Consider the following 111384-nt stretch of genomic DNA (forward strand, 5'->3'; position numbering starts at 1 on the left):
AGTCACCCACAGACTCTAGCTGACAGGCAGGAGCTAGCTCCAAAAGGAGTCTTCTATGCTTTGAATGCCCATCAGTGTTTCAGCCTTGACCTGGACTGGATCTAAGCCGCTTGACTTTGACTGTATGTCATGTCAGCTGCGTTCTCTTAACGTGCACCTTGCTTCAACTCAACCATCCTGTGCTCCTGAGATGTGTCTGCTTTTCTGTAAACCAGTCAAGAAATGTGATGCTCTGGCCAAGTTCCTGAAATTCCCTTTTATCACTTCCCTGTACAGTGCACAGATGGCTCCTCTAGGGAGGGTTGTTTCAAGTAACTTTCTTCCTTCTTATCCCATCCCATTTTCCTTTTGAGGTCTGGACTATGTAGTACTTTCCAGCACACTGGGATCCTGAAGAAGTAAGATCCTTTCCTCTTTGCCTTAACTGAAAAGGCATATTTGACTAAGAACTCTCAAATTTATATCGTCATCCCTGAGCTTGCTGCCAAACTGAAGATTTGTATATATCGTCTTTTGGATTTCTCACAACCTTGACTGAACTCCTCCTTTTCCCTCTAAAGTGTTTTACCTGCAACCTTTTCCCCATATAAATTGACGTCAACCTCATCCTTCTCGTTGTTCAATCCAAACACCCTGGAGTAATCCTTGCCTCTCTCTATCTTTCACAGCCTACATCTAATTCAGCAGAAAATCCTCCTGGTTTCATTTTCAAATTGTATTCGAAATCTAGCCACCTGTTCTTGATACAGCAGCCAGAGTGATGCTTTTCAAATGTAAATGAGATCATGTCACTCCTCCTTTAAGACTCTACCATGGATTCTCATTTCACTTAGAATAAAGGCTCAAGTTTTGCTTCTAAGGCCCGAGATATAAATTTATACTAGCGACTCTAGTGTTACCTGCTATTTTGTACTGTCTGGACATGGGAATAAATTCGGCTTACATGGCAAGCACTGTACTATTATAAATTCAGAGCAATAATAATCCGTACAACCTCCCTGGAATCCACAGTTTGGCCTCACAAACTTGAACTCTGTCTGTTGAAAATATTTGTCAACTTGGTTAATGAAGATTATCTTTGCTCTATCTGTAGGAAAAAGGGGCAGCTATGCAACTCGAAATGTAAACAGGAAAGAACTTTAGCTTTTCCTTCGGGCTAAAGAGTCAACTTATTTATTTTCTGTAAAGTACTTATAAATTCACTTTGTGTGATAAATATGTGGTCAAAACCAATTGGACTAAAGACAAATCATTCTTGGTCATGTGGAGTTTTAAATTCTCTCTACTTTATATTCTTGATATCCTTTCTTCTTCTTCTTCTTTTTTTTTTTTTTTTTTTTTTTTTTGCTGCGGTACGCGGGCCTCTCACTGTTGTGGCCTCACCCGTTGCGGAGCACAGGCTCCGGACGCGCAGGCTCAGCGGCCATGGCTCACGGGCCCAGCCGCTCCGCGGCATGTGGGATCTTCCCGGACCGGGGCACGAACCCGTGTCCCCTGCATCGGCAGGCAGTCTCTCAACCACTGCGCCACCAGGGAAGCCCCTCCTTTCTTATTTCTGTCAGAAACATTACTCTGTCAATTTTAAGATAAGAAGTTACACAAAACATTCTTTTGCTCCGACCGAAGTTGTCTTCTTAACTTGGGGAGCTAGAGGAAATTTTTGCTATAGCTATTTAGCAACCTCACCATTTATGATTCGGTTGGAAGTGGATAGAAAGTTGAGCAGTAAGTGAAAAATGGATCTCAAAGTCTATGTACTTTGCTCGAGGAGAATGAAGACCCACCCTCAGATCTGAGCCTATGAAGAGGGAGTGTTCTGATTGAACTCCATGGTTATCTGGTTTCCATTTAGCTCTTAGCAGACAGCAAATCAGAAACAGGGAGGGGATTCGTGGTGGGCAGGGCCACTCAAAGTGCATTCTTCAAGAAGTGGCACAGAATTCAGAACCTGCAGAGACAGCAGTTAATAGCAATAAAGCTGTTTGGAGCCATTTAACGTGAAGCCCCGAAGATGTTATCACGCTATAGCCTAGTCAGTAAACGCTGTCCAAGATGATGACACTGAGTCATCTGGAAAGAAAAAAGAACACATAAAATAATGTTCAGGCAACATCCGGATTAGATGGAATGTATTTTAGAAAAATGTCTTCCTTAAATGATTAAAAAAAGCAAAACTAGTAGAGTCAAAGCAGTGCATTTTCATCTTGCTTATGTGGGGCCTGCTTATTCTCAGAATATGACAGTTTTCCTGCAAAACGCTTATGGACGAGTCTCCAATCTCCCTCATATCTCAAAGTCCACTAATTATCATACAGCTCCTCGCACTTTGAGTGGCTTGTATTACTAGGCTCCCAGCATTTTTCTCTGTGTTCTCATGTATTAATTCATAGAATACTTACAACGTCCCTGTGAGATGGGTAAATATGATTATCAGCTTTGAAATTAGATGTGAGGGAAATATCACCTGCTGAAAGCCACACAGCTAATCAGCGGCAGAGTCAATCCATTAAGCTACCTAAGTCTTCATCTAAATGACAGTCCCATGATGGAGGAGAGCTGTCTATGCTGGGTGTCCTTCCTCACGTCTGCACTGTGCTTCAAATGACATTATTTGAGACCTATTTACTCTCTTCTTTATTTTCCTCTGGATACTCTCCTGTGTCTCTCTAAACTTGTGGGTCTTAGAAATTAGCGTGATGCTCTAAATTCTTTTGTATCTAATACTTCTAGTAACAAAGTCTAAGATAGTCTAAGATGGCTTTGCTTTCTGGTGGCAGCCATGTTGGATTGATTTCTCATATTAAGCTTTTATTCAACCCTGCTTGACTGGGCAGCTGTAGTAGCTCGCTGACTGACATCCTTGCTTCTACCCTTACCCCTCAGTGTCTGTTCTCTAACCAGCAGTGAGAGCGATCCTGTTAAAACGTTTGCCGGATCACTTCTCTGCTTGAAGTCCTCCAATGTCTTGCCACATTACTCAGAGTAGAAGCCAAAGTCCTACAGTTGTCTATAAGGCCCTCCTTAGAGTTTCCTCTCCATCTTCACCTCCTGCCACTTTCCCCATGCACTGGGCTCCAGCCACAAAGGCCTCTGATGTTTTTGAGACCTTTGCACTTGCTGTTCCCTCTGCCTGGAACAGACTCCCCTCAGATATTCATGTGGCTTTCATCCCTTCCTTCAGGTCTTTGCTCAGATGTCATCCTCTCATCCCCACCCCATCATTCACCCTCCTCCTTTCCTGCTTATTGTAAAGCCATAGTGTTTACCATTAGCTATTTGTTTCTTCCTGCTACCTCACCTCGTATAATATGATATCCACGGGAACTTTTCCTGTCTTATTCATTAGTGTATATCCAGTATCTAGAATAGTGCCTAGCATAGAGTAGGTGGCCAATAAATAATTGTTGAATCAAGATTCTTTTTTTTAATTGAAATATAGTTGATTTACAATGTTGTGTTAGTTTCTGGTATACAGCAAAGTGATTCAGTTATACATATATATGTATATATTCTTTTTCAGATTCTTTTTCATTATAGCTTATTACAAGATGAATATACTTCCCTGTGCTATACAGTAGGACCTTGTTGTTTATCTATTTTATATACATGAATCAAGATTTTTGTTGTTTTGGGCATGAACTGTTGTTGATCAGAGGACTGCTTATTTCTGTGCTGTGTGGTTCTTTCAGGGACATTTAGAGCTAGTTGTAGAACTTTACATTTTGTTAAATCCCTTATTGAAATGGAAGATACAAAGGAAATGAGGCAGACAACATCTTATTTGTTCCTAGTGAATCCCTAGATATATATTTGGGACCAGAGATATATATTGTCCAAGTGCAAACCGCATTCTAAAAATGATATTTCATAGTTTTTGTCTGGCGTCAATACCAAAGTCTTCCATCTACCCTTCGGAAAAATAGAACAGGTTTCCTCAATTTCCACTCTCCTGTTTTTCTGGTTCTTCATTCTTTCACAGAGGATCTGTTCCTTTAGGCCAATTGTTTTTCTGGGTCCCATCCCCTGGGTCTTTAGTGGACTCTTTCCATTCTCAGAATGGTCTCAGGACACTTCTGGGCAGCTGTCAGAACATCAGCATCTTCTCAGTGGAAAGTCAACAAAACTTCCAATAATTCAGTCATCGCTTGCAGTTGGCCATTGTGAGCTAGTTTTCCTACAGGATTATTGTGACCAAATTCTCCTATTTCTCTCGCTCCTCAAAATTTCTTGGCTTCTAGATTTCTCCTGCCTCACTGTTATCTCAGGCTCCTTGTTCATCTGTTTTAACGTTCAGATTTCATATCCTGCTTTCCCTATTTCAATTTGATCACGTTAATCTGATTTTCTGCCTCAGTGTATTGAAGTTGGACTACTCCCATTTTTTTCCTGAACCCAAGAGCTTCATTCAGGAAGCAACCTGAGTAGAGTTGTGTTTCAGCTTTTATTAAAGTAACATTCCACCTCTTGGTTCAGAGCCCCACACACTGCCCCCTTTTCTCTTGACCAGTTTTTCTCTTAATGCCTGTGAAAGCGAGTGGATCTCAGCTTCCTTGAATGTGGAAGGAGCCTGACTGAAACTGCACTGATCCCCTCAGCTCACTTTCTTTTAACCTTCTTGATCATAATTGCTTAAATGTGTCAATTACTTTATTTCTTAGAAGGATCATGTCTTTTGATTCATACCAAGGGTAGTAAGAATCCACCTCTTTTTTTAATATTTATTTATTTGGCTGCATCAGATCTTAGTTGTGGCACATGAGATCTTTCATTGTGGCATGCAGGCTCTCTAGTTGTGGCACGAGGGCCCTGTAGTTGTGGCGCGTGGGCTCTAGAACCTGCGGGCTTCGCTGCCTCGTGGCATGTGGGATCTTAGTTCCCCAACCAGCGATCGGACCAGGGATCGAACCTGCGTCCCCTGCATTGGAAGGCAGATTCTTAACCACTGGACCACCAGGGAAGTCCCAGAATCCACCTCTTTTTGATGTAGCGGAACCAAATCCATCATGGTCACCAAAGGCCCATGTCCCTGTGCTGCTCTTTATCTACACCTCCATCATTGCTCTTAGACTATTGACAGCAACTTAAAGGCCTGTACTCTAGATTCAAACTGCATGCATTCGTATCCTGGCTCTACCACTTCCTGGCTGAGTAAGGTTTGGTCATTTATTTAAGTTCTCTGCGCCTCAGTTTCATAATCTGTACAATGATGATAAAAATATTTGCCTCTAGGTTTGTTGTAATGCTTCAATGAGATATTCTAATGCAAAGCACTTTAAACAGTTACTTATTATTTTTTTCCTCTTCTACAATAACATGTACAACTTTGGAATAAGGAAAAGTAGTGGAAACTTTTTTTAAAGGCTTGGTTACTGCCATTTCACCTGGACCTGGAAGACTTGTTTTTTGGGTAAAGAAATGTCTTCCCTGTGTGAAGGTTTCATAACCACAGTCAAGCAGGCCCATGAGCCCTGCCATTTAAAGTGGCTCCTCTCTTGTACCTATGACACTCATACCTACACCCTGGGAATGAGGACAGTGGTCCAGCTCCTGAGATTCTACAGGATAACCACTAAAGTCTCTTTGAATTCTATGCAATGATACATGGCTATGGGTGACCAGAACTTGAGATGGACACTCGCTGAATTTCATACCATGTGGTGGCATTCTGACTTCCTTGTGACCTTGACCAAGCTTTGAACAGGTAAGTGAAAGGGATGGAGGCCCACCGTGAAGTTAGTCATAGAACCAGTGTTTAGCACGATCATCTGAGAAAGAGAAAAGGAGCCTTTGAAAGTTTTTCCAAGTTAAATCAGGAGAGTTAACTTGTGGAGTGGAGGGTGGTCTCATAATTTTAAAAATTGGCCCTGGAAATTAAAATTTATCAGAAAAAAATGAATTCTATAGAGACAAGGGCAAAATTGTTTATTTAGGAAGGGAAAATGTTACCCAAATAGAGTTTCTATGAATATGAGTGTAAAATAAAAAGGAAGGAGAGAGAAGTGACTTAATGGAATTGTCTCTAAAACGTGTAAGTCCCAACATTACCCCCGTGACCCCTAATTCTAGAGTTCGTTGGTCACTGTAAAATCATAACACCTTCAGTGTATCTTTAACAGATTTTAAGGAACATACTAAGCAAATGGACACGTTTTGATTTGGCCATAAAATTTGAGAGCTATGATTCTCTAGGATTAATGAATAACATTTGTTTATTTGATTTCCTTTAAGAAATCATTCTAAAATCTGTTTACATATCTGTCCTCTCCAGGATGAATTTTGTGTTGGTTCAGCAGATTGTTTACTGTTTTTTCTTCTTCTTCCTTTTTTTTTTTTTTTTTTATCTTCCTGCTCAGTGCCCAACCCAAGTTCAAAGGCTGATGAGAGAGAAAATCTCATGAGGAGGTTTTACTCTAGGGAAGTTGTTCAGTGGATGGGATCTTGGCGCACAGAGCAAGATGTCAGGCTCTTTCTGGCTCCTTCTCAGCCTTGTTGCTGTAACGGCTGCTCAATCCGCCACTGAGGAACGGGCCAAGACATTTTTGCAGAAGTTTGACCGTGAAGCTGAAGACCTGTCTTATCAAAGTTCACTTGCTTCTTGGAATTATAACACCAATATTACCGATGAGAATGTCCAAAAGATGGTGAGTTCTCTCCTATAGCTGCATAAGGATATCAGTTGCTTCTTAAAAATCAGCTTACTGCCCAGGAAACCGAAAAGGGAAATCAAAGAAATGCTCCGAGCTGTGAGGTTGGATGTTTGCCTCAGTATTTCTGATTCTGGAGTCCCAGATGCCAAACAATTGACCTTTGGTTCATTTGGAAAATTGTTAACAAAATAATTCACTGGTCTCAGTCCAGATTCTTGGAAACCAGTGAACATGCTTTAGAAAGTTGCCACCATAATTCTCATCATAGTCAGGCTTTCAAAGCAGTTCATAGAAATGCCATAAGTTATTGAGTTAATAATTTTCCCAAGCCTACAATGTCAACAGGAATGTCTAAAGACTCTCTACAAATGATCTATTAACTGAGAAAAATGCAACTGGAGGCTTAGTGAAAGAGCTAGCCAGTAATTAAGATTACCAGGGGTCGGGTGAGGCTGGACTTGGGAATTCCTTCCTTAATGGTCTCGGAGCTCCGAGGGACTTCCAGAGCATACGGGATCCACAGAGCCCTCTGAGAAAAACCATAATCAAACCAATTCTGACAGATCTCAGAATGCTCTGGGAAAGCAAGATGTTTTGTTTGACAAGTGCAAGGATTTAGGGGATTTCTTCCCTCACAGATCCCAAAGCAGTGCTGAAAATGGAGTGACATTATTTAAGAAAAGTTTTTATGACACTTGTACAGCAATACATGCTTTCAAAAATGCAGTTCAGAAGCTTCTTTTTTCAAACAGTCGGTTGCATGTAAATTAAATTACTGCTGCTCTCTGGACAGATCCAATCTGAGACCTGCTGCCTCATCTGAATTCCTCAGGAGATTTTTTTCCCCCTAGTTTTCTAAAGCTTAAAGAGATCCAGGAGATTTTGACAGCCCAGTGTTGTCATAGGAGAGCATTTTTCTTGTCTCATAGTTTGGTCTTACCTCTCTTCACCTCTTCACTGTTGCTTTTTTCTCACTTTTTATTTGATCTTTGTTGGAGGTACCTGAAGTGCATTGTGCATTTGTTTTCATTCTCTTTTTTTTTAAACATCTTTATTGGAGTATAATTGCTTTACAATGGTGTGTTAGTTTCTGCTTTATAACAAAGTGAATCAGCTATACCTATACATATATCCCCATATCTCCTCCCTCTGGCGTCTCCCTTCCACCCTCCAGAAAGAGAAAAACAAATACGGTATGCTAACACCGTATATATGGAATCTAAAAAAAAAAAAAAAAAAAAGGTTCTGTTTTCATTCTTAGCCGAATTGTCCGCAGGTGGTGGTGAAGTTCGACCGGCATCATGCCTAAGAGGTCTGGAGTCAGACTGCTGAGGTCCAAACCCTGGCTCCACCACTTTCTACCTGGGTGAACGTGAGCTAGTTAATGAACCTTTCTCCGCCTTAGTTTTTCTGCCTGTGAAAAACAGCGTAACACTCATATTTGCCTCATAGGGTTGCTGGGACGACAGTTAATACACAAAACCACCAAAATAGTGCTCAATGCTTGTGAGCCTGGGAGAACAATACGATATCATTGCTGTGAATGTGAAAGGGAGTTATAATTGCTCAAGAGACATGTAACAGTTCTGTTGAGGGCCCGCTTGCTGAGAAGGGCATGTTGTACGCCCAGATGTAGTGATGTTTGTTGAATTCACGTTTGGATCTTAAGTGCTGTCATTTTTGAATTGCACTTGTTGATTAGAGGAAAGGCCAGAAATGAAAGGGCACAAATCCACAAAGTGTGGTCGAACTGCAGACAGTATGGGCCCTTTAAAGAAAAGTGAAAATATCTGAATGCAAGAAGCAAGCAGGGGGCCCAATATGTCCTTCCTCCAGCAATGGTGAAGGGCACGTTAGTGCATTAGTGCACCTGTGTGGATTTACCTGGGGAGGGGGCAATGCACAGGGAGAGCAATAGCTCTTCTGTTCTCTTATCACATATATTGAGATCCCCTGATGAAACGGGCACTGCAGCTGGTGGTACAAGAGGCACGAAATGAGCAGGAGACTGAGATATGATCTGCTGCCGGTGGCTATCAATAGAAAGAACTGGAGAAACGGAGCATGTTCCCCCAAGAGCCACTGGAGTGATTTAGGGCGATCAGAGAGAGTTAGAAGAGAAAGCAGAGTTAGCTCTCCAAAGCCTGACTCAAAAAGAAAAAAAAAACTGAGTCTGAGCGGGAACAAGAAAGGATAGAGTGTTCCCAGTTGTATCGGCCAACTCTCTTCAGACTAGAAAGATGGTGCCTTTGAAAGCTCAAAAGGGAGAAATTTACAATAAATAGGAGGAGGTGCTGTTTACGTTACAGGTGGTAAAACTGGTAAGACTTGTAAAACTAGGCCATTCTTTAATCTAAAACAGTGAGACATTGAAAACTATAAGTCGGTTTTCGTAGTATTTAAGTGAATGTAAGGATTGCAGATCCACTGTGGGTAAGGAAGTACGGTTAAGTGCATTTATGGACCCAGTTCTTTACCTTTCCCTATATCAACACCCAAGGTTATGTCACTTTGCAGTGCCATCCCACTGAAGGTGATGTGATCGTGTCCTTCGCCATGTGACTTACTTTGACCAATGGACTGTTAGCAGATGTGATGCAAGTAGAGGCTTGGAAGGGACTTGAACAGTGGGGCTTGTTCTTTGCACCTTTGGCTTTGCTATGAGAACATGCCTGGGTTGGCCAGCTAAAGAGTGAGGGAATGTGTGGAATAGTTGTCCCGTCTGAAACCAATCCCCCAGAGTTGTAAGCAAATCCAGCCAAGATCAGCAGAGCTGCCTGGTAACCCTCAGTGATTCTAGGCACGTAAACAATGAACACATGCCATTGAGATTTTTGGTTGTTTGTTATGTAGTATTATTGTAACAATAGGTAAGTAATACAGGAAGAGAAATTTGGGCTGTATGACATGTGTCTGTTCATATCCTATCAGGGTGACATTATTGAGGGCAATCTGCCATTTCCTAATTATCCCTTGGCATAACTTTCAGAGTCAGAATATTGGGCTTGTCAGCCAATCAGTCTGACGCAGTATGGCGATTCTCAGATCAAGTCATGAGACTATAGCTTAAAATAATAGAAGGCAGCAAAACTTGATCAGTATAGTGTCCCCAAATCTCCCTGCTTAGGAGAGGCCCATCAGACAGAGATAAGGAAAAAAGCTTGGTTCAAAACAGGTTTCCATAGAATTCAGAAACTCACTGAAAATTAATTACCAAATACTTGCTTTAGAGCAAATACTGTTCTCATGTTTGAGATCGAACATTCACCAATTAAACTGTAATTCTCTTCTCAGTAAAATGACATTACTTTTTTGCATTGCCCCTTTGTAAGTTTATTGTTGGTTTTATTTTTGAAAGAGTCCTTTGTCAGTCAAAAGGATTTCTTTTTTCTTTTTCTTTCTTTTCTTTTTTTTTGCAAAGTCGGAAGCTCTCTAGCAACATAGGAGGTCCCTGGACAATTTTTTTATCCCTGGAAGAGAGCGAAAGGATCCCGTCACTGGCAGGGGCATCCTGGTTCACTGTTCCAGTATTTGACAGTAACTACTACAGCTGCCCCAAATTCCTGTGCATGCAGCTGAAGGGCGTGTTGAAGACTGCCCTGTTGGAGCCCTGGAGGTCTCCAAAAACACTTCATAAATATTTCTTGTTGAGTTATCAGAAGTTGTAAAGAGAGAGCAGGAGGCCCACACTTACCCTTTGGGTGGTCAGGGCCCTTAGAGTCCTTGGGCACACCTGCTTCCTAAACCTTTTCCGCTGTCTTTAGGGCTGGGGGCACAGTGAACCCAGAGAAGGGTCATTTTAAACTGCTATTCTGTACCCAAGGAAAGAATGTAGACGCCAACCCTGTCTCCAATGAATCTGTCCCACACTCCCCAACACATACAAGTACCTACACCCAGGTACAGGGGTTGGGAAAAGTCAGTGTGATGCAAATACAGTGGAATTCAGGGAATCTGATGCTATCTTGACTCTCCTGAGCTGGCTGTGATACCTTGGGCAAGTCACTTATTTTTTGTCTCTTGAAACATAAGAGGGTGGATGGGCCCAGCCAAGATTTTTCAGTGGATAACTGGTGAATGAATAAGTTCCACATGTGGAGGATTAACATGAGTCAAGTGCATTGGAGGCCTGTTCATACTAGTTTTTCTTTGTCATGAAAACTTGATGATGTCCCAGTTGAGTGATGTAATTTGGTGAAACTGAACTTGAGCAACTCAAAATGACATGTTTAATTCCATCCAAATTTGACACAGTTACTCACTGATCTAAGCACTCTGACAGGACACCAGGCAGCCACGAGCTACACCCAGGGAAAGCGGCCTGGTGGTCAGGAACTGCCGCTGCTTCTTAGTGTGTGCCAGGTAACTGGGCAAAAGAGAATTCATTTAATTTTGGCTAAATCCTTTGGTTTGGAGCGGTTCCATGGGTGTTTCAGAGCCAGTTATAGGAGCTAGGGAATAAGGTGGGGTTTTTTTTCTTTGCTTTTACTATTGAGCGCTTTTAACAACAGCTTTGTTGAGATACAATTATGCACCATAAAATTCACCAATTTAAAGTCTACAATTCAATGCTTTTTAGTATATTTGCAGAATTGTACAACTGTCATCACCATCTCATTTTAGAACATTTCCATCATCCCAAAAGAAACTACACGCCCATTAGTAATCATTCTTCCTCCCCCGTCCCCAGCTCTAAGCAACCACTGATCTACTTTCTGTCTCTATAGATCTGCCTATTCTGGACATGTCATATAAATGGAATTATACACTAGGTGGTCTTTCGTGACTGGCTTCTTTCACTTTGCATGCCGTAGCATGTATCATTACTTGGTTCCATTTTATTGCCAAATAGTATTCCATTATATGGATTTTTTTTTAAACTTTTCATTGTAAAAATTGTCAAACACATAAAAGAAAGACTAGTATGTTGAATCTCCTTATACCCATCACCCAGCTTCAGCAATTGTCAACACTTTGGCCAATCTTGTTTTATTTTTCTACCCAACCCCATGTTTACTGGATTATTTTGAAGGAAATCCCCAACATCATATAACTATATGTTACGTGTAAATATTTTACCTTCTAGCTCTCAAAGTAAGAATTTTTAAAACAACCTTAATAACAGTACCATGTCAAAAACATGATAATAATTCCTCAATACCATCAAATATCTAGTCAGTATTCAAATGTACCCTAATGTCTCATTTAAAAAAATTTCAGCTGGTTTGTTTGAATCAGGATCTAACAAGGTCCTCTCTTGATCATTTTAGCAGATGTACTTTAGGTCTTTTTTAGCCTATAGAGTCCCTCCATCATTTTTCTGTTTGTTTTGTTTTGTTTTGCAGTTTATTCGCAGAAGTACTGAACTGTTAGTCCTATAGAAACTCCCACTTTCTGGATTTGCTGATTATGTCCCTATAATATTGCTTAACATGCTCTTTTGACCCCTGTGTTTTCTGTAAATGTATAGATCCGGGGCAGAGGTCAGCACACTTTTTCCATAAAAGGCCAGGTAGTAAATATTTCAGGCTTTGTGAGCCTCTATTCAACTCTGCCATTGTAGACCAGTCAACTCTGCCATTGTAGCACAAAAGCAGCCATAGACAGCCCACAAATGGGTGTGAATATGTTGCAATAAAACTTTATTTACAAAAACAAATGGTGGGCAGAGTCCTGATCTAGAGACCTGATCAAAATCAGGTTTCACTTGTGAATTTTTTTAATAGGTGTGGAAAATGAATTTACACTACTAGCAGGGTGCAGGAATATTGAGCCAAGAAATTAACAAAAAACTTGTTCAGGTTCCTAGAGCTCTGGAAAAAAGAAGCAAATTTGAAAATCTGTAGGGACCCTTTTATGAGCCAAAGCTCAAGGCATTCCTACTTTATGTAACAGATACAAATAAATTTAAGATAGACTAAAAATTAAATAGGAAAAGTAAGACAAACTTTTATAAGGATATATAGGTGACTCTTGGTTGGACATGGTTTATTATTATTTTTTTATAGATAAGATTTCTTTTTTATATTTCTTTTTATTTATTATCATTTATTGTTGGCCGCACTGGGTCTTCGTTGCTGCGCATGGGCTTTCTCTAGATGTGGCGAGCGGGGGCTACTCTTCATTGGGGAGCGCAGGCTTCTCATTGCGATGGCTTCTCTTGTTGCAGAGCACGGGCTCTAGGTGCACGGGCTTCAGTAGTTGTGGTGCGCAGCCTCAGCAGTTGTGGCTCATGGGCTCTAGAGTGCAGGCTGAGTAGTTGTGGTGCACAGACTTAGTTGCTCTATGGCGTGTGGGATCTTCCCGGACCAGGGCTTGAACCCGTGTCCCCTGCATTGGCAGGCGGATTCTTTTTTTTTTTTTTTTTTTTAGTTTTTTTAACATCTTTATTGGAGTATAACAATGGTGTGTTAGTTTCTGCTTTATAACAAAGTGAATCAGTTATACATATGCATATATCCCCATATCTCTTCCCTCTTGTGTCTCCGTCCCTCCCACCCTCCCTATCCCACCCCTCCAAGCGGGCACAAAGCACCGAGCTGATCTCCCTGTGCTATGTGGCTGCTTCCCACTAGCTATCTATTTTACGTTTGGTAGTGTATATATGTCCATGCCATTCTCTCACTTTGTCCCATCTTACCCTTCCCCCTCCCCATATCCTCAAGTCCATTCTCCAGTAGGTCTGCGTCTTTATTCCCATCTTGCCCCTAGGTTCTTCATGACCATTTTTGTTTGTTTGTTTTTGAGATTCCATATGTATGTGTTAGCATATGGTATTTGTTTTTCCTCTTTCTGACTTACTTCACTCTGTATGACAGACTCTAGGTCCATCCACCTCACTACAAATAACTCAATTTTGTTTCTTTTTATGGCTGAGTAATAGTCCATTGTATATATATTATGCCACATCTTCTTTATCCATTCATCTGTTGATGGACACTTAGGTTGCTTCCATGTCCTGGCTATTGTAAGTAGAGCTGCAATGAACATTGTGGTACATGACTCTTTTTGAATTACGGTTTTCTCAGGGTATATGCCCAGTAGTGGGATAGCTGAGTCGTATGGTAGTTCTATTTTTAGCTTTTTAAGGAACCTCCATACTGTTCTCCATAGTGGCTGTATCAATTTACATTCCCACCAACAGTGCAAGAGTGTTCCCTTTTCTCCACACCCTCTCCAGCATTTATTGTTTCTAGATTTTTTGATGATGGCCATTCTGACCGGTGTGAGATGATATCTCATTGTAGTTTTGATTTGCATTTCTCTAATGATTAATGATGTTGAGCATTCTTTCATGTGTTTGTTGGCAATCTGTATATCTTCTGTGGAGAAATGTCTGTTTAGGTCTTCTGCCCATGTTTGGATTGGGTTGTTTGTTTTTTTGATATTGAGCTGCATGAGCTACTTGTAAATTTTGGATATTAATCCTTTGTCAGTTGCTTCATTTGCAAATATTTTCTCCCATTCTCAGGGTTGTCTTTCCGTCTTGTTTATGGTTTCCTTTGCTGTGCAAAAGCTTTTAAGTTTCATTAGGTCCCATTTGTTGATTTTTGTTTTTATTTCCATTTCTCTAGGAGATGGGTCAAAAAGGATCTTGCTGTGATTTATGTCATAGAGTGTTCTGCCTATGTTTTCCTCTAAGAGTTTTATAATGTCTGGCCTTAACATTTAGGTCTTTAATCCATTTTGAGTTTATTTTTGTGTATGGTGTTAGGGAGTGTTCTAATTTCATTCTCTTACATGTACCTGTCCAGTTTTCCCAGCACCACTTACTGAAGAGGCTGTCTTTTCTCCATTGTATATTCTTGCCTCCTTTATCAAAGATAAGGTGACCATATGTGCGTGAGTTTATCTCTGGGCTTTCTATCCTGTTCCATTGGTCTATATTTCTGTTTTTGTGCCAGTACCATACTGTCTTGATTACTGTAGCTTTGTGGTATAGTCTGAAGTCCGAGAGGGCAGGCGGATTCTTAACCACTGTGCCACTAGGGAAGCCCAGGAATGGTTTATTAAATGACTTTTGTTTTAGAATGATTTATTAAATAAGAGACAAAAGGATCAATCTATAAAGGAAAAGACTGAGCAAATCAGTTGCATTAGGATTAGAAAGAAACTTCTGTGCACTAAAAGACATCATAAACCTACACACACAGACACACACAGGACAAGAAGCAGAGCTTGAGAAAACATTTGTGATACATATAATTAACAAAAGATTAACAGTCAGAATCTATAAAGAAATTTTACTAAGTGTTAAAAAAGACAGAAATTCACTAGAAAAATAGGGAAAAGATATGAGCAGCAAATGCATAGAGGAGGAAATTTGAATATATATATATATTTATATACCTCATATATATGTTTAACCTCACTAATAATCAGAGGGATAACATTATATTAATAATGAAACACCGAGTTGACATAAAGTCAGATTTACCAAGATTTAGCAATATCTACAGGAGTTGAAAATTGCTTTAACCCATCAATTCCACTTCTAAGAATATGTGGGGGGTTTTAAATTAATTAATTAATTTTTGGCTGTGTTGTGTCTTCATTGCCGTGAGGGCTTTCTCTAGTTGTGGCGAGCGGGGGCTACTCATCGTTGCAGTGTGCGGACTCATTGTGGTGGCTTGTCTTGTTGCGGAGCATGGGCTCTAGACATGCAGGCTTCAGTAGTTGTGGCACGTGGGCTCAGTAGTTGTGGCTCACGGGCTCTAGAGCGCAGGCTCAGTAGTTGTGGCACGTGGGCTTAGTTGCTCTGCGGCATGTGGGATCTTCCTGGACCAGGGATTGAACCCGTGTCCCCTGCATTGGCGGGTGGATTCTTAACCACCGTGCCACCAGGGAAGTCCTACCATTTCTTTTTTGTAGTGAGAACATTTAAGATCTACTCTCTTAGGAACTTTTGAGTATATAATACGGTATTATTGATTCTAACCACTAAATAAATATGTCTCAAGCAACTATTGCAAAGTGTCAACGTTTAAAAAATCTGAGTAGAGGTTTTCGTGATAGTTGCTATGTTACTTATACTACATTATATTTGTTATTATGAAATATCTCAAATATATATCTAGTGGGCCACTTTCTGGCAGGACCCAGTTTCAGGTGTGAGTGGATTTTTCTTTTTCCCTATGAGATAAAATTCAGCCATACCCCTTCCTCCCATCTGAAAAAAGAAAAAATAAATTTTTGATTCTCATGGCAAAACAATATTGTTGTAATTTAGATTACCTACTTCCTTGAATAGAATAAGCTGTTTTAAAAAATATGCAAGTATCTGGGCATATTTGAAAAGTAACCAAGGCAGTTTTCATCTTTGAATCTGATGTGGTTTTGAGAGCTATATATGGAAACTGGACCAGCATATGGGACCTGAGCGTGGAGGGTTCCCTGGGAGCCTGTTGGGCTCCAAGTCACTGTTTGGATGCTAAGGTTCCGTTCAGTTTTTCATCTTCTGTCTTCAGGGAACTCTCATACCTACAGGGGAAGAAGTGGTTTAGGGGTTGATAGTGAGCTATAGAAAAAAAGAAAATGAGATTTTAATTGTTTTCATTTCAAACAACTTATCACAAAAGCATTTTAATTGTTTAGATAAAACTATCATAATTTGGTTAGAGACCACAGACCTATGGCTTAAGACGAAGCTCATATGAAAACATTTAAAAGCATAATGAAATCATATTTAACTTGCATATCATTAGGGCCAAAAAGAGCAGGATATCTTTTGGAGTGTTTTAAAATATAATTTAGGATTTCACATCTTCAGTCCTTGAAATTACAAAGGATCTCTTGTAGGATGAGAATATGGTATCCACTGTAGTTATATGTAGGAAGTCAGAGAGGGTTCTAACTTCCTGTGATTGTACTGAGTAATGTGTGTCTTGACCCCAAACCCCCATCAATGGCTGTGGAAACTTTTGCTGTGTTAGCTGCTGCTCTCCTGCCTTTGCACAGAGGCAGTATGGGATGCCACTTATTTGATTTGTAATGGTTCCTTTTGAACCCTGTAACTATGTAGGTTACTGTATATGCTTCAATTCGTTCATCATTCAAATCCAAAAATGACATATAGCTCTCAAGCACTGTCTGTGTTACTTGGTTGGCATGTATGAACTGACTTTGATTCTCTGTATAACTTCTAAGCTGTCAGTTTTATGTAGGCTTGGGAGCCTTATAGCATGAATATGGAATAGATTGTAAGCAGTATTAAAAAGAACAGCTTGGGATGGAACAGTGTGTCCTCAGGGGCCAAAATTCAAGGCAACATAAAGTAATTTTTTTGTGATATAAAGTATAACACTTGTATATGGTAGCGATAAATAAAATAAAACAGATATCTTCAAAGTTCCCACATGCAGTATAATTTTTAAAAAATATTTTAAGATTGGGGCCTTTTGGGAATAATGAGCTGTTTCCAAAGTAGATTGAAAAGAAAAGAATTGCCTTAATTTGGGATCAAAGTTTTACTAGAAATTTTGCTGTCAGTCATTCTGGATTGGATGAAAAAGGGTAGGGACTGAGAGGTGAGTGGTGGGTTGCATGAATGAATTTGTGCTGTAGACCGAACTCCTCTTTCCATAGCTCACTCCCTCTCATTCGGGCATGTTAGAGACAAGAACAGAATATGTCGAATCTATAGCCAGTGGTTAAGAGCATTAGCTTTGGAGGTAAACATTTCTGGGTTGACACCCTGTTTCTTCCAGTTGCTAGCTGTGTGACCTAGGCAAAGTTACTTACCTGCTCTGTGCCTCATTTCCCTCATTTGTGAAGTGGAGACAATCACAACTACCTCACAAGATTGTTTGTGAAGATTAACTGAGAAGTAGTTCCTGAGGGGTTGTGTGTGCTCAATAAAGAGAGAAATCTTTTTCCATTTCACTGCAACTATTCCCTTCATCTCTTGTCTGATCCGTTGTTGTCCCTTTCCTGCACCACTTTCATCATGTCACACACCTGCTTGCAACCCCTAAGTGACTCCCTAGTATTTACAGGATAAAAGTAAAATTCCTTGGTCTAGAGAGTGCAGTCATGTCTGGAGTCCTGCTTTGGAATCTGTGCTAGTTTTCTATTGAGTAAGAGATTACTACAAGCGTAGTAGCTTAAAACAACACACACTTGTTATCTCACAGTTCCTGTGGGGCGGGACTCCAGGCACACCTTAGCTGGATCTGCTTCTGAGTCTCATAAGCTTACAATCAAGGTCCCGGCTAGAGCTGTGGTCTCATCTGCAGCTCAACTGGGGATGAATCCACTTCCAAGCTAATGTGGTTAGTGGTAGCATTTAGATCCTCATATGTTGCTGAACTGAGGTCCTTAGGATGTCAGTCAGAGGCCATCTTCAATTCCTCACCATGTGGCCCTATCCATAGGATAGTTCACAACATGGCATCTTGCTGCATCAAAATCAGCAAGGGAGAGTCTTCTGGCAAGATAAAAATGGCAACCTTATGTAACATAAACATGTATATCCTGTCACTTTTGCTATATTCTCCCAGTTAGAAGTGAGGCACAGGTCCTGCTCACCCTCAGGGGGAGGGGGACACACAAGGGTGCCCAGCAGGAAGGAGGGATCACAGGAGCCATCTTAGTGTCTGCCCACCACAGGATCCAGGATTCAGATGCCAGCATTTAGTTACCAGCTCCACTTTTTATTTCTCTTAGCCCCTTTCTACACATAGGAAAAATGGAAAAAGAATAATTTTCTATCTCGTGGGGTTGTTAAGAAGACCAAATGAGGTAAATTATTTTGCAAAGTACTCTATACCCATCTATCTCCTACCTACTTTAAGGTCTGTCTTAAGTTCCACCTCCTCCAGGAGGGCTTGCCAAATCTGGTCCCTGTAACAGGAACTGCTTAGCCCCACTCATAGTTTATACATTATCATATGCTCTTGTTTCAGTAGTGAAACATTCACGATGCGTATCTTATCTGTTTGATAAAACTGTCAGCCACTTAAGGACAAGGACTTTTTTCCCTGTAAGTGATAAAGTAGCTATGATTTTTAAATGCTTGGGATATATCAGGCACTTTGATAGGCATTATATTGCTTGTTAAATTTTCTCGCCTTTACAGCAACCCTTTGAGGTAAGTTCTACTATTATTACTCTCATTTTCCGAGTAAGGTAACATGACTCAGAGAGGCTAAGTAATTTGTTCAGGGTCACAATAGCTAGTCAGAAGTGTCTGACTCAAGGAATGGAGTTCTTACTTGCCTCATATGCTACCTCTTTTATAGGGTCTGGAGAAGTACAATGTACAAAATAGTTGCTCATTTCAGTCTTTGATAAATGGAAATGAGCTTGTGCGCTGAGAGAAGACTGCATTGGATAAGTCTGGAGAAGTCCACTTGCTTACTGATGGTCAAGATGGGGGGGCAAGTGAATCCTGGCATCATCACCTGCTTATTGGTTTCTTTTGCTGGTAGAAAATCACCACAGCTACCAAATGGCCATGTTCTGGGCAACCTTGACTGGGGATCATACTTTAAGATCAGAATCTCTGGTAAATCATGGCACCATGGAGCTTCCTGTAAACTGGTTCTCATTTCTTACGGTTCTCATCGCCATGAGGAGCTGTATGCCCAGGAAGTCCGCTCTGAGCTCTGCTGGACTCTCCCTTTAGAGCACTCGTCCTTGAATCCTTGAACAACTCGCCCACGTCACAAGTGCTAAGACCATACCTCCCAGGGCCTCACAACATGAATCATCTGTGAGAATTCACTTCCGGTTCTGGGGACAGGACCCTTGGGAAAACTAAGCACTAGGTCAGAAAGAGAGTGTGACCAAGTGTGGCTTGGTCACTCTTAACCTAAACTTTGACCTTCAGCAAAGTAGAGAATTAAATCACTCAGGAAATATTAAATGTTCCACCAGATGCTCTTTGGACTATATCTTCTGTTCTATCTATTCGAGCAGTGCCATTCTAACTTCAACTTTATTATTATTATTATTTTTTTTTTTTTTGTCGTTTCAGAATGCAGCCGGGGCCAAATGGTCTGCCTTTTATGAAGAACAATCCAGGATTGCCAAAACTTATCCACTAGAAGAAATTCGGAATCTCACACTCAAGCGTCAATTGCAGGTCCTTCAGCAGAGTGGGACCTCAGTGCTCTCAGCAGACAAGAGCAAACGAGTACGTGACATGCTAGCATTGACCCCAAGAGTTGAAATATTGGGGAAATCTTAAACATTAATATCACCCCTGGCTGCTGCCTTTATCTGCCAAGATAGCAATGCTCACAATAGAAAGAGCTCTGTGCCTCGGTAGGGTGGCCACGTAACTTATCATCCAAACCGATATCCTTTGAGAGTGAAGTAGGACACTGGTATGTTGGGACACATTGTTAAAGCACGATTCTAAGGGCGCTGTGGTCTATATGGACACAGTGACAGAGGTCACCTTCCTGAGGACCAGGCACTTAGTCCATGTCCGTGCTTCTCAACCGGGAGTGATTTTGCCCGCCAGGGACATTTGACAATATCTGGAGACATTTTTGGTTTTTACAACTGTTGAGGGGTGCTGTTGGCATCTGGCGGGTAGGGATGCTGCTAAACGCTACAAGGCGCAAGGAAGCCCCCAAAGACAAGAGTCGTCTGGTCCAAAGCGTCAGTGGTGCTAAGCTTGAGAAGCCCTGCATGTCGTCTGATCCTCCCCCACCCCTTTGACTCTTGACTCTCCTCTGCAACTTCTTTAACAAATGGCTAAACCACCCCAGCTCAAACTGCTTCAGGGATGGGCGACTCACTTCTTTTCAACAGGCCAGTTCCGTATGTGGGTCCCTCTAACTGATGGCAAGATACTCCTTCCATTGAGCATAAAGTGCTTTTCCTCCACTCTGTACCGCCTTCTCGAGCCAAATTGCTCTCTCCCATAATGGTCTTTAAATAAAGGAAGGCAGGTAATTTTTTTTTTAACTAGTTGAGTCTTGTCTTCTCTAGGCTAAACATCCTTCACTCTGTCCATTTTTCCTTATACGATGGTTTCAAGTTCCCTAACCAGTCCTAGTTGCTGGCTTCATTTTGTCAGTATCCTTGGACTGAACACAGCCCTCCGAGTGGGTTTGGGTCTGCCTGGAGGTGAGCAGGGGTACGACATCCTGCCTCCTGTGCTTTACATCTACTAGGACAGCCCAGGATTACATTAGGCTCCTGTTTGCTTGCTTTGGTTTTTTGACAGTCAAATTCCATGGTTGATTCATCTCAACATCACTGTCAAGAAAGTCTCCAAATCTCTTCCACCAATGTTGCTCCAAAAATAATACCTTTGAAAATTCTATTCTTATGTAGGTAGTTTGTCTAAATTCAAGAAAGCCTACATTCACCCCTGTTAAAATAAAAATCTCTCATCCTATCTCTCTAGCCCAGGAGTCAGCAAACTTTCTTTCTGTAAAGGGAACGATAGTAGATATTTTAGGTTAGTGGGCCATACTGTCTCTGTCCCACTGAGTCAGTCTGCTCTTGTTGCAGGAAATCAGCCGCAGCTAACACAGAAACAAATGGGCATGGCTGTGTTCCAATAAAACTTACAAAAACAGGCAGCAGACAGGATTCGGTCTGCAAATCATAATTTACAGACCCTTGATTTGATCTATTGAAATATTTTTATCTAAAAGATTTGCCTATTTAACATCAAAGTCTTTCTCAGCTGCTTGCCCTCTGGTACTGTGTTCTTATCTGCATCTATAAAAAGAAAAATGCACGATAAGGACAAAGGTCAAACCATATGGCCTGTGTCTTCCTACAAGCTGTTGTTTATTATTCTGCATTCTTTGGGGCCCATTATTCAAATAGTTATTAATCCACTTTATTTTATCCATTTCGCCCTGCCCCATCTTTTCCACAAGGACACCGTCTTGCCCGTTGCTCTGTTACAATCTAGAGCTTGGTCTAGTCTAGGTGGAAACTGGACATTGTATTTTAAAAAGATCCCCAGATAATTCTGATGTGCAGCCAGGATTAAAAATCACTGAAATGCGTGTAAGAAGAGCTTGAAGTGTTTGGGAGGAGGGGAGACTCAAGGATGCATGAATTCAATGGAGAGGAAGGAGGGGAGATGGAAAAAGCAGGTAGAGAAAGAGAGCAGGAGGGGTTTTGTGCCATGGTAAGGGACTTGGGTTTATTCCTTTGGACTGTGGGATCTTGTTGAAGTTTTAAGCATGAGATCTGTTTCATGTTTTAGGATAATGGCTCTTGTAGTAGAGTGAAGGAATAACGGAAGAGAGAAATAGGAGAAGGGGAAACAGGGCCGTTCATCCAGTGATTCTTAAATCATCTATGGGAGAGAACCAGTCCCTCCCTCCCTCCCTCCCTCCCTCCCTTCCTTCCTTCCTTCCTTCCTTTCTTCCTTCCTTCCTTCCTTCTTTCCTTTCTTCCTTCCTCCCTCCCTTCTTCCCTATCTTTCTTTATTTCCAATCCATTGCAGATCAGTGCTTGGTTAATTTCATTGATCACATGCTTAGCTGTCATGGAAATATCAAATCGTTTTTAAAAGTTTATAAACATTTATTCTCTCAATTCCTGTGCTTCTCATAGACGAGAAACAAACTATTTGCTGACTTGCACTGGTCCATGGACCATACTTTGAGTAGCACTGCTTTACTCTATTACCTTTATGCTCCTTTACCTACAGGGTAAAAGTTAAACTCTTCAGTAAGGCATAGAAGGCTGCTCATGATCTGCCCCTACTTCCCTCTCTATTCTCCCATCCTCCATGCCCCTCAATCAACACCACTACCCCAGTTTTCTCTCTCATGTCACCACTCCCTGAAAATGCCTTGTCTTTCTCAACCTTCTTCTGTCTTGTAAGCTCTGTCCTCTACTTCCCTTCTCTACTTGACCAATTCCTACCTCTCTTCCAAGCCCCCTCTTTGAAGCCATTCCTGAATCTCCAGGTTATTAATTTATCCACACACCCCCCCATGCTGCCACATCACTTTTTGGCCACAGTTATAGTACCTGTCACTCTATTATGTAATCATTGGTTTCATGATTGTCTCACTGTCGCATGATTGTGGGGTCCTTGAGGACCAGTGACTTGTTCATGTCATAATTGTCAGAGTGTAGGACATAGCAGATGTTCAATAAATGTGCACTCAGTGAAGGCTGAATGGAATAAGAAACGCACTGCTCTGTGCGTGTGTGGGTGAGAAACATTCTTGGGATTTTGGTAGATCTGTTCTGTTTTGTTTTTTTAGTCACTCCACATATATTTATCATGTGCTTATAAGAAGGCCCGTCTGTGCTAGTCGACGGTGGGAAAATTTAACTGAGGTGTTCCAACCCTACATGAAAGAAGATACTTAGCCAAGAAGATGTGAACTGCTGTATTTTGAGGCATAAAAAAATCACATGGTTGAAAGGACATCTCTGCATTAGCATTCTCTTTTGTACATCTTCCACTTTTAACATTGTTTATTATCTTTAATTTGCAGTTGAACGCAATTCTAAGTACAATGAGCACCATCTACAGTAGTGGGAAAGTTTTGGACCCAAATACACAGGAGTCCTTAGTACTTGAACCAGGTGGGCTATTAATTTTGAGCAGTGATTATAAAATTTCCTTTTTTTATTCCAAGCTTTAAAAATGAGATTAACATTAGATGACGACATTGTGCCTTTCAGATGGATCATCTAAAGAGGGGAAGATTCCAAATGTGTGTGTTTCAGCACACAGATGCTCTTTTAAGTTTTAACAAAACTGCACTGGGAATTTTGTCACACTCAAGTAATCTAATGAAATTAATAGTTCAATGATCTCAGTGGTTTATTTTCTCTGCAGAAATCTTTTGAAACTATAATAAGGGTGAGGAAATGAACGAATCATGAGATTTCATTGAACAACTTAATGACCTTGATGTCTGCCAGCCTTTTAATTCTTTAAATTTCATATAAGTCTTTACAAATAAAAACTTTACAAATGCATGTTTATTTCCCTTTGGGTACTTTGCGATAATAGGTTTGGATGACATAATGGAAAACAGCAAAGACTACAATCGGAGACTCTGGGCTTGGGAAGGCTGGAGGGCTGAGGTCGGCAAGCAGCTGAGGCCATTATATGAAGAGTATGTGGTCCTGGAAAATGAGATGGCCAGAGCCAACAGTGAGTTTGCTGGGCTGTGGCGGTTCTGAAGCTCTCTGCAGGGCTTCGGGGCTATTTCTCATGAATCACCAAGCCTGCCCTTTGATCTAAGGGGTATTCCTAATTTAACAGTCACCTGCTGAACAATTAGGTTACGTGTCTCAAAGAGGAGACCACCAGGGAGTAAGGAAAGGTGAATTGACATTGTACGGTTGAAAGGGCTCAAGAGTGAGACTAAGTTACCAGGCCTCAAACAAATCAGTTGTCTGGGAAGGGCTCAGGCCCCCGAGGGTTCCTGAGGTAGTCTGGGGGATTGATCGATTCTATTTACCAGAAAGGATGAGAGTCAGAGACACCATCTCTCCCCTAAACTCCCATCTGGCCACAGTTCATTCTCAAAGGTCATTTGTGTGTTTATGTCAGAGTGGTATCCCAGAACGAAACAAATCAGAGTAGTTTAGGCTGCAAACCTACTATTCTCTGTAGTTGTAATTATAACTCAAATCACGTGGTCATCAAAATCTTAACATGGTGAGGAATTTCCATATCTCTTAACTTACCCTCCAGCCTGAATAATGAGCCGAAGCCATGGCATTATGAATTCATTTATGCTCTGGGGTTGAGGAAGGAAAAACATTTTTCATCTGTTCTTTCTAAATGTCTTTCACTACCACTTAAACTCATGTTCTCAAGCCACAGGCAAGCTGGAGACAGGAGCCCATCGCCACATCCTTCCATCCAATTATTTACTTGTCTCCTCATCTTCCTGATCATCCATTGCCAACGTGCATGTAAAAATAAAAGTTGCTAAAATACATTTACAAACTTTACTAACTCATTACCCTGACACAAGCTTGCATTTCCCGATAACAAGACACTACATGAAGCATACGTACAATTTGCCAGCAAACACAGGCCCACTGTGGCCATGTCCAAGATGAGTTGGGTTAGATTTGAAAATATAAGGCCCTGAGCAAAATGAGAATTTAAAGATCCAGTCACACGTTTTAAAGCTAAGGATGCAAATTGACCTATGGAGAGAGTAGAGACCTGGGGTTAGGAGACTCGGAGTGCGCCTCTGCCCCTCACCAGTTGTGTGACCTTGGACGAATCGTTTAACCGGCCAAGAGCAGGCTGTTACCCTGCACCACGGGGATTATAATACTGTCTGTCTTGTAGAGTTTTTGTGCTTAGTAGATGAGATAATGAATTAAAATTTGGACACATTAGCTAGTGTTATTATTTATTTGCATCCCTTTGAGTTGATATTTAGAAGGGCAATAAAAATGTGACAGGTTTTTGGAGTTTTTAACCTCCCAGGAAAGCTATTCTATGTATATTGTGCTTTATCTCTTTCTTTCCAGATGTTCTCATTTTTCTTCTTTTTAAAAACAGATTATGAGGACTATGGGGACTATTGGAGAGGGGATTATGAAGTGACGGGGGCAGGTGACTATGACTACAGCCGCGACCAGTTGATCAGAGATGTGGAACGTACCTTTGCAGAGGTAACAAGGAACTGTCTGCAGAGACAGACGTAGGGCAGCATGCAGGAAGAAGGGACAGGGACCAAAAGCATTCTGGCTTGTTCTTAACACACTGGCTGGTCGTTCCCAGGCCTCAGAGTTATGGAATATTAGAGCCTGGCAAGATTGTAAAGAATCACAGGGCAACTGCTGCAGGTGATCGGAATTGCTCTGCTTTTCTCTCCCTTTTAGCCATTGAGCAGCAGTTACCAACAGGAAGATTATGAGAAGGAAAGACTATAGGAAGGAGCGGTCTTTTACATTATAAGAAGGCATGGGTTTCAGGAGCTAGGTGGGGCCTGTGCTGTCTTCCTTTGTTAGCAGAGCCACAGGCTTTGCTTCCTTCCTCAGGACACTTGATACTGTTGTTTCCTTATCTTTGGCTAAGGAAGATGTTCTAGGGAAGGGAGAGTCCTATTAGAAGTGCCCCATAGACACCTCTCAACGTCTCGCTCTTCCTTCATTTTGACCCCCACACCCCCATGCCTTCCAGCTTCTTATGTGAAGCTGTTCTGTCACAGCCATAGCTGGGCAGAGCTATCAAAAACGGGAGTAGGACAAACAACCCCCCCGAAAAAGAAATGGGCGAGAGATGTGAGTAAGTACATCATCAAGGAAATTACACAAATGGCAAATAAGCAAATAAAACGTTATTAGGGAAAGGCACATTAAAACCATGATTAAGAACCACCACAAACAGAGTTACCATATGATCCAGCGCTCCCACTCCTGGGCATATATCCGGAAAAGAGGAAAACACTGATTTGAAAGGATACACGCACCCCAATGTTCATAGCAGCACTGCTTACAATACCCAAGACATGGAAGCAGCCTGTGTCCATTGACAGATGAATGGAAAAAGAAGATGTGGTATATATATATACACAATGGAATATTACTCAGGCATAAAAATGAATGAAATAATGCCATTTGCAGCAACATGGATGGACCTAGAGATTATCATACTAAGTGAAGTCAGACAGAGAAAGACAAATATCATATGGTATCACTTATATGTGGAATCTAAAAAGATGACACAAGTGAGCTTATCTACAAAACAGAAACAGACTCACAGACATAGAAAACAAACTTATGGTTACCAGAGGGGAAGCGGGGGAAGGATAAATTAAGAGTTTGAGATTAACAGATACACACTACTATATATAAAATAGATAAACAACAAGGTTCTACTGTATAGCACAGGGAACTATATTCAATATCTTATAATAACCTATAATGGAAAAGAATCTGAAAAATAATATATGTATGTATATGTGCATGTATATACACACACACACACACACACACACACACACACACACACAACTGAATCACTTTGCTGTACACCTGAAACTAACACAACAGTGTAAATCAACTATACTTCAATTTAAAAAAAAAAGCCCACTACATTCCCACCAGAATGGCTGTGATTAAAACAGACTAACAGGGACTTCCCTGGTGGTCCAGTGGGTAAGACTCTGCGCTCCCAATGCAGGGGGCCGGGGTTTGATCCCTGGTCGGGGAACTAGATCCTGCATGCATGCCGCACTTAGGAGTCTGCATGCCGCAACTCAAGATCCCGCATGCCACAACTAAGACCCGGCACAGCCAAGATAAGAAAAAAAAAAAAAAAAAGACTGACAGTACTAAGTGCTACGGACAGAAATGTAAAATGGTACAGCCATTTTGGAAAATGGTTTGGCATTTTCTTAAAAAGTTAAGCACATACTTACCATATGACTACGGTATTTCACTCTTAGCGACCTATGTGAAAGAAATGAAAACATATAGCCATACAAAGACTTACGCATGAATGTTTATAGAGATATTACTCATAATAGCCCCAAACTGGAGACAACCTAGTCACCCTTCCGCTGGTGAATTTTATCCTTAAGATACTAAATGAAGCAAACTCTGATGTATTCATACAATGAAATGCTACTCAGTAATAAAAAGGAATGAACACTGATACATGCAACAACATGGATTAACCTAAAAAACATTAAGCCAAGTGAAGGAAGCCAGACATGAAAGGTCACATATTGTATGGTTTCATTTATATGAAATGTGCAGAATAGGCAAAACGATAGAGAAAGAAATCAGTTCAGTGATCAGCTGGGGTTGGGGTGGGAATGGAGTTGACTGCAAATGGGTGCAAGGAAACTTTGGGGAATGTTGGAAATGTTCTAAAACCAAGCGGTAGTGATGGTTGTCCAACAGTATACTTTTATTAAAACTCACGAAACTATATATTTTAAAATGGTTGAATTTTATATGTAAATGATACTTCAGTTTAAAAATGAAGGAAGTATGAATGTTTTTTTGCATCTGCCTTCCTTTTGGGATCTGTATCCCTCCAGGTGTGTTAATTGCTTTATGCAGTGGAACTAGTCATCATCGATATCTGGGAAGAATGAATGCTTTCAAACTCTCCAGAATATTTCAGAGGAGAAGAAATTAGAACTTAGGGAAATTCTACTTGTCTAAAGAAGCTCCTATTTTTAGTGTTGGGGATTGGAAATAGGCTATTCTTGGTCTTAAACTCTCTTCCTGAGCTTTTCAGATTAAACCATTATATGAACAACTTCACGCTTATGTGAGGGCAAAGTTGATGGATGCCTACCCTTCCCGTATCAGTCCGACTGGATGCCTCCCTGCCCATTTGCTTGGTAAGAAACTCCAGGAATTCTTTGTGTACTTTGCTCTTTGTCATTTCCACCAATAAAGTTGTTTTTTTGGAGTGAGGCCCAACTTTTGAAAAATTCTGTGAATGAAGTTAGTAACATTATAGAAATCAAAGTTTGAAAGCACTATCTTCAACAGAGAAGTCATTTTAAATTGTTCTCTGTTGCATTACTTTATACATAAAGAGTTATTATGTTGGCCACAATCCATAGGATAAAGGGGTTATTTAAGATCACTAGAGAAATGAGAGTGGAAATGGGGAAACTAAGTTTTATTAATCAACTTGGTTGGCTAATCCTCGAGGTGGGATTTTAGCATCATATTCAGAGGAAAGAAGCTTGGTTGGCTAGGGGCAGTCAGGGGTGAGAGAAAGGCTTTCTAGAATTAAGGTATAGCCTGAGTGAAAGCTTTGTTAAGTTCATTGTTCAACTGCAACAATTTCTTTTGCTAAGAAGTACTTGGTTTGGAATCATATGAGTAATGAATGAAGTCTTCATCATGAAGGAAGATGCCTAGCTTAGGAGGAGAATCAATCTTCCAAGAACTTTGGATCCTGCCATAGAGCTTTTGTAGACCATGCAAGACCTGGGGCCCTTTATTCAACCTCCTTATTCCCCACCAGAGAGTGGCCATCCTCCCTCCCCTCTCCCTCACCCCAGAAGCTGAGGCCAAATAAAATATATGTTTGAAAAGTTCATGTCTTGCATATATAGCATGCCTACTCTAGCCAAGCTAAGTTGCTGACAGCTGATTCTCCACAGCCAAGCCTCTCTCTTAGCAGGGGGGAATCTGGACAAAGGATCAGTGGAGACTTTTTCCTCTAAAGCAATATATAAATACTCTCTACAGTGTCTTTGGCAGGTGTTCTTTGGTAATTCACTTTCTGCTTAAACCTGTCTGTTGTCAGGTGGCTCCTTCTTCCTTCCAAAGTAAACTAACCTAAAGTCCTACCTTATGTGGAGGTGAATCAGCACCCCTCTAATGCCTTCCATTCATTTTGCCTAATTCCATGCTATGAGGTTACCCAGAATATGTCCATTCTTCTTCCACAAGATGGCCTTCTAGAGATTTATAAACAACCACTGTCAAGGCACAGCGTAGTACCTGGCACAAGAGTACGTACTCAGTATATTTTAGTGAGTATTACTGTTATCATCACGTATACACTATTTTCTTCTTTTATGTTAAATATCCTACATAGATTTTTCAACCATTCTTTAAAATCTCACTTTTCTACTTGTTCTCCTTTGGACAAGCTATCCTTTGTTGATGTCCCTCTTCAAATATCACGCTCAGAACTGAACAGTTACTCCAGATAAAGTTTGACCAACATGGAGTAAAAATGGTGCTATGGTTTCCTTTGTTCTAGACTCTGTAATTCTACTCGCTTACCCTACAGTCACATTTGTGTTTTGGAAGCCACATCATACTGCTTGTTGGGTCCCTTTTGGTCTTTTACATGTGGGATATGTTTCAGCCTGATGTCACATATCACATATTTCTAGAATAGATAGATGTTTCTTTAAAATTGAAGCATAGGACTTTACATTGATCTCTACTGAATTTTATCTTTTAAAACATGAGTTCATTGACATATTCTTTATGTAGTTATTTTCCCCCATTCCTTTGGTGCCAGGATTCTGGTCCTATTATGAGATTGATTTTTTTCTAGATCCATTTTTTCCTTTCAGGGTTTCTGGCCTTGGAATTCAATTTAACATTTGTTTGAGATGTTTGAAAAATCACCCAGTTAAGTGGATTCCTATAATATAGTAATAAAAGTGGAACTTAGTTACTGGTTAGTTAGCAGAGATTCCTGAATGATGATCCTATATGATCTCTCTCTTTTTTTTCTTTACCATTATGGTTTATCACAGGATATTGAATATAGTTCCCTGTGCTATACAGTAGGACCTTGTTGTTTATCCATTCTATATATAATAGTTTGTATTTGCTAACCTCAAACTCCCAATCCATCCCTGCCTCCCCCTCCATCCCCCTTGGCAACCACAAGTCTGTCTATATGATCTCTCTTGAATCCAATATCATAGATTACTAATAGTCTAGTTTGTAGTATTTTGTCCCATGGATGAGGGACTATATAAATCTATTTCTAATCTATAGTAGCTGTGATGTCCTGTACATTTAATACATTGTGCCTTTGAATTGTAATTTGAAATGTGAGAAACAGGGATGATTCCCTAACAAGCTTTGTCTAGCCACATCATCTCCTGCCATTTTAACCTTTTAGAGGCGGTAAAAAAAGAAGGGAATGTTGAAAATATAAAATAAGGGAAGAAGAAAAGAGGTAGTGAAAAGGAAGCACAGAAACTAGATTAAATCTAGAATACTCTGTGTCCTGTTTACCAATCCCACCTCATGCACTATGTAAAATCAGGTCTATACTTCTGTTGTCCTTGTCATGTATTAACGAAATCTTTTTTTTAAATAGGTGATATGTGGGGGAGATTTTGGACAAATCTGTACCCTTTGACAGTCCCCTTTGGAGAGAGACCGAGCATAGATGTTACCAAAGAAATGCAGAACCAGGTAGGAAGAAGACACCTTGAAAACCAAATCTAAATCCTCAACCTCATTTCTTTTTATGCCATCCTTCTCTTCTTGTCTTATGAAAACATGTAAATGAGAAAATGTTCAAGCTAATTTAAATTTATTTCTTATGTAGCTGTCTTTTCATGGAAAAGTAGTTTACAATGTCAGTGACATCAAGTACCTTCAATAAGTATGGTATTGATCTTGCTGAGAGATATTAAAAGTAGAGATGACCTGAGTTTTCCATTAAGCAATAAGATGTGGAATTATCAACTGGTTGCCATAACTCTTTCTAAAGTTAGTCATTGCGACGGACCTAGAGTCTGTTATACAGAGTGAAGTAAGTCAGAAAGAGAAAAACAAATACGGTAAGCTAACACATATATATGGAATCTAAAAAAAAAAAAATGGTTCTGAGGAACCTAGAGGCAGGACAGGGATAAAGACGCAGACGTAGAGAATGGGCTTGCAGACATGGGGAGGGGGAAGGGTAAGCTGGGATGAAGTGAGAGAGAGGCATGGACATGTATACACTACCAAATGTAAAATAGATAGCTAGTGGGCAGCAGCCGCATAGCACAGGGAGATCAGCTCGGTGCTTTGTGTCCACCTAGAGCCGTGGGATAGGGAGGATGGGAGGGAGGGAGACAAGAGGGAGGGGATATGGGGATATATGTATATGTATAGCTGATTCACTTTGTTATACAGCAGAAACGAATTCAACATTGTAAAGCAATTATACTCCAATAAAGATGTTAAAAAAATATAAAGTTAAAAAAAAATAAAGTTAGTCATTGCTAAGTAGTCAGTAATCTCTGTGAATAGTAAAACAAGGATATCATTAGAAGATTTTTGCATATTAAAAATCATTACTGTTAAAAATATTACAAGAGTCTAAAATAGTTTTTAAATAAACTTTTTTTACCATCTTGGTATAATTGTTTAAATTCTCTATGTTCCCTTCCATTGATTAAATAATATTATAGTTATAATTGTGTATTTTTCTTTATTCAGCTAATAGCCTACATTTCTGGGTAGGAGCCATAATCATACATCTACTGGCCGTGTAAAATTTCTTCAGATGGTTGCACCATGGTTTGCTATTTATGCACTGCTTGTTAACAGTTTTAAATCTGTAAGCAGCAATGCAATGAACATCTTCACCTACGTAACATACTCCTGGGAAAAGTCCATAGCAGAATGAAAACGTGAAGCTGCAAGGGCCCCTAAACTCCTGCAGCCGTTGTAGCCCCACTTTGCAGTTGAGCAGCAGCAGAGGCCCATCTTTATGTAGCTCCATAGCCTATCTACGGTGTTTTCACACCCACCATCTCGCCTAATGTTATGTTTACGACAAACCTATGGGACTGCCAGGACAGGTATTGTGATAGTTCCATGTTGTAGGTGAGGAAACTGAGGCTTGGGTAAATGATTTGTTCAAAGTCACAAAGACAGTCAGTGACAACTAAGGTTGGAACTGAGAACTCCTAATATTTCCAGCCTGGTTTTCTATCCATTCATTCTTCATTCAGCAGATGTTAATTGTGCTTGCCCGTCTACGCTGTTTTAGTATATGTTCATTCTCCTTAAGAATGCCATACTCACCAATAGCAATATTGACTGACATTAAGCCTTTAAAGGTCAAAGAAAATATCCATAGTGTCTGTTATATCCAGTTGCATATCCCCAAGGCTGACATAGGAGAAAAAACAAACTTGACTGGTCTTTAAGATGAAAGGAAGTTTTCTGTGTCACTAAAACGTGATTCATTAAATATCTGCCAATTATACAAACTTAGTTTGACTGATATGGGCCTTATGTCCAAAGAAGTCTTGGTCAGCTCCAGAGACACTGGTTCCCAGAAGAGTTTGCTGAATCGCAGACACCTTCTGCTGCCCCTCTCCAGTTCCAGAACATTCTGAAAGTTTAGATTCCCATACAGACTATGAAGCCAAGGCCCCCCCCCCACCCATCGGCTGCTGGGTCACATGTGGGCCTTTTTGGTTCCAAAATCACGCAACTTCATGTCTGCTTTATTGTTTGTGTCTTCTAATGAGCCTAATGCCAGGGCCTTGCCCATCGAAGGAGATCAATCAAGGGATGTTGTCTTGAGTTGAACAGTTTTTAGCAAAGAGAAGGTCATTATCGTTTGTGTTTATACTTGGAACATAAAGAATAAAGACAAAAAACTTCACACATGATCTCACCCCGTCTACTGTTAACATTTTAATGTATTTTCTCATTAAGATTATACCATATAAGTGGTTTATATATTTTACTTTTTCACTATTAAATTATTAAAAATATCAATAAAAATTCTTTATAAATCTAATTTATTTAGATTTTCCATTCCTCAAAGGCATCATTATTCATTTAACCATTCTGGTGGTTGTTTCCACTTTTCCCTCTATTAAAAATCATTTTAGGGCTTCCCTGGTGGCGCAGTGGTTGAGAGACTGCCTGTCGATGCAGGGGACACGGGTTCGTCCCCAGTCCGGGAAGATCCCACATGCCGCGAAGCGGCTGGGCCCGAGCCATGGCCGCTGAGCCTGCGCGTCCGGAGCCTGTGCTCCGCAACGCGAGAGGCCACAACAGTGAGAGGCCCGCGTACTGCAAAAAAAAAAGAAAATCATTTTACACGTTGTACACCTTAAACTTACACAATATATCAAATTATTTCAATTGAAAATTAATAATAAAAATCATTTTAAACATAATTCTTCGACCTAATTTCTGAGAATTTCCTAGGTTAGTTCCCTAGAGACAGGATTACTGAGCCAAAGAGTATAAACGCTGTGAAAGCTGTCCATACATGTTGCCAAATTGCCTTCCAGAACAGTTATGCCTTTGTACACATCCAACAGAAAGAATGCCGTGATTTTAATGCTAGAATTAAATGCTGGGTTTTTTTTTTGTTTTTTTTCTTCCAGTCCTGGGATGCAAAGAGGATATTCAAGGAGGCTGAGAAGTTCTTTGTGTCTATTGGCCTTCCTAATATGACTCAAGGATTCTGGGATAACTCCATGCTAACTGAGCCAGGCGATGGCCGGAAAGTGGTCTGCCACCCCACAGCATGGGACCTGGGGAAGGGTGACTTCAGGTAGTGAGGCTGATGTGTACACAGCTGATACTAAAATGGGAGACAATGGAGGGATGAGGATGAATTTGGATTCCTTCTCTGCTTCTCTGAGCACAGAAGAGATGAATGAATTCTCCTTGAATGAAGGCTGGGAGTCCATGAGAGCACATCTGGGCTTTCCAAGGAAAAGGGGATTGTCAGCAGGCCCTAACTTGAACCTTTAGACAGTTTGCTTCATCTGAGATGATATGCACCCATTAGAGTTGCATGGTCATGGGTATGGTGGTGACCCCATTAGGAAAGGGTTGGTGCAAGATTTATGGAAGGTGGATATGTGAGTCAGGCATTGATCCCCACCTCCGTTTCCCTCTTCTGAGTGAACTAGGACAGGTGAATAGATAAGCTGGTATGTGTCATTAAGAGAAACACAGAGAACACTCCATGGGAATTGGAAGATAAGTGACCACACCTGGAATAGGGGTTTGGCTCAGACAGGGCTCTTCAGGTGGCATTTGAGTTGGGCTTGGAAGACAAGAAGGGTTTGGACAGACAGAGCTGGGAGGGACACGGGGCTGGGAGAATAGCAGTATCAGATGCAGAGAGGCAGGACCAGTGTTGTGTACTGGAGTCAGCAGGTTAGGCTAGAATAAAGGGCGTGTGAAGGAGGGTCTGTGTGAAATGGCAGAATGAGCACAGGCTTTCTAACCCCAGCTGTGTCACTTAATGAATAGGCAACCTTGGGCAAGGTATTTAACCTGCTTGGGTTTCAGTTTCTTTATCTATAAAGTGGAATCGTAATTCCCGGTTGGCAGGTTTGTGAGTGTCTTAGGTTGGGTTCCCTGGCTTGAGATGGAGATTCTTGTACACGTGTTTCACCGAGGGAGAGCTTGCAGGCAAAGGGGAGTGAGGGAAGCAGGATGGGGCAGGGGAAAGAGTTAAGTAAGGAGGTGGTCTCTGCTAGAGACTTGGCCTCAGCCTGATCCCATGGGGCTCTCTGGAGCCTGATTTGTACCACAGAGTTGGTCACATCTTGAGACAAGAGGACTGGCCCTTTGTACCCCATATTACTCAGTCATTGGCTGTGGACTGCCCCAGAGTATGGGGCCACATAACCTCCTGGTTGAGGCACCTCCCATTTAGCCAAAAACATTAAAGAAGGAAGCAGCTGTTGGCCAACAGCCAGGACTCAGACAACTGGGAGATGGGTGGATCTTTCTGGTAAAGCAGATCTAGGCAGGGCCCCAGCCGCATGCGCTAGAGTAGGGGTTGGCAATCCTTTCCTATAAAAGGTCAGATAGTAAATAGTTTCTTTAGGCTTTGCAGGTCTCTGTTGCAACTACTCATCTCTGCCCTTGTGGCATGAAAGCAGCCATAGATAATACAGAAACGAATGGTTAGGGCTGTGTCCCAGTGAAGCCTGATCTATCACAGCAGGTAGCCAGCTGCAGGCCATAGCTCACTGACTCCAGTACTAGGGTGAAGCTGAAAAATGAGTAAGTGTATGTGAGCTTCCTAGCACAGGATCTTACACACAGTAGATAGTAACTCTATAATAGCTATTCTTATAATTGTGCCGAAAGAGTATAGAGAAAAACCAAGTTAGAGAAGGAGGTCATATTGGGGTGTATAAAGGAGGTTGAGTTTGTTCCTGAGCAGCGGGAGTCCTTAAAGGGTATTTGTCAGGGGGATGACGTGGTGCTCAGAGTGGTGGGAAGACGACTGAACCTACTGAAATATGACCCCTACACTCATCTGCATGAAATTGCTCTTGCCAAGTTGAAAAGGACCGGCACCTAATTGCCAGATGCCATCCTCATACCATTGGGCCACAACAGCATGGGGCCGTGTTGAGGAGTTGTCTTTGAAGTGCTCTTGTTCACTGATGTCTGCATCGTCATTCCTTCTGGACTTCTTTGACTTCTCTCTCTGTCTCCTTTTCCTCTCTCCACCCTGTACATCCTGGGACCTCCTGGGGCTTTGTCCTTGGCCCTCTTTTCTTGCCATCCTACACAGCTTCATGGGCCATCACATCCACTCCCTGACTTACATGCTAATGATTCCCAAATATCAATTTCTAGCCCTTTCTCCTACTACTACTATGTCCTGGCTGTACCAAACTGCTGGCTGTGTCCTGAATGCCACATTCTTTTCTCAAGCCATCCTCACTGAGCGCTTCTAGGAATGTCAGTCTCTTGTCCCTCCCTGCCATTTGCCTGGCAAAGCCCTGCATGTTGATCAAGGTCCAGCTTGCTCATTGCATCCTGAGTTATGCCCTTCCTGGGGGCTTCCAGAAGACTATGCCTCCATATACTCATTGTTGTGCCCGAGGCCATGTCTACTGATCACTTGTAGAGTACTTGCCTCCGAGTTTCTGTAGTAGACGACTCTGTTTATCTTCCTTTCTGTTAGTCTGTGATCAGGAGGACAAGATTCAGCCCTGCCCATCACTTTATATTGAGCACCTAGTACAGTTTCTAGGACGTACAAGATAGGTCCTCAAGAATCATTGGTGAATAAGTCTTGGAAAGGTGAATGCTATGGAAATCCCATATAACTCCATTGTGATGATTAAATGAAATTCAATGAGATTCATTTTAATCTTGCCCATTTTTGTTCAGGATCAAAATGTGCACAAAGGTGACGATGGATGACTTCCTGACAGCCCATCACGAGATGGGGCACATCCAGTATGACATGGCGTATGCCACACAGCCCTACCTGTTCAGAAATGGAGCTAATGAAGGTTTCCATGAAGCTGTTGGGGAAATCATGTCACTTTCTGCAGCTACACCTCACTATCTGAAAGCGCTTGGTCTTCTGCCCCCTGATTTTTATGAAGACAGTGGTATGGACATGTTTTCATGGCCTGTTTTGGGTATTCTTTAGTCTGACATGGGCAAAGGTATTTATTGTCATGCATAGGATATATTTAATTTTTGCCATGTAAAATATAAGTTATTTATGGGTAACTGGAAATTGCTACTGGTTAAAAAAAATTTTAAGTATATAGTATAATATGCCAGCTTCTGGTTTTGTATCTTTGAAAAGGGCATAAGAGAGGTAAATAAGTGAATGGTCTTGGGACTCTAAGAACCATCTAACAGAAGCTTTTTAAAAGGATGCTAAAACAGGCCCACAGAACTGAAATGGCTTATCCAAGGTTACCCAGCTAATTAGTGTCAGAGTTCTGACTGAATCCCCTGGTTCTAGGTAAAAACCAAAACAGTGGAGCTGGAACAGATTCTAACAACCATTTTGCAGAGGAAGCAAACTGAAGACATGAGAGGGAAAATAATTAACCCAAGGTCAAGAAGCAACATGGCAGAACCGGAAGCAGAGCCCTAATCTATAACTTTTCCCATAATATTATGCAAAGCAAAGTGTAACTTGAAATTTGGGAGTTCTTAAGGAACAGGTGGTGGAATATCAAGATTGGAGGAGACTGAAACGTTTTGTTCATGTGGCCGAAGCATGAATTTGCCCCGTAACATCCCCTCAGATTCAGGCCATCCTTCAGCATCTTTGCCCGAGGCAGCCTGTTTCTCTTTGGATGGGTTGGACTTGATGGAACACGACAGATATTCACGAGATCCAGATTTTTCTGTGAGGATTTTTTCTTGTAAAAGGAGGACACTTAGGGCCAAATATGTTCTTCTTTCCTATGTATTTCTCTCCCCTCATTTTAGCAATTTGGGACATAAACTTCAGCTCTGCCTACTAGTACATTTAGTCGATGAGGTCCAGGTCATGAGCTCCATCCTTGTGTGGGCAATTCGCTTTGCCTCGACTTCTGGCTCCAGACCTTGATGATCTCACAAGGACCTGGGAGTAGGTCAGTGTAAAGCCATCATCATGTCTGAAAAATTTACTGTGAGCACAGACCCAGTGGGTAATAGACAAGTAGCAGCATCCTCCCATGAAGGGAGCAGCAGAGGAAAGGGGGTTCGCAATAACCACACCTGTTTCCTAATTTTAAAGTATCATTCTCAAGTCAATTAACAGACCATTATTAGTTTTATCATTTTTTAATATTCCTTGACAGCAGTCAAAGATGGTTGAATCACTAAGACAGTATTAGGCATGGTTAAACCACTGATTTGAAAAACTCCTGCTTCTTTCCTTGGCTCTGGCCCTGATCTGTGAATGATGCTAAACAAAATAAGGTCCTTCATTCCTTCTCTCTCTCTCTCTCTCTCTCCTTCTCCCTCTCTTCCTTTCTTCTTCCAAAAATATTTATTGAGCCCTTACTATGTGTAAAGCATTTTAAAAGACACTAAATACATTGGTGTGCCAAGTAGATAATATCCCTCTGCTTACATTCCAGTGAGCTTCACTTACGCACTAGATATGAGCTCCACTGCCTTTTTACATCACTAATAAAGGATAAATGAAATAACATAATTTGTTAAAGCATTTTAAACTCAGGTAAGGAAGATGTCAGTAAATTTAAAGTACATTGGACTTCTGATCATCCAGTGGATGGTTTCCTCTAGGGAGGCTCGTTTTTGTTGTTTTTTCCCTTCCCTGGTTTACTGGCTTTTGGCCACATCTGTTTAATATTTGTTTATTTAGCAAAGACTCACAGAGGACATCATGTAGCAGACACCAGGCTAGGTATACAGTCTTGAATGAGAATTGACAGTCACTTCCTTCATGGAGCTTGCAACAATAAACAGTGTGGGGCTTCCCTGGTGGCACAGTGGTTGGGAATCCGCCTGCCAGTGCAGGGGACATGGGTTCGAGCCCTGGTCCGGGAGGGTCCCACATGCCGCAGAGCAACGAAGCCCATGTGCCACAACTACTGAGCCTGCACTCTAGAGCCCGTGAGCCACAACTACTGGAGCCTGTGAGCCACAACTACTGAAGCCTGCGTGCCTAGAGCCCGTGCTCCACGGCAAAGAGAAGCCACCGCGATGAGAAGCCCGCGCACCGCAATGAAGAGTAGCCCCCGCTCACTGCAACTAGAGAAAGCCTGCATGCAGCAAAGAAGAGCCAACGCAGCCAAAAATAAATAAATAAATAAACCAAAAAAGATAAACAGTATGACTAGGAAAGTAGATAAAATATCCCTAATTAGCTCTGATAAGAAGTACTTAAGGAAGGCAACGGAAACTAATAAAGAAAAAGGATTAGGGGTTCCTTGTAGATTTATTTAACCTGATCTATCCAAGGCTTCACCCTACTCCAAATCCCTCAGCTGAGAAAACGAATATATACATATTATTATGTCCACTGTCAATATTTCTCATGTGATCATCCTTACAGTAAGTATATCTTGAGGAATAATATCTTGAGGTTAGGAAATTATCTAATACAAAACGTCCGCTGTCACCCTCATCTTAATGTTTATCCTTTCCCATTTTATTTTCAGCAACAGAAATAAACTTCCTGCTCAAACAAGCACTTACTATTGTTGGAACTCTACCGTTTACCTACATGTTAGAAAAGTGGAGATGGATGGTCTTTAAGGGTGAAATACCCAAAGAGCAGTGGATGCAAAAGTGGTGGGAGATGAAGTAAGTCAATGAATATGCAATCAGTAAAATGTTTCCTCTTGAGTTTGCTGTTTATTTAAAAGCATTTGGTTGGCCTGTGTCCACACACTCACATACACACACAGACATCATATACTTAGTACCAGTATCTGTATTTTATTGCCTGAGGGCTTCCTCTGGTCACTAGGACCCTCCTATGGAGAAAAGACTGAGGAACTATGTGTGATGGGAATTGGTGGATAAGTACTTCAGCTCCCTCGCCCTCAGCGGGGAGAATTCTGAGGTGAGTGCTCTACGTGGGATCCTAGAGTTCCTCAGTGGGAATAGGCTCCAGTTACCCACTGTGGTGACTTGCTTGATAACACACCTTTTGGGGGCTGCTTTCCTTTTCCTGTCTCACTTCCTCACTCCTTTGCCTGTGTTTCCTGGGATCACGTCCCAGGGCCTGATCTCAGGGTCTGTTTGGGTGAGAACCCACCTAAGACAACTGGCACTGGAGTTCTCAGAGAATTCTTCCTAGTCAGAATAACTGGGATTTCAGTGGCTAAATCTTGAAATCTAGTGATGTGGGGCTAAGTATGTGAAAATGAGAGAGAAGTGTATTCAGGCTAGGGAAATGCCATCACATACCACACACACACACGCACACACACACACGCACACACACACACACACACACACACACACACACACCCCCACATTAACTGCCTCCTTTTTATTTTTTAAGTCTCCATTTGGGAGCTTTCTCAGATAATGTTTCCTTGGCTCTGCCCCACCCCCAGCAGGGTCAAGTGACATAATTTCTCATGCTCTATCTTAAGTATTGAGGCACCCATTAAACTGTGATATTATTTCGGAAGTGATCAATTTATTCATTTTTATTTTTGCTTTTGTCCATTCTTTGAAACAAAAATATTTACCCCACATTTTAGGTAAAGCACTGGGGAATCCGATGCTGATAATTTCTGATGTTCTCCTCGACTTCAAAGAACTTGTAGTCTATGGAGGAATGCAGGAAATGAAACCACTGCAACGTGTTGGGTTGTGATGGGAGAATGTGGGCATCCATGAGCATCCAAGGGGGGATCCAAAACCCTGGCTGATAGGTCAGATGAGGAGAGGCATCCAAACAGCTTTGAGAAAGATGTGGGATTTAACCAGGGGTATGTAGAGGGGAAGGGAGAGAATTCCAAGCTAGTGAGAGCCTGCTGCATTTGGGCAACAGAGGGCGATTCCTTTCAGTAGTTTCAGCGCTACCTCATTCACCGTATCCCAAGTGCCTTGCACAGTGCCTGGCACATGCAAGTATGAAATAAATGATGAAAGTATTACAGAAGAAGATGGAAGGAAGGAAGTTAGGAAAGAAGGAATGAATGAATGAACGAATGAAGGAAGGAAAAAAAGAAAGAAAGCTTCTCCTTACCATCTATTAGTCAGACTCCTGTCAATTATTTTTGTTTATTTTTCCTCTCTGTGGTGAAGATCTACCATTGTAACATTCAGCCCCATATCCGTAAGTTGAAGTCAGTGCCACTCTTCTGCCAAGATTCTCTCTGGTGACATAAACCCTCCTTGGGAGGGAGGAGGCAGCATCTGTAGTAGCTGTTGCTAGCATTTGAGTATTACTGAAATTATGTCTATCATGATCCCACAGTGAGAAAGGACGGATGTATTCACTTTAAACAATGCCAAATACATGGTTTTCCTACCTTTTTTTTCTGATCAAATTAATTTTTGATCCCTTTTAGTTTATTTCCAAAGGTACATGGAATCAGACCCTTAAAAGGATTCATTAATGCATTAATTACTCTATGCATTCAGTGAATCCACGTGAAGTCTTTTCTTAGCATTGCCATCGTGTCTGACACTGGAACTGTAAAGATGACCAAAACACAGCCCCGCCTGCTAGGGCAAGTCTCCAGGGCAAGAAGGAGCTGTATGTGAATAATTATAAAACGGAGAGAGAAATGGCAAAGGAGGCAGAGCTAGAGAAGGCCAAGGGAGCTGGAGGGTTCACTGTGCTGGCAGGTGGTTGGGATCAGGGGCAGGCCTCACAGAGGAGGGGACATTTGAGCTAGCCTTGAAGAATCAGTGAGATTTCAATTTTAGAAAATTCCGCCTACGAGGAGCCCATAATATGTAGTGCCGGAGAGGAATTATTAGGACTTTTCACTGTATGTTTTTGGCCACGCAATGCACTTTAGTAAATTAGTATTTTGAAGGTACAGCTATTTTCCAATGCTGTAGACTGGCTGAATCTAAAAAATAAAGAGATGACTACACGATGCACTTTATTCTGTAATTCTTTACACTGTTTCAATTTCACCTGACAACTAATTTCAGTAGAAACGCCATTGGCTGATGACACTGCACTAATGACACCATCCATACTTTCTCACGATGAGTGACCCAGAGCTAACGTATCTTCTTTTTTCCCCAAAGGCGAGAGATAGTCGGGGTGGTGGAGCCTCTGCCCCATGATGAAACATACTGTGACCCCGCGTGTCTGTTCCATGTTGCTGAAGATTACTCATTCATCCGGTAAATGACAGTTTTCTTCTATTTCACTTCTAGGATTTGTGGACAGAGTGACAACTTTAATTTCTTTTTCTATCTCCATTCACCTCCCCCTTAGATCCTCAAAATAGATGATCAGTTTCAATTCGATTTAACTCAACATGATGTATTGAGTTAAATAAAACTTACATGAGATCTTTTCTCCCACCATCAGGGAATTTATAGTATCCTTGGTAGAAATAGAAATATATTTTTGTTTGTCTTCTTGTTACTGACAGAGTGCAGGGTGATTGTAATAGAGTATTTTTATTTATTTATTTATTTATTTTGAGTGACTAGTATGGGTTTTTTTAAATTTTTGAATTTTATTTTATTTTTTTATACAGCAGGTTCTTATTAGTCACCCATTTTATACACATCAATTTTGTTTATCTTCTCAAAGAACCAGCTTTTAGTTTTATTGATCTTTGCTATTGTTTTCTTTGTTTCTATTTCATTTATTTCTGCTCTGATCTTTATGATTTCTTTCCTTCTGCTAACTTTGGGGGGTTTTGGTTCTTCTTTCTCTAATTGCTTTAGGTGTAAGGTTAGGTTGTTTATTTGAGATTTTTCTTGTTTCTTGAGGTAGGCTTGTATAGCTATAAACTTCCTTCTTAGAACTGCTTTTGCTGCATCCCATAGGTTTTGGGTCGTTGTGTTTTCATCGTCATTTGTCCCTAGGTATTTTTTGATTTCTTCTTTGATTTCTTCAGTGATCTCTTGGTTATTTAGTAACGTATTGTTTAGCCTCCATGTATTTGTGTTTTTTACGTTTTTTTTCCCTTTAATTCATTTCTAATCTCATAGCGTTGTGGTCAGAAAAGATGCTTGATATGATTTCAATTTTCTTAAATTTACTGAGGCTTGATTTGTGACCCAAGATGTGATGTATCCTGGAGGATGTTCCATGCACACGAGAAGAAAGTGTAATCTGCTGTTTTTGGATGGAATGTCCTATAAATATCAAATCTATCTGGTCTATTGTGTTATTTAAAGCTTGTGTTTCCTTATTTATTTTCATCTTGGATGATCTGTCCATTGGTGTAAGTGAGGTATTAAAGTCCCCCACTATTATTGTGTTACTGTCGATTTCCTCTTTTATAGCTGTTAGCAGTTGCCTTATGTATTGAGGTGCTCCTATGTTGGGTGCATATATATTTATAATTGTTATATCTTTTTCTTGGATTGATCCCTTGATCATCAATGTAGTGTCCTTCCTTGTGTCTTGTAACATTCTTTATTTTAAAGTCTATTTTATCTGATATGAGTATTGCTACTCCAGCTTTCTTTTGATTTCCATTTGCATGGAATATCTTTTTCCATCCCCTCACTTTCAGTCTGAATGTGTCCCTAGGTCTGAAGTGGGTCTCTTGTAGACAGCATATATATGGGTCTTGTTTTTGTATCCATTCAGCAAGCCTGTGTCTTTTGGTTGGAGCATTTAATCCATTCACGTTTAAGGTAATTATCGACATGTATGTTCCTATGACCATTTTCTTAAGTGTTTTGGGTTTGCTTTTGTAGGTCCTTTTCTTCTCCTGTGTTTCCCACTTAGAGAAGTTCCTTTAGCATTTGTTGTAGAGCTGGTTTGGTGGTGCTGAATTCTCTTAGCTTTTGCTTGTCTGTAAAGCTTTTGATTTCTCCATCAAATCTGAATCAGATCATTGCCAAGTAGAATAATCTTAGTTGTAGGTTCTTCCCTTTCATCACTTTAAATATATTATGCCACTCCCTTCTGGCTTGTAGATTTTCTGTTGAGAAATCAGCTGTTAAACTTATGGGAGTTCCCTTGTCAAGGGAAAAACGTATGTCATTTTTCCCTTGTTGCTTTTAATAATTTTTGTTTGTCTTTAATTTTTGTCAATTTTGATTACTATTGTCTCGGCATGTTTCTCCTTGGGTTTATCCTGCCTGGGACTCTCTGCTCTTCCTGGACTTGGGTGGCTATTTCCTTTCCCATGTTAGGGAAGCTTTCGACTATAATCTCTTCAAATATTTTTTCGGGTCCTTTCTCTCTCTCTTCTCCTTCTGGGACCTCTATAATGCAAGTGTTGTTGCATTTAATGTTGTCCCAGAGGTCTCTTAGGCTGTCTTCATTTCTTTTCATTCTTTTTTATTTATTCTGTTCCATGGCAGTGAATTCCACCATTCTGTCTTCCAGGTCACTTATCCATTCTTTTGCCTCAGTTATTCTACTATTGGTTCCTTCTAGTGTATTTTTCATTTTATTTATTGTATTGTTTATCTGTTTGTTTGTTCTTTAATTCTTCTAGGTCTTTGTTAAACATTCCTTGCATCTTCTCGATCTTTGCCTCCATTCTTTTTCCAAGGTCCTGGATCATCTTCACTATCATTATTCTGAATTCTTTTTCTGGTAGGTTGCCTATCCCACTTCATTTAGTTGTTTTTCTGGGGTTTTATCTTGTTCCTTCATCTGGTACATAGCCCTCTGCCTTTTCATCTTGTCTGTCTTTCTGTGAATGTGGTTTTTGTTCCACAGGCTGCAGGATTGTCGTTCTTCTTGCTTCTGCTGTCTGCCCTCTGGTGGATGAGGCTATCTAAGAGGCTTGTGCAAGTTTCCTGATGGGAGGGACTGGTGGTGGGTAGAGCTGGCTGTTGCTCTGGTGGGCAGAGCTCAGTAAAACTTTAATCTGCTTGTCTGGTGATGGGTGGGGCTGGGTTCCCTCCTTGTTGGTTTGGCCTGAGGCGACCCAACACTGGAGCCTACCTGGGCTCTTTGGTGGGGCTAATGGCGGCCTCTGGGAGGACTTACGCCAAGCAGTACTTCCCAGAACTTCTGCTGCCAGTGTCCTTGTCCTCACGCTGAGCCACAGCCACCCCCTGCCTCTGCAGGAGACCCTCCAATACTAGCAGGTAGGTCTGGTTCAGTCTCCTGTGGGGTCACTGCTCCTTCCCCTGGGTCCTGATGTGCACACTACTTTGTGTGTGCCCTCCAAGAGTGGACTCTCTGTTTCCCCCAGTCCTGTCAAAATCCCGCTAGCCTTCGAAGTCTGATTCTCTAGGAATTCCTCCTCCCGTTACCAGGGCCCCAGGTTGGGAAGACTGATGTGTGGCTCAGAACCTTCACTCCAGTGGATGGACTTCTGTGGTATAAGTGTTCTCCAGTTTGTGAGTCACCGACTCAGCAGTTACAGGATTTGATTTTATTGTGATTGCGCCCCTCCTACTGTCTCATTATGGCTTCTCCTTTGTCTTCGGATGTGGGGTATCTTTTCTGGTGAGTTCCAGTGTCTTCCTGTCGATGATTGTTCAGCAGTTAGTTGTGATTCCGGTGCTCTCGCAAGAGGGAGTGAGCACACGTCCTTCTACTCTGCCATCTTGAACTGGCAGGCCGACTAATATCTGTAATAGAGCATTTTTAACTTGAAGCCCTAAGACCTATGTTCTTCCCCTCTTAGCTCCAGATCTTGAATTTGTTGAGTCTCAGTTTCTTTCTTTCTTTTTTATTTACTTATTTGGTTGCTCCGGGTCTTAGTTGTGGCATGTGGGTTCTTTAGTTGTGGCATGTGGGATCTTTAGTTACGGCATGTGAACTCTTAGTTGCGGCATGTGGGATCTAGTTCCCTGACCAGGGATCGAACCTGAGCCCCGTGCATTGGGAGCACAGACCCTTAGCCACTGGACCACCAGCTAAGCCCTGAGCCTCAGTTTCTTTATTTGTAAAGTGGAAATAATACTGTTGATCTGCCATAAGTATCGATTGGCATCATTTATGTGAAAGGGCTATAAATCTGTAAAACACAATACAAATGTGAGCTAACATTTAACAAAATAATACTGCCTTTTTGTCAGCTGATACATGAATGCAAGTATGATGAGTCTGTAGGGTTCATGTTTGGGTCTTTCTGGAGGGAAAAGAGGTTTAACTGGTACTTCTTTGGTGACTAGGGCTTCAACATTTAAATACATGCCCCAATCTTTGATTCTAGCACAGAAACTAAACACAGGACAACTTCTTTTCTTTATCTCTTTTACAGATATTACACAAGGACCATTTATCAATTCCAGTTTCATGAAGCCCTTTGTCAAACAGCTAAACATGAAGGTCCCCTGTACAAATGTGATATCTCGAATTCCACCGAAGCTGGGCAGAGGCTGCTGTAAGAGATGCTTCAAAATATTGACCCTCTCATTCCTGTTTAATGTTACTCATTTCCACGCCTAGGTTTGAATTTGATTTCTTTGCTCTAAAAAGAAAATTGGGGGCCTCAAAATGTTCTCATCCACAAATTAAATGTTTGTTTCGTGGTCACACAGGAACCTGGACCATGTGATGGCTGGACAGGCCACCTCCTCTCTCCATGTCATAACTACAGAGCTCTTTTTGTAGTAACTGGAGGGGAAGAGAGATTGAAGGATGAATACATCTGTTAACATGGCTTCTTTTCTTATTTGCCAGGAGCAAACTTAGTCAAGCCAAAGAGGAGAAAGTATAGATTGTACATGTAAGTAGATGTACATCTGGAATCCCTCAAAAGGCTCTGAACCCACCCTCCCCTTTTTTCTTGTAGCCAAATGCTGCACCTTGGAAAATCAGAACCCTGGACCTCAGCATTGGAACGTATTGTGGGAGTAAAGACTATGGACGTAAAACCACTGCTCAACTACTTTGAGCCGTTGTTGACCTGGCTGAAAGGCCAGAACAGGAATTCATTTGTGGGATGGAGAACAGACTGGACTCCATGTGAGTACATTGAGTTGACACATTTCTAACTGCCCACTTTCTGCTTCCCCTAGTCCTCTCTGGCCCCAGTCTCATGGGACTGGGACACAGCTGAATATGTTCTCCCTCTACTTAGCCCCTGTACTACGGTGGTAGCTGCCATTTTATCTGGGAGGAGACACATTTGTTGAGCAGCTACTATGTACCTGGCACAGTGAAAACTACCTCTCTCTCTCTTTTTCAAGTCTGCTTTACTAGCCCCATATTTAAAAGAGTCTAACGGTCTCCAACCCACTGTATTCGAATCCGGCTCGTCAAAGACAAATACTTTTAACAATTTTAATGCTATTGCCTCTCCTTTCTGGCAGTTACTTTCATATTTTTAAACAATTTGTTTATATTGTCATTCCCCTGTCACTCACTTTTAGGCATGCACTTCTGCCTACTCGTCTGCCTCCTTTTCTCATTCTCCCAATTAGGTTTAACATAATTTTTCATAGAGAAATTATCAATATTTGCATCATTTTGCTTGCAGAACCAAGTAATATACTATTTTATATCCTTTCTTATGTGGTTTTTTGTTTGTCCTGGAGTTTCTATTGCCTCATTTTTTTTGTATGCCTAATTTGCTATGTACGTCACATTCATCTTTTTCAACTATTCCAACATATCTATTCTTTTCAGTCTCATTTTTTCCTAAAGAACTCCCACTTAGAGTCCTCCTGTCTCAATGTGGACCACAGTTTTCATCCTGAGTCATCCCTTTGCTGCTGTCCTGGGTTGAATCCACTGCTTCCTGGATGCCATATCTTCTTTCGTGAATTACCTCTTGTTTTGCTGCACAGCCTCCAAGTGACTTTCTAAGCAAGAGCTCATGGGGTAGGAACACCAACTGTTCCCCAAAGTGTCTTTAACCAGACCTTGAGTTTCATTCCCCTTGTTTTCCGTCCAGTATCTTTTTCCCACCCGCTACTGTACCTGAATCCCAAGGCTTTCCGGGATTCTGTGGGACTTTGGGGGTCTGTGCTGCCTCTGTGTACACATTAGGGCATGGCTTCCTGACCCTTGCAAAAGCACTTACCACTCCTCCATAACTTCTCATTTTCCAAAATTGTGTTGATACCTTAAAAAATTCCTTTACTATCACTGTAGTGGGATCTTGGGAGAGGAAGGAAATAAACACACATGGTCAATCTGTCATCTGTAACAACAGTCTGTTATTTCTCTTTAATCAGATTCTAACCAAAGCATCAAAGTGAGGATAAGCCTCAAATCAGCTCTTGGAGAAAAAGCTGTGAGTATTCTACACAGTGCGTCTATGACTTTCAATGTGTTCCCTTAAATAGGGCACAACAAGCCCATTCCAGTGTGGTCTAAAGATGAGAGGACACATGGTTCTCTTAAAAAGCTCTAGATTCTGCCCTTTGGCTTTTGGGTTGTTTGTTTTTTTAGTAACACATTCATTCCCTATTGGATTGGCTATGCCTCCTCTTTCCTTGTGACTTTGAAGGTGTTATGAAGATCAATGAGAAAACATCCAATGTTAAGTATCAAATACCCACCCTCCCAATTCACTCTAATCACCATTACTTGTATTTGAGGAAGAGGACATGGTTATATTTTGAGAGATTTTTGTTCTTAGAAGCACTGTAGGCAGTTTTGCGTTGTTTTGTCTTAGTCAGTCATCTATATCCTGGAAGCTTGTTTTAATCTTAGACCTCAGCCCTGGACCTGCTTAATCGGAATCTGCATTTTAACAAGCCCCCCCAGTGGGTCTGTAGACACAATAAAGACTGGGAAGCTCTGATTTAGAACACAGTTTCTCAAACGTAGCTGCACACTGGAGTCATTTGGGATTTTTGAAACATATCAGTGCTTGAATCCCACTCCCAGAGATTCTGACTTAATTGCTCTGTGGTGTGGCATCAAGTCATCAAAGCTCCCCAGGTGACTGATTACGGCACGGTTTGAGAACCACTGATGTAGAGATGCATTTCAGGACAACAGAATGTTTTACAGAAAATCAGATTACTTACACCTTCATGTGAATTACTTTGATCAGCTATTCCTTTCTCCTAAACACCTGTCTCAGGTTATCCAGTTTGAAGCAGTAGTGGCTTTGATTGGGAAAGAGGAGAGGAGAGGGTCGCCCCAGGCAGATGGGGATCAAAGGCGTGGGTGGGCTTGTGGCATCCTGCAGGCTTTGCAGGATTAGAGGGCAGCCTGACACTATTGGGTAAAACAGTCCAGGGTGCTACAGAAAATTGTTCTTTGCACTGGATAGACCCAAAGATGGCATTTCTACCCCTTTACTTTTCCTGGTAAGTTAAATATTGTCCAAGGTTCCACAGTAGTTGTAGTGTAACTTTCATAGATAAGTAAGACGTTTAAACATAAATAACATAGTAGGAGTAAAAAAGGAACGTTTAAGAAAGAAATAATAAAAATGGAAGTGCATCACTTCTCAAACTCTAAAAGTTCAAGTTCCTATTTCTTAACAATCATTGAGTATCTCTGGGATCATTTCTCTTTCTGTCATATTTTTATTAGCTCTTCCTTGGACTAATGAAATTTAATTATTTTAATTTAAAGTATCTGGTAGGTCAGGATCCTTTTCAATTATCTTCTTTTTTCTTGACATGTGTCCCCATGTTCTCTTTCCATGCAGTGAGGGATCGGTAGTCTTCAGAGAGGTTGATGGTGTAACGTTCTGAGGCCTATTCACTGAGCGAGAGGCTGCTTTGATGAGACCAGAACCATACTTTTAGCCAGAATAACTGCCCAGTTCAAGCTATTTCATGGCAAAGTCCACCTGGATCTTTGACACTAATTTGAGAACTTGGCCTTTGCTTTTTTTGAATATAGAAATAGTAACCAGAATATTAGTAATAATATTAATAATATCATTATTACTATTAAAGCAACTTTTTCCAACAGCTGTGTGATATCAAGCTGGGGTCAATGTAGCAACCCTTTGAAATCCTTTTTAAAATTTATTTTATTTATTTTTTAAATTAATTTTTATTGGAATATAGTTGCTTTACAATGAAATCTTTTCTTTAAACAGCTAAAATTTTAGATTTACTTCTGAAAATGTAATTACATTTTTAAAAATTGAAGTATAGTTGATTTACAATGTGTTAGTTTCAGGTGAACAGCAAAGTGAATCAGTTATACATATACACATTTTTTTTTTCAGATTCTTTTCCCATATAGGTTATTACAAAATATTGAGTAAAGTTCCCTGTGCTATACAGTAGGTCCTTGTTGGTTATCTATTTTATATATAGTAGTGTGTGTATGTTAATCCCAATCTCCTAATTTATCCCTCCCCCACTTCCCCTTTGGTAACCATAAGTTTGTTTTCTACGTCTGTGAGTCTGTTTTTGTTTTGTAGATAAGTTGATTTGTATCATCCTTTTAGATTCCACATATAAGCGATATCATATGATATTTGTCTTTCTCTGTCTGGCTTGCTTCACTTAGTATGATCATCTCGTAATTGTTTTTCCTAGAAGGGGGAGAGATGCAAACTTCGTGCTATTCATGATCTCTACTGCCATCTACTGGAGGAAAGAGTGAACGCTTTTTTCTCTTTCAACAGGTTTTTCCTGGACGATGCAAATACACAAGCCATTGGTTTAGCACTGAAACACAAGAACAAATTACCTTGTTTACAAAAAAAATTTTTTTCCTTTGAACCTCAAGTTTCTTCTTTTTTTACACTTACACATATCCAAGAATTTACTATAAAAATAGTAAAAACTCAGCATATTTGTTTACAGTATATGGACATTTTAACCAAAACCAATGGCTCACATGACTCCCATCTATAAACCTTCCCTCCGGGTGTTTATTTCAACTTGCATCAAACTAAATTAAAAGGGCCAGTGAACGCCATAGTTTTTAAAGCGTGGCAGCGGGACCAGCTCCCACCATCTGGGAGCTTGTTAGAGATGCGATTTCTTGGGTCTCCTCCCAGACCTTCTGAATTAGAAACTCTGAGGCTCAGGCCCAGGATTCAGTGGTTTAACAAGCCCTCCAGGTGATGCTGATGCACACTCAAGTTAGAGGTTACTGACGTCACGGAGAGCAAGAATCTTTGGCATATTAGACAATTTAAAAATAACGCTTGTGGGGAAATCCCTGGCGGTCCAGTGGTTAGGACTTGGTGCTCTCACTGCCAAGGGCGTGGATTCATTCCCTGGTCGGGGAGCTCAGATCCCACAAGATCCCACAAGATGCACGGTGCGACCAAAAAAAAAAGCTTTTAGAATATCAGGTTTTAATGTACCCCACGATCTCTACTGAGCAATGTTTTTGTTTTGAATTTGCAGTATGAATGGAATGACAATGAAATGTACTTGTTCCGGTCATCTGTTGCGTACGCCATGAGAGAGTATTTTTCAAAAGTCAGAAACAAGACCATTCCTTTTGGGTGAGTTGATTTGCTGTGCTGTCAATCAGTATTTCCCTTACTCTTGGGTCTAAGAAAATATTATGCTTCAACTTTTATTCAAATGAAATTAAGAAAAACCTCCTAATAACTTTTAAATCTCTTTGATCTCCTTGAATTTGGGCCAGTCTATTTAGGGATGATTGTGACTTATTTGACTCGTAGGTGACAAGAGCACTGTTATTATTAAATGGCCCTCTCCTCGCCTCTCTCTTCCCTTTCCACCCCCTTCCCTCCTCTCTCCTCTTTTCCTCTCCCCTTCTTTTCCCCAAATGCTCTCATCCACCCTCAGCACTGAAAAAAAAACGGCAGAAATCTCTGCTTTCATTCATGAGCTTATATTCTAATGTATCTGTTTTGTGTGTGTGTGTGTTATAGACAGTCAACAAAATATGTAAATATGTAAGTAGTAGAATTCGATGGTGATAAGTGCTAGGGAGAAAAATTCAACAGGAAAGGAGCTAGGGAGTGCTGGGGTGTGTGTGTGTGTGTGTGTGTGTGTGTGTGTGTGTGTGTGTGTGTGTGTGTGTGTGTGTGTGTGTGTGTGTGTGTGTGTGTGTAGGGTTCAATTTTAACTAAAATGGTCAGAGAAAGCCTTGTTAATATTTGAGCAAATAGCTGAAACAGGAAAGAGAGTCACAGGTGCAGACTGTGGGGAAATGTTTCAGCTGGGAAAATAGCAAGTGGAAAGATCCCGAGGGACAAATATCCTTCACCTGTTGAAGGAGCAGCCAGGAGGCTAGTGTGGCTGGAGCACAGTGAGCTAATAGAAGACCAGTGGGAGATGTGGTCATGGTGGGACTGGGCCGGGGGGGTGGGGAGGCGAGAAGAAAGTTCGTGTGTGCCTCCCAAGCTGTTCTAAGGCCACTGGCTTTCCTTCCGGGCGAGGAAGGCTCTGAGCCCTGTGATCTGCCTTGGGTTTTATTAGGATCAGTCTGGCAGCTGTGAGAGCAGAGTCTTGTCACATCGTACTGTCAACCCCGCTCATCACCCTCACGGTGGGGGTAACATGACTGTTTTTGCTGGGAGGGGCAAGGTTCGAAGATATCAACGCACCACCTCTGTCCATGGAACAGGGCCATTGCTGCCTGCCATGTTGTTTAGCACGAGTCTGGGTCACCAACGATTCCTTGCTGATTCTGCTACTGCTTTCAGTTTGAAATTTTTCTATGATTGGAAAAAAACCCCAAACTGTTGTTCTTATACGGTGGCGGAACTAACAGCGCCAAGACTTGCTGCCACACCTTATGCAGTTGAGTTCATGTGCTTTGGGCCCTGTTAAGCTTGTTGGGACAATTACATCCTTCCATGACGGGCCCTGCCCCACGTCTCCCTACTTTACCCTGTGATCCTCCCCCCATCTCCTTTTCACCAGCAGGAGAAGTTTTCATTCTCTTTACAGTGTCCTCTGTGCCACCAGGGAAGATGTTTCTTTTGTTTCTCCACAGGGAGAAGGACGTGTGGGTGAGTGACTTGAAGCCAAGAATCTCCTTCAACTTCTTTGTCACTTCACCTAAAAATATGTCTGACATCATTCCTAGAACTGAAGTTGAAGAGGCCATCAGGTGATACTTCACTTTCTAATGCATGATAGCAGGGCAGGGGGTTCCCCAATGCAGCAGCAACAGTAACGCATATTTGGTGTGCTTATACAGTGCCAGGCACTCTTCTGAGTCATTTACATGTTTTTCCTCATCTTAAAAACTTGGGTTTTAATTCCAGAATCTCATAGCAAGGGGATTGTCTTAATTGGGTTTATCCAGATACAGGTCCTTAGACAAGGATTTGAGTGTAAGTCGTTTATTTGGGAGGTGACCTCAAGAAACACGGATGGAGGAATGTGGACAGGAGACAGGATGGAAGGAAGGTAATAAAGGACACGTTATGAGCAGGTTACCACTGTGGGCAGCTAGAGCTCCATTCTGCTGGGAATTCTGGGAGACGGCGTAGAATATGCCCCTCAATTGTCCCATCAGAGCTGGGGTATTTATTCACCACCTCCCATCAGTCACTGGTTGAGAACTGCTTACAGGGGAGACTAACTTCCCAGCATTGCTGGCCTGCAGGCAGGGCCGAATCTTGTGGCCTGAGAATGCTCTTGGGAAAAGGCAGCAGATACTGGCTGAGGGAAGCCTGGCCAGCACACCCGGAAAATGGTAAGAGCAGAGGGCACATGGGCAGGTGTCGCCATCATTTGCTGTAGGGACTTTGATGTAGGATCCATTTAACTAACCAAAGTCCGAAACAAGGTAGGCAAGGATAGGATTCCTTAGACACTGGTTAGCCTCCATTCCAAAAGAGGGACTTGCTATTGGTGGTGAGTGTTCAGAAGGGACAGTTTTCCCAGTTTGCCTCAGCTGTTTCCCAAAACAGCAATAGTGAATAATGGAGAGATGTAGGTGTTTACCCTTGTCATTAAAAAAAAAAAAAAGAGGCTTCAGCTGCTCACTGCTACAGGAAGTGCTCACTAGGTGGCACTCTTGAGCTGCTGTTCATCTTCGGAAGCAGAAACAAGACTTGCTGGGCAGAGTGGGCCTAGAAAATCTGGTTTAGTGGGGTTTACAACCGGAGCACGCCCGGAGACTCACTGGCTGCCTCCGCGTGACTTGTCCTGGGGAAAAGCGCCAGCTGAGATCATCATGAAGGAGCCCCGCCCTCCTGCAAGCTACAGGGGTCCTCAAACTTCCTGTTTCCAGAATGCCCAGACTCTCAGACAGAGGTTGCCAGGGGTGACATGCCTAATGCTGCTTTGACCTCTCTCTCTCTCTCTCTCTCTCTCTCTCTCTCTGGGTGGACTCTGACCTCCTCCTGACCTGCCCTATACCCAAGGGCAGGAGGATGTGATGCCAGACACTTTGGTTTTCAATCTAGAATATTGAACATTTCACTGTTTTTTGTTTTAAAAATAATCTTCACCTTTTTTTTGGCAAAGCCTCCTTCCCTGTATTCCTCCCCAGTGCTGCCTTTTAGTGATAATTTTGGATGTCAACACCTTTCATTTGTAAAATACAACTGTCAAGACTTGTGTAGAGGGACTGTTTCATTTGTAGAAGAGGTGGATGCAGTTGTCCTTTTCCGTTATTTGATATAACATCATTGTAGACATACCCTGACAGAAGGGAAATTCTTACCAAACATGCCAACTTTGCCTTTACAACGCAGTAGTCACGAATGAACAAATGCCAACCATTTGCACGTTTCCACACTTGCAGCCTAATTTTCCAATGGAGCTGTTTCCAAGCCTAATCTAGGTTACAAGATAGGAAGGATGTATAATTGTCAAAACTCAAATCTTTCACTGAACCTGGTTATTTACTTTGATTTCATTGCTTTTTTAGGTATACATTTTTAGGATAAGCCTTATCAAATCCGTTTGGGAACAATGATGTAGGGAGTCAATAATTGCACACAGTTTTCTTTTGCCTAAGTGTTTTGCTTTTGGGAATAGGATGTCCCGGGGCCGTATCAATGATGCTTTCCGCCTGGATGACAGCAGCCTGGAGTTTCTGGGGGTTCAGCCGACGCTGGCACCCCCTTACGAGCCACCTGTCACCGTATGGCTGATTATCTTTGGGGTCGTGATGGGAGTGGTAGTGATTGGTATTGTTGTGCTCATCTTCACTGGCATCAGAGATCGAAGAAAGTAAGTGACCTTTCTTAGACTTATCTATCCTAAAACAGAAAGGTTTAGGGAAAACTAACTGGAAATTTTGCGGTGAGTGGTAGGTTGTACAAGCCAATTCCTTATTTGGACAATTTCGCAGCTACATATTCTTACGCATCCCCTAGAAATTTACCAGATTTCATCAGCACTTTGCCTCCCTAGCAAAGCCCCACCATACAGGACATGTCCAGCCTGGAGTTGGCTGGTGTGCCCTGGTAAACTCCAGCCTGGCCCACAGCATCATTGCCCCCACCGCTAAGAGGCACTCCAAACCCAGCAGGAGTGAGTGGGCTCAGGGCGTTATCCTTACTGATGAGTCCTCCTCGGTCTAGAACTGACCTTAGAGGCTGGATTAGTGATGGATTTGAACTGTGAAATCATTCGAGAATGAGCTCTGAGATTTGCTCCAAACTGCTACACTCGAGTCCTCTTCATCCCTCCTCTGATAGCACAGACGCCCTACTGTTCCCTCAGTTGATGGGTCAGGCACCCTCTAATTTGTTCTTGAGTTGAAGATCCAAGTTCATGGAGGATTTAAATCACCAGAGACCTGATGTATAGTCTTGCCCTGCCACTAGATTTGTTTTCTGACCTTGAGACGTCATTTACGTTTGTTGGGCTTATATAATTGAAGTTAATCATATTTTATAGCACCTTACAAAACTCTTTGCACACTTTCGGCTGTTTAAACATGTTCTTCAACTTTGACATGCACTAGTCTATTTTGCTCAATTTTCTTCACTATATTATTCTCCCAAGTAACTTCATTTTTTAAAATAGGCATTTACTAGAATACATTCATATAGTTAAAATTTTTTAAGTACAAAAGGATACACAGAGTCTTCTGTCACTCTTTGCTTCCAAGTTCCCTTCCCAAAGCCAACAAAAACGATCGGCTTTTTAAAAATTTTTATTTTATATTATAGTCGATTTACAATGTTCTGTTAGTTTTAGGTGTACAGCAAAGTGATTTAGTTATACATATATCTCTTCTTTTTCAGATTCTTTTCCCATATAGGTTATTACAGAGTATAGAGTTCCCTGTGTTATACAGTAGGTCCTTGTTGATTATCTGGGTTTTTTTGTTGTTGTTTTGTTTTTTTGCCGTTCGCGGGCCTCTCACTGTTGTGGCCTCTCCCGTTGCGGAGCACAGGCTCCGGACGCGCAGGCTCAGCGGCCATGGCTCACGGGCCCAGCCGCTCCGCGGCATGTGGGATCTTCCCGGACCGGGGCACGAACCCGTGTCCCCTGCATCGGCAGGCGGACTCTCAACCACTGCGCCACCAGGGAAGCCCGATTATCTGTTTTATATACAGTGGTGTATATATGTTAATCACAATCTCCTAATTTATCCCTCCCTGCCCTTTCCTCTTTGGTAATCATAAGTTTGTTTTCTAAGTCTATGAGTATTTCTGAAAAACGATCAGTTTTTTGGAGACCCAATGAAGCAGAATCTTTGTTTTAGTAAGACCTGCAGACTTGGACACACATTACAGTTTAACAAGCACTCCTCTACATACTAAAAACTTGCACATGAGACACTATTCCAAAGTTAATTCACTAAAGAACTTATTTGGAAGCCCCTCCTTCATGCTACACACTATGTTAATAGAAGGTACAAAAATAAGACTGTCAACCGTGCTCATGTATTTCTTACATTAGTGTTCTCAGTGACTGTATGATGTAAATACGTAATTATCTTCATGTATATATAAAACTGAGATTCAGAGAGACCAAGAAACTTTCTCAAGTTTGCACGGCTAGTCAGTAACACATGAGGATATATGCTTGGTTTCTAAAGCTGGTTATTGTACTACAAAGCAGGCCTACCCTGATCTTTATACTTTGGAAGTTAATAATTTAGTGGGGAAGCTTTTTAAAATGAAGTGATTGGCTGAATGATCACTGAGTTCCTAAAAATAATAATAATGGTCAATATTTATTGAGGATTACATGCCAAGTACCGTGAGTACTCTGCCAGCATTATTTCATTGACTTCACATGATTGCCATCATTTGCCAAATAGGCAAACTGAGACACGGAGGCCTCTGCTCTCTGACTCCAGAGCTTATACCCTAACCAATCTCCTGTGCTCTGCCAGCCATCGTGCCGACCAATCATGGGCCTAAAGAAGTGAATCCGATGCGCTCTGGGTGCCTATGGTCCATTGAGAGGGGGCTGGTATGCAAATGAATACAGGTGATTAGATGCTGAGACAAAAAAGATGCCTGGGCCCAGTGGAGTCCAAGGAAGGCCGTGTCATTCTAACATCACAATATTAAGGTGACTTCACTTTATTTAACAGGAAAAATCAAGCAAGCAGTGAAGAAAATCCTTATGGCTCCGTGGGCTTGAGTAAAGGAGAAAATAATCCAGGATTCCAAAATAGTGATGATGTTCAGACTTCGTTTTAGAAAAATCTCTTTTATTTCCTCTTGAGGTGATCTTATTGTATGTAAATGTTAATTTCACAGTACAGAACATAGGAGATTATAAGGGTGTCATTAAATGTCAAAGCTGTGTCTCTGTTCAGGAAAAGTTGTCCAAAGAAGACATGCCTGAGGAGAGGGCATCTTCACTTGCATCGCCTTTAGTATTTGTTTCTGCCTCGGGATTTGACTTTTCTGTTTCCTGAAAGAGGTGTTTCTATGTTTCTCTAAGAGAATAGAGAAAGTTTGTCTTTTGCCTCACACGCTGTTCAGGGGTAATAGAAATGGAAATGTCCGTTGTGTTGCTGGAGTTGAAAAGAAAGGAGACGTGGCAGGAGCAGGTGTTGGGCTCTGGTGTGGAACCTGGGTGGATCACTCTTAAAGACGGTGCCTGTGAACACATGGAGCTGCAGGGATGGAGAACAGCACACACTGTTCACTTGGATTGAATTCAAGTGTAAAGGATGTCATGCTCTCTTCACATTAACTTGATCTAAGTACTCTAGTGATTTCCCCCAGTGATGATTGGACTGGAACATGCCTTCTTCAGGGTGACAGGGCTACAGAAGAGAGAAGAATCCAGAGAGCCATTGGAGGACATTGCCTTCTCACTTCCAAGCTGCCTGATCACCATCTTCCTGACAACATCAAACTAGCCCCAGGGGCCTCTGTGAACCCCCCTCCGGAGCACCCGTGATAGAAACTCGCTTCCGCTGCTCTCTAACCGTGGAGTGCATGGAGATCCCAACTGAATGCCACCCTCTGAAGTGGGCTCCCAATCTCTTAAATCTTTTGTATTTGCCCACAATGTCTGAGTAGTGCTGAGCACGAAGCAGACACTCAGTAAATACTCGATTTACACACTCGTGTGGTCTTATGTGTGCTCTGTGCTCGGGTTTCTGTGGCTTCAGTCTGCTTTTCACTTCCAGGGACAAAGTTGCCATCTGACTGTCCAGGACTCTTGACCTCCCATATGTCTTGGAATGTATCCCAATGCCTTCAGTTGCTTTATATTTCTTGTATAAATCAATTATAAAATCAGTCGAAAAAGAGTTGTGTTAGAGCGTCTACACCATCAGGTTAGGAACCAAACCTGGTAATGCTTTTATATATCTCAGAGCCCCCAGCCCAGTTCTGAGCACAGCATCCAATACAGACCTGAAAACTGATTTAAAATGGATTAAATAGGTGGAAATATCCAAACTCTACCCATCAATTCACTTTACGCAGTGACCAGCATACTGTTAGAGTAACTTTGTCAAGTAAGGAGAACTAGCAGCTCCTGCTCAAAAGACCCGAATTTCCGGATGGCTCTTAGGGAAGGGCTTCTAAAGGCAACATTAGGGGTGAGGGTCGTAGGGGACCTGATCAGCTTGTGGACATTCTTCTCATTGATTGGTGGTGAGGTAATTGGGTGGTATTTCTGGAGTCAGCATCATCAACCTTCTGGTTTTAACCAGTCTGGGGTCTACTTGTGGTCAGGATGCAGTTAAGTTCTTCCACCTGGTGGGGGTTTTAGTATCTGCAAAACAGCTCAAGGATACGGCTCAGGATATTATCTGTAGCCCTTGAGGAGGAACTAAAGGTCCTTGACTTTGATTTATGGCTAAACTATTACTGTCTTGATTGACTGTTTTTCTTTGTTCCTGCATTTTCTCATTTCTCTTATTAAATTTGCTCTTTGGAACTTGGGGAAGGCCTAGGGAGCTAAAGATTTTCTACAGACAAGAGGCAGGGGGAGGGGTCATGTTCCTGGGAAGGTCCCATAGAGTCCTGCTGAGCTTCATTTTTAGAAGATCAAATATGTAAAAATAAGAAGAAAGGAAAACACCTTTCAAGTGGCGGGCGGGGGGGGGGACCAGGAAGACCTAGTTTGGGCGTGAGAAATCTTTCTCGGGGGGGGCTTTAACAGTCTGTGGTGCAAATCTCTGGTGGACGGAATCAGAGCAGCACATTTCATTATATATTGAGATTTTCGTACCATGGTAAAAAAAAAAAAATAGAAGACTATTACCATAAGTCGATTCTGCTGAAAATAAAGGAATCATTATTTAAATGTCAAGAGACAAATAACCAAGAGGGATCATTCACAATAGCTGGGGGGTGAGGAGTGAGCGGGATGAGGAAGGGTGTGAATGTCTCAAAGGAGATTGTTAACTTATATCTGGAAAATAGTAGCAGGGTTTCATTAGTGTCTTTTCACTGTAATAATGCCCTTCACATAACCTTTCTCTTTCCCTTCTTGACATTACAGACATGACAATGATGTACTCCAAAATGATGAAAACCTATGGGTTCAGTACCAGACCGTGAGGGTGGGCATTCCCAGGAAGCTTGAAAGCTAAGGCACCTTTTAGTAATAGCCATAAGAAGGTAAAATAGGACTCCTGTACCTTTGTGTCAAGATAGAAGACCGAAAGAGAAAGTTCAGTTATCAAACTAGCCAGAAGCCCCAGGGCCCCAAACTCAAGGATTTTAAACGATTACAGTAGCGCCCACCCTCCCCCACCCCCCATCTGCGGTTTCACTTTTGACGGTTTCAGTTACCCGCGGTCAACCACTATATGAAAATATTAAATGGAAAATTTCAGAAATAAAGAATTCATATGTTTTAAAGTGCGTGCCGTTCTCAGTAGCGTGATAAAATCTCGCGATTTCAGCTCTGCTCCCCCGGGGTCTGAATCATCCCTTTGGCCAGCATGTCCCACCCGTTAGTCAATTAGTGGCTGCGGTTATAAGATCTGCTGTCGCAGTGCCACACTACTGTGTTCAAGTGACCCTGATTTTACTTAATCCTGGCTCCAAAGCGCCAGAGGAGTGATACTGGTGATTCGGAAATGCCAGAGATAAGACCTAAAGTGCTTCCTTTAAGTAAAAAGGTGAAAGGTCTCAATAAGGAAAGAAAAAAATCAGACGCTGAGGGGGCTGAAACCTACGGTAAGACCGAATCTTCCATCGGTGACATTGCGAAGAAAGAAAAAGAAATTCATACTAGTTTTGCTGTCACACCTCAAACTGCAAAAGTTATGGCCGCAGTGTGTAAATGCTTACTTAAAATGGAAAAGGCATTCAATTTGTACAGTAAGATACTCTGACAGAGAGACCACATTCACATAACTTTTATTACAGTATTCTGTTCTAGTTGTTCTATTTTATTATTAGTTATTGCTGTTAATCTCTTACTGTGCCTAATTTATAAATTAAACTTAATCATAGATATGTATGTATAGCAAAAACATAGTATCTATGGGGTTTGGTATTATCCTCAGTTTCAGACATCCACTGGGGGTCTTGGAATGTATCCCCTGAAGATAAGCGGGGAGTACTGTACAAAGCAACAATCTAATACAAGATCGTGGTTATACTTGAGTTGAAATTGAAAATAGTTAAGTGTAAGGAAAAAGGCATCAAGTTATACCTTAGCATCTTTAAAAATTGTGTCTGTGTGACACATAGTATATTATTGAATTATGTTATTTAACTTTAGTTTTATATTTGTGTACATAATGACATGAATTCATTTTACTGATTTGGATATCAAATGAGAATTGTATCATTTGGATTGAATTATGGACCACCTAACGGTGCCCACTACATAATGAGGTCCCCTAGGGCAGTTTGGACTGACTGCACAGAAACATCTGGGAGCTTGTTAAAAATACAAATTCTTGGGCTGCACTCAGACCTGCTGTACCAGAATCTCTGGGGTAGTTCCTAAGGAACCTGTGTTTTAATAAACTCTCCATTTGATTCTCATACATGCTAAAGATTGAGAACATTGAAACACGAAGGCAAGTGTCACAATTTCCATACTTGCTAATAGCATATTTAATTATCATGATAGTGGTGATATTACGAAAAGAACAAATATCCAACAATTTTTCAATTCTGTTCAATCTTTACATATGGTACACACCCTCTCTATTTTGCAATCAATCAGAAGATGTGCTTCTGCTATAGGCTGGGAAGTATAATATTAAGAGCAGCATAAACAAAATTACTAATTTGACCTAAATTTCAAGGAAATCTTTTGTTTCCTACCTTGTTCATTTCTAGATAATAGAACAAACAGCACACAAAATACCATTAAGAAGAACTAGCTAAATTACAATGTCTGTGCTTTGCTACATCCCTTAAAAAGAATGAAAATGTTGGCCAACATTTACACTCATTCTCATCAGAACTTCTCATTTCTTCTTCATGGTTTGTCTTTTTCCCGAAGCGGTTCAATGGAAGATAGGAGTTGCTGAAATGTGGGCCGCTTTTCTGGAAGCTAAATAAAAGAAAAACCCAATGGTTTAGTTTATGAGGGCTATGATTAAAAATAAACTATGTAAAATATTTATACCTCAGTCCTAAAACTAGCAAATTTTACAATGTGGAAACACTATAGACATTTCTTCTAAAGAGAAAACAATTAGAGCCCTAAGAATTGGGGAAGAAAAAGTATCTTTATTTGCATAAGATACGACTGCAGACCTTGGAAAACCAAGAGAATTAATGATAGAACCAACCCAAATAATAAAGGAATTCACCAGGAGAGCAGTATATAAAATTAACTTACAAAACCAGTAGCCTTCCTATATGTGTACAATAACCAATTAGAAGATGTAATGGAAGAGAAAACCCCATTTACAATAGCAACAACACCTCAATAAAATATGAACAAAAATGTACCCCCCACAAATGAGGAAAACTTTAAAACGCTGCTGAAAAATACAAACGTAGACTTGACCACATAGAAGAAAACATTGCTTGTCCTTGAATAGGACGCACCAATACCATAAAGATGGTCAATTTCCCGAGTTAAAATACAAACCAAATACAGTCTCCTCCAAAATATGAACAAGCTGGCTTCAAGCTGAACAAATTGATTATCTAGTTTGTGGATTTTTAAATATGTAAAATAGCTAAGAAAACTATAAAGAAAGATGAGCAATGAGGGGGTGCTAGCCTACCTAGTATTAAAACATGTTAAATACAGCAGAAACTAATACAACATTGTAAATCACTATACTCCAACAAAAATTAATCCAAAAAATTAGACATTAAAAAAAGTGTTATAAAGTTTCTGTAATTAAAACAATACAGTGCTAACACATGAATAGAGACCAGAGAATAGAAGAGAAAGTCCCAAAATGAATCCAAATGCCTATGCAAATTTACTATCCTGTTACTGGGTATTTTGACACCATTCGATAGAATGTTATTGCTGGGGATAACATAGTCTTTTAATAAATGGTGCCTCAACAACTGAGTAGTCATTTAGAAAACGAAATCTTTGGATCCATACTTTTTATTCCATATACCAAAACAAACAGACTAGATCAGACACTTAAATGTAAAAGAATGAAACCATGCAATTACTAGAGGAAAATCTGAGTGAACGCCTTTGCAATCTGGGTGTGGCAAAGCCTATCTAACTATAACTCAGTTTCCAGAAGCAAAAGAAGCAAATAATGATGTAGTCAACTGTATTTTTTTTTTTTTTTTTTTTTTTTTTTTTGCGGTACGCAGGCCTCTTACTGTTGTGGCCTCTCCCGTTGCGGAGCACAGGCTCCAGACGCGCAGGCTCAGCGGCCATGGCTCACGGGCCCAGCTGCTCCGCAGCATGTGGGATCTTCCCGGACCGGGGCACGAACCCGTGTCCCCTGCATCGGCAGGTGGACTCTCAACCACTGCGCCACCAGGGAAGCCCCGCAACTGTATTTTTTTAAAAAGAAAGTTTTGCATGGCAAAGAACATCATAAATTAAATCAAAGATAAGTGACAAACTGGGAGAAAATAATTACAATTTATGTCAGAGATAGAGTATTAATCTCCTGAATTTCTAAAGGGATCTTTAAAATTGAGGTGGGAGGAACAAAAACCTTATAGAAAAAGGGAAAAGATATGACATATAATTCTCAGAAAGATATACATATGCTCTTCAAAATATGCCTCACTCATAATGAAAGATGTACCTAGGAAAGCTGCACTAAAATGCCATTTCTCGTCTATCAGATCGGCAGGAATTCAGAAGCTTAACAATGGTCTGTGTTGCTAGAGGGCCGATGCCTGTGGAGAGGAATTTGTATGCTCTTTTTTTTTTTTTTTGTAAGAAAGAAAGGGAAACAAAACCACACACCTATACATACGTGTTCATTTTTGTACAAAGAAATACGGGAAAGCTAAACTGGAATCTAATGAAAATTGTGAATTTTCTCCCCAAAATTGTGAAATAAAATACCAAAAAGAAGGGAGACTAAACTACAAAACACTCACTATAAGCAGGACCTTCAGCTGGGGACTGCCCCCGTGCAACCCCCTCTCAATGGATTCTGCCCCAATCCTCACACTTTCATGGACCAACTGTAGGAAGAAGGCAGTTCCTTCCTGTTCAGGGCCCCCTGTCCATCTGATGGTGCAGGCACATTCCCAGGAGCTGGAGTGGGGAGGGCCAGGGAGGTTCCCAGCTTCAACTCAAACACCCTTGTCTGCTCCTCTTCTCCGTCGGCCAGGTGACAGCAGTGAGTCTGCCTGGTTGTGGGCAGTGCCAGGTCTCTAACCCTTCTCTGACCCAGTCTGACCCTCTAGTGCCACCTAAGGCTCTCATCCCCTTTACATTTGGGGTAAAAAAGAGTGGGGGAGCCTTAGATAGTATTTCAAGTGACATTGGGTGGGAAGTCACCAAGTGCCCATATTCCAAGAAGAATTTAAGCTAAAAGATAAAATGTTACGTGATGCAGTCAGTAACTCTTCCAAAGTGGAATTCTAGGCTCCAACACAAGAGATGAGGAACTCTTTAAATCCTGTGCAGTCATTTATTCCTAGCACCCGCATAGTGCCTGGTGCACAGCTGCTCTATTAATATGTAACAACAACGACAACCACTTAGAGCACTTACTGTATACCGGGCACTGTTCTAAGGACTTTATAATATTAACTCATTCAATCCACACAATAATCCTATCAGTTAAGTACTATTTTATGGTGAAGCACAGAGATGTTAGGAGGCTTATGCAAGGTCCCACAGCTAGCATTCAACCCAGAGCTAGCATTCTGGCTCCAGAGTCCACACGCTTAACCACGACACTGATCTGTCTCTTACGAGTGAATGAATGAATGTGTGAACGCATGACGGCAGCGTTAGGCCCGTTTGTCAATGAGGCCACACCGTATAATGGCTATGGGCTGCGGGCTCTTAGATGAATGTTCTTAGAAGTCTCTTATTATCACATCACTCGCAAATGTCTTCAGGGGCTCCGTGTTGCCTATAGAAAGCCAAACTCACACTCCTCTCCTTGTCATTCAGGCTACAGGACCAGACGTACTCTTCCAAACTCATTTCCAGCCCTTCCAACCACAGCTCCAGCCAAGCATGCAGTGCTCATTCCTGCCTCCCCACCTGTGCTTGTGCTGGTCGCTCTCACCTGGACACCCTTGAACTGTGTCTCCACCCACATAGTTGGGGAAGCTCTGTAGGGCTTTCCAGACCTGGCTCAGATAACGATGCGTTCCGGAAGCTGGGCTCCCTGTGTCCTCTGAGCTCTTCCTTCCTGTACTTACTTGTCTATGTTTCTAATTTGCACATATAATTATAAGCTACTTGCTGTTTTCAGTCCCACAAAAAAAGATACTCTTATTCTCTCCCTGCATGGAAGGCTTTTATTCAGCACTTGGGAGACAGGGGAAGGGAGAACAGACTGCTGTCCATTCTGTGCTCTCTACACGTGTTATTTGTTCTCTGTTACACATTTTCTCCTTGAGGAGAGACCCTCTAGTGTTGTGGTTGAGAACAGGGCCTCTGACACTAGCCAGCCTGCCTCTTACTAGCTGTGTGAGCTTGGGCGAGTCACTTAACCTCTCTGGGTCTCTGTTTCCACTTCTGTTCGTTTAGCCATGATAAGAGTACCTACTCATAGTGTGTTTCCTGTTGAATAAATGAGTTAATATTCGTAAAGTCCTTAGAACACTGCTGATATAAGTTGTTTGTTAAGTTGTTGGCGCCTACAGTGCTGGTTTCAGATCACAAACACCTGAGGGCAGGGGCCCAGGGCCATTTCCACCTGCTCTGTAGCAGGTGCCCCCACCCCCACCCCCACCCCCGTCCCCGCCTCAAAAACGCTTCTTCCGGCGGTGACGCAGCCACACGCCCGGATGCGCCCGGCGCGTGCCCTCTCCCGCCAGTGGATCACTCGCCTCGTGCCAGCAGCTGTGCATGACCTGGTAGACTGTGTCCCACGCCAGCTGGGGCCGGTAGAGCCGGTGGCCCTGGGAGACCTTCATGACCACCTGCGAGTTGTCGTACAAGTCATAAGGCTGCTTCCCCAGGCTGAACACTTCCCACATCAGGATCCCTGCACCATGGGGAGGGCGGCGGCGGACAGAGGAGAGAGAGCCAGCGTCAAAAGGTACAGTTTGTCGAACGAGCTTCACGCGGCAGGTCAGGAAGGCTCTGGGTCAGAGCCGGGATCCCTGGGGGATGAGTCCAAGCATGGAGGACGGGGTAGGGAGGGCGGGCCTGGACCATAGCTTACGGAGCCCAGGCTCTCTTCTCCCTGTTCCCTGAGACCCGGACGCCCATTCTTGCCGGGAAACGGGGAACCCGCCAGGGCAGCTGCAGGGGGAGCTCCCTGGGGTCAAGGCCCTTGGGCTGCTTCAGAGAGGCGGCTGAGGCCTGGTCCAACCCACCGTGACAAGCCCCAACTCCAGCCCTTAGGAGTAATGGATGGGAGTCCTCGCCCTTTCTCTTTGCCTTGGCAACAGCTTCACTGCACCATCAAATTACCTTTTGGTGGAAATTTAAGATAAAATCATGGGCAACGCTCCTCCTTTTCTATTGCCACAGTGTTCTAGAATACTTTGTGGGTCAGGTGTCCTTTCAAGGATCTGATTAAAAGCATTAGCTTTTCCTCGGGGAAGTGAATGCACAGCGTTTTCGGGCTCCTTGTGTGGAAGTTCACAGGGTATTTTCTGGAAGTATCCAGTGTATGGTGGACTCCAGGTTAAGAAACCGAGTTCTGGTCATGGTGGTCAAGAGGGTTGCGTTTGGGGCCAGTCAGACGTGCCTTTTGAGGCCCAGGTTTGCCACTTACAGGCTGGGCGACTTTCTTAGTCCTTCTCAGCTCTGCTTGCCTTCTGTAATATGCGGATATCTGCACATCACAGAGTTGTCGAGAGGATTGAATAGGATGAAACACGTGGAGCATTTAGAAGGGCACTGGAGACATTTTAAATGCTCTCTAAATGGTGGCCATTGTGATGTACTGGCCAAGCCAGAGAATTCCAGCACTCAGCCAGCTTCAAAAGCTTGGAAAACTAGAAATATGTAAGAAGGGAGAAAATTGTTCTAGAACCATACTGAAGTACTAACTTCAAAACTTCTTTGACCTTTAGGGCTACAGATTTTTTTGTAAAATATTTACAGTAAGGCAATGTTACAAGTTATGGTGGCTGTGGGGTTTTTTTAAACAAATATTCTAAAACAACCATCAGAAAACGTGTTGCCCCTTTCACAGTTGTCTCTTTGGAAGGCTAACCACTTATCTCAAGAATAATATCATTGCTTAAAATATCTGTGGGACTCCTCTTTGAGAATTGCTTTCAGAGGTCCTGGTTTATTTTGAGTATCTTCACTGGGGACAGATTATTTAAGAATGAATTTAGTTCTTGGAAACAGCCAGAAAATATTTGGAGCCAAATTCTGGCACATAAGGTAAGCAGTCAGCCTGGGTAATGCAATGTTTTGGTCAAAACCCAGCTGTGACTGTGGAGTAAGGATACCGATTTTTAAAAATATCTTTCATAAGGCATATCATTTGACACAAAGAGATTGAAACTAATTCTGACAAGTTCATCAGCACAAAATGACATCAAGTATTCACCAAAATGCTCTCTGTGGTTTTTCCTTTTTCTGTATACATTGGATTATTATTTTTTTTACAATGAACAGTACCAATTTTACAAAAGGAATAATTATTTTTAACAATTGTCACATAGAAAACTAAACAGCTGACTACATTTTCCTTTCTTCAGGCTGTCATGTAGAAAGTCAAATTGTGCTTATGGACTCAGACAGGCATGAAATAGTTCTCAGTTGTATTTAATAGATTCCATAGCCTTATGATAATTTGGAATATTTATCCTGGGCTCATCTGACAGTGATTTTAAACAAGCCTGACATTCCTCCCAATGTAGAAAAATACCAGAAAATCTACAGAATCACAATTTAAGAATTGTCTCTGTTGTCTAATTACGTTTACTAAATTTCAATATAGATCTTTCAGTAAAATAGGGGTCAGCATACTCTTTCTATAAAGGGCCACAAAGTAAGTTTTCTAGGCTTTGAGGGTCATGCAGCCTCTGTGACAGCTACTGTTGCAAGCACAAAAGCAACCACAGACAATACATAAACCATATGTACAAAGGACATGGCTGTGCTCCGATCAAACTTTCCTTACAGAAACAGGCCACTGGAATTGGTCCTGCGCCATGGTCTGCTGACCCCTGACCTAAATGATGAATTTTAACAGGGACACTAGTTGAAGTTGGGATGGGCCAAAGAAAGTGCTGAGTCATGTTTGGTATTTACACCAGGCATGCCCCCCAAACTGGTCAATTCAGAAGGGAATGATTATCACCCCGCTTCCGTGCAGAAAGTCGATGACTTCATTTTAAGCCCTTCACCGTTTTGTACCTCATGCAAACTGGGTTTTAGTTTTCGGTGACTCCTTTTTGAAAACTGAAATCTTCAGTGGGAAAGCTTTTATCCCTTTTGATTTTATGAGAAGGTGCTAGCAGGATGCCAATTATACAATACGTGGCAGACATCCTAACACCAGCACAAGAAAGGGTCACCATCACCTTCTTCAATCCCTTGCTTGTCTCTAACCATACATGTAATTTTGTAAGTGCCCAGAGCTTTTGCTGAAAATGGATGTTGCTGCTCTTGTGGTTTCCTGTTGTGGAAGCCAGCTTATGCAATGGGGCTGGGTCCCACGTGGCCACATTCTTACCGAACGCCCATACGTCTGACTTGCTGCTGTATTTGAAGTAGTGAAACACCTCTGGGGCTGACCACTTGACGGGAAACTTTGTTCCTACCGAACTGACATACTGGTCATCAAGAACATACCTGCAGAGGAAAACATCAACACAGTCCTTCAGCCAAGTATGCAGGACATACAGCCGTCCGGTCTCAGCGGAGGGCCTTGGTTTTCCAGACCTTTTGCTTCCTTTCGGTGTGTGAGCTTAGCTAGAGGCTGCTTATGACTTGTAAGCATTTAAAAAAATGATCTCTAACTTTGAAAATAGCAAAATCTGAATGCAAAATATTTGGTGAATAGAAAGAAACACAAACAAGTAAAAGTAAAATCACTCCGAATCCCACCCCAAAGATAACCTGTCACATACTACCACTCAAGATACATTTTCACTTGTACTTTCAAATCTTTTTTTCTATATATACTTTGAACAAAATTGGGTTTCTGTTGTATTGAGGTTTGCTTTTATTTTTCCTTTAAGGGCATATCAAGAACATTTTCCCCATGGTTACATTCTCCTACAGCATCATGTTTAATGGCTGACTAGTCTTTCTTCTTACGGATTAACGTAATTTGTTTAACCGTGTAACTTCTAATCTTTTGCTATTGTAAACAATGATGGACAGCAATAATATCTTATGAAGTTATCAAGACCATAAAAATATATGCTCAAGATATGCAGTACACTTTTGTTTATAATAACGATAAAAATGCAATCAACCTCAATGTCCCCAGGCTGAGGAGTGATTAAATATAATATGGTACATTAATAGAATAGTATGCAGCCATGAAAAAAGAGATCACTCTACACTGACCAAAATAAAAAGATGCCTATGGTTTATGGTTAGTGCAAAAGCATGTATAGGTAATGTGATTCCATTTTTGTGGGGACAAACAGTAAATGTCCATATTTGTGTCTATGATTGGGTACACTTAGGAATCAGGTTTGAAAGGACATCCACTGAATGTGTCAGCCATAGTTACTCCTAGTGCTGAAAATAAGGGGAATGGGTGGGGGGGTAGATTCTACTTTTTGCTTTATACACTATTGCTATATTTCTTACAATAAGCATATATTATTTGTACAATTAAAAAAGGAGAAGCCCACAAAAAACACGTAAATAATGACTACTAACTCAAGAAAATAGAAAAATGAAAATGATGGAGACTGAAACTTTGGATATAATTTATAGGAAAACTTCACACACAAAAATGTGTTAGAGATGTTTATTGTACTTTAAAATAGCTGAAAAAGCTGGTGTGGCAAATCATTCTGGGAAATATTAATAATAGTAATAATAAATAATGCTTCCATAAGATTACATATAGCACCTTCCATACTTCCCTCCCAAGCCCCCTCAGCTCCTCAGACACCACCAGACACTCAGAAACAACCCTGACACCCCTGACTGGGCTCTGCTCATGACCTAAACCTTCCTTCGAATCATCAGGACCAAGTTCAATCACAGGCATCTGACTAATGTGACCCCAGAGCTTCATGACCAACAGGGCCTGGTGCATGGCCTCCAGGATCCCTTATTTAGAGCAAGACGTGCAGCCCCCTTTTCCTAAGTTACAAAGAACTTGACAGTATAGTCCCTGGATGCTGGCGTAACAGCCCATATTTCTGCTTTGAGAACAAAGTGGGATCAGCTCCCTCGGCCTGGGAGCCTCTCCCTGTCCTGAGCAGCTGTGAGCAGCTTTTTCTCTTGCGCTCAGGCGAGCTGCACATTCGAAGTGTGGGCGTTGGAGAGGAAGTGCATGGTCAGAGGAGGGTGGCAGGGAGCACGCAGCTAAAGGGACACCCTGGCAACACTGAGGGGTCCCAGAAGAGGAGCAGCTTCTCTAATGAAATTTGGAGAAGACTTAAAAAAAAAATAGATCTTCCTATGGTGTTTTAGGGCCATGCTGGCTAAACATAGAGCTGGCTTTCGTCACCTCTTCAGATCGCTTTGAAACTGCGTTATCTCTCCTCAGAATGACATGAGTTTATGTTGAGTGGGCACAACTTTATAGCTGTATTTTGTCTCAATGGCAGGGACATCTGCTTGCCCTGTAGACTAAACCATGGGCAGTTTGAGGGCAGGGAGTATCCCATACATTTCAGTATCTCTCATAAGGCCCAGGCACTGCGTAGGCACTCAATAAATGTTTGTTGAATGGAAAGGCTACCATGTATGTCTTCATTTCCTATGTAAAACCATGAAAATTGACTCTGAGGCTTACATAGTATAAGGATTCAGAGTTCAGGAAATGGAAGACTCTTGTTAAACTGCTGTCACACTCAAACTAATTTCTCAAATCCTGAAGTGTTGCTAGAGTGCTCACCGAGAGAATCTGAGTCTACTGCCTTACCTGATGATACAGGAAATTTAATAAAATGGCAAGAAAAATTGTCCTAGTGTTAATGCCCTGTCCATTTGAACATACAGTGTTAAGAGGAAACAGCCAGAAGGGGTGAAGGAGCCACAACACACACACACGCTCACTCAATCAAGGCTTTTTAAGCTTTTCTGGGTTGTATGTCTGGCTGTAACATGTTATATTTGAATATTTAAGATTTTCATGGAATTTATTCTTAAGTTTAGGAAATATTTATCAAGGTGTTGAAAGAACTAAAAAGGACTTGGGGCAATTTCTGAAGAACAATCCCATCTTATGGGTGGAGAAATGAGGTGGGCAGAGGTAGAGTGGGGGAGGGATCCCGGTTTTTAAGCCCCTGATTGAGAGCAGGTTCTATATCCGCATTTTGATGTGAATGGAAACCCCTGTTGCATTGGCTGCCCTGTGGGAATTGGCTTACCGCGTCATCCCAAAGTCAGAAACCTTCACAGAGAGGTCACTGTCCACCAAGCAGTTCCGAGCAGCCTTTAGAGGGAAAGCAAAATTACCAAGTAGTAAAGATGACCAAGAATCCCCTGGCATCAAAATCAGACATTTTCCTTTTCTTTGGCAGAATTCTCAGCAAAATCGAAGATTGCCTATCACAACCCCAAATGCTCTATTTCAAAGGAAATATCTAGAGTATAGGAGTTGTTTTTTTTCCTTCGCAATTTTCCATTTTTCAGAATGAAAATGTGCTCCCATAAGTATTTTGCCTCAAGCATCCATCCTTGTCAAACAGCACGAAAGGTATTAGACATTAAACACAGAACATGAGCTCATCAATGAGAAGGCAAAAATCATGTCTAGGGGTTCCCTCTCCACACTGCTAGGGCACCGTGCATTAACAGGCGCTTTGAAGGCGTAACTGCTGCGCTGGGAACCCCAAATACACTGGCCTAGGGTGCATGGCAGGTTTGCTGTTCAGCACAAGAAAATCTTAAAAGATCAATCAATACCAGTGCAAACCAAGCAGAACACTCTCCATGCCCACCCTGACCCAAAGACACACACAAATTTCATTTCTTGTATTTTTGGTTATGGTACTGAACAACTCCTTTAGCACTAAACCCTTCCTGGAGTAAAGGTAACCTTGGGTTAAATGGTTCCGGGAAACAGTAAAGTGACCAAAGTCTTTCCTTTCCATCTGTTTTCCTTTATACCGCAACCTAAGTACATAGATCTTGATGGCTACTTCTACTCTTTCTATACTTCAAGTATTTTATTATGAAATTGTGATTTTGATTACAAAAATGTCATGCGCTTAAGCATGTCACAAGTGAGCAAAGTATAAGTGAAGATGCCCTCCTTGCCGTCCCTCCCAGTGGCCCCATCGCTGGAGGAGGGAGCTGGGGATAGCTTTCTTTCCTTACCAAGTCCCGGTGTATGAACTGGTGGCTCTCCAAGAAGGCCATGCCTTCACAAACATCATAGCACATTTCTAAGAGCTGGGAGGGCTCAAGTCTTTTCCCATGACTCTTCAGGTAACTCAGCAAGCAGCCATTGGTTATATATTCAGTCACTATGTATATAGGGTATCTCTTTGAACACACTCCATAGAATTTCACCAGCTTGGGATGGTTGAGTTTCCTGGAAACAACAGATGTTCAAAGTTCAATACTGAATTTCCATACTGCATTTTCCAGATGTCCTGAAAAAGAATCACTGTCAGATTTTTGTGTGTTTTAATTTCCCCCCTTCTAGTGGAACGGAGGAAGGGTCTGATTCTGGGAGCGTTAGCCTTTGGAAGCAGAAAAATGCTGCCTCCTCTTGGATATTGACAACCTCAGCAGCCGTTAAGCTGTTCTGGGTGCTTGTTCAACTTTGCTACAGAGAATCAGGGAAGCAGTGGTCTGTTGCCTCAGAAATCCTGCTTAGTCTCGTGGCATCTTGAGAACTCCATGGCTGATTTGGAGGGAGCTATACCCTAGGAGAAGTCATTTCCATGTTAAAGCATCCAACTTTCTTGTCTAAACATTTCCTTAAAAAAAAAATAGAATATGAAGGGTGTAGGTAAAATGAAAATAGTTTCCATGTTAGAGAAGTGAGATTAGTTCTGATTTTCCTTTTTAAAAAAATTTCATTTTGCATTATTGTGACGTTATTTTTTTGATGATAAACTTAGAAAAGAATAACCACGTGACATAGCACTTCTAGTAGGTCACGACAGCTATTATGATGTTCATCAACTAGCCCTTATGTAGTTGATCTATTCTTATCAATTTACAGGATGCTTCTTTTTCTTTTCCATTATGGTTTATTACAGGATATTGAATATAGTTTCCTGTGCTATACAATAGGACCTTGTTGTTTATCCATTCTCTATATAATAATTTGCATCTGCTAACCCCAAACTCCCACTCCATCCCTCTTCCACCCCACTTCCCCTTGGCAACCACAAGTCTGTTCTCTATGTCTGTGAGTCTGTTTCTGTTTTGTAGATAAGTTCATTTGTGTCATATTTTAGATTCCACGTCTAAGTGATATCATATGGTATTTGTCTTTCTCTGTCTGACTTACTTCACTTAGTATGATAATCTCTCGGGCCATCCATGTTGCTGCAAATGGCATTATTTCGTTCCTTTTTATGGCTGAGTAATAGTCCATTGTATATATGTTCCACATCTTCTTTATCCATTCATCAGTCGATGGACACTTAGGTTGCTTCCATGTCTTGGCTACTGTAAAGTGCTGCTATAGGTAAACTTATTTGCAAATCAGAAAGAGAGTCACAGATGTAGAAAACAAACTTATGGTTTCCAAGGGGGGAAGGGGGAGTGGGATGAATTGGGAGATTGGGACTGACATATATACACTACTGTATATAAAATAGGTAACTAATGAGAACCTACTGTATAGCACAGGGAACTCTACTCAGTGCTCTGTGGTGACCTAAATTGGAAGGAAATCTAAAAAGGAGGGAATATATGTATATGTATAACTGATTGACTTTGCTGTACAGCAGAAACTAAGAGAACATTGTAAAGCAACTGTACCCCAATAAAAAAATAGTCCTGCTATGAACATAGAGGTGCAGGTATCTTTTCCAGTTATGGTTTTCTCAGGGTATAGGCCCAGGAGTGGGATTGCTGGGTCATATGGTAGCTCTATTTTTAGTTTTTTGAGGAACCTGCGTACTGTTTTCCATAGTGGCTGCACCAATTTACATTCCCACCAACAGTGTAGGAGGGTTCCCTTTTCTCCACACCCTCTCCAGCATTTGTTATTTGTAGATTTTTTTGGTAATGGCCATTCTGACTCGTGTGGGGTGGTACCTCATAGTTTTGATTTGCATTTCTCTAAAAATTAATGATGATGAGCATTACAGGATGATTCTTTAATGTTCAGATGTGTAGACTAAATTAAATTTAACATGTCAACTTGACAATTTTTTTAACAGATGAGGATTCATTAAATATTCAGTTATTTTTTTCCTCCTTAGTTTGACTATAGGGACATGTGTTACCATGTTACTCAAGGCTGGGTTATGCATATTTGAGCAGTGTTAGGGACCTGCATTGCTCCCTTCAAAGGGAAGGCTTGTGGTGGGACCAAGGTCTATCACCCAATAAAAGGTGTTCCTTGAGCAAATTCAGTCACTGCCCAGGGGGCACATGGTAGGAATACCATGTCAATTGACACCTCCCACATTTCAGGCCTCCGTTTGACCATTACATTTGAGATTTAACAGTTTCCCCTGATGATACAGTTTGGACTCGTTCTCTATGACTAGGTGATTTGTTAATGACTTTTTAGGATTCTGTAGGATTACCAGCTCTCTAATAGCAAAAAATATCTTTTAAAGTTACACCATGACACAGGGGTTACACCATGACCCTAAGGGAGTTCCTGTCGGATTTTTCTGTTCTGACATCAAGGACCCCTTCCCCCGTTTTATGACAGTACAATTGCCAGAGACAGGATGAACTACATAATTTGCAGGGATCAGCGCAAAGTGAAAATGCAGGGATCCTTGTGTAAGAATTATTAAGAATTTCAATGGTGACAGCACAGCATTAAACCAAGCGCGGAGCCCTTCTAAGTGCAGGAGCCCTCGACACTGTGCAGGTTGTGTGCCCGTGAAGCCAGCCCCAGCCAAAGGCTTCTGTTTGCATAGTACCTCTGCTTCCAAACAATTGGGCAATTGCAGTAAAAGTGGTTATTCTGACTCTCCGGGTGCCTTTGGTCTTCATAAAAGAATGACTAAGGAAATGGACGCTGGAAGGGCTGCTGGGTTTGCATCTCTGGTCTGCCACTTTTACTAGCTTGGTGGCCTTGGGCTAGTTATTTAACATTTCTGTGCTTTAGTTTCCTACCAAACACAACAATGTTTTCCTACCAAAGACAACAATGGTACATCCCTCATAGCCTTCTTATGAGGATTGAATGCATTAATGTTTATAAAGCACTCAGAGAGATGCCTGTAAACACTGTATATAAGTGTTTAAGTAAATTTTTTAAAAATGTTATTCCTCTGTAGCAGGCTAGGCTTTGTGGTTTCAAGTGTCTTTGACCAAAGGCCTGCTATAGCATTGTTTTTCATACCATGCTGATTGGTTCCTTAGAGTAGGATGGCCAGCTCACTGTCCCAGTTTGCCTGGGACTGAGGGGTTTCCCAGGATGTGGGACTTTCAGTGCTGAAACCAGGGAAGTCCCAGGCAAAAATGGATGGTTGGTCACCCTTCAAAGTCTGATTCACCATGCTGACAAGAGGTATAATCATTAAAAGAGGTCTTTGTACTTACATACATGGGGGGGGGGGGAGGGGAGGGGGAGGGAGAGGGAGAGGGAGGGGGAGAGCTAGAGAGAGAGAACACATATGAATTGCCAAGAGTTGAGAGCTGTGCTTGGAGCTGAGGTCCATTAGGAAGGGTATCTTCATTTATCAGATGAGGAAAGAAGTAGGGTGAGAACAGGACTTGTACCACACTGTGTTGGGATTGTTGTAGGGCGTTAGTTTTCAGTAGTGCCTTAGTCCTGGCCACTAGAAGCTCGTGCCCTTGGGCATGTGCTTTACAGGGCCCCACTCTGTTCCTCATTCCACCGCATCCCTCCCCACAGGACAAAGAGGCCAGAGGGCTAAGGAGACATGTCCACTCAGAACCAGTGTATCTCTTTATCACTCTTGGGGTACCAGGACTCTGGAATCCCCTGCCCACAAAGTACTGAGGCCTCTTCCAGGACCTTTGCAGACTCTTCCTGGTCTATCTCCCCAAGAGTGAACCATGCCGTTGGTGTGCCTACCCCTAGCCGAGATAGTTGCTTGTGGGAGACACAGAGGGAGCTCGGATGTACTGAATGCTCTGTCTGCACATAGGCACTGAGTACAGGATGGGGCTGGGGGTGGGAAGAGAAAGGGGAGGGGTGGAGTTTTGCGGGGGGTGGGGAGCATGGTCCAGAGGCTGACTTCTCTAAAGAGCCTTGAGAATTCTAAATTTGAATACGACCTTTCAGGTTGTTGTGAAGGTATACTTGTCAGAGGAGACGCATAGAACCAATTTTGTGTAATGGGTGTTAAATTGACTTATAACTTCTAAATATTTGTATCTATGATCTGTGGATTCTTTTTTTCCTGTTGAAAAATGGTGCATTTTTAAATTAAAGTATAGTTGATTTACGATGTTGTGTTAGTTTCAGGTGCACAGCAAAGTGATTCAGATACACACACACACACAAACACACACACACTCTTTTTCACAGTCTTTTCCATTATAGGTTATTACAAGATACTGAATACAGTTCCCTGTGCTGTACAGTAGGTCCTTGTTGCTTATCTATTTTATATACAGTGGTGTGTAGATGTTAATCCCAAACTCCTAATCTATCCCTCCCCGACCTCTCCCCTTTGGTAACCATAAGTTGGTTTTCTATGTCTGAGTCTATTTCTGTTTTGTAAATAAGTTCATTTGCGTCATATTTTAGATTCCACATATAAGTGATATCATATGATATTTGTCTTTGTCTGTGTTCACTTAGTATGATCATCTCTAGGTCCATCCATGTTGCTGCAAATCGTATTATTCCATTCTTTTTTATGACTGAGTAATATTCCGTTATATATTCTATGCTATGTGGACTCTTGATTCAGGCCTTGCAAATGTTAGGGACAGATCCGTTAGCATGAATGTCCCCTCATGGTGAGGGTAAACAACCATTCCTCAGGAGAAACTTACATCATGGTCTGGGCCTCCTGGAAGAATTCATCTTCTGACATGGAGCCCTCCTTGATCATCTTAACAGCAACATCATACTGCCCCTTCCACTTGCCCAGATGGACCACTCCAAACTGGCCACTTCCCAGCTCCTTCAACAGCATAATCTCTTCTCTTTTCAGTTCCCAGATTCCTAATAAGGCAAGACAGACCCTCTTTAGGGTGAGAATAGAAGGCTTTGGGGCTAACAGCTTCCCAAGTGGTTCCCTCTCCAATGAGAGTTTAACACTGACAATATGAAGAACAGCAAGACCTTTTAATTTTAAGTTGATCACTTAAAAAGAAAATCCTTAGTGATATGATCTTATGATCTATTAGACCACATGATAATGTCACCAGAACAATATTGTTCCTGAAGCACCTACAATTATTGACAAGAAAAGTTAGAGTGAAATAACCTTTGCCAACCAGAGGCATCTTGGAAAGACTTGGTGTCAAAATGTGCTCAGTGCCCTTAGCTTAGTAAAATATCATTACATTTTCTTATAAAATAAATTAAGCTGTGATCCAGGTTGCAAACTGGCTCCCCTGAGCAGGCAGAGAATCCTAGAAGAAGAAAGGACAGGCAGTGGGGTTCTAGAGGCTGATGACTGGGTCAGTCTTTTTGGTAATGCTGGGGAGATTACAGAGTTAGGTTGGGAGGACAGAAAAGGTTTCAGTTTGTTTAAGAAAACGAATGAACATATTAGAGCTGAAGCCCTCCCTGACACAAGCTGAATAGGGATCTCCTCCCTGTCTTCCATCTTTTTTTTTCCAGTAAATTAACCAAACACACACACACACACACACACACACACATATATATATATATATATATATATATATAAAAAATGAAAAATGGTAGGAAATGGAGTTTAAGAACCCAAGGGCATGTCCATACCACTTCCCAAGGACACGGAGATGGGAACCTTGTTGGCCTTCGTTGACACAGGGTGGCGGAGTCGTGTGATCATGCCTGCAATGGAATCAGCTTCACATCATCACATGATGACATTATATCACATCACATTACCTTACATTGGTTCACACCTCTGCTTATGCTCTCTCTAGAGCAGCTGAAAAAGCACAGAGTTCATGATGTTGTCATGCAGAGAGAGAATCCATTCTAACCATATTCATCCTGTAGTTATATTAATTTGCTTGACTTGACTAACTAGTTCTATGTAAGGCAAAAATTCAAAGAGTAAAAGCTATCAATACTTTATGTGATTTTTTAAAAATCTCATCAAAGTTAGTTGCTTGATGGAATCTTTTATTTTAAAAAGTTTCTCATTTTTATTTTGCTAGCTTTTCTTGTTTTAATTATTTTATTGCATTTGTAGCTAGCCATCAACTATTTTTTTAAATTGAAGTATAGTTGATTTACAATATTTTATTAGTTTCAGGTGTACAGCACAGTGATTCAATATTTTTATAGATTATACTCCACTTAAAGTTATCACAAAATAATGGCTCTTTTCCCCTGTGCTGTACAATATATACTTGTTGCTTATTTATTTTAGACATAGTAGTTTGTATCTCTTAGTCCCCTGTCTCTATCTTGTCCCTCCCCCCTTCCCTCTCCCCACTGGTAGCCACTAATTTGTTCTCTTTATCTGCGAGTATGTTTCTGTTTAGTTGTATTCATTCATTTTATTTTTTAGATTCCACATATAAGTCTTATTTCACTGACTTATTTCACTAAACATAAACCCTCTAGGTCTACCCAGTTGTTACAAATGGCAGAATTTCATTATTTTTTATTGCTGAGTAATATGCCATTGTATATACATATACCACATCTTCTTTATCCATGCATCTGTTGATGGACACTTAAGTTGTTTCCATATCTTGGCTATTGTAGATAATGCTGCTGTGAACATGGGGTGCATATATCTTTTCAAATTAGTGTTTTCATTTTCTTCAGATATATACCCAGGAGTGGGATTGCTGGGTCATATGGCAGTGCTATGTTGAGTTTTTTGAGGAACCTCCATGCTGTTTTCCATAGTGGCTGCACCAATTTACATTCCCGCCAATAGCGTACTAGGGTTCCCTTTTTTGCACATCCTTATTAACGTTTGTTATTTGTGGACTTTTTGACGGTAGCTATTCTGACAGGTGTGAGGTGATAGCTCACTGTGGTTTGGATTTGCATTTCTCTGATGAGTACTGATCTTGAGCATATTTTCATATGTCTTTTGGCCATCTGTATATCTTCTTTGGAAAAATGGCTATTCAGGTATTTTGCTATCTTTTTATACTCCCATATTTAAGTATTATACACACAGCACATACATTTGGTTAAAAAAAACAAATCCAAACAGTACACAAGGGTACAAGATAAGTAAACCACTTGAATTTTTTTTTTTTTAAATGAGCTTGGGCTTCCCTGGTGGCGCAATGGTTGAGAGTCCACCTGCCGATGCAGGGGACACGGGTTCGTGCCCCGGTCCGGGAGGATCCCACATGCCATGGAGCGGCTGGGCGTGTGAGCCATGGCCGCTGGGGCTGCGCGTCCAGAGCCTGTGCTCCGCAGCGGGAGAGGCCCCAACAGTGAGAGGCCCACATACCGCAAAAATAAAAATAAAAAAAATTAAAAATGAGCTTATTCCTAAATTGCATTTAACGGTCAAGTCATTTTAATTGTTTACATGGAGTTATGGTAAAGCTGGGTTAAAATAAAGTATTTATAGTGGTTCAAAATAACTCATTTTTAAAAATGTATGTTTCTTGCTTTAAATGTGTGATGTTTTCCAAGTCCTGGGAGCTCTCACACATGTTTCGTTTCTCTCCTTCCTTTTTTCTCTATTACTTATCTAGTTTTTACATGAGTGGTCTCTTGTAAATCCTGCACCTTTAATTAGCAAAAAAAAAAAAAAAAAATTAACATACTCCTCCAAAATATGTGTATATATAATTGCTGCTGTGTTGATACAATATATGAATCATAAAATATACTCACAAATAGAAAACTTAAGAGAATTAGATTTTAGAAACAAATCTAAATAAACATTTTAGTATTTTCTTCCAATCCCCTGGGGAATTTCTTGTGTCTCCTCTGGAGTGGAATCATTCCACTTGGAGACATCTATTTATACAATACCTTTTCCAAAGTGTATTTTTCAGGTGCTACATGTTAAAATACACAATTGAAGAAATTGGGACCATGGAAAAATACAAATAAAAACTAAAATCAACACCAGGAGTAAGAGCCTGTGATCAGGTCAGGTAGAGTTGCACAAGTTTGATGCTGATCCCACAGCTTAGTTTTACTAACTGTTGGAAATTCATCCAGTCACTGCCTGTAAGTGGAACTAGTCTAGATAAGACATTTAGAGTGGATTTTTAAATTTCATTTTTTTAGGTTTATTGAGATTTTATTGACATATAACATAGGTAACTCTTAAGGAGTACAACTGTGATGATTTGATACATGTCTACAGTGCAAAATGATTGCCACAATAAGGTTAGTTAATACTTCCATTACAAGGGATTTCTATATATTTTTATATTATTTTATACTATTTGTATCAGTCAATTAGGCAAAATTTAAAAAGAGTGATAGCACCCAGGGTCAGTGAGGATGAAGTGTTGCTGTTAGTGGGAGCGTACATTTCTGAATAGCATTTGACAGTGTCTGAATTTTAAACTTCTTAACCATTATCTCAAATTCCACTTTTAGGGAATTTGGCTACAGAGACACTCATACAGGTACACAGAGCTATGTTTGCATGAAACAGCCATTGTTATGTGAAAATATTGTTCATGATCCAACTGCTAATCAGTATACGGTTCGGTGAATGAATTACGGAGTAATTCTACAATAGATTTCCATTAAACAGATCAGAGTGAGCTATACACATGTGCATGGAAAGACTTCTAAGACATGCAGAGTAAAGAAAGCAGGCTGAAAAGTAGTATGTATAGAATGATCTCATATCTGTAAACATATAATGTGTGTACATACATATATATTATATATATGCATATATATAATGAATAATAAATGTTAGTGTCAGCATAGAAAAAAATTCTGTCAAAATAGACACCAGCTTGTCCATGAAGGTTATCTCTCCGATGATGCACATTTCTATATTGCTTGAATTTTGCAGTCATCTTACTTCTGTAGGCAGGAAAAAAACTGCAAATATTTTTATAAAGAGAATCTCTACTTCTAAGTCACTGAACTCACTCAACTTCATTTTTCCTGGCATTATAGAGTATATAATGTTATATTCCAGGAAATGTAGGTTAAAAATCACAACAGTCATAGGGCTTGAGAGCATTTTTCCCCTACTTTCATGATTCCTTATATAATTAAGAGTATTAGGAGTGGGGGGAGGGATAAATCAGGAGTTTGGGATGAACAGATACACACACTACTGTATATAAAATGATAAACAACAAGGACCTACTGTACAGCACAGGGAACTACACTCAATATCTTGTAATAACCTATAATGGAAAAGAATCTGAAAAAGAATATATATATATTATATATATCTGAATCACTTTGCTGTACACCTAAAACATTGTAAATCAACTATACTTCAATTTAAAAGAAAGAGTATTAGGAGGGTCAGTAATATCCAAGAAAATTTATATTTATCAACAAGGACCCATAAAAGAAAAACTGAACCAAGTTACCTGCTGAATTGTGTTGATGATAGTGAATAAGCTTTGGAATGGAATCAAAACAGTAGTTTTCTGCCAGGTACAATTTGTTCTCGGCATTTGTATGCACATGGTAATGTTTGACGGTTCCTTTTTTATCACTAGTAAGGAAGAAAGAATGTTAGAATGTTTTTAATAAACAAGTGAAGCTTGATTACATAATGGTTAAATCATTATGTGCATTTGCAGAGTTTAGAAAGGGAAGTCAGAGGTGGCTTCTGAGTCTTGACATCTAGTGTGTTTCTGGAGGTGTCCACGATAATCCATAAGTTCGGAAGAGGGGTCCTCTCTGAACTCAGTGGATCCTTTGTGCTCATACAGAATTCATCTATAATAAAATCCCCCCTTTCTGTACCGTTCTTCCTTTAGTAAGTATAAAGCCGGCATCTTCCTTTGGTGATTGAGAGCCCTGCAGTTTTTAGGATCATTATTCTGAACATTAATTCTCTTTTAGGATAGTAATGGAGATTAAAAGGTGGGAGGCAAAGGTCATTAGGCTGTGGATGGGAAGCTCTTTTGGGAGTGGAGTGTACAGGTTGCAGTTGGTGGGAATAGCCTTAAATTCCTCATGCGAACTTGTGCCTTTTTCCCATAAAACTTTTTTTTTTTTTCTGTTGCTCTACTTGTAGAAAATAGTGATGAATTGATGCACGTTGATTTAGGCTAACCAGGAATGATATGCCTGTCTTAGATGTTAGAGTGTAGCGTAGCAGTCAAGAACTGGGCTTTGAGTGCATTCCTATTGCTGGCTAGCTACCTCATCCAGTTGTTGGAAAGCTCAGATGAGAGTATGTGTATATCAGTTGCACTATGCTTGGCACATAAGAAACTGTTAATATATTCTTGTTGCTGTAATGTCAGCCTCGTTAGAATCACAGTTATAAAAAGGAGAAAGGATGCTTTCTTGTTGCATATGGCTCATTGGCTCTTGGTCTGAGCATCACATTCACTCCAGCCGAATGATGGTGTTTCATTAAAGAAGGCTTCTGTAGTCTTTCATTGGGATTCTTTTCATTTGATTCCTCATCTATTTGCTGATTTTTTTTTTCTATGTAGCCACCTTCAAAAATGACTCTGGTGTCAAGAAGCTTAACTAAGAGGACTTCTGACATCAGGTTTGGCTGAAACTGGAGGCCCTGAGGGCCATAGAGCTTTTTTTGTTTTTTTTTCCCAGTCATTTTTTGTTTTTTAACATCTTTATTGGGGTATAATTGCTTTACAGTGGTGTGTTAGTTTCTGCTTTATAACAAAGTGAATCAGTTATACATATACATATGTTCCCATATCTCTTCCCTCTTGCGTCTCCCTCCCTCCCACCCTCCCTATCCCACCCCTCCAGGCTGTCACAAAGCACCGAGCCAATATCACTGTGCCTTGCAGCTGCTTCCCACTAGCTATCTACCTTACGTTTGGTAGTGTGTATATGTCCATGCCTCTCTCTCGCCTTGTCACAGCTCACCCTTCCCCCTCCCCATAACCTCAAGTCCGTTCTCTAGGAGGTCTGCGTCTTTATTCCTGCCTTACCCCTAGGTTCTTCATGACTTTTTTTTTTCTTAAATTCCATATATATGTGTTAGCATACGGTATTTGTCTTTTTCTTTCTGACTTACTTCACTCTGTATGACAGACTCTAGGTCTATCCACCTCATTACAAATAGCTCAATTTCGTTTCTTTTTATGGCTGAGTAATATTCCATTGTATATATGTGCCACATCTTCTTTATCCATTCATCCGATGATGGGCACTTAGGTTGTTTCCATCTCCGGGCTGTTGTAAATAGAGCTGCAATGAACATTTTGGTACATGACTCTTTTTGAATTTTGGTTTTCTCAGGGTATATGCCCAGTAGTGGGATTGCTGGGTCATATGGTAGTTCTATTTGTAGTTTTTTAAGGAACCTCCATACTGTTCTCCATTCAGCCATAGAGCTTTTGATAGTCAGTGAACCAAGCCTTCTCCCCCTTCTTACTGGGTTGGCTTTAGTCAGCATCCAAGTTTGCAAGCTAGTACATGAGGTGCACCGGGGATGTGGCTTCTGGCACTGGAAAATGCCATGTGAATGCTTATGGTACATGCTGTTATCTCAAATTGGAGGTAGGTACGCTGTAAAAAAAATTCCCGAAATAAAATAACTTTTTCATCACTTAATTATTTAAAAAATACATATATGCACCACAAGGCAGGGCACATGGAGAAACCACCAAGGCCCTTCAGTCATTCAAGGTCGTTCAATCCAAGTATTAAAAAAGGGGTCGCACACATAGACTTTTTTTTTCAAATGGCCCTAATCGAGATTTGACCAGATTCTCATTCCAAAACATTGGGTGGTTTCAGCATAGATACAGGGATATGATTGAGGGAACATGAACTTGGCTGTTGAAGGCCTGGCTTCAAGTCTGTCATTTATTAGTTTTGAGGGTGGTCTTTATAAGCTCTCTTTGAGAGTGGCATGGACATATATACTCTACCAAATGTAAAATAGCTAGTGGGAAGCAGCCGCATAGCACAGGGAGATCAGCTCAGTGCTTTGTGACCACCTAGAGGGTGGGATAGGGAGGGTGGGAGGGAGACGCAAGAGGGAGGAGATATGGGGATATATGTATATGTATAGCTGATTCACTCTGTTATACAGCAGAAACTAACACACCATTGTAAAGCAATTATACTCCAATAGAGATATTAAAAAAAGAAAAAATAAAAGCTCTCTTTGAACCTCAGTCCTCTCATATGTAAAATGGTGTAAATAAAAACAGCTTTCCTGTTTGCTTCACAGGATGTTTAGAAGGAACAAAAAGGCTAACAACCAATGGGAAAGTGGCTTGTAAGACTCTGGAGGGGGACCCTAATGTTGGTGAGGGTGACTTGCCTGAGGTAACCGTGGGGCCTTATATACCTAAGCATGCGGGGGAGGAGGGCAGGTAGAATTACTGTTTCCCAGCAACAACAATGCTAGTGATTACTATTACTTTATTAAGTGTGTGCTCTGTGTCAGGCACTGTTCTGATCCAATTTGTGAATTAACCCACTTCATCCATAGAACATAATAATGGTTATTATGTCCACTTTTCAGATGAGGAAGTTGAGGCACAGAAGTTAAGAAACTTGCCTAGTGTCATAACGTTTTGAAATGGCAGAGTCAGGATTTGGACTGAGAGGTGCAGCTTAACACCAGAACTCTTAACCACACCAACAGGACAGCACCCCAGAAAGAAGCCATGCAGGGAACACAGCTACACTGATTCAACCTCCTGCTCGCACTGGAAAGACTTACTAAAAACCAGACACCGGGCTAGGTTTCTCAGCTCAGCAGGTGGCTAGGGCCAAGAGTGTAGAGGCACCATTGCTATTATTTTTCCCTTTCCAGGCTTAGGATGAATCAAGGGGGAATGACGCAGGATGCCTTTAACCAATGTTAAAGGCTCGCCATGCACTGGGCGCTCTGCTGCGGTCTGGGATGGGCAGGAGAGAATCGCCCAGAAAACAGCCTCTTGATAGTACGGGGTGGGGCGGGGGAAGGCAACTACGAATGGTCACATTCCACAGAAATACTTTGATCCCAAATTCCAGAGCTTAAAGATGGGATTTTATCCCCAAATGTGACTGAATGACCAGCATATTCAAAGAGCATACACAAGAAGATGAAAGAAGTCCGCATCATACTTACTTCATAGCCTTACTAAACAAGGACACTGTGTACATTCCCGGCTGGCTGGAATTTCTAACCATAAATGCTCCTTCTTTTCCCTAAATAGGAAGGAGAGTGTGGAAGGGACAGAAAACATTTTCATTATTCTTGAAAACGATTTGCCCTGGTAGGTTGGTCGGAAAGTAGATCTTTTAGATCCACTTTAGACATTGATGGTACAGATTACTCACCAGTTGGCACAGAAGGGACCCCTGGTTTAGCTTTCCTCCTTCTCTCACTCAGTGTCTTTATAGATCTACCCTGTGTGCTTCAACTCTTCCTCCCCAGTTAATTTTTAACCTTCTCTGATAATTTTCCCTGTTTTGTGTTTGTGCAAGCCTAACGTTTTCATCTTTCAGAAATAAAATTTAAAACCACATATCACCATATCATGCCCTTGGAAGGTTTTAGAAAACCAAAGATGCAGAACAAATCATTTATTAAATTTATGCTCAACTTGTCTTTTGTAATGTGCCGATTCTAAGCAGGTTTAGATTTAGACGAAGTGGATATTAAACTGTGCATGTGGCGAAATAGCGAGTTAGGTAGTGACCACCACGTTCTCACTAGGGCCCCTCCAAGAAATAATTGGTGTGTGTCGTATTAGGTTGAACTATAGCAAAGTGTCACTTTTGTAGGTCAAAAGAGTTTGCAATTGGAAAGTCCATTACCAATTAGTACCAAAATCCGATAGATTTATTCCCCATTACATCTGCTGTACTCCGGTTTAGGTGCTAATGGTTTTAGTGACAGGCTGGAAGTATGAGGTACAGGTGGCCCCCAGTAAATCATCTCTCTGTATATTCCTGCCCTGTGTAGTCCCCTCCCACATCGACTATGGGCTGGCCCAGGTGATTTGCTTTGGCCAGTGGGACATTAGCAGACATGGCAAAAGCTGAGACTCTGTAATTGCTTGCACTGAACTGTGGGGCTTGGCCTCTTCAGCCACTGCCTTGAGATGACCATGCTGTGAGGAAGCCCAAGTTAGCCACATGCAGATGGAATATGGCAGATGGAATATGGCCTGGTTGACTACCCCAGCTGATCCCACCCTTAGTCAATCCACCAGCTGAATGCAGCCACATGAGTGGCCCTGAGCAAAACCTGCAGAACTGCCGGCCCAGCTGACTCACAGAACGGTGAAGAATCATAAAGCTTGTTGTTTCAAGCCACTAAATTTTGGAGTGGTTTATTATAGAGCACTGGGCTTAGAGGAAGTGGCTAGATGTGAAGGGCCTGGTAACCCACAGGGTGGGCAATTAACACTATGACGTCTTGACTGTATAATTAGCAGTAAGATTTCTATGAGCAGTGCATTACCCTCCACGCCCAACAATAGAAAGACATTCTTAGAGGCTATTTTAAAGACTAGACTACTTACCTTTTGTCTCAGTAACTGCTCAGATTGTGACCTGGAGATGTTACCTGCAAACCAGCTGCAATAGAAAGGAATTCCGTTTTGAGAATTAATAGGTTTTAATTGCATAACTTGTCACTTAAGTTTCTCACCTGTAAAATGAGGCATTGACCCAGATCAGGGTTTTCCAAACCTGGCTGTTCAAGAGGATCACTTGAGGAGCTGCTAAACACTCAGATTCCTAAGTCTCCGCCACCCAGTTATGATTCTGGGGTGGGGCCTGCATATCTTTCCTGATCATTTCCCCAATGCACGCCTCTCACACCCCATTGGAATCTAGAAATGATGGAGATGGAGACTGTCTATATGGTCAGATCTGGGCTTTCCAAGTCAAAGAAAACCTTCCAATTCATCTAAATGCGAAAGACTAAAATCCATGATTCGAGGTTGTCTCCCTTTGGTTTAAGCCTTTGTCACCTGTTAAAGTATAAATATCTTTGAATAATCTTTGTGCTAGCATTTCTCAGTCATTTTTCTTTTTAACATCTTTATTGGAGTATAGTTGCTTTACAGTGGTGTGTTAGTTTCTGCTTTATAACAAAGTGAATCAGTTATACGTATACATATGTTCCCATATCTCTTCCCTCTTGCGTCTCCCTCCCTCTCACCCTCCCTATCCCACCCCTCTAGGTGGTCACAAAGCACCGAGCTGATCTCCCTGGGCTATGCGGCTGCTTCCCACTAGCTGTCGGTTTTACATTTTGTATCTCAGTCATTTTTATCTTAGTTTGAATGATTCCAGTAGTCGCTTTCCAGAGGGTAGATGTTGGGGAAGAAGCTACAGTTAAAGGGGAACTAGAAGGTGGTGAAGAGTGACATGTACTTTGTAAATGCTCTCACTGCGCTCGTAGCCAATGAATCAATAACAGCACTCCTACAAAACCAGAACTAGAAATATGTGTTATCCTAGTGTCCAACTGAATTGGTCGCTGTTGGGTAGCAGGTGTCTGAGAGATGCACTGTGCCATTACTCCCACCTCTCCTTAATGCCAGACTTTAAGTCCAGGAGACGATTATTTTGTCCCTATTTGTTGTCGAATGGTAGAGTCTTAGATTTTGGAAAGGACCTTAACAACCACTTAAGACCACCCTGTCTCAGTATAATTGGGGCGATCACACGTTCTTATTTGCCCAGAGGAGTCCAGTTTATGCCTGATGTCCAGATGTAACATTGAGCAGTGCACTCTTTCTCTTTCTAAAGTGTCCTAGTTTGGATGTTCAATGATAAGGTCACTCTAGGAATAGGAATCTCTCAACATAAATGCTGTGATATTCAAGGCTCGGTTGTGCTACCTTGTAAAATTACTGCATCATAACTAACTTCACAATTGGACTCAACGCTAATAAGAGCCTTCAAACATCATCCTGGCAAGGAGCCTCCAGGGAAGAAATAATCAGCAGAAATGTCATGGGCTGCATCTATGAAGTCAAAGCGAAATGAAGAGGAGGCCAGGTGTGTGATAGATCCCAGGAATGTGTGCAGCTGGTTTAGATCATCCAGACTGGGGAAAAATACTTTCATTAGCAACAACCCAGTTCCTTGTCACCCATCCTCCAGATACATGGCCCAGAACCTCACATGAGTGCCTCCATGTAAATACAGCCTCCTGAGCAAGGTTGAACCATCTGCTTGTAACCTTAGGGGGAGAAAACAATAGAAACATCTATGTCTAGTTTTAAGAGAAACACAGAGGACTTTCAAAACTCACTCATAGTCATCAAGGTTTTCCTCTTCTTCAGATGAACTTGACTCAGGGGATCCCCTTAAGAAGAGAGGGAATGACATGAATACAAAAAAAAAAAAAAAAACCCACCAAGAAATAATCCAGGTGCCTCCCAGTGCCATATCAGATCCCACCCTGCTTTCATCCATGTGAGTAAAATCTGGACTGTTAGCTTTCCCTTTTCTGCACTTGGGAAGGTGTCAGCAAAGTGAAGAGAGAATTGCTTAAAAGTTGAGCTCATGCCCAGTTTCATGAGAAGTTGGCTCCTTGATACAGAAGGCCCCCAGGAATGTAGATTTCTTGGACTCTGTCAGAAGAGCAGGCTCGTGAAATAACTGAGGATGCTTCCGGGAGAGCCGTGATACAAAGCTAGAGAAAATCTTGGTTGTGCATAGAGCTATTCTCAGAGAAGAGTTACTCAACTCTACGTTGGTTTCCCTCCTGCTAGAGATGCCTGAGCCCGGTGTGTCCGTGTTCACGAGAACACCAGTGTATATCATGAACCATGGGTGGGAAATTTCAGCGTGACCCAGAAGCCATCAACTCAGACCACCTGCAGGGTTCAGAGAAGCAAACTAGCTGGATTTGTTTTATATTTACCTTAAAAAGTAAAGGCTAGTTGCAAAATTATCCCAAATGTGGTTAGTTTTCCTGCCAAAGGAAGAAATCCTGGGTGTAAAAGAATATCTGAATGTGATTTACCATGACATCTTTAGGGTGCCGTGATCTACAGCATTTCTTTCCCTTTGGTTACTGCATGCCAGCTCTTCACTGCTACAAAAAAGAGGGATGCATTTCATAAATTGATGTTTGTTTATAAATGTTAAATGACAAAAGTAGTTTTGTTAGATATGTTTCAGCTTTCACAGTTTGACCCATATATGTCACTTGGTTTGGAAATGGAAGCTAATGAGTCATTTTCACATTTTCATCCTTGCAGGGACTCCACTAAAAAGCAGTAGTTTGACAGGATGCCTAAAGAAAAGAGAATTTTTAATAATGGCTCATAATAACCCCAAACAAAGGAAAACTTGGATTAATAAATCATCTTGACTGGGTTTGCCCTGATTTTCTTGTATGTATGCAAGCGTTCTGTTGCTGATATATTTTAAAATAAGTTATTTTCCTCTTTGCTGTTATGATTGCAAAGGAAAGTCCTGAAAATACCAAACCGTTTAACTCCATGTGGACACAGATGGATCTGCAGGATTCTCTTCATCCTCTGCCACCCATCATTTTATCTGTCTCATTTGGGGTGCAAAGCGGAGCATGGGGAAGTACTGACTTCTCCAAGTCCAAAGGCTGTGTTATTTGGAATATAGGACCTACTTCCTGTTTGCCTTCACAGCCCAGGGTCTTTCTCAAAACCACACTTCAGTGAATGCCTGGAGAAGCCCCAGCACAGCAATGCCTCCTTCCCCAGCTTCCCAAACAGCCTTGCTCACGAACATAGCTTTTTCCCTTCAGTTCTTCATAAGAAAACGCTCATTTAAAAATGCTAAGTGAAAAAAAAATGCTAAGCGATTTATTTAGCCTTTTTGTGGTTTTTAAGAGCACGTGGAGAGTATCCATCAATTGTGCATCGCTTAGGTTTATCCACATGGGGGAATACTATACAGACATTCAAAGTAATCAGGCAGGTTGCACAGCACTGGGAATGTAATGGGCACCACTGAACTGTACACTGCAAAATGACTAAGGTGGTAAATTTTACATGACGTTTTACCACAATTAAAACTTTAAAAAATTAAAAATTTAGTATGTTCTCATGTATTCAAATGGGAAAAATGTCCCAGATGTTAAGTGAAAAGAGGAACTGGCAAAGAAGACTGTGTGGGCGAAGGTGTACATCCTGAGAAGGCAGCCATGGCCTCACTCGATCGACTAGTCATTTGGCCAGTGATGCCGAAGTGCATTAAAAAGTAACCCACTCGAAGCTCTCTCAGACAGAGGATATAGTTGAAAGATTTGGTGTTCTGGAGCATGGGGTTATTTGGAGGTGGAGGGGAGAGAAAGGAAAGGGAATAAAATGCTCAAGTATTACTTAGATCATTAGATACGATCATCTAAATGGAAAGTCTGTGCCACTGAGTCTCAGCAGGGCCACCGCTACCCAGGCTTCCGGCTCAGGCACCGACCATTTTCTCGGAGGGCATCTCTATGTCAGCTGAGGCCTGTGTGGACCGAGTTGAGGCTCAGCTCCAAGGCAGTGGGGCAGTGTCTGCTCTGTGCGCCGCACAGCCAGACTGGAAGCTGGGGTTTACCTTTTCAGTCCTCTTACTTGCCACCAGTCAGGGCAGTCTTCTCTGGGCATAAACCACGTGTTGACGTTTGACTGGGAGCCACAGTTTTTCTTGGAGTCGCTGTCGTACTGAGCTAGAGCGGTGCTTGAAGATGGTTCATCCATCTTGAGAACAGGAACTGCTCGAGGGACCTTCAGCTTCGGGGGATAAGAGATTTTAGTGCATCACAGTGAGGCGCAGATGCATGAACTGGGGACTAACAACCACAGTATATTAGCTCTTAAATTTTAAAAAATCGGAAGGAAGGGAGGAGGGAAGGGGGGGAGGGAGGAAGGAAGGGGAGGGAAGGAGAAGGAGCGCGGGGGAGGGGGAGGGAGGGAGGAGGGAAGGAAGGGAGCAGGGAGGGAGGAAGGAGGGGAGGGAGGAAGGGAGGGGAGACAGGGGAGGAAGGGAGGAGGGCGGGAGGGAGGGGGAAGGAAGAATGGGGAAGGGAGAAACGGGGGAGGGAGGGGGAGGGAATTACTTGCCAGAGACTAGATGCCATGGTTTTGGGCTCCTAAATTATCCTCTGCTCTTAGATTTGTTTAAAATAAACTTTATTAGCGTATAATTTACATACCACATACTATAAAATTCACCCTTTGTAAGTGTAGAATTCAGTGATTTTTAGTAAATTTATCAGGTTGAGCAGTCATCACCACAATCCAGTCTTAGCATCTTTCCATCACCCCTGTAAGATCTCTCGGGCCCATTTGTAGTTAGTCCCCATTCCCATCCTGCCCCTAGGTAACCACTAATTGACCTTCGCTTATTCTGGACATTGCTCTTAGGTGTTTTACAGAGCCGTAATTTTCAAGCTTCAGGGCTGGAGCATGTATCCAAACCAAAAAAAGCAATATCACTGATAACAGACTAAAACTCCCAAACCTTAAAAATTCCATCAGTTTCCTAGGGCTGCCATAACAAATTACTACACATCTGGTGGTTGAAGACAACAGAAATTTATTCTCTCACAGCTCTGGAGGTCAAAAGTCCAAAATGAAGTTTTCACTTAAAGGCTGTGGGGGAGGATCTTTGCTTGCCTCTTCCAGCTTCTGGTGGTTCTAGGCATTCTTGGCTTGTGGCGGCATAAGTCCAATCTCTGCTTAGGTCTTTAAATGGCCTCCTTCTCTGTGTATCTCTCTGTGTCCCCTCATCTTATAAGGACATCAGTCATTGAATTTATGATCTATCCTAATCCAGTATGATCTCATCTTGATCCTTAACTAATTATATCTGCAAAGACCCTCTTTACAAATGAGGTCACATTCTGAGGTTTTGGGTGGACATGAATCTGGGGAGACAAAAATTCAACGTATGACAATAATGGATTTCTTTTTGTCCTTCATGTTGGTTTACAAAAGTTATATGGTTTTAACTTAGATAGAAAGAGAGAAGTAAGTACGTGTGAATGTGTGTAGGTGAAAATAAGTACCCAAGACACCACAGAGCTGATGGGTGGATGGAGATGCTCCCTTACTTTCAGGTGAGCTTCCAGAAAACCACAGGGAGGCCATTTTATGTGTCTCCTGGCATTTGAGGAGGCTGACACCTACCTGGGAAGCCTAAAAGCAGGGAGCGCGAGCCACGTACAGTTTTACTAAGCAGAGCAATCAAGGTTTTGTTTGTTTTCCTGCAGGCCAACTCCACCCTTGAGTGAGGGTTGGCTGGGAGCCACCTTGAAAGGAACTCTGCCCTAGATGAGTGAATGGACCCAGTAGAAAGTTTGAGGGCTAGAAACCGGAAGAGCTAAGGGTCAAGACATTTGCTCTGTCGTAAAACTCCACCCCAGGGGGAAATCCACGAAAGTGTCCTGTATGATAAAGAATCAGCATTGGAAAACTGTCTCACCCAGAAGCCACCACTACCAAATCATGATGGGAGTGGCCACGTATGACTGTCTCTTTTTCATTATACCCTCTCTTCCTGGGCCTCAATCCTGAAAGCGTCAGAAATCTCAGCCTCTCCCTGACCTCTCCCCCAGGTCAGCCTCTCCCTGACCTCTCCCCCAAAGCAGGCTGCCCTCTGAATGCAGACTTGAGCTAAGGGAAGGGGGGGATGTTTTAACTTGAAATGACGTTTCGAGTCATGGGATTATAACATTGGATGGATCACTTTAGAGGCTGTTCTCATGACTACTAGTAATTGGGAAATTTTATGTCATCTGAGGTAATGACATACCTCAGGGACAGAGAAGAAAGCCCACCAAGTGGCTCTGAAGGGATAATGGAGGGAAAGAATTATATTCTGCTTGTGCCCTATGGGGTCCCATTCCTTTGCCAGGATACGTACACGAGGCAGACTTAGCCATGCTGGTGGTGGGGGAGGAATGTCAGCCAATATAGCTGCCTGTTATATGCGATGCCATCTTAAGGGCTTCTCCCACATACATCATTTTTTGCGTTTACAGGTTAGAAAAAGGCCCAGTCGTTAAATGCAAAAAACATAAAATGGTTCTTTGTTTGAATTTATTATTTGCTACCGCCATGGCTGTTGGCGATAGGTCACGTCTTCTCTCTCTTTGCTGGGCATTCTGAATGAAGCCCATGTATTCCAGTCTTGAATTTGGCAACTCTTGGTTTATTTAATATATCTTGACTATGAAAAAAATTGAAATGTTGACTTACCACTCTGTCTGGGAAGATGGGAACTCTGTGTTTTTCTTCTTTGGGTTCAATGTGCAGATCAGCATCTGAAGAGTAAAACCAAGTAATAGCAGAAAAAACTTTAAATAAAACAAAGCAAAACACCCAATGTTATGAATCAAAAGAGTGAACTAGATTGTGTGAGCAATACTCCAGACTACATGCACTTAGAACATCTGGAGTGATTCTGTTGCTTTCCTGTATAATACCCAACTCAGATACCACTTCACCATTGATTATCAGTATCTTCCCAAGTGGATAAGAAATTCAAGGTCCTCTAAATTCTATAAACTGTTACTTTATGCCACATTTCTACCTCGTCTCTGAGTAACAGATATCTAATCTCATTGGGTAGTATCTACGAGCCTAGGATTCAGAATCCATGTCTGATTCTTCTTTGATCAGCTCATACAAGATGCATAGAAATAGCTGATTTATAAGTGAACAAACTTATCCTATGCTTCCCCCCACCACCCCGTTGTTAGGATACTTGCTGGTTTTTCTTTCTACTCACACATGTAGATAGACATCCAGGTTGTGAGGGTGAAGCCATTGTATGTCTTATAAGTGGGGTCACCATATGGTGTATTGACTCAGCTGGAACCTTTCTGACAGTGATGGGTAGGCTTTTAATAATTATGCCAGGTCCCCAGCTGCAGGATGGACTGTCCCAAGCAAATTGGGGTGTATGGTCAGCTTATTTATAGGCCATATATACCTTGGACAGAGGATGGTCCATGGCATTTTGGAAACAGAAGGAAGCAAAGATGCCCAACTGTTCCCTTCCTAGTAGATGTGCCTGCGGGCTGCCTTGTAGCTCAGCAGAGGAGGAGGCCGAGGGAAGAAGTGACACTTAGGCAGACAGACAATATCACAGCTGTCTGCAAGCCATGACACCTCTACTACGTTCTGTAGTTTTCTTCAGAGGCCGGCAGAGAGCCTTTGGCACTCAGGACACATGGCAGGTGCCACCCAGACAGGGCCCAGGAGGATAATCCCAAGGTAGTGCTCTCTCTGGCCTGTTTTCCTGCTCTTTACCAGGGAGTTAGGGCAGAGTCAGAGCTGGAATCTGGCCTGCTGAGTAATAATGCTGACCATAGACAGAATCATTGGGGTAAATGATTAATGCTGTAAGGAGACATTACTCTCTGGCCCTTCACACTGGAGGGAAGATCCATGCACAGTCCGTTCTGTGTAGTTCATTAAATCATTACAATTCATGAGTATAAAGGGCAATGGGATCTAATTAAGATGAATAAATATTCATTGTATAGTTTAATTGAGATGGGAAATACAATGAATATTTAGTCACTGATTTTTGTGTGTGTGTGTGTGGTATGCGGGCCTCTCACTGTTGAGGCCTCTCCCGTTGCAGAGCACAGGCTCTGGACGTGCAGGCTCAGCGGCCATGGCTCACGGGCCTAGCCGCTCCGCGGCATGTGGGGTCTTCCCGGACCGGGGCACGAACCCGTGTCCCCTGCATCGGCAGGCGGACTCTCAACCACTGCGCCACCAGGGAAGCCCTAGTCACTGATTTTGTTGTAAAATTACCCATAGTAACATTAACACGATTGTCGGGGGTCAATACTATTGTAGGGTGAATTTGAATAATATTTCACATCCTTGTTTTACAGTTCTTGAAGTTGTTATCATGCAGCTGATCTCATTTAATTCTTTAAAGTCATTATAGTCCAAGCATAGTTTGTCCAGGCTGGTAAAACTGTTACCAAAATAAGTTCTCCTTCTTATTTATCAACAACTTCATGTTGTTAAACAATGATAAACTTCTAAAGTATATGACTGCTTCATGTAAGTATCCTGGTGATACAGTAGGACCCCGTAGGGCACAAGCAAAAACCAGCATAATTCTTTCCCTCCGTTAGCCCTTCAAAGCCACTCAGTGGGCTTTCTGTCCCTGGATAAAGTGTCAGGCAGATTTCCCTGGGAATAAAACTCTGGGTAGAATCCGATTGCACGTAAAGCAAACCCTACACTACTTTCTGTGATGTTATTAAGAAATCAGCAAACATGTACAGAATGGCAAACCACGTTAAATATATCTTTGAAAACTTGGCCATCCATCATTTTGGTATATATGGTGATTAAAAGTGTTACTTAAATTTTATCCTTGGACATATTTTTGAAAAGAATGTTGGTTTTTTAAGTTTATGATGTTAGTTTGTGCACCATGGTGATATGTTCACCACGTTCTACCCATCTGGAGTTTATCTTCAACCAGGAAGAATTTTGGGAGGAAATAAACAGCTCCTTGCTTGATTTATGATTTCCGTTTAAAAATATTTCTCATGACATGAATGAATGGCAGATGTTCATATTGTTATTATTTTAAGGAACATGACTCAGTTGACCCTGGAATTAGATTTCATTTGCTAGATATCATGTTCGAAGCTGGATATTCATGATGCTGACCAATGTGGCACATCTTGTTTTCCTGAACTGGCGAGCTCTTCTGGCATTTGCCAGGTTTGCCTAAAGGGCATCGTCCACCCAGGGTCCAGCCCAACAGAGGGGTCACATTACATGCTTCCCAGAGAGTACATCCTGGGGCCGCTTTGCAGCTCTGCTGGCAGCACAGGAACTTCCCGTAGGCGAAGAACCCACTGTGGTACTTGATCAGCAGATGGGGGTTGCCCCTTATCTCTGGGGAGCAGACAGGAAGAAAGCACAGCATGAGTAAACGTTGGCCCGAGAGAAGAAACACATTCAGTAAGTGCTGTTATCAGAAAACAATGAAAACCTCATTTTGCTAGCAACCAGCCTAAGGGCAAATGGTTCCCAAAGGATATAAGTCTTTCCCTCAGAAGTTACAAAGCCAAAAAGAAAAGTCTAATCATGTTTTAGTAAGAACAACACAATAACTTCTATCAGTCTTTAAAAAATACTGCTAGAAACTACATATATGCATCAGCTTGGTGTTAGGATTTTAGAGTAGGACTAAATCTTAGCAAGAAGAAAAGAAGTTTCCAATAAACATATACTCCCCCCCCCCCTTCTGCTTTTTATTTTGAAACATTTCAAATCGCAGAAAAGTTGCAAGAATAGTGCAGTGAATGTCCATATACCCTTCACACAGTCACCAGCTTTTAACTGTTTGTTTGTTTCATCTCATTTTCTCTCTGTACATACACATTATTATTAAAATTTTTTATCATTATTGTATTTTGCTTAACCATTTGAGAGTAAGTCACAGATATCATGACCTAAATAATGTCATCCATCACTACTTGAGCGTGTAACTTCTGTTAACAAGGACATTTCCTTACATAACCGTAATACAGTTATCAAATTCAAGAAATTTAACACTGATACCATACTATTACTTAATATATATTTTGTATTCAAAACTTTTCCAGTTATTCCAATAATACCCTTTGTAATCATTCACTTTTTCTGATCGAGGATCCAATCTAGAAACACACATGGCATTTAGTTATCTAGTTCTTCCTGAGCTAGAACAGTTCCTCATCCCTTCTTGGTCTTCCGTGACTTTTGACCTGTTTCCACTAAGGAATAAACGGTTTATGGGGCTACTTTTCTAGAAATATGTGCATATTTAAAAAAACCATGGGACTAGGGCAATGTTGAATCCAAAGAAACGAAATTCTAATATTGGAGTATAATACTGTGTCTACAACAAATTCACCTCTCTCGAAATGCAGCATAGAAGCCTACAAGGTCTCAGTAGAGAACAGTTCAAGAAGATTCTCCGGGTAGGGAGGGCTGGTTCTCCGTGTGACTTAAACTCTTTCCTTCTTGATTTTGTATTCATCCTGAGGATTCCTTATTTTGATCCCAGGAGAACTCCTGGGATCAAAGTCCTGTGGCCCGACTCTGGGCTGGAATCAGGAATATTCCAAAGAGTTGATAGTCTTTTGCTTTTAGCAAAACTCTGCTTAATCCAATGGGTTTGTCCCTGTACAGTAGATTTTCCAAATGGAATAATAAACTTTAATATAAAGTAAAAAACAAAACAAAACAAAAACCAAAAAAAACAAACAAAACCCCTTCTTTACAACCATGACTCAAGGAAGTGTTTGGAGATAATAACATCTACTTTGCTGGGTCCTTGGGAGGAGATGAGCCAATGTGTGTAAAGCATCCAGCACAGTGTTTGGCTCAGAGCAGGTGCTCAGTGAACAGTGGGCTTTAATGATATCATTCCCTTAGTTTAACCCAGCTCAGCTTAGCTGAAAATTCTGGCATAAAAAAACTTTACCAAATATTAATGGGAAATTATTACAAAAGTCACAAAAAGCAAGAGAAGTTAAGATTACAAAACACTAGTTTCTGACCTTGGTCCCAAATGGTCATTGCAGTTCCTTGGGCACATTTCTTGCCTTCCTGCTCTCTAAGCTCCTGGTCTCCATGTACCAGAATTCCTATTATTTTCTATTACATGGATTTGGTTTCCTGGGGAACTAATTGTTTTCCAGCCAAGTCCAAAAGTCCACATTGCAACACTCCCACCATCTAATAATGACAATAAGAGGAACTCATATATTGATTATGTGTATAGGACTTTACATTTGCATATTTTTCCCTCACACTATCTCATTGAACCTACTCAACAACCTTGGGGAGAGCTATTACTGTTATCATGACTCTTACAGAGTCAAGTAAACTGAGGTGCAGAGACAACTTGCTCAAGTTCACAAATCTAGTCAATAGCGTATTTGAGACTCGGGCCCAGGCTTTTTCTACTATATTCCAATGCCCAGATGCCAGCTTCCCTGCCAAACCCCCTACAGTTTTGATTTTTTGGAAAGAAGGATACAGTTTATTCACATCGGGTCAGCTGAATTCAGAGCCATGGTAGCTGATCTCACTCGCCTTCTCTCTTGCTGTCTTCCAGCACAGAGGCTGGAAAAGCCAGATCCTGTGTTCCAGCTTCCTTTGCACACAGAGATGGCCATGAGACACAGTTCTGGCCAACGAGACACGAGCAAAAGTTTGCAGAGGGGCTTCTGGGAAAGCTCAGAGCCTTTCTGGGAACCTCTTAAGGGTGGCAGAGCAGAATCTAGAAGGAGCCAGGGTTCCTACTGACTTCATTGAGCTGCTGCACCAGCCCTAGGTTTGCTTACCTCTGGCCATGGAAGAGGAACAAACATGTATCTGTTTCAGCAACTGTTTGGTGTCTTTTTACCTGCATCCCAAAGCATTATTAAATGATACAAATGGCTTACTATGCATATGGCAGCCTTAGCGATAGGGTCTCTCTGCAGCTTATGAGGGGCTAAGAGGTTCACTTCTGCTTCTCTCTCTGCTTTCCTTTTATGTTCTATAAGCCTTTACATGAGCTGCCCAGGGCCTACCATATATAGTTCCAGAAAGACCCACACAGAACCCTAGTGCGTGACAAATAGCTGCACACAGGGGGTGTCTCCATAGCAACTGCCCCTGGCAAATCCCCCCAAAGGAGACTGAATGGGAAGCAGCATCTTAGAGCTCCTCCCGGAGGCCCCGCTATAACACAGTGGTTCATGTTTGTGTGTCGGACTCTTTAATGTATTTATGAGGCATTCATTGCTGGCTCGTGAATGCTCTAGGAATAAAGAAATCTAATCTCCCATTTTACAGGTCAGGAAACTGAGACCCAGAGACGTTAGATGGTTTTATAGATGACACAGCAAAGCAGCACTTGTTCGCAGATTTGTGTGACTCTAAGAAGGATGCCCTTCTTACGTCAACAAGCTGGCGGCAGGTAGAGGGAGGCTTTTCTCTTACCTGGACCACTTGATTCTCCTACAGAATAGGTTGCTAAACCCTTTCATACAAAGGGAAAACTAAGCCCTATGAGTGAAAAAGGATGTATTTGCATTGAAGTAGAGGAGGTGGTTGTCTAAGTGGTGTAATTTGAAGGGTAGTGAGAAGAGCCCGAATCTAAAACTTAAATGAAGTAAAATCTTCCCCCATCTGGGAGCTTAATATCTGAAATTCCACCAACAGAGTCACTCGTTTGAGTTAAATATTGTCCTCATACCATTACCCACCTTTAAAATAAAAATATCATAGGGAGAAACATCATAGTGCCAAATTAGTAATAATTTTCTCTCTTCTGTCAAAGGTTGTTACCAGGGCAGCCTAAGAATCACTAAATAAATGTTTCATGAAATTCCCAGTTTTGCCTGGCATTTATACTGTACTGTTTAAAAGTTGGGTTTGGGTAATTGAATTATGTGTTCTCCATAATTAGGTATGTGACGTTTGCCATGTCTGTGTAATTTCACTTATCTGAAAAATGGAGAATAGTATTATTACCCCTTGCCGTGGAGTTGTCGAGAGGATTACCTAAGAAAATGTTTCCAACTACTTGACACAGTAGCTGGCAAATGATAAGTATTAGTAAGTATTAGACATAATTTTCTGTAAATACCCAAAGTACAGTAGCTACGGGACCCAAGAGAGAGCCCCATGAGGATCTAGACTTTGCTCTGATAAAGGCAAGCACAGTGGGTGGAGAGCAGGTGGTCTGGCTTCCTCCTAGCTGTGGGGAAGGCACAATAGCCAGGTGTGTGCTGGGCAGGAAAGGGAACACGATGCCCAGGCTTCCTCTAGGTAACAAAGCGAATGCAAAACAAGGATGAGTGCAGCACATTCTCTGAGGTTGGTAGGAAAATCAACAGATTTCTCTATTGGTGCTAGGCCCTTTTATTGCCATATCTGTCCTCCACTAAGCCTCAAAAGAGCTCAGTCAGAGACTCCCTTTGATGACATTTTAAAAAAATTACCTTTTTGTAATGCTTTCAACCACTGACTTCGGCTCTCTTCATTTGATGCATACACATAGAGAAGCCCATCTTTATAGACAATCTGGAAAGGAAAAGATTTGGTGCATTTAGATATAATTGTGTTATAGTTCACTCTGGTACAACTACAAATTTTTGTTATCCAAGAGAAACACTGAGTTTGCCTATATAATACACATTAGCTCTGGAATTAGATTTTTTAAATCTAGTTATTTTTATCCTCCACCCCTCAGTTTATATTATCCCAGACACCTCTACGCTTTGGAAAATCACGGCAATGATGCATCTGACAGCAGTGAACATTGAGGCCTCAGCAGGAATGCCCTGGACCATGGAGAATTATAAAAGTATAAAATGTTAGACATTACAGGTGTCTTAGAAGTGTTCTGGTCTATCCACCAACCCAGTGCATGACTGTATTTATAGCCCACTGGAAAATGTTTATCTGCTCTATCCTTGAAAATATGTTCAGGGATAGAATGTCCTTTACTTTTGCTGTGCCATCCTTGCCAATTTCCACTCATTCTGATCATTTTATGGTTCATGCTTATATTGAGTGAAAATATGTCTCCCTGTTACTATACTCCCTTGGGTCATGTCCCACCCTGGGAATCCCCAGTATAAGTCATTTTCTATTCCTTATGATACTTGGTGAAATGTTTGAACATTCCAGTGTCTTGCCCAGATCCTTCTCTAGTTTATTCAGCTTTTGTGGGTAAACAATACAGACCATTTATTAAATACCAACTAGTTTCTGGGCTCTTTCCTAGATAATTTAACATTTTAATTCCCTTTCAAGTCTATAAAAATATATGATTATGCCCACTTTGCAAATGAAGAAACAAACTCAGAGGTTGAGAAGGTTGTCTGTGGTTACGCAAATATAAGCAATGGGGCTGGGAGCTCTGGCGTTCCAAAGCTCATGTTCTTTTGAGTATTCCATGCCATGGTGATACTCATTTGAAGCATCTTCCATGAGCACACTATCCTCCGGTTTTTCCCAATTGGGCAATGTTCCTTTTTTTTAAGTGGGAACTATGGACTGTTCACTGACTGGATTATTTTATTTTATTTCATTTTTTGCCCACTGTTCCCTCATAGTAGCACAGGGTAGTCTGACCATTGGAAGAACAGTCTGTCTGTCTCTAGAGCAGAAAGATAAGTTTTCTTGATATAATAAAAGTGGGGCAGGTGTTAGATCGAGTCACTTCCATGGGGTACTGTAGGCACCCTCTCCGTAGGAGACCAGTGTTTGAAATACTTCAGGGTAAAATTCAAACTCCTTAGCGTGCTATGCAAAGCCATTTGTGATATGGCCCTGGCTACCTCTCCAGGCTCGTCTCTCACTCTTTCATGGGGCTCCTTAATTCTGAGCACCACCCGGATTTCTCCAAACATGCCACACTGTTTCACCTACCAGGGTCATGACATCTGCTGTTTCTTTGGTTTCGCTGCCCTTCCTGTTTTTGCTGGGCTAAACTCCCATTGTCCTTACCGACCTGAGTGTCACCTCCAACAGGAAACCTCCCTGACCTCTGGGAGTGAGAAGTGCAGCTTCTCCGTTCTGGGACACCATGGCTACGCTGCCGCCTTCGTCTTAACACTCACCTCCCTGCATCGTAATGCTCTGTAAATGCCTTGGGGACAGGGGTAGTGTGCCTAGTACCTTGTAGCATATTGGAAATGCTGCGCAATGTTTGATGAAAGAGATCATCAGACCCCAAGGCAAGTCAGAGCACTAAGGCCTACACACTCATCTATCTTTCTCTCCCACCAGGGAAGGCAGGTTGGTGGATAGAATTTTAGCAAACGGCCCCAATCCCATCTGGGGATGTTCCAGATTCAGAGAGAGGTTGAGAATGCTCTCTATGGTTACACAGATATAAGCACCTGCCATCGTCTTAATGAATCATTTAGCAACATCTTTATCCCCTCCAATACTGAGTTCATAATAGCAAATATTAAAAGGAGAGTCATCCATCCGATGGAATGTTATCCCTCCCCTTACCTGAAATGGGTACTGTCTCTCCACGGGGGTCTGCTCCTCAAGATTTACTTTCTCCACACATCTGATTTTCTTAATCTCAATTGATCCTTTTCTGCTGCCTCTTTTCTGAATTAAAAGGAAAATATAAGATGCCTCGCGTGATATACAGTGGTGCACAAAGAACAGAATCAAGTTAACGTTACACTTAGGAGGGAGATTGGGAGATGAGATGGGCACGTGAGAATCACTCCAATTATTCCATAATAGTCAAAGTCTAATGATGAGAGAATATATTTTTCGAGTGTGGACATAAACTCCTCCAAGAGCAAGTCTTCAAGCAGCACTTAATTTTTTTTGTTAATCTTGAAACACATTTCAGATCACCTGCCATATGGTTAATCTATTCAGGAAGATTAAGCATCTTCATCTTGTTTCAATTTTATGACAGTATTTCAGTATTTCTACTGTGATAGAATTCTCAGCTGCACAGAAATAGTCTTACTTTCAGCATTTGTTAAGACAGGGTTTCTCACCTTCAGCACTATTCGGGGCCAGATGATTCTTTGTGGTGGAGCCAGCCTGGGCACTGTAGGATGTTTAGCTGCATTCCTGGCCTCCACCCACTCGATGCCAGTAGCAAACTGCCCCCCTCCCGCAGTGATGACGACCAAAAATGTCCCCAGCCATTGCCAAGTATCCTTTGGAGGGCAAAATCACCCTCAGTTGAGAACCACTGTTCTAAAGTTACAATTTGCCTTAGTAAAGTTAAGCAATGTTTGAAAATGCTTTATCTTGAATTAATTATAACTTGGCTAAGAAAAGACAATGTGATGAGTACAAGTTGATTTTTACTGTGTTTGCTAAGAAACCTGATGTTTCCTTATATTAAGCACTTTGTGGAGACTTGAGAAAAATAAGTAGCATTAAAAACAATGAAATAAATAGGGTCTCACCATTTTGTCATATTCATAGTAGGAGAGGTTTGTTTTGGTCAAAACAAAAAGCCGCTCTTTGTAATTATTGGGTGACATTTTCTTCTTTTGCTGTGACCTTTTGAGAAGGAGTTCTTCTAGAATGGATTCTGTGTTCATATTGTCGTCCTAAATAAAATAAAATGATCAGAATGAATGTTGGCAGCATCTAGCTAGGTTGTCTTTTAGCTTTCATAATTTTTATTCAACTATTTCTCATTAACGGATAATACAAATAGTTTTTTTAAATTAGATTTAACAGTATAGAGGAAAATGCAATGAAGCAGGCTCTTTTTTTTTTTTTTTGCGGTACGCGGGCCTCTCACTGTTGTGGCCTCTCCCATTGCGGAGCACGGGCTCCGGACGAGCAAGGCTCAGCGGCCATGGCTCACGGGCCCAGCCGCTCCGCGGCATATGGGATCTTCCCAGACTGGGACACGAACCCGTGTCCCCTGCATCGGCAGGAGGACTCCCAACCACTGCGCCAGCAGGGAAGCCCTGAAGCAGGCTCTTAAACACACACATTCCTGCACTTTTTTCCTACTGCCTTGGCTTTGACGTGTTTAAATACGTTGATATTTTTATAGCATTTTATGCAGTGTACTCATCTCCCACTTTGGATCATAAATTCACCATCTTCACACTACCTTCCAGACCACCATGTCAAAATTCTCCTTTTTCCTTAAACATTTTAGGGACATCTGTTGAATTGAATTGAATATCATCCAACTTTAAACAATCTGAACTCCAGACAGTTCATCGTGTCTGAAGTAACTGATCAGCTGAAATTTCTCTCCACTAATGTGGCCCATTGTTGGATCAAATTATCCAAACCACTGTGAGACTCTGATATTGTTGTAAATGACACCACAGTCCCTGAACATGATCAGATCTTTAGCATAAAGGACTTGGGTATAATTTTCACTGTTTCTGAGCATAAAACATTTTCAAAAGCTGTCAAAAGAGATTTAAAAGAACTGAAAGAATTGGTGCTTCATAAACTAAAAACACTCTTGCTTTTTCTTCCAAAACTGCATAAAACATTAAAAGTTAAGGTATTTCTGGAAAATAAATGCATTCATTTTCTGGTTCTACTAAGACTGTTGCTTCAACCCTCTGTCTGGTATCAGGTCTAGTAATGAAAAGCAATGCTGAGCAGTCGGCCACAAGAGACCAACCTCCTTATGCTCTTTGCTTTGTGAAATCACGTGCTTATTAGCAGTCAGATGCCCCATCATTACTGTCTTTCTTTGTTTATTGATAATCTGAAGGCAGTTAACTTCACTCACCTTAATTTCCACAGAGCTGAAGAAGTGTGCTTGTAGGTCTTCCACTCTCAAGCTCTAGGCAAAAAGTCACTGCTCTGAGACACCGCACTCATTTTCCCTCTGGCTATGCCAGGGTCGTGCATTAAAAAGAAGATATTTGCATCCTATCTATCACCTGATCAGGAAGCAGCCACACAGTCACTAAGGGGCATGGCCGCAGAGTATGATGGGCCCACTATGGTAGGAGTGGAAGAAAGGGAGACTAAGAAACTCTGCTTGGCGTTGAATAAACCATGGTCAGGCCCAGCCAGCTTCCCTCCTGACATAGGCTACACCACTCTAAAGATGGGAATCAAGCAAATCAGCTTTTATTATTTATCTACACAGTCAGAACATATCTACATGTTCTCCAAGGGCATTGTTCGTCTCCTAGGCAGAAGTAGTAGAAATCTTAGCCACTGAATATAATAAAGACTTGGCCACTTTTTGCTTTGAATATTGTTTTACCTGGAAATAAAGTATAATTCTTTTGTGAAAGTAGAATGGGTTTCCTTTTGAGCCCAGTGAGTGCTATTCTCCATGGCCACTGGTTTCTTTTTCCTGGACTCAAAGATGAGGCAGAGATCAGGACACAGTCAACCCAGCCGGCCCTGGGAAGGCAGGGAGCACGCCTCCCTTCACCTTTGCCTCCGTGGTAACCTCTGCGCACACGCCTGTTCAGATAAGATTATTTTCTACACCCGTAGTCTATGGCCGGAAGAGAATTTGCTTGAAGACTTACTGAAACTCTGGAATGTCTACTTTTTGTGAGTTAAAGTTCCCTTTGGAGGAGCCATATCACACTGGGCAGAGGTGTAGGGAACTTTTCGCCTTTTAAATTTCTCCATGAAAAAAATTAACTAACAAAGCAGAAAGAGAACACTGTGAAAACTCTTGTCAAATGTCTTTTACATCCACAGCTAAAACATTCCTCCTCAAAGCAGAGTGGTAGTTAAATAGATCTGGTTAGTTGAATACGAAGTTAACTTTTCAACACTTATTTTCAGACGCTGAATCAATTTGTAACATTAAGAGCACTGTTTTAAAAATGCAAATCCCAATGTCCAAGGTAGAGCACAGCCCTTCTCGTACTACATGATGATACACATGCTTCTCTGTTTATAGAACTTGCGCATTCATCACATGAAGAATGGTTTCTTGGGGAATTTTATCTAAAAAATGAATATGATGAGCCACTGAAACCACTGACAAATGAAATTCACAGTCGCTTCTGTATGTTGAAGGGAAGAAGGACATCGAGTAGAAAGGAAGGTACCAAGTCCTCAAGAACATTTTCTAATAAATCTCCAAGAGTTTATACACGTCGTTGCATCTAATGAAATATAATTTGTCAAATTTTAACAAAAATGTTTATTCCAAATCCTGCCCTTTGTGAATTTTTTGGCTTTCATCTTTAAAATCATATGTGATATATGTTTATTCGACAAAAGCAAGAACTACAGACAAGCAAAAGAAAACTTAACTTTTTGGTGAACATACCTTTAGATTTTTTTCAAATTACACATGCAGGTGTTTATTTTCACAAAAATGAGTCCACATGCTGTGCATACGTGTCTGTAATCTATGGTTCTCATGTCACACACACCTGGAGCCACCTGCCTCTGAAGTCCTTCAAAGTTCCACTCCCTAAGCTGGATTCCAGAGCATCTTAACAAAGTTCAAGAACCCTGTTTTGATGACTCACACTTCTTTCACCTCCCGATCAGTTTCTTCTGAGACAATACTTGGTTCCTGATCAAGTTTGGACCTGCCTTTCTCCTTCTATTTGCTTCTATCCCTTCCTTGTACTTCCCTCTTCTCCTAGAGTAGCCTCGATTCTAAACTGAAGGCATTTCTATGGTGAGGACTAATTTTTAGAAATGGAACGTCTCGCCTCATATTAGGACAGTAAGTCAACGGGGCTCCAGGGCCACTGTTCACTCAACCGCCTGTCCAGCGACTAGCAAACTCGGCTCTGCCTACCCACATTTAAGGGAAATTCAGTTGGGAAGGTTTTTTTTTTTTTTTTTAAACTAAACAAAATAAAATTTGATCCTAAAGCTAGAAACCAGAAATCTATTTCCATAGAGAAGCTGGTGCGATTTGGCTGGACACTCATATATCACTACCTACATAGAATAGACACATCAATTTGCTTACCAAATAGCTCAGGCTGCCTATTTCCATAAACACATGAAACTAGAAAGATTAAAGTGAAGGGGAGGCCAAAAAAAAAAGCCTGTCAGAAATCAGTACAGTATTTTCTATAAGGAAGTCAGCAACCACTGTGTAAGTTTTAAACATAAAAGGTGCATGCTGAATTAACCAGACTTGGAATCATTATGGTTACTTAGCATTTCTAAGGAAACGATATCATGAGAGTAAGGAGTTCAAGCCTGCACATCTGTGCGGCACACTTGATGTTGAGCCTACAGTGTGCTCGAGTGACAATGAACGGGTTTGAGAGAGAGTTTCAGTAGCTCAGGGATATGCAAGCTTGCTGTGGACTGGTAGACTCAGAAGCCTTCCAAGAGGTGACAGGAGTGTCACTCGTGCACTGTGTCACCCTGACCAAGCCCCTTCCGTGCTGTAAATGTTAGTTTTCTCACCTGTGAAATGAAACGGGTAACAGCTCTTTCACTTTCTGTGACTTAAATGAGGAACTTTATGTGAAAATACTGGGCACGCTATGGGTACCCATAAGTTATTTATGATTAAAAGAGAAAAAGGTGGAGAGAAACAACTCAAGTTAGAGAGGAGTCCTTACTCTTTGCTACAAAAGGCCCGAGGAAGGAAAACTTATTATTTTTCTTAAGATAATTGAGAAAGATATTATGGAAGAGAGGGCATTCAGATTGGACCTTGAAGGATGTGAGTGATCGCGGTGATGATAATCCTGGCTAACATTTAAGGAGGGCTCACGAAGTGCCAGGAGCTCTTTAAAGAACCTTAAAAAGATGCATTTGTTTACTGGTCACAACGGCCCTATGGGGTAGGCCGTAAACAGCCCCATCCTGTGGGGTAAGTTGTAACAAAGCCCCCCTGCGGGGTAGGTTGCAGCATCATTCCCTGCTTATAGCTGATGACGCTGTCACAGGTAAGTAAACCGACCAGGCCACACTGCAAGTGCGCAGGAGCTGGGGTCTGAATCCAGGCAGTCTAACTCCATAGCCCATATTCATTTTATTTTATGTTGGAGAAATATAAAAAAAAATTTAATTGAAGTATAGTTGATTTAAAATATTAGTTTCAGGTGTACAGCATACTGATTCAATATTTTTTTAGATTACATTCCTTTTAAAGTTATTAGAAAACAATGGCTCTATTTCCCTGTGCTGTACAATATATCCTTGTTGCTTATCCATTCTTTTTTATTGAAGTATAGTTGATTTACAATATTGTGTTAGTTTCAGGTGTAGAGCACAGTGATTCAGATATATATATATATATATATTCTTTTTCAGATTCTTTTCCCACATAGGTTATTACAGAATATTGAGTAGAGTTCCCTGTGCTATACAGTAGGTCCTCGTTGTTTATCTATTTTATATGTAGTGGTGTGTATCTGTTAATCCCAAACTCCTAGTGTAGCCCTCCCTGCCCTTTCCCCTTTGGTAAGCATAAGTTTGTTTTCTATGTCTGTGCCCAGCCCATATTCTTGACCACAACGCAGATGTTAGAGAAGGATATGCCAGCTGTGTAACGCTCCTAATCAGAGAAGGCTCTAACCTAAATGTAGGAAGGCAGCCACAGGGTATCAAAGGTGGTAGGAACCCTAGAAGTCATTTTATTGATGCACCACTGAGCCCTGGCGGCCTAGGTGACTTAGCCAGAATCACGACACTGTGACTAGAGAGACACAGCCCACGGAGCCAGATCACTGGTGTCCTGCCTGGGACACTTGCCCACACCATCATGGCAATAAATACACTAAAAGAGATCTATGTGTTCAGCTAAATGTATGACAGCCTTGCTAAAGCCTGTGGTCTGGTAGAACTAGGCATAAATTTGAGCCTGACCAGGTACACGCAAGGGAGGTTTTACTGGAAATATCAGAAAGACGTGACCTATAAATAAGGAACCTTTAGAGGTTCCTTCTTTCAGCAGGAACCTCTCAAGCAGTGTTAAATAGCAAAACTCTAGCCCACGTTTTGAAAACAGGTAAGAACATACAATCTCAGAAGTTGGAATAAATTCTAAGTGGTGCAAAAGGGGCGCAGGAGTCAGGACAGGAAGGGAGAAAGGTATGTATAGTTAATGGGGGCCACTGGATAGCTCCCTCAATTAAAATGTATATTCCCTGGCTGGCTCAGGATGGTGGCTTTAAAGTTTTATTTTTTAGAATTGAGAGATGAGGGTAGCAATTCCTTACCCCTTTATTTGATTTGGTTATCCTCCCTTACTTTACGTATCATTTACCTAAGATTTTGGTAGGTGGCAAGATATTAAAATAATACGTGTGGTGGGAGGGCAGTGGAGGGGGGAGGGCGGGAAGGAAAGGGCAGACGCTCCAAGTGCGGACTGGGTTGGGGGCTCCGAAAGCCAAAATGGTGGACCTGTGGCAAACTTGACCTTCAGATACTTGCCCAAGGTCAGGCCTGCTTATCTTCCTGCTAAATAACTGAACAAAATATGATGGTAAGTTAAACAGGAACAGAAAGCTTAACTCAGAATCAGGTAAAGTGGTTCAAAAATACGACTCTTAAGATGCTGGCCAAAGACAAATACCAGCTGCACAGAAGCTGACGAATCCCCGTTTCATAGGACATTTTGCAGGCGAGAGAAAGTTACAGTTGATCTCGGCATGATACGGACAGAAATCCTTTAACGTTGACACTTGAATCCAGCATTTTGAGACACCATACCTTGGTTGCTCCAAAATGAATTTATGGAAAGCACACACTTTAGGAAGCCATTTTTGCACAGAGAATGCCAATGCCTTTCCTGTTAGAGCTAAAATTTGCTTTTGGTGTGAAGCTCATCTTCAGTGCCTCACAGAGCTTTGCTAAGGCCTTTCCTTCTTTTCAGCAGCCTCTTTCCTTCTGCTCCCTCCCCTCTGCCCAGCGCACCCCTCTGGGCACCTTCCTTAGAAGAAAAGCAAAAAGTGATAAATTCACGTCCTAATACATCGTGCTGAATTAGTTTAACACGTAACACTGCTAAGGATACAGGTTGGTGTGGACAAAAGCACCAAGCTTTGGGGGGTTCAGATCCCTGGCCTGTCTCTATGCTATGGCCTAGCACCCTAGTAGGTGTTGCAGAAACCTGCACCCCTTCCCCTCATCACTCTGTAGGCGAAGTTTTTAAAAAGACCATAGCAAAGTGTAAAAACTGGAGACAACGAGATGACCTCAACATAAAAGTTTAGTCCTCACCCTCCTTCCCCCAGCCCCCTGGGGATAGGAGATACTGGGAGGGGAAGACACCTCACGCCTTCTCTCGTCAACAAGTACCTGCTCCGTGGCTCTGTTACGGCCTTGCAATCCTGGGACTGGTTACCTTAAAATCAGTTTGACTGTGTATTTGTGCCACCGATTTCTAACAAAGAAGTACGTGGATGTTACTCCAAGTGTGGCCCACGGACAGGCAGTATCAGCATACCCTGGGAGCTTGTTTGAAATTCATACTCTCAGATCCCACCCCAGCCCTAGTGCATCAGAATCTGCATTTTAGTGAGATACCCAGGTGACTTATGTGCACATGGGAGTTGGAAAAGCAATGACCTAGAGCACATTACAGTTGTACTACCTTTTAAATCCAATGAAACCATCATGGTCTGCGAGAACTTTCAAAATTCTATGTATGTGGCTGCAACTGTGTGGTTCACCTCCCTCCCATCTTTCTACCTCCATCTAGAATACCCGCAGGCCCCTGACTTAGGGAGACTTCAGGAAGCTAAGAATAAATATTCGTAGCAAAAAAAAAAAACCCATTATAAAGCACAGATAAGTAAAAGAAGGCATGACTAACATTTTTTTTGTCTTTTGGGGAGCAATTACAAAGCCAATATGAAAAGTCACAGAAGGACCTATAATGGAAAATCATCTGAAAAAGGATAGATTTTTGTAAATATGTGTATATATATATATATGTATGACTGACTCACTTTACTGTACGCCTGAAACTAACACAACACTCTAAATCGACTACACTTCAATTAAAAAAGTAAATAAAGGGGAAATAAAGAAAAGTCCTCAAAGGGCAATGGCTTAAGAATAGTATGGAGAAAATCAGCAGAGGAATAGACACAAAGCTAGATCAAGCTGATGGTGATGTACACAGAACCTGACAGGTTCCCTGAACGAGATCTTGAGCTAGGAGGGAATTTCCAGTGACTCTTCTATAGCAGGCCCCCGAATGACATGGTCCCATCCAAAGCCCCCAGAGGAGCCCCAGCAATTTCACCTTCATAATTTTGCACTATTTTTCTTAAAGCACCCCCCTCCCCCCAAGTTTGTGAACTTCAGGCTCTACAACACCCAGATCCGAACCTATTTTCCTGTAGGACGTGACGCTGTAGAGCCACCTGCCCTTCCACGTACCATTTTGCCTGGCTCTGTTGCCCGGGTCCACGGCGGTGAGGTCGCTCTGCTCTTGTAGGGACTCAGCCGCAGCTGTCCTCCTTCCAGCAGCCGCAAATTGCCTCACATTTTCCCGGCTGCTGGGTCAGAAATGGCTGCATTACTCAGTGCCCCCCAAACGTTTATTGTCCTGCAAGGTCTTACACAATCCCACAGGAAACCGCGCTCAACACTTAGCCAATACTTGTTGACCTGATTGAGCGCAACAAAAACGGAGACAAAAGCATATTTCATAAAGGTTCCAACTTTGATAACTACAGCTCCTGCTTTTCCCAGGCAGCTCTCGGGCACATGTGATAACCTCTCTTTGTTTGGAGAGTTCTGCGCTGGAAAGGACGAGAAAACATCTCGGCAAAAGCCCGCTTGTGATGCTGACTTCTCTCACACGAGTCAGGAAACCATGAGGTAACGCCAAAGTGTGCAGAGAATAAGCAATGAAAACTTCAACTCAACACTGGACCCAGGGAGGTCAGAGAGGATATGAGCGAGAAGGACTGTCAAATGATGGAAAAGGAGCACATTTCCACAGCTTAAATTAAGAAATCCAGAAATGGAAGAGAGATGGGTGTGGCTCACGTACCAGGCACCAAAAGTGCAGTGAAAGAATGTGATTATCACTTGAATAACTTATGATGATCACTCTAATGATTTATGACATCACAACTTTTAAATTTTATTTTTTATTAAAAATTTTTTTTATTGAAGTATACTTGATTTACAGTGTTGTGTTAGTTTCAGGTGTACAGCAAAGTGATTCAGTTATACATACATATATATATATTCTTTTTCCAATTCTTTTCCATTATGGTTTATTACAGGATAATAATAAATATAGTTTATTATTGAATATAGTTCCCTGTGCTCTACAGTAGGACCTTGTTGTTTATCT

The 111384-nt window shown here is 41.5% G+C and overlaps 2 protein-coding genes across 7 annotated transcripts; one reads left to right on the forward strand and one right to left on the reverse strand.

The window, feature by feature from the left end:
- The first annotated feature begins 1329 nt into the window (after nucleotides 1–1329).
- Nucleotides 1330–57720, forward strand: ACE2 (angiotensin converting enzyme 2). Of its 3 annotated transcripts, XM_019925618.3 has the most exons (19): nucleotides 1330–5701; nucleotides 6354–6641; nucleotides 19624–19782; nucleotides 23081–23171; nucleotides 23605–23748; nucleotides 25123–25235; nucleotides 27817–27922; nucleotides 30391–30488; nucleotides 33422–33591; nucleotides 36189–36415; nucleotides 38942–39086; nucleotides 41508–41606; nucleotides 45620–45742; nucleotides 46154–46326; nucleotides 47541–47599; nucleotides 50643–50743; nucleotides 52210–52326; nucleotides 54210–54404; nucleotides 56731–57720. In XM_019925618.3, the coding sequence occupies exons 2-19, from the start codon at nucleotides 6456–6458 to the stop codon at nucleotides 56837–56839; spliced, it is 2415 nt and encodes an 804-aa protein (XP_019781177.2). In that variant the 5' UTR covers nucleotides 1330–5701; nucleotides 6354–6455; the 3' UTR covers nucleotides 56840–57720. The 3 variants fall into 3 exon arrangements, with proteins under 3 accessions (XP_019781177.2, XP_073654948.1, XP_073654949.1); XM_073798847.1 differs by lacking the exons at nucleotides 1330–5701; nucleotides 6354–6641; nucleotides 19624–19782; nucleotides 23081–23171; nucleotides 23605–23748 and having other exon boundaries at nucleotides 25126–25235; nucleotides 27809–27922; XM_073798848.1 differs by lacking the exons at nucleotides 1330–5701; nucleotides 6354–6641; nucleotides 19624–19782; ... (2 more) ...; nucleotides 25123–25235; nucleotides 33422–33591 and having other exon boundaries at nucleotides 25274–27922.
- Nucleotides 57721–60664: 2944 nt separating this feature from the next.
- Nucleotides 60665–110788, reverse strand: BMX (BMX non-receptor tyrosine kinase). Of its 4 annotated transcripts, none has more exons than XM_073799582.1 (20): nucleotides 110457–110788; nucleotides 102590–102736; nucleotides 101658–101762; nucleotides 99632–99713; nucleotides 95424–95543; nucleotides 92865–92929; nucleotides 90220–90395; nucleotides 88658–88726; nucleotides 87941–87994; nucleotides 86196–86250; nucleotides 84794–84873; nucleotides 81102–81229; nucleotides 77353–77427; nucleotides 76434–76605; nucleotides 71634–71850; nucleotides 70682–70746; nucleotides 67852–67970; nucleotides 65036–65193; nucleotides 62381–62557; nucleotides 60665–61127 (listed from the first exon to the last, which is right to left on the reverse strand). In XM_073799582.1, the coding sequence occupies exons 1-20, from the start codon at nucleotides 110457–110459 to the stop codon at nucleotides 61053–61055; spliced, it is 2142 nt and encodes a 713-aa protein (XP_073655683.1). In that variant the 5' UTR covers nucleotides 110460–110788; the 3' UTR covers nucleotides 60665–61052. The 4 variants fall into 4 exon arrangements, 3 of the variants coding, with proteins under 3 accessions (XP_073655683.1, XP_073655682.1, XP_019781176.1); XM_073799581.1 differs by having other exon boundaries at nucleotides 88658–88729; nucleotides 110457–110786; XM_019925617.3 differs by lacking the exon at nucleotides 62381–62557 and having other exon boundaries at nucleotides 88658–88729; nucleotides 110457–110778.
- Nucleotides 110789–111384: the final 596 nt, after the last annotated feature.

Source organism: Tursiops truncatus, chromosome X (assembly GCF_011762595.2).
Source record: "Tursiops truncatus isolate mTurTru1 chromosome X, mTurTru1.mat.Y, whole genome shotgun sequence".
NCBI lineage: Eukaryota > Metazoa > Chordata > Mammalia > Artiodactyla > Delphinidae > Tursiops > Tursiops truncatus.

What these genes read in the sequence shown, in the direction of transcription:
- BMX (XM_073799581.1), bottom strand. An exon ending in ACTATGAATATGACAAAATG is followed by an intron (nt 101,763 to 102,589) that starts GTGAGACCCTAT and finishes CTTTTAATTCAG; the next exon opens with AAAAGAGGCAGCAGAAAAGG. An exon ending in GGCACCCTAAAGATGTCATG is followed by an intron (nt 87,995 to 88,657) that starts GTAAATCACATT and finishes TCTCTTCTTAAG; the next exon opens with GGGATCCCCTGAGTCAAGTT.
- ACE2 (XM_019925618.3), top strand. Translation starts at nt 6,456, where the DNA reads ATGTCAGGCTCTTTCTGGCTCCTTCTCAGCCTTGTTGCTGTAACGGCT. An exon ending in CAGCAGACAAGAGCAAACGA is followed by an intron (nt 19,783 to 23,080) that starts GTACGTGACATG and finishes TTTAATTTGCAG; the next exon opens with TTGAACGCAATTCTAAGTAC. An exon ending in CAAAAGTGGTGGGAGATGAA is followed by an intron (nt 39,087 to 41,507) that starts GTAAGTCAATGA and finishes TTTTCCCCAAAG; the next exon opens with GCGAGAGATAGTCGGGGTGG.